The sequence below is a fragment of the Urocampus carinirostris genome, chromosome 16, assembly GCF_059441175.1.
Source record: "Urocampus carinirostris isolate Australia breed hairy pipefish chromosome 16, RoL_Ucar_1.0, whole genome shotgun sequence".
Classification (NCBI taxonomy): Eukaryota; Metazoa; Chordata; class Actinopteri; order Syngnathiformes; family Syngnathidae; genus Urocampus; species Urocampus carinirostris.
Genome location: NC_142364.1, coordinates 33,720,139 through 33,864,317, shown reverse-complemented (window position 1 = coordinate 33,864,317; position 144,179 = coordinate 33,720,139). Strand labels below are relative to the sequence as shown.

The following is a 144,179-nucleotide window of genomic DNA, read 5'->3' as shown; positions in this document are numbered from 1 at the left end:
TTTTCGGGATATTGGCTCAGCAGGGGTGGCTTAAGAGGGTTGGTAGCTTAGGCGTAGAAATAGGCTGGACCTGCAGCCTCAGGATTGCCTTCTCACTGACGCCGCCTCAGTCTCCTCGCGGACACGATAACAATCCATGGAGCACCTGCTGGTGATCACCATTTCGTTGTCCTCTTCTGTCTTTCCTTAGAGTCGGATGTAATTGATGATTTTGTTTTCTATGTAGTGAGCTGTTAAAAGCTAGCAGTCGGCATGTTTCCCAGTTTGTTTTGGGTTGATACATTGACTTGTGCGCCCGCCTTGCTGTTAGACTGGTGTATGCCGTCAGTCAATCACAGTCACGCAGTCACTCCAACCCTGCAAAAAAAGTTCTCCATAACCTGTAATAGCATTTGTGTGCTGTCTGCTCCGAACACAATGTACGATATGTTAATATCAATGACAAAGACAATTTAATTCCAAATTTGCAAAGCAATAAACCAGCGATAACAAAAGTGCGAAGTAAAGAGGGGTCTCTCTACATGTCATACATCTCTATATATGAAATCAAATACGAAAATTTTCGGTATACGTGTTTCATTTGCAACAATCTGGCTATATAAAGGAAAATCCAGATTAGGAAATGTCTGAGATGATACCACTTGAGAACACTCGCCACTGGTTCCAGTTTGCATGCAAATTTCTGCATGCAAAAAAATAAAAATGTGCAGTAAAATGTTTTTGTGTGTACGTTCATTCAAAGCTACAGTAACCTAAAGAAATTGTCCGAGTAGACAGGCCCCCAATTACACAAGACTTGTGATTTATTGTTTATTGGATGGATTTTGTTAGTGTGATGGTCTGATTAAATGTTTGCTTAAAAAAAAAAGATGTTGATACAGTTACTTAGTAGTTTTTTCACAAGGTACTTGTACTTTTATTCAAGTACCGTAAATTCCAGACTATAGAGCACACCTGATTATAAGCCGCACCCACCACATTTTAAGAGTAAACCACTTTTGTACTTACACAAGCTGCACCTGTATATAAGCCGCATGCGCCCACACTAAAACATGTAACACAATCACAAAATTAACCCAAACCCGACTTTGAGTCCCGCGATTGAAGCTGAATATAAAGTACACAGTCCAAAAACCACAGCCAGCAAAATGAACGGAAAATGATACCAGTACTTAAGGTTTGATGCAGACCTGTAGAGTCCGGGTCCCGTTGAAAATAATCCAAGGGAAAAAAAATGTACATTTCCAAAGGTAAGGGTGGGAAAAATATATATCCACTATTGTCCGCTGCGTCCACAAACACGTCTCACCTTTACTCCACTTCCCGTCAGCCCCTGTTGTTTTCGCCCCTTCTTTTTGATTCGCCCGTGGAAAACATATTAGAATAAGTCTCTAAAATAAATACATTACAAAAATATACAGTTGCAAATACATATTATACATGGTCACACATATTTACAAAGAAAGACGGTACACCGAGAGAGTTTTCAAAGCTTTAATAATAATATTATAACTTTCATCCCAAACCGTGCCTGTGAAGGGTAGCAAAACGCTACTAGCAACACGCTCGCAACACAGTAAACAGGTCTGTCCAAAAAAACATACCGTCCATGTAAAAACCACGGTGAACCGTCCTCATCTTCCTCCTTATAACTGACGTCTTTAAAGTCGTCTTCCTTCAGTATGGAAAAGAGACTTTGTCATATAGACGTCGTCCCACGCGCCCTTGTTCAAAAACACACTAGCAACACGCTCGCAAGGTAAAGTTTACGTGCAGTAGCTCTGTTTCCTTTTTTATCGGACTGCTCGATTGCGTTTAGCTTGAAAGCTGCGTCATGTGCCTTTCTTTTTGCAATTTGCATGATGAGGATATGTCTACGCTAATTTAATTTGTGCACAAGCTAAGAAGTTGCAGTCTTCCTCGGCGCATATATTCCACCGGTCTAAATCTTATCTTTTGTATTCGAGCGCCGCTGGCGGCTGTTAGAAAAATTACATAAATTGGCCGCATCACTGAATAAAGGCGCAGGTTTGAACGTTTGGGAAAAAAATAGCGGCTTATAATCCGGAATTTACGGTAATCATTTAAATTACTCCTCTTTACTTCTACTTGTCATATTATTCTGAAGTAACAGTTTTTTAACTTGCGTAAAATTTACGTGCTACTCTACCACCTTTGCACAACTGCATCACAGATTTGTACCGGGCTTTAGTCTAGCAAGTTGACACATCTTTTCAGGTAAAAATTTAGTTTGCAAGGAACGCTTTCTTTGACTTTGTGTGCGCTACCCAAAGTGTGAGAAATTGACTTGAAGGAACATCTATTTGACAAATTGAGTGAGCGTGCATTGTACTGCCGGTTCATGCAATATTAAAGCGGGCTACTGCTTTCTTGCAATCTACTTTAAGTGTGCTTGGGGTCAGAAAATGAGAGGGGGGAAGGAGTACTATGTTATGGTACAAGGTGTTTATTTAACAGCTAAAAGAGAAGCAGAACATTTACAAAAATTAAATAAATGCTAGGCTTTGTCAAATAATTATCAGGGGTGTCAATCATGCGGCCCACAGGCAGGATCAGGCCCACCTAAAGTTTAAATCCGGCCATGAGATAACACCGGTGCGGCATTAGCTCAGGTGGTCGAGCGCTCGTCTTCGGATCAAGAGGTTGCATGTTCGATTCTCAGCTCCTCTAGTTATATGTCGAAGTGTCCTTGGGCAAGAAACTGAATCCCTAATTCCCCCGATAGCAGGTAGTTACCTTGACGCTGCTATCAGTTAGTGTGTAAAAGGGAAAAGTGTGAAGCACATTGTAGAGCACTTTGGGAGATCTTCATTGACTTGAAAAGCGCTATATAAATGCATACCATTTATCTACTGAGAGAAGTGCAAAAGAAAAACAAGCTGCAGTTTTAAATATGTCCACTTGTTGTCGCTAAAGCCACCCACACATACACTTTAGCTCTATTATTTTATATTATTATATCTCCCTCTGCAGCACGGCGGCGCAGTGGTTAGCGCTTGTGCGGCACAGTTCATGTCATGGGAACCTGTCGTGGGTTCAAATCCAGCTCCAGACTTCCTGTGCGGAGTTTGTATGTTCTCCCCGTGCTTGCGTGGGTTTCCTCCGGGCACTCCGGTTTCCTCCCACATTCCAAAAACATGCATTTCAGGTGAATTGGCCGGTCCAAATTGTCCCTAGGTGTGAATGAGCGAATGAGTTGTCTGTCCCTGTGTGCCCTGCGATTGGCTGGCAACCAGTTCAGGGTGTCCCCTTCCCACTGCCCGGAGATGGCTGAGATGGGCTCCAGCCCCCCCGCGACCCTAATGAGGATAAGCGGTACGGCTAATGAGATGAGATGAGATATCTCCCTCTTCCTGTTTTTGCTCTCCCTCCATTTTTCTCTTGCGCTTGCTGTGTCTGTTTTTTTATTCTATCTTTCCTTCTTTCTTTCTCTGCCGGTTTTTGGAACCCTATTCTCTGTATCTCTCTCTCTAACTCCTACTCGCTCTTTCATCCAATGCCATTTCACGCTAGCCACTGATTGGTTGGTCACAAAAACTCAGGTGAATTGAACTTAAAAAGGAACCGTACACTTCAGGAACTGTATGTTCTCCCTTGTTCACTGAAAAAAATAGTTCCTTTCAACAAATTGTTAGCGAACGACACACTATTTGACACAATTAGCACACCTGGAAACCAGCCACTTCCCCTGCTATCTTATGCTAGCAACTGATTGGTCAGTCTGGAACAAACGGAAGACTTCAGGAGGTATTTTGTTCCCTTTCATTGACTGAAAACATTTTTCTTTTTAAAGAATAAGTGGCGAACGACAAACTACTTTTTCACAGGCAAATTATTACACCTGAATCACATTTTTAAGTTCAAAAAAGTTGAGTTGCTCATTTATTTTTCGGTTAGGGCAACCAAAATATTAAACGCCACTCAGTGTTTTTTTAGTATGGTATTACCATGTTAAAAACAATGACCAACTTCTATTTTCTTTCTTGCACATTCCTTACAAACCCATCACTGTAACTATAGCATTGAGGAGATATTGGGCTAGTTTGAAAATAGACCTGCCTGGTCTACAACGGAAAGTGCGTATATATGTTGTTGTTTTTTCTGAAAAATAACTTATGACGCCTCACTATTTGCGTTACCACCTGATCTCATTCACATTGATAATAGTGTGATTTTCTTTTCATCAATAAAATCCACATGCCTTTGAGCATAAACACAGTAGACAGGTCCTATTAATCCCAATTGCTTTTGATCTTACATTACGATTGCTCATTGTGCATAATCAGCAACCCCCACGAAAAAATGCTTGTGGACAGAGATACTGATAGACTTGTTAGTTAGAGCGTATTAATCAGTGGGCGACACATAGAAGGTAGAGTGATGGAGAGTAAGCTAATACTCAATTTCCCTTCGGCATGGGTTGTGTGTGCGTACAAGCTAACTTGCTGCGTTTGACCCCGAGGTCAAATCTATAATGGAAGATCCTCTCCTGTCTCACTGCTCTGCCCTTTACTCTTGTAGTGATACAGAGATGCCCTTCTTTTGTGTGCATCACATAATGCTGATGGTAAGCCATAAGGAAAACAAAATTAAGCATACACTCAAGTACAGCACTGTACTCGCAATGTTCGGATTAATTGAATTTTTCTAGCTCAGTTTTGCAAAGAAAGAAAGGTTCAGATATTATGCAGTCTATGTCAGGATTATAGTTTAGGAAACACTCAAAATAGAGAAGTCATCAATGGATTTTGAACTTGCAAGGAGAACGGGAGCCCTCTCCTGAGACCTTTACTTTGATTAAAATCTGTAAGGTAACGAAAGCAGATATACCTTAAAAGGTGTGAAAATCAAAGAACAGCAACATGATTGGTTGATAGTAACAAGGGTGTGAACGGTGCATACTACTTAAAACTGCAAAGAACATTTAGGTGTTTTCCTTTGCAGGTGTCCAATCTTAAAATCATAATAAATGTCATGGTTCCCCACACATAAAGAAAAATATTCATATTCTAAAGCATAAAGATTGATTGATTGTATTTATTTCCGCCTCCGTTCATCAAATTACAAGAATCAGGTGAATGTAAATAAATGTTTCAATTTTCAGAAGTAATGCGTCATGAGAAATTAAAATAAAGCAAAAATAACATCCCTTAATGTCGATATGGCAAATTTTCAAACAGTAGAATTTTTTCTAATGACTAATTAAATTAAACTGTTTGCCAACACAGTAAAAAAACCAGGGTTAGTTTAACACTCTGTAAATAAGGACCATATGGTCATTGAGGAAGTGTTAAGTTTACTCGTTAAGTGTTAATTCTACACTGTTTAAGGTACTCCGCAATTGTGTTAATTTAACAATCAAACAGTCACTTTTAAACACTACTCAAAGGACCTATGGTCCTTATCCACAGAGCGTTAAATGAACAGTGGTCATTTTACTGTGTTTCACTGGGTCGGGTAAATCAGAAATCAAAATATCTCTTTTCATTTTTTAGTCCTTTTTGTGTTATGTATGGTGGAGAAAGTAAAGCATCCTCAATGGGATAGTTTAATTTGCTTTACCTCCAAAACAAGACCATGACCTGAAAGTTGTTATTGCAAATTGGAAAATACTGATAGCTTTACTTTGTGCCCATACCGTTTAGAAACATCAATGGTAAGAAATCTCTACCTGTGAGTGTTTTATGATGCCAAATTAATGTGATGGAACTCTCAAGAGACAATCGTATCTTTTGAAGCTGTTGGAACTGGAGATCTAATTAGTCTGCCTTCACTGGAGTAACACTGGACTTGTGGTTGAGAGATCTTCCTCACCATCACTCTCTAGGGTAACAAACAAAATTATATGGAATTAATTAGTGAAAGCCTTATTGAACTTGGCGCATTGGGAAAACAATGGAAACATCCAATGTTGCACGGAGAAATACAACTGACATTGCCATTTAATAGCTGAAAGAGACATTATGTTTTTTTTTATCAGAAAACACTTAGTGATGAATTTATAACTTATCATCAACTGATAATCGGTAGTACGTGTTACTAGTATAGTCTTTCCAATGAACAACATTGTGAGAAAAAATGTAAGATTATGTGAGGTCCTAGTTCGCTAGGGACTAAAAATCTGATTAGGCACACCTGTTACTCATTAAAACTAGTATTTAAGGACAGCTTTGACCACCCCTCGGCGTCAGATCATTGACGTTTATGCCATCTGTAATGCTCTCCTAAAAGCTTTAAGGCCTCCTTCGTGAACAAGACTTTCTATTTTTCAAGCTTGGCATTTTTATAAACTGTATTTTTGTTACTCCTTTTTAAATGTCGTTCCTCTATGGAGCATGCTTTGTTACTTTCCTTTTCCCTATTAAAGACTGTCAATTTGACACCTGTGTCCACAATTAGTTAGATCTTCCCTGCCTATTACGATAGATTGTTCCGTGGTCTCACTATTGCCAGCAGCCATGAGGCAAGAATATTGTGTTCCTTACTCTGCATTTGCAGACACTCAACACAGCAATATGTTACACATTTATTGTATAAATGATATTCATAAAATAATCTGAAAATTTTGCGATTTTTGAAAATAAATATCCAAAATTAGTAAAATGAGAAATACTTTAACACTGAATAAGTATAACCCATCCATTATCTGCACCCCTTATCCTCAGTAGGGTCGTGGAGTTGCTGGAGCCCATCCCAGCTATCTTCGGGCAGTGGGCAGGGAATACCATGAACTGGTTGCCAGCCAGTCGCAGGGCACACAGAGACATACAACTCACTAACCCGACATGCATGTTTTTGTAATGTGGGAGGAAACTGGAGTGCCCGGAGAAAACCCACGCAAGAGGGGGAGAACATGCAAACCCCACAAAGGAAAGCTGGTAGCTGGATTTGGTCCCATGACCTCAGAACTGTGGCGCGAACGCACTAACCACTCCTCCGCCGTGCTGCCCATAAGTATAACCATCCGTCCATTTCACCGCTTATCCTCAGTAGGGTAACAGGGGTGCTGGAGCTGATCCCAGCTATCTTTGGGCAGTGGTGTGGGCACAGGACACCCTGAACTGGTTGCCAGCCAGTCGCAGGGCACGCAGAGACATACATCTCACTCGCTCATTCACGTCTAGGGACAATTTGGGCTAGCCAATTAACCTGACATGCATGTTTTTGGAATGTGGGAGGAAACCAGAGTGCCCTGAGAAAACCCACGCAAGCACGGGGAGAACATGCAAACTCCGCACCGTAAAGCTGCCAGCTGGATTTGATCCCCTCACCTCAGAACTGTGCCGTGGACGCAGTAACCACTGCACGGCCGTGCCGCCCTCATAGGTATAACATTTAATATAATTTTGATTTTTTATTTCCATGATGACAGGTGAGGCTGTGCTTTACCTGCCTCTCCTGACTGCATGTAACTACAAATAAAAGCTTTTGATTTTCAGGAGTAATTCATTAAACTCGAAAATTACATCACCACTAATTAAGATCTAATTAAGATCTTTAATGTTTGTCTTTTTTAAATTATACTACCTAATAAATATTCTGCTATCTACCTATTTCTAAAACCTATATTTGCTTCAATTTTACTTTGAATCAACCCTACATTATTATTTTGCCCATATTGTGATCAGCTAGCCTGGTCAAAAAGTCTAAGGCACTTTCAACCTTTTGATGTTTGTCCAATATTGCTATGTTATCAATCAGCACAGCGCTCATTACCACATACAGAGTAGGTGTGTTTTCTCTACCCTAAGTTATGCGCAGAATGCACGATATGTAAAAGCACACTAGTAACAGAAACACGGAAATTTGAAAAAAAATATCCCAGCTTGGACTTTTGATAAGTGTTTTTGAGATGTGTTGAAAAACATTTTTTAACAATCTACCATTGTTTTACGTACATTTTTCAGAAGTCACGACAAGCAGTCATACTTTGTTGAATACTTGATAATTGATAAAGCACGCAATCATTTTCCCCTTGTTCTTCAAACCACGACCATGAACGTGCAATGCTGAATTTGCATATGTGCTACGGAACAGTCAAAGGATATATTTGATTTTTTGTTTAACTGTAGAAGCAGCGGAAGTCGATATGGGGCATTTTAACTGATATTGTATTAACAATATAATTAATAACAATATAAAATAATTAATAGATTTGATAGATTTTTTGAAGATATTTCTGATATCTTTCAGATTTGATTACCCTCTTTTCTCCTGCTTACAGCCTTTGCTTGTGAAATGCTGGTCTAGTGATCCCAAGAGCCAAGAAGAAATCCACAGGTTCAAAAGCATCCTCCACTCGGGCCCGGTGTTGTGGAATGCTGTGCCCTCTGCAATTCCAGCCGAAACCTCAGTGGAACTGTTTAAATCTAGGCTTCAAACACATTTATATTCTTTTGCTTATGAATGACATATATTTCATTTTGATGTCTGTGTATTGTTTGTTGATGCCCTTGCAACATCAATTGCAGCCTCGTCCTCCTGGAAGGGGAATTACATCATGAACGGCCCTTTTTCAAGGTTTTTTGTAATCCTTATGCTGACGTTTTGAGTTTTTTCTTGCCCTCATGTAGGTTAGCTATTCGGGGATGGTGTAGTAATAGTCTGTAGTCTGGACAGCCCTTTGAGACTTGTTGTAATTAAGGGCTGTACAAATAAACATAACTCGACTTGACAATATATTTATTCATTGCAATAAACATGAGTGCATCTTTTGCTATTCTAGAGAGCCTCTTTCAGTTATTAGCCTGGTACCTCTCTGCGAATTTTGAACATCAACAAAGGTATTTGGTAATGAAGTGGTCCAGAGTCTAATCTTTCTTTATAATCAAATTAACAGTATAATCATTTATAATACTTATTTTTTCTGGGGTAGGAGTGGTCCAGAGCATGATCATTCTGTATAATCAAATACAGTTCACGATCCATTAACCACTTGGGTCTTTGGGGCACCACTGAGAACAGCTTTCTCCACTGCTGCCTGTTCCTGGTGTTTAGGTTGTGACAAAGTGGGCACCAGTCCATTCCTTGATGTTGTCATCCAAATTATTCTCTGTGTTTCCTCTTTCTGCCCCCTTAGACTGTGCCGTGGAGAATTATTTTGGCTAGTCCTGATGATTTTATGATTTTTTTTCGTCTGCCACAGTTTACAACAGTTCTTCGTAGGGTCCAATGTGCCCTCTGATGGTGTTATGTTTGTAACATGAGCTATGTAGCTGATGCCTTGATGTTTCCTGTTGCATCACACCTCCATGGCTTGGATTTTCCTTTCCAGCTTTGCTGTGATAGTCCATGTTTCGCAAGCGTAGAGAAAGTTAAAAGTAACTTGCGCTTGCATGAGTCTGATCTTTGGTTCTACTGTTTTTGTCCCTTTAGAGGTGTTTAAGTCTGGCAAGTGTCACTGTAATTTGAGCAATCCTAGCCATGATTTCTGGTTCTGACCCCTCTTCTGATATGACAGCTCCAAGATATTGTGTTGATACTTTTGGTATTGTTGGTTTTTCCTTTTTTTCAGTTCTGATTCCATCCCATATTGGGTTGATGTCCAGATGATTGACCAGATCTCTAAATTCATGCTCTCTTCCTGACAGTGGCAATATTATCAGCAAAATGGAAGTTAGTGACGTTATTTCACCCAATGCTGACTGTACCTTCGTGTTGTCCCAGAGCTTCGGTCATGATCCTCTCCAGGTAAATGTTGACAATTGTCGGGAGAGAAAGGCACTATATAAACAATATAGATATTCTAATAAATGAAAACTGCTAAGGAGCTGGGGCAGGAGGTAGTTGCCCCTGTATTGAATTTTCGAAGCAGATACCTTCTAGAGCTTGGACAGTAATTCGAAAGGTTCAGAATAGCTCGAAATACATATAACGGGAATACGCTAAAACACCAGTAAATTTTCCTTATTAGCTGCCATGTTCACCAACATTTAGACATCAATGAAGGATTTTATATTTTATTTATTTGACAATAAGTGATTTTATACAATTTTATACAAATTACAGTTATTGAATGCAATGAAGATTTTCCACAGAGGAGGCTTAAGTTCAATGACAGGTCGCGCCGTTCCAAGTCTGGAGTGTTTAGGCTGGGGAATTTTAATAACAGGGAGCTGACGAAAGACTTAGGCCTTGTTTTGATAAACGCTTGGCATTGTTTTGAAAAGCGCTTTGCTGATATGAGTTTCCTTCAGACATGGCGGCGCCTTTCGGCAAGGAGGTGGTGGGGCTGGCACCTGACGCGCCCCGTGGGAGAAGTCGGCCCACCCCAGGGGAGGAGTCAGCATGCCCCTTCGGAGGAGCCAACGCCTCAGCTTGTGAAAAGAACTTCAGAGACAGAAGACGAGAGATCAGATCGGAGAATGAGAGGGACGATCGAAAAAGCAGGCTTGAGGAAGCCTCGAGCAACAATAATTCGGCCAATTTGATGGAATTCACTTAGTTAAATAATTTAAGAAAATAAATCTGCCCCCGTGTGGAAATGCCGGTCTCTTGTCAATATTTTCCCCAAATTAAGAAAAGAGCATGCATTGTTGGGAGAATTAAGGTTATGTTAATGAAGTCATATAACTAATTCAAACTTTTTGGTAAACGCTACGTTTGTAATGTAGTTTTTTCGCTAACACTTCCTCCAAAAAACAGAGGCTTTGGAGTCCTCGGCATGTATGTCCCTACACGGCTATGATTATCTCACATGACATCCTTTACTTGGATTTACCCAGTGTTTTCTTTAAGTCACTCACTCTGCACTTATACCTCTCAGGGCTCTCTGCACTTTTCTCATATGTATGGCAATGCAGGTAATGCTGATTTGCTGCCTCTCTGGCTTTGTCTCCATTAAATGCATTATTTTGCTTGGAGCAAGTGAAAATCATATGGAATATGATTGCTTATCCTCTAAAATGCGTGCTTGTGAGGTAGTTACTGGACAAACCCTTTGAGGCAGAGAAGACATTATGCATCCCTCTTAATCCAAAAATAACTTTGATAAAATGTGTTATACAAAAAGAAGTGAATGGCTGTGTGCTGACCTTGTGGTTGTCCTTCTGCTTTTGTTGCTCTTATTTGCATGCATTGCAGATAACACTTCATTTCTTCATAAATTCTGCCATTGTCTACTTCTGCTACAGGACTTGGATAGCAACCAGCATTCCCTTTTTTTTCTCCATCCAACTTTCTTTTTTTTTTTTTTAATCTGTTCACACACTGGTATATTTGTCTACCTGCATTTAACCAAGGACCATCAACAGGCCACGGGTCATTGATACCAGAGCACACAGAAAGAAAAAATTAGTTACATTTTGTTTTTTACTACATTTTTGTTTTGTTTGTTTTAGCCCTTACGGTTTGGGAGAAAATTACATTCTTACATGATTGTGTTTAAGCATATTCAACTGATTGTGAGGAAATTTTAGGGTTAGGGTTATCGAGTGGCGGGAGTTTTTGTGTTGCTCACGTCGTCGCGGCTACGAGATTGATTTAGATTCCTACTATAGCAGAATTCTGGACTGAGATTTTTTATCTCGAACAGTTGAAAAGTTTCAGGTAAGTATCTCAGACGATTGGCGCAAGGTAAGTGCCGCGCACAATTGTTTTACAGTTGCGCTGCTGCCGATCGCTGGTGAAGGGCAACCCCTCCCACGGCTGCTAAGATGCTGTTTCGGCATCCGACTGCTCACAAGTGAGTATGGGTTGTTGTAAAGGTTGCTCCCGCTTCCATAGGCAAGTAGCCCTTCTAGAGGGACGTGTCCGTGAGCTAGAGCAGTTTAAAAGGAAAATGTTAGGTGCCTCGGACACCACTGCTAGCGTGTGTTGTAGAAAACCTGCTAGTCCGGCTAGCACTAGCCTTACACGGCATGCTAATCGCCGTGAGCCAATTCAGACACATAACAAGTTCAGCCCCCTAGCTAGTCCCACTCCACCCCGGTCTACTGGCTCCCGCACCCTAGTTATAGGTGACTCCATCACCCGTAACATAAAGCTTAGCACCTCAGCCACGGTTATGTGTATTTCTGGGGCCGGAGCACCCGACATTGAGGCTAATTTGAGGGAGCTGACATGCAAATCTAGACACCAGGACAGGGCTAGCTACACCGATATAGTCATTCATGTCGGCTCTAATCATACTAAAATGAGGCAATCTGAGATTACAAAGGAAAATATTGCTAGGACCTGTGATCTCGCTAGCAAGATGTGTCGGCATCGAGTAATTGTCTCTGGCCCCTTGCCTGCGAGAGGCAATGATGAGAGGTTTAGCAGACTAGTCTCGCTAAACCGGTGGATGGCAAGTTTTTGTAGTCAGCAGGGATTTAGGTTTGTGGATAACTGCCCTGCTTTCTGGGGCCGACCTGACCTGCTGAGGAGAAACGGTCTTCACCCTAACTGGGAAGGTGCTCTCACTCTTTCTAAAAATACAGATTACTGTTTAAGCCTTCCATGAAAGGGTACACTAGTGCAGGCCAGGTCACAGGTGATTAGTGAACCTGTAACCACGGGTGTGGAGTCTGTAACGCTAGAGCTAACTAGCGCTATGCTAGATTCATGCAATTCACATAGTTTTTGTAGTTTAGAGCGTTCCATTGACTGCACCACACACCCTGATCTGTACTCTTCTATAGCATCTTCTTCTGTGCTTCTTACCTCTGTTTCTCCCTTGTTAGGTAAGGAGGGAGAAGAAATAACATTATTTTCTACCAATAGTCATCCTGCTACTCCACCTGTCAACAATATTCCTGTGGTATGGAATTTGGGCCGTTTCTGCCGTCATGCAAGGCACAAGCCCCGGGACCGGTAGTATGATCCTGTAGAGGTTACCACTAAGGTTGCCATTAAGGTTCAAAACTCTGGAAAGGTTTTAGCTCAGTCCACAGTGCTGAAGCTTGGCCTTCTGAATATTAGATCACTAGCCTCCAAAGCTTTACTTCTCAATAACCTTATTAATGAACACAATCTTAACATTATTGGCCTTTGTGAGACCTGGTTAAAACCAAATGAGTTTGTAGTGTTAAGTGAGGCTTCTCCCCCTAACTTTGTGAGTTCGCACTTGGCACGGCCATGAAAAAAAGGTGGAGGCGTTGCTCTTATATCGGAAGGTAAGTTGAGATTTACTCCTGGTACCCCTACTGTTTTTAAAACGTTTGAAGCACTTGTTATGAGGTCCTTAATGTCAACACCAATTTATGTAGTGTAGTAAATAGACTTGCATTTGTGCATACACTGAAGTCTATTGACGTCAGTGAAAAACTCAGTTCGGGAAGTTCTTGGCAGACAGTTGAGTTTGCTTGAAGATAGACTGCGAGTCCCTGTATACACTGGGCAAGGAACGAAGATCTCTGTATGCACTGACGTCAGTCTGTTTGGAGGAGCCATCTCCTTGTCTCCTAATAAGGAGACAAGGAGATGGCTTGAACGAGAAAAACAAAATTCCTTTAAGTAATACGTGATATCGGACCGCCTTTTGGGGTGTACAAATAGCGATGTTATGCCTGGAGCTTTTTCGAGATCTTCATTGAGGCATCAATAAAGTCATCTCCCTCCCATGTCGCGCTGGCTTTTTGTCCATTTCCCTTATCCACATAGGAGAAGGTTTCTCTCAGATCATAACCTACGTTTTCTCTACCACATTATGGCGCCCTAAAACGTGGTTTTGGCACAGGAAAAGTGGTCCGTCTCGGATGAGCAGTCGAGGTAAGAGAAGTTTTTTTCCTCTCTTATTTCGGTTTGCTCGTGTGAGACTGGGAGCCGGCGACGTGGGAGCTAAATTATGAAAATTCGTGCACGTGAATTCCGTCTACAGTCAGGCCCAAGTTCGGACGGATGAGATAAATAGACTGAGTTGTGATTTTTATGTCCGACGGGAGTTCTGAGCTCAGAGAGTCCTGTTTGTTTTGGGACATAGGCTGCTTGAAAACAGAAAAAAGGCTAATTTAACCTGGATAAGAGGTTGCAGCGGCGTCGGTATTTGTATATTTATGATTGTCTTGAGATCTGTGTAATAGCGGTGATGAGACGTCGTCATTTGCTGAGGTGTCAGTTCGAGAGTAGACGATCTATATATGGTTAATACGGGGCATGTTTTATGTGTTTCCCTAGTCGATTTAGGATTTGTGAGGCTGCCGTGCAAGGTACGCTTAAAAAGAAGTGTGGTGCATAGTAACTCGCAATTTTCTAGAATCTGAGAGGTTATACCGGCGTTAGAAAAATGAGCAGTTAATCAGATGTTGTATTATTAAGATATATTCGCATAGAACAAGCGATACAAAGAATGTGTGTGTGACATGAGTCAGGCTTGCGCTAACAGGTGTGTTCTTTTACATTTTACGGTCTTGTATGTGCGTTAGTGTCTTGCTTTTTGTGGGTTATTCTCGTGTGTGAGTTGAGCACGCGCTCCGATCACCCCCCACCCCACCACCGTCTTTCCCCCGTCTTTCTGTCCTTTACTTTGTGTAACGTTATGTTTGAGTTGTTTGACTTACGGAGGGGGTCTTGGAAAGATAAATGAAGAGTGGAGTGATTACTTTTCCTCGCCCGCGAGGACGTAGTGGTGATAGGGGAACTTAAGAGCGCAGAATGGGCTTATTAGTGCGTGAGAACAGGAAATAAGAGTACTGCGCGATTGGTGTATGAGATAGATATGAAAAACTTACGGTACTGGGATATAAATTAAGGTGAAAGACTCATTAAGCGCTCCGTCTGCGTGTGGCTGTGAATTTGAGATCTGTTTCCGTTGAACACTCTGACGCTCTGAAGTTGAAGATTCGTGTGCGAAGAGGGCCACTCAAGTGGGAGGAGCTGGGTCCGCCCTAAGATGAATATTCATGAAAGGGGTTGAGCTGGAATGAACTGTTTGTGTCTGAGCAGAAGCAGACGTGCGAGCAGAAGAGGCCCCCCCCGCCCATTCTGAGCCTGAACAGCGCCCTCGTTCGGAAAAATCAGGACACGCGTCCAAATCAGCCTAAGTTTGCAAAAGCAAGGTCAGTGACATTAATTGAATAATTATGAACATTCTTGTGCCAGTGAAGCTTTTGGGATTGCGCCATCCGGACAAGGCCGAGCAGATTGAAAAGGTGTCACAAAAGTGGGAGAAGAGGACGAAGGATCTTCAACCTGCATGGCCGAAAGGTGGTACGTTCGATACATACTCTTGTGATGTCATGGAAGTCAGGATTATGGACTACAAATCTGGAAAAAATAACAAGAAACGACAAGAGAAGAGGAACACAGAAAAGGAGATTTTGAAGCTGTTTAAGACTGAAGGTGCGCATTACAGAGAAAAAATTAGGGAAGGACTGATTCGACTAAAAGATAAATCATTGAATGCTGAAAAGACAACTGGATCAGCTGGGTTGTATCCAACTTTGGTCGGAACAATGAAAATAAATGGGGATTTCAAGTATGATGGAGAAGGAGACGAGATGAAATTGCCAACAAAAAACTTAGGGGACGCACCAACAAGTCCTCAACATCCTCCTATCCCAAAGCATTGTAGCACAGAGAGAAAGTTCGACGCAGTGGAATGCAGGGAACCGCTCGACTGCTATGCGGAAAGAAATGAAACGGTCAAGGGAAAGTCAGGTGAATCTTTTTGGGTCGACATGGGAACCGGAGGTGTCCGTCAAACAAGCCAGAACATGGAACAAGAACAACAGCGTGCGGTCCGAGCTACCATCAGAGAATTGGAAGAAGAAATAGACAATCATCACGCAAGAGCTGAGGCAAGGGAGGACGGTGAAAGACCTGGACCGTCAATGGTTGCGACTGGAAATTACGACCTAAGATATAGGCCTAATATCCGGCCGCCAGAGAGGTATACAGACCCTGGTCAGTTTCCAATTCTAATCAAGGGAAACAAAGGTCAGTACATCCCTTGGCAGACGCTCGACCTCACGGGTCTGATTTCCCGATTGCCAGACATACATGAAGGTGCTGGGAAGTGGATTCGACGGTTTGAAGAAGAGACTATTGGCAAGCTGCTAGCCATCGGCGATATCAAGTCAGTATTGGCACAATGTGTAGGTGCCTCAACGATGCAGAATATTTTGCGCCATAGCAACAATGGATGGATGATCGATGTGATGGCGGATGGAACTGAATTTAACGCCTACCGTGCAGTGGTGTGGAAAGCATTACGGGATGAATACCCTGCCAAGATTGATCCAAAGGCATTAAAAGGTGAGACTCTCGGCGAAACTGAGAATCCAGCTTCATACATCGGCAGACAGCTCAAACGATGGAAACAGGAGACAGAGGAAGAAGTGGAGAACAGCCCTATACTTTCGACTCTGTTTCGCAATGCAGTCATTGGAGCCCTGCCAATACAAGTTCAGAGTAAGCTGGAAGATGCCGTAGGGTTAACCTCAATGCCATACAGGGAGTTCCGTGACCATGTTGTCCACGCCATTGAGAGATTCAGAAAGGATCAGCAAAGACAGCAGGACTTAGAAAAAGCTGAACAACGGAAACTCACTCAGATGCAGCTCTCTGACCTGCAGAATAAAGTTAAACTGAAGACTCAAGCACCTGTACTGGACCAAACCATCCAGGCAAGCGTGACGGCGCCGCCCATCGCTCCATCAACCCAGCAACCACTTCCGGTTGTTAATGTTTATCAGCAACAGCCAGTTGGCCGGCAACCCTACGGAGCAGTACAGGGCCAGATGCCTGCCTGGGGTCGAGGTGCCCCAAGAAGGAACGGGCACGCGCCCACAGGCCAAGTGCTCGTGTTCTGGAAATGTCAGGGTCCTGGTCACTTTGCACGAAACTGTGCAGCAGCCGGTCCAGGGGGATGGAGAGGAACAAAGGGGGGCCCGTCAAGAAAAGGAAGAGGATCGCCAGGTTCAGGTCCAAGATATTGGCATTAGGGGGGCCCAGAGAATCCTGTGGGGGAGGCCCAATTCACAATTCATGCAGGGGAAACTGGCAGGGAACCAATAATCCAGGTCAAAATTGAAGGCAACAAAATCCCAATGCTAGTTGACACCGGAGCTACATATACCTGCATAAGTTCAGAGTATGCCTCGAACCTCCCCATGTCCGGCAAATTCATAAGAACAATAGGATTCTCGGGATCAAAACAAACCATTCCAATGACAGACCCAGTGAAAATCTCTACTGAAGAGGGTGAAATTATGATACCCATTCTTGTGTCAGAAGAAACGCCAGTAAATTTGCTGGGAAGAGACGCTTTGTGTAAGCTTGGAGTCAAATTGTGGTGCACTCCTGACGGGGTGTATCTGGACAGGATTGGACTCAAGAATCAAATGCTACAACAAAGCAAAGGCGCAAAGGTCTATTGGTTGGGAAATCTACAAGAACCTGTAAATAAAATTATGGAAGTATGGGAACCTGTCATCAAAATACAGCTACCAGAGGCATTCAAACCAACGACAGAGTATCATTGCACTATGTATTATGACTCGTCCTGCAGTATGGTCTACGAGGAAATATGGGACAAACAGACAAAGAACATCACAGTAGAAGTTTTGGTCGACTGCCTCCTGATTGGCCATCAGGGTGCAGCTCTGAACATCAAACCAAATGACTTTACGTCGCAGTGGTTCGGAGTGCCGGAATCGGAACCACATATTGCATTACTAATCAACAAAGGATTCAAATCTAAAGACCTAGGTCCCATGGTGAAAGCAGCAAAGAGCATGAGATGGATTGAGACTGAAGATTCGGAAATGACAATCTCGGACGAAGATGGTATGGTGAAAATACCATGTGAAATGAAAATGGATGCGAAACCTTGGGTGGTTACCATACCAGAGGCGACACAAGCTGTTCAAGATGAAGAAAAACAAGAGGACGTATTGAGACAAGAAATGCTGAACCATGTTCCGAAGGAGGTGTGGTCAAATCATGACACCGATGTGGGATTGGTGAAATCAGCAAATCCAGCTGAAATACAACTGAAACGGGGAACGAAATTGCCGTTTCGACCGCAATATCCGCTGAAGCCGGAAGCGGAAGCAGGGATACAAAAGACGATCGACGGACTGCTCAAGGCTGGAGTACTAATTGAGATGCAAAGTCCATGCAACACTCCGATTTTTCCAGTTCTCAAATCGGACAAGTCTAAATATAGATTGGTACATGATTTGAGAGCGGTAAATGAAGTTGTCCAAGATTGGGCAGCTGAAGTTCCAAATCCAAGTACTATCCTCACAAATGTGCCTCCAAACGCAAAGTACTTCACAGTAATTGATCTTTGTTCGGCATTCTTCAGCATTCCGTTATCTGAAGACTCATGGTATCTCTTTGCATTCACATACCGAAGGAAACAATACAGTTACACACGGTTGCCACAGGGCTTCAAGCATAGTCCTCATATGTTCAACCAAGTACTGCGTAATGACCTGGAAGGCCAAGACATCGAGAGTACACTGATACAATATGTTGCCGACCTGCTAATCTGCTCAGCAACGCTCGAAGAATGTCATAGAGACTCGATCAGAGTCCTACAAAGACTGGCTGAAACAGGACACAAGGCTTCAGAAGCCAAACTACAATACTGTCAGCCGCGAGTGGAATATCTGGGAAGACTCATTTCACAAGGGAGCATTGCAATGACACCAGAGCAGCTCGAGGGAGTCAGCAAAGCTCCGAAACCTCAAACGGTCGGACAAATGATGACCTTCCTTGGAATGACGGGATTCAGTTCCGAGTGGATTGAGGACTACGCATGGAAGACCAACCCATTGAGGGACTTGATGAAAGAAGCAGGAACGACGATGCTACGAGCAAAATTGCAATGGACAGACACTGCAATGGATGCTTTCGAAAATATCAAACAAGAAATGCAACGAGCGCCTTCTCTGGCAACACCGGACTACACAAGACCATTTCTGCTGTACGTAGCGAATCGACACAATATGTATGCTTCAGCTGTGTTAATGCAAGAGACGTGCAGTGGCAGACAAAAACAGCCAATTGCCTACTACAGCACCAAACTTGACAATGTGGTGCAAGGATGGCCGCCATGTTACCAAGGCTTGGCTGCAGTTCATTATGCATATGAGAAGGCCACAACAGTAACTATGGGCTATCCAGTGATAATTTACACCCATCACAAGATTTCAGGACTGATAAATCAAGGCAAGTTTGTTGTCACTCAGGCCAGATGTCTACAGTTCATGCCACTGTTGACGTATCCGGACATTACATTGAAAAGATGTAATACAACAAATCCAGCTAACACCATACCGTTTGAATTTGAGGGTGAAGCACACGAATGCGTTGCGGACACAATGAAGTACACCAGGTTGCGACCGGATTTGGAATCCATTCCGCTACTGGGTGCAGACCTGACGTATTTCGTTGATGGATCATGCTTCCGAGATTACCGGGGAAATCATGCTGGGTACGCAGTTGTCAGGCAAGAAGCTGAGCAATATGTGACGCAGAAAGCAGAGAAATGTGAACAGCCATGTTCGGCTCAGTGTGCAGAACTAAAAGCCTTGACAGAAGCGTGTAAGCTAGCAAGAGGAAAAACTGCAAACATATACACCGACTCGGCATATGCGCATGGAGTTTGCCATCATTTTGGAACCGTTTGGAAGCAGAGAGGATTTAAAAAATCAGAGGGGAGCCCAATTCATCATAATCAACAAATTATGGAACTAATGTCTGCTATGATGTTACCATCGAAATTGGCCATCATCAAGTGCCAGGCACACAGAAGAGGAGATGATGCAGTGATACGTGGGAACAATGCAGCGGATGAGGCAGCCAAAGAAGTGTCAAAAAGCAAAGTTGCTGTCCTCGCTCCTATGGTTTCACTAGAACCAATGGCAACGCCAGACGATATAATCCTGATTCAAGGCGAAGCGAGCCTGAGCGAAAAGACACTGTGGAGAGAAAGGGGTGCTACCTGTGATGATAAGGGACTTTGGCGATCGCATGAAGGACTGATTATTGCTCCAGTGTCACTGCTGACTATGTTGATATCAGACGTGCACACGATCGACCATTGTGCAAGGGGAGAAGTTGTGAAGAAGCTGAAAAAACAAGGTTACTGGTCTCCGTATTTGCAGGCCACGGTAGACGAAGTGCTCAACCAGTGCGAAATCTGTGCTGAAAGAAACATCAGGAAGTGTGTACGGGCACCGATTGGCTTTGTGCCAGTCCCACAGGGACCATTTAAGCATTTAGTAATTGATTATGTAGACATGATAAAGACAGTCCAAGGAAAACGATATATGCTCGTCGTGATCGACCGATTTAGTCGTTGGGTGGAAGCAGTGCCATCAAAAGATCTAGGTGCGGAAACAGTAATTAAGTTTTTGATTAGAGAAGTTATTCCGCGATTTGGCATACCGTCAGAAATAAGCTCGGATAACGGTGCGGCATTTGTTCAAAAAGTCGTGAAGGGCATCTTACAAAAACTACGCATTAAACAACGGTTGGGTGCGGTGTATCACCCACAAAGTCAAGGAATGGTGGAAAGAGTAAATGGCACATTAAAATCAAAGATAAACAAGATCTGTGCAAGTACTAAGCTAAACTGGGTAGATGCGCTACCATTGGCGTTGATGAGTTATCGTATGCAAACTCATCGGATCACACATTTAACACCGCATGAAATGCTAACAGGCAGACCAATGCCAGCGCCGCATTTGAGAGGTCCCTATAAAGGGCCGCCGCTTGAGCAACTACAAACTGAACTGAGAGACTATATGAGACAATTGACGGCTATCCAGAAGGCCATCTACCTGCAGGTGAAGAGGCAAGAGTCCAAGGTCGAACAACCATTCGAGAGGACGGTGGTCCCAGGAGATCTCGTGTACATCAAGGTGTTTCGACGAAAGTGGAACCAACCGAGGCGTGAGGGACCGTACACCGTCGTAAGGGCAACGCCGACCGCTGTCCAGGTCGAGGGCAGCTCAACCTGGTACCATCTAAACCACTGTACCAAGGCTCGCGCTGCCACCGTCGACGAGACCAAGCAAGATCAACAGGGCAGTAACGTTAAATTAGGAAAACAAAATGTGGATGACAAAGCTGTGTGTGATAATAAATTGTCTAATATGGTTGTTACTAGGAGCAGAGCTCGAGAAATCGCAGCGGCGAATGGAAATTGCAGATCCAGAAGTGCAGCCGGAGATCCCGACAGCGGCGATGCAGTTGCAGACCATGACCCATCAAAGAGACAGCAGCCCGGTTAAGTGTGACACTACTATACAACATGCTGAAACAATTGAAAATTTGGAAAGTACAATTCGTAATAGAAAGCATATTGGAAGTACTAAAATCCCGAGTACGATGGGATTAATCCGACAAAAGAGAGACGTGGAACCAACCGAAGTGCCGACTGTATACCGAAAACCAGATATGTTAACAACAGTACAGACTAACGTAACGGATAACAAGCCAAGCTTTAACAGCTGGTGGTCTAGTTTGTGGGTCACTCCAGCACCTAAAGAGATGATACCGACGGTAACAACACACCCAAAATCAGAGAAATCTACACCCGAGGCAACAACACCAAAGGGTGAGGTTACAACACGCCAACTGCCGAAAATGAGTACACTAGTAGTTCGTAAAATACAGGAAAATGTTACAGAGGGTAAACGGCCAGAGCAATCACATTTAAACGAGGGGGTAACCGTGACTCCTACAATAAAACGACCAATTGAAGTAGAGACTCAAAATGATACAGTGGGTAAGCCAATTGAAGTTAATCCTCAAAAAAGTATGGCCTACGAAGACTATTGTGCGGATGGTGGAGTTGGCAGTCAGGACAGTCGCCTAGTCATGAGTGACTATAGGCCAAAAAGTTTTAACCCAACGGACGAACTTGGGTGGGAAACCGCGAAGTACAACACATGGTATAGATGGTTATGGTATACTGCGAGAGTCATGACAGATGAAGAATGCATAGCATGCTCGACAGCACCACCAGGCGTTTTAATTGTAATTCCAGAAAAACATAATATGAAGACGTGTGCAGAGGAGCAGCGACGGATTTGCAAAGACCCAAGGTTTGCTTCACAAATAGTTATAGTTAAGCCAGTTCCGCTGCCAATGTGTACGATAGAATGTAGATTTATTTCTGGTGCAAAAGGTGGACATTATTATCCAAGGCTATCGGGGACACCTGACAAAATTAGGTATAGGATGTTTAGAGAATTTCAACGATCAACGGACCACAAAGTCCCTCCAAAAAGATATCGGGTAGATAGAACTGCTGAGTATGAATGTTATGCAAGTGGTGGATATAGCTACAAGGGCATAGATGGACACGAGGTAGGAAACACGACAGTGAAGTGTAAGACAACTTGGGTTATATCCTGGTTTCCACACGCAAATATGTATCCTTTATTTCCAGATAAACCAGTGTGGTTTGAAAATCCGGGTGAGCAAGATCAGACATGCGAAAACGTAACAATGACAATTCCAGACATACGTTATTTGAGGGATCAATCAGTCGCAATAGCAGACAGTTACTGGATGTGTGGAGGTGACTATTTAAGGAGCAAGCTTCCACGAAATTGGGCAGGATTGTGTACACTTGTGAGAATGAAAGTACCGGTCCATATAATGTATAAAGGGGTTTATGAGCTACTAAGAGTTTCTAGGGAAGCCAGAGTTAAGAGAGCATATCTTCCGGATGGACGAGTATATCTAGATGCCATCGGACAACCGAGAGGAATTCCAGAGGAATTTAAAGCTAGGAATGAAATTAAGTCTGGATTAGAATCGATATTTATCTGGATAACTCCGAATAAGAACGCAGAATGGATTAATTACATTTATTACAACCAACAACGTTTTATTAATTACACTAACGAGGCCTTTAGTGCAATAGGAGAGCAATTACATGAGACATCTAGGATGGCCTGGCAGAATCGTCAGGCCCTCGATTTTCTCTTGGCCAGTAAAGGAGGCGTGTGTCATATGATAAAGGAGGAATGCTGTACTTATATACCTTTAAATACAGCCGCAGCAGGAAGCTTCACAAAGGCGCTGTCAAAGATTCGTGAGTTGAGCAATGAAGTGACAGTAAATACTGAAAAGAACAGTATCTCTTTTGATTGGTTCTCGTCTACATTTGGGTACTGGGGTGGTCTGTTAGCGAAAGGGGGAATTCTTGTACTAACTGTCGTAATAATTATGTGTTTGTTGTGCTTCTGTGCCATACCTATTCTTAAAAGAGGAATGCTTAAGACTTTTGGAGAACAAATGACAGTAGTTGCTAATACTAGGGTGGCAGAGGCTCAATTAGCACAGTTAGTGATTGAATACCCAAGCTTATTCCTTAGTGAGGAGGAGCAGATGACTCAACTAAATTCAACGCCTTGAAGTTTATCTGGCAACATTAACAGTGAGTCTATATTACTTTAAATAATGGAGCATCTGCGGAAAGAGACACATATGATGATCTGGACCAAATACAATATCAAGTACCACTATTGTTAAACACGCAACACACTATATAGCGCTAGGAATAACGGCTACAAATATATATTGGTTTCTGATTGTGTTTCTTTTGTTGGTATGTCATACTGCCGGGGAGCGAGCTGCTGACTGAGATGGTCGGGATGCGTCGTCGCGTCCGGGTTTCGGGCTGCATGGAAACTGAGCGTGATGCCTGCTGGGATGATCCCCCACTCCGACATCTGACTTCACGACACCCGCTGACGAATACGGCGAAGCACGTTCTTCGAAGTGTTTACGGGGATCAGGCCTAAGGCCAATATGTATACTGTATCACTATCTAATCATGCACGTATATATTGGAATATATCAACAACTATAACCGGGAGTTTGCACTGTTGTGATCACTTTTATCACTTATCGGTTCATATATACATATACCTTATCATGTACTGAACAACTATTCTACGTGTATAATCCAGTATGTACGGATAAAGATAAAATGCGTAGGGAGACTGGTGCATGGGTTGAAATGTTCAAATCAGGTGTTTGGAGTGTCGGAGGTTTTTGTAATTGAAACATGAACAATGAAAGTTAGAATAATCACAGCAGGCTGACCGCCAGAATTTTATTTTATTTTTGATTCGCATAAACTCTGTCCGTGTATTGATATCTATGATTTGTAATACTTTGCCACTACTCTGTATTCATTTTCGATTTTAATTTCTGTTCTAAATGGGAGGTGGTCCTCCCAAAGGGGGGATTGTAGTAAATAGACTTGCATTTGTGCATACACTGAAGTCTATTGACGTCAGTGAAAAACTCAGTTCGGGAAGTTCTTGGCAGACAGTTGAGTTTGCTTGAAGATAGACTGCGAGTCCCTGTATACACTGGGCAAGGAACGAAGATCTCTGTATGCACTGACGTCAGTCTGTTTGGAGGAGCCATCTCCTTGTCTCCTAATAAGGAGACAAGGAGATGGCTTGAACGAGAAAAACAAAATTCCTTTAAGTAATACGTGATATCGGACCGCCTTTTGGGGTGTACAAATAGCGATGTTATGCCTGGAGCTTTTTCGAGATCTTCATTGAGGCATCAATAAAGTCATCTCCCTCCCATGTCGCGCTGGCTTTTTGTCCATTTCCCTTATCCACATAGGAGAAGGTTTCTCTCAGATCATAACCTACGTTTTCTCTACCACAGTAGTTGTTGTGTATCGCCCACCTGGACCATACTCAAATTTTTTGGATGAATTTTCGGAACTGTTAAAAGACTTAGTAACTTGTGCAGACAATGTTGTAATTATTAGTGATTTTAATGATCACATAAACTCCCCATCAAATTCACTCCTTTTTAATGTTTACTGTGATAAGGAAAATTTAGGCTTTAGCAGTCGCAATATCCGCCCTACAACGGTATTAGCAGGACAAAGACCAGGAACCTTCCCATGGTGTCCTGCGAAGGGCTCTCTCCCGGGGGAGCCTTACGAATCCAAATCAACCCACTCAGACTTGCGCCGTGGGAGGCGCCCTTTTCCATGATCGGAGCTGCTTCGCCCGTCCTGCATCTCCGGTCACTTCTTCTTAGGTCGGGCGACATCGAGAGCAACCCTGGCCCCCAGTCCAAAGTCAAATGCAAGTGGTGCTTTCGAACCATCCGCTGCGACCACACCCCAATCACCATTACTGCCTGCCCACGGGGCTTCCATAAATCATGCACCGGCCTTTCCGAACGAACTAAGGACTTCGGAGGCTTCGTATGCTTGGTTTGTTTGGGTCACACCCCGCCAGGCCTGGCGGCACAGGACAGTCGCAGCCCCCTCTCTGCATCAACTTCTACCGTATCTATCATCCCTCCTTCATCATCGCTTCCATCTGCACCATTATCACATCCTCATTCATCATCGTTTCCTGCTTCATCTACCCCAACCGCTCCGCCTGAAGGGACCAAATGTTTCTGGAAAGAAGTAATCTAAGCGCCCCAGACTTAACAATCGCGGATCCGCTCACAGCGGAATCCTGCAGCTGGACCCCCCTCGGCAAGCTCACCTCTGACCACCTGCCGCTCCTGGTTAAATGGAAAGAGAAGTTCAAAACCGAGCCGGAAAGGCGCCGAGTCACACCTAACTTCAAGAAAGGGAATTGGGGGAAGTACAAAGGAGCTATTCTTTGAGACCTTCCCAACATTGGTCTCTCTGCGCCCCCAAAAGACTTCCTCAACGCATACACCGACCTCCTCAAAAATGCAGCGGAAGAAGCTGTCCCCAAAAAAGTCTTCCGCCCAAACAACATTCCTTGGATGAATGGGGAATTAAAACAACTCATCAAGGAAAGGAATCGGCTGAGACACGACCTGAATGCGGCTACCAGAAAGACCTACCTGCAGAAATGCAGAGAAGTAGCAGAAAAAAACTATCGAGGCTAAACGCACTGCTTGCCATCTCCACCTACAAAAGATTTCGGAGACCAAGGACTCCAAACAAGCTTGGGCCGTGGTGAAGTCACTATCCAGTCTCCCATCACAACAAACCAATGAATCGCTCAAGTATAACAACCGTGAATATGCCTCAGACAAGGCCAAGGCGACGGCTTTCGTCATCGAATACGCAAGAGTGAGTGGGCGCAAGAGTGATAAGACAAGTAGGAGGACCGTACGAAGGCTTCGAAGAGATGCGCGTGGACTACAGGGTTCCCTCGGCAATGGCTCGAGTGCCCATTTACTCTTGATGAGCTATGCCGTGCACTCCACCAACTCAAACCAGGAAAAGCTGCTGGCCCGGATGGAATTGCCCCTGAGATGCTAAAATATCTGCCCCCAGCTGCACTCCCCATCCTTCTCCAACTTATCAACACCAGCTGGGCCACACAGTGGTGCCTTCAGTCCTGGCGCACAGCGGAGATCATCCCGTACCACAAAAAAGGCAAAGACCCTCCACTCATCGGGAGTTACCGTCCGATCGCCCTCACTTCAACAATCAGCAAAACTATGGAACGACTCATCGTGAACCGCCTGTCAAAATGGCTTGAGGATCATGGGATTCAGAGCCCATGGCAGGCAGGCTTCCGGAAAGGCCGCTGCACCACTGACCAATGCCTCAGATTGTCTCAATTCATCATGGATGGGTTCCAGTCAAAACAACATCTGCGCTCTATTGCTGCCTTCTTCGATTTCAGCAAGGCGTATGACCAAGTGTGGCGTGCCTCTCCTCCAAAAGATGCTGAACATTGGCGTACCTCTCCGGTTTGTTGAGTGGACTAAGGCCTGGATCACCAATCGTACGGCACGTGTGAGGGTTAATGGGACTACGGGACGCTGCCGGACGTTCAAAGAAGGCCTCCCCCAAGGCTCGGTTTTATCTCCACTCCTCTTTACCATCTACATCAACGACCTTCTAGATTCTTTCAAATCCTCCACCCTCATCTCCGGCTATGCTGATGACTTGGGGCTGGTCTGTAGCGGCCGTAATAAAGAAGAAGTGGCGGTGAGACTATAGTCAGAGGCGGCCAAAGTCAACCAATGGGCTACTATTAATCATCTCACCCTCAACACGGCGAAGTCATAAGTCGCCTTCTTTTCCATGGACGCTGCGGGGCCTTTAGCAGTTCTTTTCAGGCCGAAAAGTCTGCCATGATCGCTGCAATCGCCTGACTAGACCACAATAACAACTGGTCCTCAGCCTCCATCATCACGGATTGCAAGTCCCTCCGCCCAGCTCTCTCCAACCCTAATATAACAGACCCCTCCCTCCTGTCCCTTAACTCCTCAATTGCGGCCTTCTCCCCATCCAAGAGCATCCGGCTTATCTGCAACCTCCCGGGTAACGACTTTGCAGACGAGCAGGCTAAATTAGGCTCGGCCCTCCCTCAACCTACCGCCCCGCTAGACCCACAAACTCGGCTCGCCATTATTCGCAGGAGCTGCAAACCCCCACCCATCTACCCACCCACGTCTCATTTCTCTTACCTCTTCCCACCACAACCCGGAGGAAGAATCCCAGCTCTCAAAGAAAGACCTTGTCAATCTTGTACGATTCCGGTTCGGTCATCACCCCTCCCTCCGAAGATGGCAACATTTGACGGGGAAATGCGAAGACGATCGGCCGAGCAGGACGAAGAATCGGCCGAGCATCTCTGGCCACGGTGCCCTGCACTCCAGTCTGCCCGATACCACCGCCAGCTGAGATTCTCCTACGGAGAACTACGGAGTCTCCCACAAGCGAGTCTAGTGCTACTAAGGATTATCCTTAGGCGCCTTGAATGACTCAACAACAACAACAACAACAACGGTATTAGCTTTAGAAGAACTATTACCTACGGTAACTGCAGCCTTCCTTTCATACACTGGGTCTGTTGACTCACTTAAAAAACAACTTCAATACTGCTTTGGTTAATGTTCTTGATTCTGTGGCGCCCCTAAGGCATAAATTTCGACCTAAGAAGCATACACCTTGGTTTACTGAAGAAACCAGGTGACTCAAACAAGGTTGCAGAAAATTTGAACGAAAATGCCGCACTACTAAGCTGGAGGTCTTCCGACTGGCCTGGTGTGACAGCTTGCTGAAATATAAAGTAGCTCTTGACTCTGCTAAAGCACCGTTTTTCTCTAAGATTAATGTTAAACATAAGAATAATCTGAAATTTTTGTTTGACACAGTGGCGAAACTTACCAGACAACAACTTGTACTTATTCTGTTAACGACATGGATGGATTTTTTTAAATAAAAAGATTCAACTAATCAGGAATTAAATTCTAAAAGAACGCTCTGTAACCTCCTCCTATCTCAAAGATGTGGAGGTGTTAGGTAAGGACCATGTCGGCGGTTGTTCAGAAACATTCTCCAGTTTCAATGATTTGTCCCTTGATAGTCTAACACAGATGGTCAGTAGAGCCAAACAAACTACTTGCCTGCTTGATCCGTTTCCAGCTTCACTGGTGAAGGATCTGTTAGGACCATCAGTTTTATATATTATTAATATATCGCTATCCTCGGGTATTGTTCCTGTAGCCTTCAAGTCTGCCGTCATTAAACCCACGCTTAAGCGACCTAACCTTGACCCAGAAAGCCTAGGTAATTATAGGCCAGTGTCAAATCTGCCATTTTTTGCAAAATTACTTGAAAAGGTCGTTACACAGCAGCTAAATGACTTTATGTCGGAAAATAACCTCTTTGAAACTGTCCAGTCAGCATTTAGGGCAAATCACTCTACTGAGACAGCCCTGGCTAAAGTAACCAATGATCTCCTTTTAGCAATAGATTCTGGTGTCTCATCAATGTTACTGCTGCTGGATCTCAGTGCTGCTTTTGATACTGTCGACCACAACATATTATTGGTTTGTCTGGAATGCATTGGTATCTCAGGAACTGTACTCTCGTGGTTTAGGTCCTACCTTTCAGACAGGATGCAATGTGTTAACTGTCCCCTGTGGTGTTCCACAAGGCTCTGTACTTGGCCCCCTTCTTTTTAGTATTTATATGATCCCGCTTGGTGACATTATCCGCAAGTATAATATCAGTTTCCATTGCTATGCAGATGACACTCAACTGTATGTGCCACTGGAGACAACTGGACAGTTAAGTTGTAGAAATCTGGAGGCTTGCCTTACTGAGATTCAAAGATGGATGTCACTTAATTTTTTACGCCTTAACCCAGAAAAAACTGAAATGTTGATTCTTGGTCCAGCTCACTGTCGTGAGTTGTTTTCAAACACTACCCTGAACCTAGACAAATGTGATATCACCCATAGTGACTCGGCCATAAATCTAGGTGTTATATTTTATCCTAATCTGTCGTTTCAGTCACACGTAAAAAATATTACTAGAATAGCTTTCTACCACCTCCGTAATATTGCGAAGATTCATTCGATGCTGTCCCAATCAGATGCAGAGATTTTAATTCATGCGTTTATTACTTCTCGGCTTGATTACTGTAATGTTTTGCTTTCTGGTCTCCCGATGTCTAGCATTAGAAGTTTGCAGCTGGTTGAGAATGCGGCAGCTAGACTTTTGACTAAGACCAAAAAGTTTGAGCATATTACTCCCGTATTGGCCAACTTGCACTGGCTCCCAGTCCACTTAAGATATGACTTTAAGGTTCTCTTGTTAACATATAAATGTTTGCATGGGCTTGCACCCTCTTATCTCTGATTTGATTTCCCCCTATGTTCCTGCACGGAGTCTGCGCCCGGAAAATGCCGGTTTACTTGTGACACCGAGAGACAAGAAGTCTGCAGGCTCGAGAGCGTTCTCCCCGGTGTTATGGAATGCCCTGCCTCCGGAGATAACATCTGCAACCTCAATGGAAGTTTTTAAATCAAGACTTAAGACACACTTCCAAAGCTTATGATTGATGCCCACCTCATATTCTGTATTTTCCTGTCTTTTTCCGACTGCCTGCCTGGTGGTGATACGAAGGAGAAGGACAATTTGGAGATGAGTCAGCAGACCAGTGTTTGACCTGAAGCATGTGAACGCCTGCATGGACCAGCTGGCAGGGATGGGAAACTGCGTCGTGGCCGTCATAGACTTTCTAGACTAGTTTACAGCATGGGGGCGTCGCTGCTGTCATGCACTTTCCGGACAAATTTTCATCATGTTATCTAGTGTTTGCTATGCTTGTGTATAGTAATGCTAATTGTGATTCACCCTGGTCATTCTGGAAGGGGGATTACCACTTGTGAGGTCCTTTCTCAAGGTTTCTCTTTTTCCTCACGCTGAAGTGTTGAGTTGTTCCTTGCCCGCATGTTGGTTTAAGATCAGGTAATTGTGTAATTGTAATCCTGTGCAGTCCCTTAAGACATTTTTGTGATTAAGGGCTATATAAATAAATGTGACTTGACTTGACAGTGACATGATGCATAAAGGCTCAAAACAAAAAATAAATGGAACATTTCCCAGGAGGTGCTAGTGGGAACTTGCTTTAGGACATTAAATGCAATGCAGGAAAGCAAGAGATTTGCTTCTAGTCCTTACGGTTTATGAGAAAATAGCCTTCTTAGATGATTGCATTTTAGCTGTTTGAACCCATTGTTAGGGCAGTTTTGACAGTGACACAATATGCATAACGGCTTAAAACTAAACCAGGAAAACAGTATCTGCAAATTCCTGCAAGAACTAGCATCAGGAAAGTCTATGCAACACAGGAAAGCAAGTACCTTTGTTCCAGCCCTCATGGTTTGGGGGAAAATCACATTATTACATGATTGGGTATTGTCCCTTGTGATTGACATAGTTCCTCATCCATCTCGAAGGGAGAGTCTATACACCCTTCAGAGGAAACTTATTTTGGCCCCTTGTATCCGGGATAGGGTAAGGTAGTAGATTGAACAGTAAATCAAAATCTTAACCTTTCAGCTTAGCTTCTTTGTGGACTGATACAGAGTGCACATAAAGCACAGCCTGCACTGATCTGCCTGTCGATCACAAGTTCCATCCTTCCCTCATTCCTGAACAAGACTCCAAGAAATGTCTCCACACTAAACAGGATCTTATCTGCGACCTGCAGAGGGCACGTCCCTTTTTTACAAGTAAGTTCTATGATCTCAGATTTAAAAGTTCCTATTTTAATACCTTCCTGTGAATTGCTCCTGTGCGAGTTGAAGACTGGGACTTTAAGAAGCACCACATGATATAAAAAAAGGAAAAGTATGATCTTGAGGCATCAAACCCCTCCACACTATGGCTGCGCTTAAGACTTTTGTTCATAAAATTATTGATCAGAATCAGTGACCAAGGGTAGCTTTGGTAAAGTTTAACCACATCGTAAAGGAATCTGACTAAGTGCTGACAAAGTGGACTAACTCTGATAATATAAGTATCAGAGAGTTTGGTACCCCATACTCCTGAATCATCCCCTTTATTACTCCTCTGGGAACACGGTTGAATGTCCTTCCGAGTGATCTATTTTTAATTGCGGATTAGTGGGGATTAAGCATTGCATATGTTCAGAATATGTTTCAAATTGTCAGATTATTTAGTTGAAATGCAGCTCTTTACATCCCACGTACAACAGATCTTGTCTACTCTCCAATTTAACTATAAGGAAGCACTAACAACAAAAGAAGTGATAGGTTCACTGGTTTATTACCAGTGTTGGGGAGTAACAGATTACATGAAACGGTGATATTTAATCAGGATACAAAAACGTGCAATTGTATTTTGTTGCTGTTACAGAAAAAAGACGTAATCAAATTACAGGTGTTTTTGGTTAAAATAAAGATTACATTTTTACTTAAAACCACAAGTGTATACATTATGTGCCGACAGACGAATTGTGCTATCATTTTATTCACTGTGTTAAACACAATTGAGGATTTTTGTTTGTATTGTTTTTGTCTTTTATGAGCAAATGTGATGTTGGAGTAATCCAAAAGTAATCTAAAGCGATCCATTTACAATACTTCAATATAAAAGTATTCAGATCACATTACTGATCAAATTTCTCGACAGGTAACTAGTAACTGTCGGATTACATTTTAAAAGTAATCCTTCCAACCCTGTCTGTTACATTGATAATGAAGTCTGCCTCTCTGCCTTTGGCAAATGTTTGATGGACGTTCTGATGCTGCATATTATCAAGTGTAAAAGTCTTAAAAGAGATAAATTGAAGGTTAACTGTCTCAAATCTTCATTAGATTGACATTGGAATTAGGGAAAACTTTCTTCTCAGTTCCTAAATGTTTTGGCCAATCAAGCAAAATATATTCTTCCGTTTCATACAAAATTGTCAAACATAATTCGTACATTGGTCTTAGTCATATGATGTGTACTGCTACAAATTACATGACATAGCAAAATGTCAGAATAAAAGAGACAGTCTTTGGCCTTTCACAAACAATTGAGATACTGTTGAAAGAGGAGAACAGGCCAGCTAATTTGACCATGAGAAGACTGGACCACTTCGTTTATTTTCCCCATACTGTGCTGGATTTATATACTTCCTTGTGAGAAGGGGTCCATTTCACCAAGGTTGTTTGATATGTGTTAGGTCTAATTGGATAGCCGAGAGCATTGTCTTCATGTATCTCCTTGTGGCTTACTCAGGTTTAAATTCCAACTTTCTCCTCCTTAAATGTCATTACCAGGCTCAAATCTGTCCTTTTCTCTCCGAGTATGATTGACGCATAAAACATTTTTTAGATCACAGTGTTAGTTAAATGGGCATTTTTGTGTTGTAACATGTTAGTTCTACCATTCTGCATTTGCACTCTTTACTTGCTGATATCCTGTAAATATCCGGTTTCCAACATGGCGGCGCGTGTTTACGTTGCGGCTAGTTGCTATCCGGCTATCCTACAATTTACCACTGTCCTCCTGCTTTCCTTTTTGGATACATGCGTGGCCAATAAGACCTACAGCCAGGAGGAGCTCATCCGACTGGGTGGGGGTCTAAATTTCTTTCTATACCACCCATAACATTCCGATCGAGCTCCAAAGGGACTCGGGTTCGCCCTGCTTTCCCGCTCTACCGAAGAAAAAGAAAAATCGAAGACGAAGACGGTGCAAAGACATAAAACAGAAGCGGGGATGTCGTGCAGGGAAGCGTGTGAAGTTGAAGGAGCAAGGACGTGAAGATCTGTCTAATCCAACCATCATTTCTTCGCCGATTCTGCGAGTCAACCGACGCCTGAAGCCCAACGCACACGAACGGCGACATCTTGTGACGATCTCTACAAAGACTACAGCTAAGTTAAATGATTCAAAGCTAAAATTTGGTCTTTTGAATGTTAGATCGCTTGCACCTAAAGCTTTACTTGTAGATAATATTATTCGCGATTATAAACCTAACTGTTTCGGTCTCTGTGAGACTTGGTTACGCCCGGATGAATTTTTACCACTAAACAATGCTTCGCCACCAGACTACGTTGGCAGCCATTTAGCACATTTTTTGAAAAAGGGTAGCGGTGTCGCGCTCATTTCTGAAAAAACGCTCAAATTTACTCCTCGTACCTCAAATAATCACAAGTCGTTCGAGGCTCTTGTTATAAGGTCCTCTCCATTGTTAATTTATGTAATAACTATCTATCGCGCACCAGGACCATACACAACTTTCTTAGACGAATTTGCTGAACTTTTGTCTGAACTAGTAACCTATGCAGACAAAATTATAATTATGGGGGACTTTAACATTCATATGAACTCCCCACTCAGTTCACTCACTGTTGCGTTTCAATCTCTAATCGATGCATTTGGTTTTAATCAACTGGTTGATTTGCCAACCTATAAAGATGGAAACACGCTCGACTTGGTTCTGACTCGAGGAGTTTCAACCTCAAACATGACGGTTTTACCGTGTACTACAGTTATCTCGGATCATTATTTAGTTACATTTGAGGTGCTAGCTAAATGTAGTACCAAAAAAACTGAAGGATTCAATGGACGCAATATAAGCACGGGCACAGTTTCTGAGCTCTCCGATATTCTTCCAGGAGCAGTTGCGTCCTTTCCTTCCTACATAGGCTCTATCGAATCACTCATAAATGAATTTAATGCTACCCTGGCTAGTGCCCTGGATTCAGTAGCGCCCATCCGGCTTAAATCACGACCTAAAAGACGCACGCCTTGGTTTAATGATGAAACTAGATCCCTTAAACGAGAATGCAGGAAATCGGAAAGAAAATGGCGCGCTACCAAGCTTGAGGTTTTCCATCAAATCTGATGTGATAGTTTGTTGAAGTATAAAGCGGCCCTTGCCTCTGCAAAATCAGCCTACCTTTCGAAGGTGATTGCGTCACAAAAGAACAATCCCAAGGTCCTTTTCGACACTGTAGCATCGCTTACAAGGCAACAGACTATCCCAGATAGCTCCACTCATTCTGCCCACGACATAATGGTCTTCTTTACTAAGAAGATCCAAAGCATACAGGAAGAAATCGCTAACGACAGTATTAATTCAACACGTACTAAAGCACTCAAATCTATAGAAGCACGACATGGTGGCTGTCCAGGGATTTTGTCTCGTTTTAGTGAACTGTCACGCGATAATCTTAAACAGATAGTGAATATGGCCAAACCGACGACTTGCCATTTCGACCCGCTTCCAGGTTCACTTATTAAAGGTCTCTTTGGCGTTCTTGCACCTTCAGTTCTAAATATTTTAAACATATCACTCTCCTCAGGTGTAGTTCCAGCGGCTTTTAAGTCCGCCGTCATTAAACCCACACTGAAACGACCCAACCTTGATCCAGAAAACTTAGTAGTGGCACAGCAGCTGAATGATTTCATGTCCGATAACAATCTCTTTGAATCAATGCAATCAGGATTCAGGGCTAACCACTCTACTGAGACAGCTCTGATTACGGTAACCAATGATCTGCGGGCAATGGACTCTGCTGCATCATCCCTTTTGCTGCTGCTGGACATTAGTGCTGCAATTGACACAGTGGACCATAATATCTTGCTAGAACGGTTGGAAAAATGGATTGGTCTCTCAGGAAACGTCCTCTTATGGTTCAGATCCTACCTCTCAGATAGGACACACTGCGTTAAATATGGCGAATTGACATCTGAGCCCTTTAGTGTTACCTGTGGTGTTCCGCAGGGTTCAGTGCTTGGCCCCCATCTCTTCAGCATTTATATGCTTCCACTAGGTGATATTATTCGCAACTATAATATCAGTTTCCATTGCTACGCAGATGACACTCAACTCTATCTCCCGATGGAGGAATCTGCCACACTAAACTGTGGAAATTTGGAGGCCTGCCTCACTGAGATAAAAGAGTGGATGTCACTCAATTTCCTGCGTCTTAACTCTGAAAAGACTGAAATTTTAGTTATTGGTCCATTTAAGTCCCATGACTTATTCTCTAAAACCGCTGTGTACATCGACAATTGCCACATCACACAGAGCGACTCACTTAAAAACTTAGGTGTCATATTTGACCCTGATCTGTCCTTTCAAACACATGTGAAGAAAATTACTAGAACCGCTTTCTTCCATCTCCGTAACATTGCTAAAATTCGTCCTATACTTTCTCAGTCGGATGCGGAAATCATAATTCACCCGTTTGTCACCTCCCGTCTCGATTACTGTAATGCACTACTTTCCGGTCTTCCGATGACCAGACTCAAGAGTCTTCAGCTGGTACAAAATGCAGCAGCGAGGCTTTTAACTAGGACAAAAAAGTAGGATCACATCACCACAATTTTGGCTAACCTGCATTGGCTCCCTGTTAGCCTAAGATGCGATTTTAAGGTTCTCCTATTGCTATACAAAATCATACATGGACTCTCCCCCTCATATCTTTCAGATCTGATTTCCCCCTATGTCCCGGCCCGAAGCCTTCGCTTCGAGAGCGCCGGTCTCCTGGTGATCCCAAGAGCCAAGAAGTGTTCCGCTGGTTCGAGAGCGTTCTCCATCCGGGCACCAGTGTTGTGGAATGCTCTTCTCCCTGATATCCGGTCTGCTGCCTCAGTGGACATGTTTAAGTCTAATCTTAAAACTCACTTCTACTCTATAGCATACGAATAACCTAAACTTCTTATATGTAATAACTTGTAAAACCCTCTGAGACTATTTGTGATTAAGGGCTATACAAATAAAAATGACTTGACTTGATTTAAATGTCTTCACCATGTTCCTGTGTAAAGTCTGTCAATTGCACATTTGAAATGTATGATTAGACTATATACTGTACGATTAAATGTCATTCTGTTTGAGCTCAAATGAATGTGGAAGATTAAATCACTTTCCAATGTATGCTTCACTATCGATATAATTCCCAAGAACAGACAGCCCATGCATATTTCAGTTGTTGAAGATATCCAAATGTAGCATACAAAACCTGCTAATCAGCACATCGTCTGTTGCCACGGTGACAGAGTGCTTATTTCTCGTTCCGAGATATTGAAATCAGATTCCTAGACAAACTCCATGGCAAGTGCCTTAAGGCCAAACCTGAGAGATGGATGGACAGATGGGTTGGTGGGGGTTCTTAGGGCAAGTAGGCAAGTATCTCTTTATCCCACTATCTATCCTGAGTATACATTGATACTTGAGGGTGACACCCAATTATTCCAATAGTAGAATTTGATTAAAGAGCTGTACTAAAATTACACAGATAACCTCATAATGTGGAATTGGGCTTATTATTAAGGATTGCTTTGGATCCACCAATTAACATAGAATAATTATGTAAACAAGCTTTTTTTCCGAACCAAAGAGCATGGCAATCCCACCAGAGACTTATCGATCAGCACTTTAATGCAATGTTTGGCGGCCGGATCACACTGTGTAACTGAGATGAAGTGTACAACTGGATCGTGTTTCTAGAATGCAGTCTGACAATTCTGTAAAAATTAACTATAATCAGATGAGATCAAAGACTTCCGTTCAAACAATATTTCAAAATGAATCAACACTTCACATATGAGTAATTCAGTATAACTATATATGTGGGCTATCAGACATTTTTCGCAAGGACAGACCTCCCAACCTTAAGTTTAGCAGAAACAAACCTAAAACCAGAGCTAGATCAAACACATATTTTTATGTATAGTAATAATGTCAAAAGACTGTTGGACACAAAAAGGCAAGTACGAGTAGTACAAATTGTGATTTTTTTTCTCTCCGTTAAATTTACTGCCATCTGCCTTACCTTAACCAGCCATTTTCAAATGTTTCTTCACCCAATGTAGCCCGCGACTCAAAAAGTTTACCTACTCCTGCATGACGGAATATACAAATTTAAAAATCATTCTTAAAAGGACAATAAAATAAATGTAAATTTAATTTGGGTATGCTGACTACCCCATTATTCAACCTTTTTTTTTTTTTTTTTTTTTTCAAAATGGTGGGATAGTGTTGCAAGTAAAGGGGAGTGTGAATTCCTCTCTGGAGTGTAAACACTGGTGTCATTGGGAGCAATCTGTCTTCTGCACATGGTCAATCAGGCGTTTGTCCGTGCACGCTTGTGTATGTGTCTGTCCTGAATTGTGGATAAGCTTCACAAATGGCTCAACATCAGGATGACTTTGCAAGCTGCAGTCATTTATCCACCAGTTTCCCAGTAAATTGGTGCATCAATGGCAGTAAGTAGGGAATGTGTCCATGAGGAACAGAAGCGTGTTTAAGAAGAATGCTGTTATGTTTCTTTGCATTGATGAAATAACAAGTGAGGGACTGTCAATGACAACGGGGTTAATATTGGTAAAGGCCCAGAATGTCCTAAACTGGTGTACTACAGTCCATGTCCAGACACTGAAACCCTTTCATCTAAAACCTTATAAAAGTCTGGGTGCTTCGTATCTGGTCGGGTTACTAGTACATTGCTCACTGCTATGGGGAAGCACCTCATTATTACGAATGTAAGACACTCACGTTAGCTGTGTATGCTAATCTGCTCCATACAGGATGACAACAAATCTCTAATCGACTGTAACTAAAAGCTGCTAAAATTGTTCATCATTTTTTATTATTTTTGGTACAGTAGCCACATTGAGTGTATTTGACGTGACCCGTGTCTGATCTCCACTTCTCTGCAAGATATTGCACCCCTTTGTGCGAGTGCTCACTCACTTTTTTTTTTTGTAATCACGGCAATCAAAATTCCTTAATAAACACATACAGATACAATCGGGATACTTATTCTGTTGGATTCGCATCACTGAGTAGCATAGAAAAGGACGTCTGAGTATTTGGGATGTGGGAGGTGGAATTTTACTGCGGGTGGGTAAAAGTTAGCCACAACACTCGTGCCTGCCGAACATGAAATTGATCAAAAATACATCATAAATACCTTGGAAAAGTGCTTGCTGCAAATCCTAGAATAATTTGAGGGCAGCGAGTCCCTCTGTTTTTCTTTGCAATAGAAAACATCTTGGGAGGAAAATACTCTCTCTCCTTTATATATATATATATATATATATATATATATATATATATATATATATATATATATATATATATATATATATATATATATATATGTATATATATATATATATATGTGTGTGTGTATATATATATATGTATACATGTATATATATATATATATATATATATATATATATATATATATATATATATATATATATATATATATATATATATATATATATATATATATATATATATATATATGTGTATATATATATATATATATATATATATATATATATATATATATATATATATATGTATATATATATATATATATATATGTGTGTGTGTATATATATATATGTATACATGTATATATATATATATATATATATATATATATATATATATATATATATATATGTATATATGTGTATATATATATATATATATATATATATATATATATATATATATATATATATATATATATATATATATATATATATATATATATATATATATATATATATATATATAAATGTATATATGTGTATATGTATTTAAATTATTGGATACTCCTCATGGTGCAACCTGGACACATCGTCAGTGACTCCTAGGGTCATTGGGTGTTTTTGGTTTAAGTCAGACACCCTCGCCCAAGCGATCCAGCCTAGGGTTACTCGTCCCCCGACGTGTGTCCAGGTAACGCACCATGCCACTCCTCCCCTATCCTCAACCAGAGCCAGGAGCCCGAGGACACGGTGCAAGGACCTGCCTGCAAAGCCCATGCTGGCCCTTCATCCATTCCTCGAGCATTCAGCCACAAGATCGGCATACTTTGCCCTCTTCCTCCTTCGTGCTTCATTCATCCGGTCCTCCCAGGGGACCATCAGCTCAAGGAGCACAACCTCCTTGCTGGCTCCAGACATCGGAGTGTTGTAGCTGTGATGATGTTTGGGAATCGCAATTGCTTCCCTATGTCCACCAGGAGCTACCAGTCCCATGGGTCTTCTTGGAGGGTTAAGGTTTCTCAAAGGAATTTGATGTTGCCGCCTGCTGGTGTTGATACCAGTGAAGATTATGTCTGCTATTACCCACAGGACCTGGTCATGCCGCCACCTATACCAGCCATCTCCCAATGCTTTAAGAATATTTCTCGAACAGCTTTTTTCCATCTTCGCAACATTGCTAAAATTCGCCCTATGCTGTCTCAGTCTCTTGCGGAGATTATAATTCATGCGTTTGTTACCTCCCATCTCGATTACTGTAATGCACTACTCTCCGGTCTCCCGAAGTCCAAAATCAAGCGCCTTCAGCTGGTACAAAATGCTGCAGCGAGGCTTTTAACTAACTACAGTAAAACAAGAAAGTTTGATCACATTACCCCGATTTTAGCTAAACTGCATTGGCTCCCTGTTAGCTTAAGATGTGATTTTAAGATTCTGTTGGTATTATACAAAATCATGCATGGACTTGCTCCCTCCTATCTCTCAGATTTAATTTCCCCCAATGTCCCGGTCCGGAGCCTTCGCTCTGAAAATGCTGGTCTACTAGTCTTCCCAAGAGCCAAGAAGAGGTTCGAGAGCGCTCTCCATTCGGGCCCCAGTGCTGTGGAATGCTCTTTTCCCTGAGATTCGGTCTGCAACCTCAGTGGAAATATTTAAATCTGAGATTAAAACACACTTCTATAGCATATGAATAACATATATTTTATGTTGACAATATCTGTGTATTATTTGTTATTGCAACATCCACTGCAGCTTGTTCATCTTGGAAGGGGGATTACGTCATGTGCAGTCCCTTCTCATTTTCCTCATGTTGAGGGTTTTGAGTTTTTCCTTGCCCTCATGTAGGTTTTAGATCAGGGGATGGTGTAATTATTCTGTGGTTTGCAGTAATCATTGGTTTGTGCAGCCCTTTGAGACTCTTTGTGATTAAGGGCTATACAAATAAACATAACTTGACTTGACCTGACTTTGAGCAACAGCTGAGGATGTGTTCTAATGATGATCTTTTCTGACAAAGCTGACACACAGGTGACTCTATCAGACTGAGGCCAACTGGTTGGAAGGGCTTGGGAGGACATTATACACTGATTTCACCAGGAAGTTGAACTGGTGGCTCCACTTTTCAAAGTTTAGTCCAGGTGATCTTCCACTCTGCTGAAGCACTCCTTTTCCACCTCAGCACAAACCTCGTCCTGGATACGCTTTCGCCTTTTCTGTCCTTTGGTTCTGCCATAGCATGGTTTCTGGTTGCTCCCCACACACATATATATAAATATTACACTGTATATTCATTCATTTATTTATTTATTATCTGCACCGCTTATCCTCAATAGGGTCGCGGGGGTGCTGGAGCCCATCCCAGCTGTCTTCGGGCAGTGGGCAGGGGACACCCTGAACTGGTTGCCAGCCAGTCGCAGGGCACACAGGGACAGACAACTCACTCGCTCATTCACACCGAGGGACAATTTGGACCGGCCAATTCACCTGACATGCATGTTTTTGGAATGTGGGAGGAAACCGGAGTGCCCGGAAGAAACCCACGCAAACACGGGAAGAACATGCAAACTCCACACAGGAGGTTCGATCTCATGACCTCAGAACTGTGCCGGACGCGCGCTAACCACTGCGTCACCGTGCTGCCCTATATATATACAGTGGAACCTCGGTTCTCGACCATAATCTGTGTACATTTCTTTGTACGAAAACCGATTTGTACGATCACCGAAGTCGTTTTTTCCCATTAACAGTAATGTAAAATCGTTTTAATCCGTTCCAACACCCGGAATTTTCACAACGAACGTAAACATGAAGCTAACCCAGGCTAATCGTACGTTCGCGTTAGCGTAATCTTCCGTACGAAAGAATACGCTAACAAGAACATGTAAAAATAAAAAAATCAGGTAGTTTACACGTCATTTAGCACCCGGGTCTCCACAACAAGTGGTGAGCGGTTAAAGGATAAAGAAAAGAATTATGAATAATAGAATTTCTTACCGGTCGGCAGAAGCCATGCTCTATTCCTGAAAGAAGGGAAACTCGCACACCTTCTTCATATTTTGCTATTATTTCTTTCTTAAATGCAATAGTTGTACGCACTACTCCTCTTTTTTCACCTGTAGCAACTTTGCTGCTTGCACCAACCTTCTTCCGAGGCATAATTAGGGGTTAAAATACTCTCTTCACCGCTTTTTGAAACGAAAGCAGAAAAGGAGTGCGCGTTGCCGTGACAACAGTTCTTCACGAGGGGTGGGGCAATCTACACTCGTACGCAGCTCAGCATCGCCCCTAGCTTACCGGCGTTCGAACTCCGATTTTTTGAACGAAAAGCGAAGCAAGAATTTCTCGAAATTTTTGGTCGAGAACCGATTTGTTCGAATTGAGAGGCGTTCGAAAACCGAGGTTCCACTGTATATATATATATATATATATATATATATATATATATATATATATATGTAACCGCGTTGTACGTGTCCCACCAAAGATCCACATTCACGCTGGACTGGATGATGAGGTTTTTATTATTACAGTTCTGCAAATGGATGAGTCACAACATTAGCTTTTTCTGCTGGGTCTGATCTCTTTGATCTCTTTGTAGTACTCTGGTTAAACTGACAACAAAGCATATCAAAGAGCTGTCTTTTCACTTTACAGAAAATACATTTTAGAATATCACAATACATTTATAAATCTTTGCATTTTAACAAGATACTTTTAACAAGAGATCGTATAGTGGATTTTTAACGTTTACAATGAATTCAACATGTTTTTCTTTACTCTGAATTTTAACCAACATCATCCTTTTTTTTAATGTATATGAAAAATAGGAATAAAAACAATAATGAGTATAAAAATGGGTACAATTTACCTGCAAATGGATGAGTCACAACATTAGCTTTTTCTGCTGGGTCTGATCTCTTTGATCTCTACAAGGGGAATTAAGATTTAGTAAAACAGAAACAAAACGAAAATAAACCTAAACAGCTTGACAATATCAATCACATTACTATGCATGGTGAGAGATTTGTCAGCTGGGGTTATAAAGTTTAAAATTAACTTATTTTGTGGAGCACCAAAAGATATGTCTTACCTTTGTAGTACTCTGGTTAAACTGACAAAACCCCGCCTCCTGGTCACATGTTAGAAGCCAAAACCAAACCCCACCCCATACCAGCAGATGGCACTGTTGGACTCAGCATTGCAGGACATTTACCAAAAACTATACACATATTTTAGCAGGAATTTCAATAAAATAAAAGTTATTATTACACCCGTTACATACACCCCCCTGAAATTCTGCTAAATATGGGAGTGCTACACTAAACAGAAAAAAAATCACATGCCAAAAAGGCAAATACTGATGAAAAAGAGGACACGAAAACTGGTACAGTATTACAAGGAACAAACTGAAGTGCATGTCAGTTCTAAAACTCTCCCAAAAAGGAGTGTGAAAAGAAAGGAGGCGAGCAAACTCCTAACTAAGCACAGACTCAAAGATGCCTGTTACATCTCTGAAATATCAAACATTGTTCCTGTAGTTGTAAGTGCTCACATAGGCACAATTCTTGTTTCTTACTCAAGCTTTGTTACTCAAACTGAAAGTGCATCTCTACTGAACTTAAACTAGGAACTTGCAGATATTGCGGACAGATGATTGTCACCTACCACATGGTCATTCATCTGACAAATAAGACGACTAGGAGGCCTGATGGACTGGCGGACCCTAAGACCATAACAGTTAGGTTGAGCACAAATAACCTGAGCTTGAAGGTCTGGGGCAGTCAAGTCTAAACAGTCAGTATCAGGGGAGTCTGCGTCCAGATGGTCAGTGTTCAATGGGGTCTCGTCTGGGAGACCCATACCCAAAGGGATCATGTTTTCAGAGCACTGTGATGGGCTTTCCGTATTGTCACTTGAAGTATGGTCAACATCTTGTTCGGGGATGTGCTGACTTCCTCGGCTGGATGTATCAACACTGCGAGAGTCGAACTGGGCATCAGATCTGCTCTCTAGTGAGTTATCCTCTACCTCTGGATGAACTTGCTCTTCACCTGCCTGTATCACCCAGTTTACTGTACGGACATCACTGTCTTCAACCGCGTCAGGTAAATCAGGGCATACATCACTTCCATGCATAGCAGCGTCAGACTCTGAGTGTTCAGATTCGCTGGCCAGATCATCCTCACAGGGCAAGAAGCTAACAGAGAGCAGCAAATTCCTGTGAACTACCTTCTCTTTGCCCGTCAGACAATCCTTGACTCTGTAGACATTGAGATCAGGCTTGACTGATATGACTTCATACGGGGTTGACTCCCACTTATCTGCAACTTTGCGTTTCCCCGGGACACCTCTGTTGGCGATCAACACCCGGTCTCCCACGACGAGAGGTGATCCTTTGGCCCTACGGTTGTACAGCTTGGCATGACGAGTCTGTTCTCTGAGAGTATTCCTCTGTACAATTTGAGCAGCTTCATGTAGATCTTTCTTCAGATGGCGTACAAAGTCAGAGTAGCTGACAACAGCATCATTGGTATTAGCATGTTGAAACATGACATCGACAGGGAGACGAGGGATCCTACCAAACACTAGGTAAAACGGTGCAAACCCTGTTGTCTCATGCTCTGTGCAGTTATAGCAGAATGTGAGCTGCTGCAGCATTTGTGGCCACTTTGCTTTGGGCTGAGGGGGAAGGGTTCTGATCATATCTCCCAATGTTCGGTTGAATCGTTCTGCGATGCCATTTCCCATGGGGTGGTACGGAGTGGTATGGGATTTCTGCACCCCTGCCATCTCTAGAAGCTCTTTGATCAGTTTGCTCTCAAAATTAGCTCCCTGATCAGAGTGGATACGCCGTGGGAAACCATAGACAAGGAAGAAATCCTGCCACAGACGGCGAGCAACTTGTTTGGCGGTTTGATTTCTGCAAGGGAAGGCGTGCGCCATCTTGGAGAAATGATCAGTTACGACCAGGACATCTACAGACTTGTTCTCTTGCTCAGCAGTCCAAAAGTCTATACAGACCAACTCCATAGGCTCAGAGGTGACTATGTTCTTGAGTGGTGCACGGTTGTGTGGTTCCGGTGTTTTCCCTACTACACAGCGCTGACAGGATTTGACATAATTCACAACATCACGTTCCATGCCATTCCAGAAGAATCGTTGCCTCACCAGAGACAAAGTACGGTTCTGGCCTTGGTGACCTGCTGAGTCATGTAAACCTTGAAGGACTTTCTGTTTCAATGAATCAGGCACCACAAACTGGAAGATTTTCTTGGCCATGTGAGGATCTTTCCTTATTTTGTAGAGCATGCCATTCTGTATGGTGAGTCTGCTCCAATGCTTCAGTAGTTTCATCACACTAGGCGACTCGACAGCTCTCTCACGCCTGGTAGGTCTCTTGTGTCTATGCACAAAGTACATGGTCCTGCTTATTGTGTTGTCCTGTTCTTGTAAACCAACAAGCTGACTCTGTGGGAGTGCCGTTGACTGATCTCCCTTCTGCAGAAGATTGAAGTTGGCGTCTGTTCCCATCACTTGACCCACGCCACCAGTGGACTGAGCACTGAAGACAGCAGCAACCTCTTCTGATGTCACAGAACCATTGGAGCCTGATGGAATTGCCCTTTTTACTGACTCGTCTGATGTCCCAGCACTCTCGTCTACAACAGCGTGACAATTGTTGGATACTCTGAACACCTCTTGCACAGTACTGTTGTTCACCCTGTTGACTTGGTCCAAGAGCGAAGTATAGGGCTCGGTAACAAGGCGATGACCCACACATGACCGTACAAATGGCTCACGGCTCAGAGCGTCGGCTACGATGTTCTTTGGGCCGGGAATGTACTTCAGGTCAAAATTGTATGCAGCTAGCTTCGCTACCCACCGCTGTTCACACGCATCAAGTCTTGGTTTGGTCAAAATGTATGTAAGTGGGTTATTGTCGGTCCACGTGGTAAAGTGTCTTCCTTTCAACCAATGGCTGAATTTATCACATACCGCCCATTTCAAGGCAAGAAATTCGAGCCTGTGTGCAGGGTAGTTGAGCTGGGAGCGAGAGAGCGTCTTACTTGCAAAGGCGACTGGTCTGGCTACTTTTCCACCAGGTGGCAGCTGTGACAGGACTGCTCCAATCCCATCAAAGGATGCGTCGACAGCCAGAATAAACGGCGCATCAAAATCTGGGTGGGCCAGAGTGACACCTGTCACGAGGTCGTGCTTCAGTGTTTCAAAGGCGTTCTGGCATGCATCGGACCAATCTGCAGGCGTCAGCTTCACTTGACCTTTCTTGCGGGCTCTCTTGCGCTTATGCTTGTCACCAGATTCAGATGTGAGCCTGAACAGAGGTTTTGCCTTCGCAGAACATGCTTCAATGAAGCTTTGGAAATACATCACCATGCCTAGAAAAGATCTGATTTTACTAGGGCATGGCGTCTTGCCATCCGACTCCATTAGATCAGCGACTTGTACGTCATTTATCGCTCTCACTTTCTCGGGGTCAGTCCGAATTCCATCCTCACTGATGACATGCCCAAGAAATTTCACAGTCCGTCTGAGGAAAAAACACTTTTTGGGTGCGAGCTTGAGGTTGTGTTCCTTAAGGCGAGTAAACACCATCTGCAGGCGTTGGAGTGCAACTTCCTCTGTGGGGGCAAACACCATCAGATCGTCGAGGTAACATAATAGGCTCATGAAATTCTGATCACCAAATATTGACATCATCATCCTCATAAATGTTGCTGGGCTGTTGCAAAGTCCCTGAGGGAGCCGGTTGTACTCGTGAAGGCCGAATGGTGAGGAGAATGCCGTGTACTTTTTGTCGTCAGGGTGCAAGGGGACATTGTAGTAGCCTGACGTCAGATCCATTGTGGAGAAAAAGGCATTTCCCCCAAGTGCGGCCAAAGCATCAGCTTGATGCGGTAGTGGGTAGGCATCCTTTATGGTTCTTGCATTAAGCCTTCTGAAATCAGTACATACCCTTAGTTCTCCATTCCGCTTCCATATGAGAACAAGCGCAGATGCATAGTCGCTAGTCGACTTCTGAATAATTCCTTTCTCTTCCATCTCGTTCAGAGTCGTCCTCAGTTTTTCATACTGACTTGGTGGTATACGTCTGTAGGGTAGACGGAACGGCTTATCATCAACAAGGTGGATACGATGTACAAACTCTTTGGCCTCTCCACAGTCCATCTTATGGCGAGAAAAGATTGACTCGAATTGTTCGATGATATGAAGGAGCTTGTCTTTACACTGCAGCGAAACCTCACATGACTTCAGGTCAATGTCTTGCAGTCCCAGAGCTTCCAATGCACGCATCATGTCCTCTTCTGACCTGGGTCGGACCTCTTTGCTCTGTACACTCTGCACGTTGCACTTGACCTCCTCTGCATTGGGCAGGTCTTCCGCTGCGATACAAGGAGACACATCTGCAATTTTCCTGTTTCTTCTCAGCACCACAACTCTGTCCGTGGGATTAAAGACTTTAACAGGCACCCATCCATCTCCCCAGAGTGGAGTAACAACTCGTCCGACAAGGACTTGTCTGGGCGCAGCTTTAGATTGGGTTGGCTCAACGACCACTGTGCTGCCCGCTGATGCCCCGGCCAACTCAGGTAACTTGCCCCAAATAACGTACTCGGTCCGTGGATTCAGCGTCACGCAACTCTTGATCTTTACTGTCCCTACCTTGTCTGGAATGCAATCACCTCTCCATCTCTCTGTGTTGGAAAGCATTGACAGGAATTGACTGTGGTTATCGGACAGACCGTTGTCAGGAGTGGAAACTAATCTCCAATAGCCATCAGTACTTTTCAATTGAGTCAAAATATATTTGATGGCATTGCTGCCAAGGATCATCTGTTCTGTCTGGCCTGGCACCACCATTACTGGTATTATCATTTGGCACCCGTAAACTGTGACGTGAATGTCGTACATATCTCTGGGAGAAACTTGGTGTCCACCGCAGCCTACAATGACATAATCATCGGCCGTGTAACTCATCATATCAGGGAATTGCTGCAGGAGGTACTTAGCTGTGTCCTCACTTACTGTACAAGCCATCGACCCGCTGTCCAACAGCGCTCTGAAAGTGGGGCCTTCTTGCACAAGTACAGGTGTGTAAAACAGTTCGTCAGTCTCCGCTATTCTCTGAAACCCCTGAAAGATCAGCTTCTTCGATGGAGGTATCTTGTTGCTATACAACTCATAAATTGATTTATTGTCTTGCATGTCAGGCTTCACATTAGTGGTGGGAGGTATACTCAGTTGATCTGCACTGTTCTCCCCTAAGCGCAGATCAGTTAGTTTCCCTGAGGCAGCGGGACAACTTTCGTCACTAGACAATCACGTCGAGAATGCCCTGGGGCATGGCAGTGAAAGCAAAGGTTTTTGTCTCGGCAATGAGAGAGAGCACTGTGTTCGACTTCTTTGCAAATGATACATGGCTTGGCAGTGAAACCATTTATTCTGTCTCCAGGTCGCCTGGTTGGAGCTCGCCTTCTCCCTTGAAACTGGTTTGAGGTAACACGTATCAGAACCTTCTCCAACATACTAATAACGTCCGTTAGAGAGACATACTGTGGGCTCGAAGTCTGAGGTGGCTCGTGCATGAGGGTTGGACCATGGTTCACCTCAGCTTTGTGTACGGCAATTTCCGCTCTATTCGCAGGTTGTTGTAGGGAATCTGCTTTGTAGCTCTTCTCAGCGTGGTATTCATTCAGCACCTCTAGTACCTCACATGCTGACCACTTTTCGATGGTTTTTGATCTGTAAGTGAGTGCCAGTTCCTTGCATGGGCAGTTCCTAATAAACATGCGAGTGACCTCTATTTCAGGGTTGTCAAATGTTTTGCCCTGCTCACTCAAGCACTCAGAGGCAAGGTCAGCTGCTCTGTTTAGTCTCAGCCAGTAGTCATAGGGGTCCTCCTGGTGTTTGGGCAAAGTTGAATAAAAGTCAGCTAAAGGGACAGCAGAGTACTTGGTACAGCTAAAGTGTTTCCTGAGGAGACTATAAATCATGTCAGGGCGGGTATAGACGTCTATATTACTGTTTCTAATGCCAAACCTAACTACATCTTTAGCTTTTCCTCTCAAATGCATTTGGATTTCCTCTGCTTGCTCTTCAAGTCTCACATTACTCTTCTTAATAAATGTCTTCATTAGATCTTCCCACTCATTTAATTTTATTGAGTCTGAGCCATCCCCATTAAATGATGGTGGTTCTTTAACCTTTCTCTGTGTAACCACCTGAACCTGTGTTACATCTGACACATAACCTGGCTTACTCAATGTGTTTGCTACATCTTGTGTGGCAGCAGCGCTAGGAGCTACTGTATTGTGTGACTGTATACGTGAGAAAATGCTATCAGCCAATGTATGTCCTATCTCCTGAATAACATTTGTCATCTGATCAGCTACACCCTCAGAAATGTCACTCGTGCTCTGATTAAACATGTTTCAAATATGTAAATGAGTCAAAATCACAAAATAAATCAGGAGCCTGCGTAACACGTCACTGTATAGCAATTTTAAATACTGTGAGCTGATGGCATCATGAAACAATGTGGCAGGTAGGACAGTCCTCGGTTCGGAGAGTTTGATAGAAGTCACGGGTCACGGCACCAATGTAACCGCGTTGTACGTGTCCCACCAAAGATCCACATTCACGCTGGACTGGATGATGAGGTTTTTATTATTACAGTTCTGCAAATGGATGAGTCACAACATTAGCTTTTTCTGCTGGGTCTGATCTCTTTGATCTCTTTGTAGTACTCTGGTTAAACTGACAACAAAGCATATCAAAGAGCTGTCTTTTCACTTTACAGAAAATACATTTTAGAATATCACAATACATTTATAAATCTTTGCATTTTAACAAGATACTTTTAACAAGAGATCGTATAGTGGATTTTTAACGTTTACAATGAATTCAACATGTTTTTCTTTACTCTGAATTTTAACCAACATCATCCTTTTTTTTAATGTATATGAAAAATAGGAATAAAAACAATAATGAGTATAAAAATGGGTACAATTTACCTGCAAATGGATGAGTCACAACATTAGCTTTTTCTGCTGGGTCTGATCTCTTTGATCTCTACAAGGGGAATTAAGATTTAGTAAAACAGAAACAAAACGAAAATAAACCTAAACAGCTTGACAATATCAATCACATTACTATGCATGGTGAGAGATTTGTCAGCTGGGGTTATAAAGTTTAAAATTAACTTATTTTGTGGAGCACCAAAAGATATGTCTTACCTTTGTAGTACTCTGGTTAAACTGACAAAACCCCGCCTCCTGGTCACATGTTAGAAGCCAAAACCAAACCCCACCCCATACCAGCAGATGGCACTGTTGGACTCAGCATTGCAGGACATTTACCAAAAACTATACACATATTTTAGCAGGAATTTCAATAAAATAAAAGTTATTATTACACCCGTTACATATATATATATATATATATGTATATATATATATATATTACTTCCTTTGTAAATATTGTACCCTGAGGCTGCAAAATCTTTATTTTAATGTTGATGGTAATAAAGACAATCATGAATCACGTTCCTCACCTCCATTGGATGCAGAAAAAAATATTTTCATATTTTATATTTTAGAACTATGTTGCCGCTAATGTCATTGCACTATTTTTCATTACTTACAGCTTAGGCCAGTGCTACCTTGTTAATATTTGTTGATTTATCCTAGCATTGTTTTTAACTTATATCTCTCTTGAGTTTTTTTACTAATTGCCTCTACTGGAGTGCCACATCTTACATCGTTGTAAACATTTTAGTTTGTTGTTGTCAAGTTAAACAAAGACAATTTTAAATCTGGAATAGTGAACACGATTGGCTCTGTCAGAAAACAACACTCTGAAAACACATTTCTGGAACTGCTTCAACGTTGTCACAATTCCAGGTATTATGTTTATTGTTAAAAATGTATTGTGTATTAGTGCCCAATTCTCATACAGTGCAGCTTAGTTGTCCTGGAAGGGGGATTACCTCATTTTTGTCATAAAGTTTCTAATTTTTCCTCATGCTGGGTTTTGGAGAAATTGGAGTGTCCAGAGACTACCACTCAAACACAAGAAGAACATACAATTTCCACACAGGGATGCCGGTTGCTGGAATTGAACCTGGGAACTCTGATCTGTGAGCGGGAGGTGCTTTAGTTCCCATGTTTTCTTTCTGATTTTGTCAGGTTGTTGCCACGGACGTGTTTGTTGTCCTCCCTTGCCTGTGTTAAATTTGTTCTTTTGTCTGTTGTTTATTTCTTGCCATCTTGTTTTCTTTAATTAAACCACATTTTCTGAGTAAATCCCAGCCTCCTTTTCCTGCTATCTAACATTTGGGTAATGCATCTCCCTCCAGTTGTGACATTAAAAACACTAGTATCAAGAAAACAAATCTTCATTTTCATGCTCTCAGGTCAGAAATCAAAAGTTTGTTATCCATAGTTTTAGGAAAATATTTGTCTAGCCCAAAAGCTTTATTGTGTTTTGTTATCAATTCATTCATTCAAACTCTTGGTCAAGACACCTTTATTTGTATAGCCCTTATTCACAAAGAGTATCCAAGAGCTGTACAGGCGACCATTACAATATCCCCTGATCTGAACGATACCATTTATATGATTTGGAATAAAATGACCTAGGGTTGTTTTTTTTTTTTTTTTTTAAATTGATTCATTTTTGTCACTTATTCATTTAGCCTGGATTTCTTTATACTACTTTTTTTGTCTACTTTTATGTCCCGCTGTCATTGAGCGTTAACCTAATAAATTATGTCTTAAAAATGATGTGCTCATACAACAATTTACCTCAGGAGATGGAAGTTAAAGGTATGTCATTGCCTTGGTAATAAATGCTACATGTTGAATAAGCCTTAAGGGCAAACAATTCATTTCTTAAAATATGACGCTGCTATAAAGAATTTGAGTATAAAAATGCCAGAAGCCTACTTTAGTCCTTTCTTTGTTTTGTTTGGAGCCATGTGTCCACATTATTTAACCATATATCATAGTAAAATAACCAGATGAAACAATTGAGCTTTTCTTTAAACTCTTTCGCAGAAGTGAAGCAACATTTGTATAATTTCTGACTTTTGGGTGTTTCCCTTGATGTGTAATTCAGTTAAGGGATGGAGATAAAAATGATAAAGTCCACAAACGACAAAACTTGCACTGATTGCGGACAAAAAATATTTTGGGCAGATTCTACACTGCCTGAATAAAAAGCCGCAAACAAACAACAAACACTTATCACGAGGTTTGTAGTTTGAATGCACAGTGGTTAGCACGTCCGATTAACAGTTAGGAGCTTCAAGTTCGATTTGAGTCACCTGTCTGCAATGATTTGAGTCCCTGTTTAGAGTTTGCCTGTTCAAACTGTCTCCAAATGGGGTGTCCCTGGGACTCTGCTTTGTTCCCACATCTCAAAAACGTAGAGTTGGTTGATTGGCATGTCCTAATTAAATGAGTAAGCGCATGGTTGGTGGTCTTTTTCTCTGTGCCATGCGACTATATGGCAACCAGGCAGCATACAGATAGAAAAAAAAATAACCTCAGGGTAATGGAAACACACCTTATGCTTCTTTCAACTCCAATAAGGCTTAGGAGGTAGCATCGTTTAATCAATCTCAAAGCACATTTCTGTGTTACAATATACAATGAGCCTGCTTACGAGTTCTCATTTTCTCAGGACAGGCTTATCACAAGCAGCCAAATGTGCGACAGCTGCATCAATTTGATGTATGCAGTAGTAGTGCAGTCGACTATCTTTTATTGACATTTGAGGGTTAGCCACATCACAAATCCAAGCCAGATTTTCACTTGAGTTCAATGCTCGCCTCTTTGATCCAATCAATGCGTGGCTAAACCTCAGTTATCGAGACATTTTACCCGGATTAAGGATTTAAGTGGATTTAGCTGAAGTCAAGTTGTCGTTTAGAGTCAAGTAGTTTTGTGGCAATCTTATTTTATTCGGATGATTGATTTTTATATTAACAGAACGGAACTGATTTTTGTCATAACAGAAAAATTGAACAATTGGCAGGATCAGTCCACCATATGTAGAAATAAATGGATGAATACGTACAAATATATGCCAAATGAATAAATGCATTAACAATTTTATATAATACCTAAACTTGTGATATCAATCCAATGTTTTAATATATTTATACATTTTGTCATGTATTTATTTCCGTATTTATTTTGTCATTTATTTTGTCAAGTCTATTGTGTATTTTGTCGTGGACTTTGTCATGTATTTCGTTGAGTATTTAGTCGTGTACATTGGTATTAGTTGTATTTGCAACAAAAATCTTGCTCACTATAGGGAAGAAAATCCAGTTCACAAAGAGTCCTAAACGCTACCCCTGGAAACTGCTCTCCATTTGCAATGGCTCACTGGAAATACCAGCTGGTTCCAGTTTTCGCATGCAAACTATCACAGGCAAAAACAAGTGGTGGTGTAAAATTTTGTGTGTGTACGTCCATTTCAAAGTAGGGTATGTTAGTTCATTTGACTGGCTGAAATCGTTGCATTGCATCCTTTGTCAAGTTGCTTCTGTTGCGCATCCACGTCCGTTTCTCTCTCAGATGCACTTGAATAAACTCTTCTTTTTTTCATCTTTTATGGGGTTTGGTTTGGCATATGGCTGTATTTGAAACAGTCCTTTGATTATTTTCCCCATTTTCATCCTACAAGTAGAGGATATCCTGAGCCATGTGACGATTCACTCTAGATCACCACCCCAACCCGCCTCCTTTCCTCAAGCCTAATGTGCTCGGTGGCCAAAACACCAAAAATAAAAGTAAGATAAAAGCAGATAGGAGTGGTGAAAACAATATATAAAGGCTATTCGAACTCAGTTGGGCATTGATTAACACATACTTAAGAGAGAAAATATTTAATTTTGAGGACATTTCAAACTACGCACCAGATTTTTTAAAGTTACAGTAAATGTACAACCTCTGTCAATTGAGCCCTTTATTAATGCTTGCAAATCCTCCTTACTAAGCACAAATAAACTTTACAAACAACGCGGCACATATTTACTCACAGCAAGAATAACTATGCAGTACACTGTGACAATACTGTATTATCAATTTACGATGACACTGTCGTCTGTTACCAGTGACTGAGACAATCCGGAAACGAGCCAAAAATGGGCAAAAAGATATTGTTCAGTTTTATTATATAGTTTTCCATTATTGAAATTATAAAGCGGTATACACAATTTGAAATGAACAAAAAAGTCTAGAACATGACGTTAACGTAAAAGATGACAGGCATGCGACAAATTTTGGTCTTTATTTTGGCCTTTTTTTTTGTGTGTGTTTTGTCATTATTTGGTCGTGTATTTTGTTGTGCACTTAGTTAAATATTTTTTCATAACTTAATTTGATTAAAATGAGGTGGAGGGTCACACTGGGGGAGCTTTTCACTTATTGGTTGATTGCTAGCTCCGGATATAATAGGTGTAGGGCTCAGCCGGTTCGACACACTCCCTCATTTGAATTACATTTTGTTGTGACAAAATACACAAGAACATACATCACAAAATAAATACCAAAATAAATGACAAGATTTATAAACAAATAAATGGCATTTAAGTAATTTACTTGGGTCAAGTCAAGTCATATATTATCAACATAGAATATAGGTTATTCATATGCTATAGAATAGAAGTGTGTTTTAAGCTTAGATTTAAACATTTCCACTGAGGTTGCAGATCGAATCTCAGGGTGAAGAGCATTCCACAGCACCTGGGCCCGAATGGAGAACGCTCTCAAACCTGCGGATTTCTTCTTGGCTCTTGGGATCACTAGCAGACCAGCGTTTTCAGAGCGGAGGCTCCGGACCGCAACATAGGGGGGAATTAAATCTGAAAGATATGAGGGAGCAAGTCCATGCATGATTTTGTATAATACCAACAGAACCTTAAAATCACATCTTAAGCTAACAGGGAGCCAATGCAGGTTAGCTAAAATCGGGGTAATGTGATCAAACTTGTCATTTACTTAGGTATTACTCATCTCATCTCATCAGCTGCACCGCTTATCCTCAGTAGGGTCGCGGGGGTGCTGGAGCCCATCCCAGCAATCATCGGGCAGTGGGCAGGGGACACCCTGAACTGGTTGCCAGCCAATCGCAGGGCACACAGGGACAGACAACTCGCTCGCTCATTCACACCTAGGGACAATTTGGACCGGCCAATCCACCTGAAATGCATGTCTTTGGAATGTGGGAGGAAACCGGAGTGCCCGGAGGAAACCCACGCAAGCAAGGGGAGAACATACAAACTCCGCACAGGAAGTCTGGTAGCTGGATTTGAACCCACTCAGGAGGCTCCCAAGACCTTAGAACTGTACCGCACACGCGCTAACCACTGCGCCGCCATGCTGCCCCTTAGGTATTACGTGATTTATTTATATACCATATATTTGAAAGTGTTTATGTATCTACACATTTATTTCTACATATGGCAGGATAGGTTTTTTGTGTAAAAAAACCTCAAGCGATTCAAACATTTTTTTTCACACATTTAACAACGCAGAAACGAATCATTTTTAGTCTTTGATCTATGTTCTAAGGACCTGCTTTCAGAACACAGCTGACTGAGTGCAACAATGACAGTTGTCATGGAGTAAATAAATAAATGTCTTTTATTATTATTGATATTGAAGGGCTTCTAATTTCAATGCTTGTAAAACAAATTAGAAACATGTGGAAAAGGATAAAAAACACATACTAATGATAAATAATAAATATGTACATATTCACTGTGTGACTGGTCACATGACATTATCGCTCTCCAGGAGGTAACAGAGGGCAAGAAGGATATTAAACGGCGGCGGGGGTATGCTTTATCAGCAGCAGTCGAATCATTTGCTCATGAAATATCAAATAGAATGATTAATTAGAATACTTCAACAAAAAAGGTCACACACCCAATTGCCCTGTCATACAACATCATCAAAAATATCAAGGTAGCATGCAGTTAACAGGGGCAGTATACGGTGCTCTGGATTATAAGGCACACCCCCATAAAATAGTCTTTTGTCACATATCTTTCATACATTGCCTAGGGAAACTATGGGACTCGAATAACCTTTTGTCATTCTGCCCCCAACACCTTTTTTTCTCGAAGAGTCAACAACAATATGTGAGAGACAATCTTGAAATGGAACCAAATTATTTCAACATTTTATAATATATTTACAATAAAAAGGCTAAAAAAATAAGGGTGGCAAAAATGTTGCCCCTCTGTTCTCTCAGCTCAGCCGACTGACTCCAGACGTACTCCCTGATGACTTCTGATTGTCAACCTCAATGACCAACAATGACGAACAGAGTGCATCTGTGTGTCATTATATATCAGTTTAAACGCACCTGCTCTGTGATGGGCTCAGAGATCTCTGATAGGAGATATAGGAGAGCAGACAGCATTATGAAGACCATTCAGCACACCTGGCACGTCCGGGATAAAGTTGAGGAAAGGTTCAAAGCAGGGGTGGGATACAAGGCGATTTTGCAACATTCATTTATCTGTGCGAGAAAAAATATAAAAAAGGAGAGGGTAGAAAACTTCTACAGATAACCAAGACCTGGCCGTCCCTCTAAACCGGGGGTGTCAAACTCATTTTAACTCGGGGGCCAAACGATAGAACAAACATTCTGTTGGGGGCCGGACTAGTAGATTAAAGAGAAAGACAAAAAGAGACAAAGAAATAAGAGAAAGAGGGAGGGAAAATGAGAGAAGGCGGGACAAAGAAAGAGAGAGAGTGAGAGAGCGTGAGAAACAAAAGAGATAAAAAGAGAAGTCATGAGAGAGAGGGGAAGAAAGGGAGCAGAAGAAAGAAATCCAAAGAGAAATAGAAAAACGGGAGGAGAGAAAAGAGAAAAGAAAGTGCGAAGGGTATGAAGAGAGAAAGAGAAAAGAGAGAAAAGGAACTTAGAGCAAAAGAAGTTAAAAAGACACAGAGAGAGAAAGAGACAAAGAGCAACAAAGGAAGAGAAAAAGAGAGACACAGGGAGTGAAAGAGACAGAGAATAGGAGAAAAGGGGTGGAAAAGAGGGAGAGAGAGAGAGAGAGAGAGAGAGAGAAAGAAAAAGAAATACAAATACAGTGTCTTTGTTTGAGGCACCTTTCTTTGGCAACATCAAGTTGACATATTTCAACCTGAAGCTTGTTTTTCTCTTGCGCTTCTCTGAGTGTTGTCGGCCTGATCCGGCCCGCGGGCCGCCTGTCTGACACCTGTGCTCTTAACTTTCACCCAAACAAGGAAAAACTAATTAGAGAAGCAACCAAGAAACCCATGATCAAATTGGATGACCTGCAAGCAGGTTGTACAAAGTATGTTATGCTTTGCAATGCCTACTTTCTATTTAATTTGTCAGCAGAATATAAAATGTTTGATGCATTTAGCTTCTTCACGATTGTGCCTTGCATGTTTTTGATTCTTTGACAATATTTTGAGTTTTTTTTATTTACAAGTTTAAAGCCTGATATTCGACAAGATAAAAAAAACAATACTTTTGCGAGGCACTGTATATAAGGTACACAGGACTATAAAGTCTACAGTAAAATCAACCATTTCTATCCATGAATAACCGTTGGGCAAAACATTGTTTGCTACAGGGATAAAACAAGGATCACAGCAACCAGACCACCAGTGGTAAATATAACATGTGAAAAGGTATTACAGTTTATTTCATTGTGCCAGAAACACAGATCTGCTAGTACATTCTGATCGGTTCAAGTCTCTTCGCTTTTTAACCTTCGCATTAGTACCATTGGTTTAATGTGTTGTTGTAAGTAAAGGAGCTCGTATAGTATTTTGTTGAAAGACTGTTTCTGTCTTTCGCAACATTTTTGATACACGGTGAAGAGGGGGAGAGACTGTTTAACCCGTTAGAATGCCGTATGCAAATTATTGTTTCTGGCACAGAGTAAAATGTGATAATTAGATAAGGTCTTATACCCTTTTATTTGTTATCAGTACCACTGGTGGTCTAGTGGTAAAATATTTTCCTTCTCACCGCCACAACCCAGGTTTGAATCTGGTTGCATGCACTGAGAATCACGCCGCTAAAAAAGGGAACAGGTGTGAGGGGGTACGGCGCCGTATAGCCTTTTGCGGCTAAAGGCGTCAACGCTAAATTCCTCACACTGTTGAAGATTTTGTTTTAAGCTTTATTCACTATATCATATTAAACCAAATTTCTGAGTGTCTCATCTCTGGCACAGCCTCCTTTTTTACTACTATGCATGAACAGAGTACAAAAATAACATCACCAACAATATTTTCCATTTTAGTTGTTATTTGTTTGTCTTTTCAAATGATTTTTGTGTCTCACTCAACTAATGCCCTTTCACAGCAAGAGTTGGATCAGCAGCAGTTGACCCCAATGAGGACAACTTGAACAGAAGGTGGATGGATGGCGGTTCTAATGTAATCGCTTTCAAAGTGACCGATCAGTCATAAAGACTTATCGGAAGTTCTCCAACTGATCAAAACAAAACAAAATTGATAGGTTTACCCAAGTCACTGCCATAAAATTGTAGGCTATCCATTTTGAAAGGGAAAGTGTTCTTTAACACCTCGTGGTAAAAAAAAAAAAAAAAACTATCACATAAACGTATTTTTTGTCTGTTTTGTTTTTCAGCACTCAAAGGCCTAGAAATTTGAATATATTTTTTATTTTTTTCTGTCAGCAGCTGTGCTCCTAGCATACAACAACATGATGGTTCTGTAGAAGTACACCTGTAGCTTCTGTTCTAGGTTTTTTCCTATGAACTCTCAGGAAATGGAGTCGCTGCTTGGCCTTGCATGAGAAAGCCCCATATAATATGAATTAACAATCTTAAAATATAAACATGTTAAATACAATTTGAATTGCATTTTTGTAAAAAAAAACTTGAACTTTACAACAGATCAGTTATTGTGAATTAAAATCCAGGCTACACATATGTTAAGTTCCTTAATTTCTGTCTGTTAAAAAAAAAATTCTCGCTGCAGACTTTTAGAAAGGAAGGCATGATGTCAATTGACCATAAGCACTTCACACAAAATATTCTTGCACTGTTTTTTTTTAAACTTTTTTTTTATCTCATTTAGCTTGATTAAAACAAATAACCCTCAAAAGTAGATAAAAAATAAACAATGCTAGTTTTCTTAAAAAGGTCACTCATAACTTGTCACGATCCTCGAGTTCTGCTTCTCTGTATGTTTTCTCGCTCCTTTCTCTCTCTCGCTCTACCTTACCATAACTCACTTTCAGGTTCAGTTTTCTTCCTCGCAGCTGTTGTCATTTGTTTTTTCCTACTATCACTATGTGTCCCCTTCCCTTTATTAGTACTCAATCCGCTTGGTTCCTTGGTAGTTCATTAACTTTCTCCTAAGCATCCCAACCGAAGCGCTCATGATGAACTGTTGGACTGTTGACTTCACTGCTTGGACTCATTGGACTGCCAAACCTTTTGCCTGTAATTGGTAACGCTTGTTTGCCTTAAGTGCTCTGCCTGCATGCTTTTCCTTGTGACTAACACTGCTCTAATAAAGGACAACCGTGTGATTGTACTGATCTATGTTTCAGATTGTGTTTCCACACAAACGCGAGAGAGTTCCTGGCATACAGTGACTGACATCAGTAACCTGTTTAACCCCTTAACAATCCTGTAAAATTTGGCCAAAATCCAAATCCAAGGCGTAAAGTTTGGAGAATATGTACAATTTTGGTCTCTTTTGAAAGGTAACACAATTAAGTTTGTCCCAAACTGAAATAATTGTTGGAAGTATTAATAACATTTGGTAATCTGAGTTGAAACCCAACCCTTTTTTTTTCTCGCCTGATTTTTTTTTTTTTTTTGCAAACAAAAGCCTGCACTTAAGTGTAGGATGAAAAACAGGTCATACAATAGCTTGTCAAATATAATCACAATCTTTAAAACTAAACATTGTAGTTTACACATTTTTTCAAGGGTAGGTCCAGGCGTTTTCAAAAGTGCCCATTTGGAGACAACCAGTTTATTTACTTTGGCCATTTCTTTAGACATTTGCAAAGAGTTGTAAATGTTTGACTTCTCTTTCCAGAAGTCAATCAATGGTTGTGCACACTTGCGCGTAATATTTGTGCATAAAAATAAATCACTAGTAGCGTTACACAAGTTTATTTTGAGTTCTAATTCGAATACCTTCCAAACATCTGCGTATCGTTCTTTATGAGAATTTTATTGGCTAACCATTGTGTCAATCATCATTTGAGTTGGTTAATGTTGGCTTAACATATTCGAAGCTATTGAAGGCTATCTATGTTTTAACAATACAGGCTCTTATAGGCTAATGTGGACTGTGGAAAAAAATAGCCGATAGTGGTCTCAGTGAATCCGTCAGAGGCTAATGGCCATATGTGAAATCATTTTATAAGTCTGTTTATTTTGTGGCTAAACAAATGGATTACATCAAGAAACGTCCAACGATGCACAAATGCTTTTAGGCTGATTTTTTTTCCTGTCAGCATTATTGTGAAGTAAATGCTTTACACAGTTGGATTCACTGGACGGTCCTGATGTAACCTCTCAATCATCTTATTACAAGGGTATTTATTGGTCAGCTATCCCGGGCTTATAGTTTTCGGGTATCTCGATTCAGACTGATCATGATGTATCTGTGATGACCATATATTTAATCCCGAGTTCAAGCTTTCCAATGATATGTGTCATGACGTATTTCAGTGACTTGTGATATCGTACAGACACATATTTGTTTATAAACGGTCCGACATTAAGGGGTTAATAATGATACAAATGAATAAATGTATACCATAAAAATTGAGTTTCTAAAAGGGACCTACCTAGTGTATGTTTCCACACACTGTACTATCTAGTGTGTGTGTGCCGTTGTTCTTTGTTAGCTCAAGCCTCAAACTCAAGCTGACCGTAATTATATTTCTAATTTCCCCGAGACTGCCGCATGCATGTCACCCAGGGAGCAAGGTTGAAGCTGCTAAACGAGTGTGAATCGTTTTAACTCCTACTCCAGTTTCTGAGAGTTAAAAAGCGCAATTATAATCGGAGACAATTATATTACCAAAAAGGTTGTTAACGCCAGCTCACCTCCAACAGTGAGGATTAAAACGCAAGAGGTGGCAAGGAACAAGAGAGGTGTAAGAGCAGGTTTCCTTGGCCATGCAAAGTGCTTTTCTTTTTCTTTGCTTCAAAGTGACATGCTGCCTTTACTTCCTTTGAGTGTCCTTTGGGAACAAAAAAAACCCACCATGTTAGCCTTTTTTAAAGAATGTTATGACATGCTTGTTACCTTGTGTTAAAATCTTTCTGTTCAAATGATTTTATTCAGTATGCTCATTATCATGACAGGTTTAAAAGGGAGATGGAAGGACTGGTTTACAGGTTAGACTTTTGTTTTATTTTTATTCAGATTCAGATTCAGATTCAGATCTACTTTATTGTCATTCTAGTACACGTGTATACAGAACGAAATGTCGATGCATCTGACCCCCACAGTTTCCTTGAATGTACAGATATAAATAATGTTGTATTGTATTTTGGCTACGTATAGTATTTTACCATAGTTCCGATAGTGCAAGAAGAGTAGCTAACCAGATGCGCAAAATGGGCAGTCAGGTTAACAAGTCAGGTACACAGTAACATTAACACTGTAACAATAACGCTGTAATTACAATAGTGCAGAGAGCAATGTGCAAGGAGTGGCAAGCTATAAAAAAAACTGCCAGTAGTGCAAAAGTCAGATTAGCAGCCGTTTAGATTTAAGTTAACTATATGTTAGATTGACCATTTAACAGTCTAATGGCCAGGGGGACTAGACTATTGCGGAGCCTGGTGGTCCTGCACCGCACACTGCAGTACCTCTTCCCAGAGGCTAGCAGAGTGAACAGTCCATGATGGGGGTGAGAGGGGTCCCCGGTAATGTTTTTAGCATGGGATAGGCAGTGCTTCTGGCCAATGTCCTGAATGGAGGGAAGTGTAGTCCCGATTATTTTCTCTGCTGTCCTCGTTACCCTCCTAACACTACCCCAGTCGGTAGCGCTGCAGCCTCCACACCACACAGAGATACAGCTGGTCAGGATACTCTCTATGGTGCCCCTGTAGAATGCAATGAGGGAGGGTGGGGGCAGGTGGGCTCTCCTCATCCTCCGCAGGAAGTACAGGCGCTATTATTTTGAATGTAAATTTTGAAAGGACAGTGTGAACTTTTGACCTCTAGATGCCACTGTATTGTGTAGTGCAACTGAAAACAAGTGCTACAAAGCACAGGGAAGATTGCAATTTACAAAGACCCAAAGTGACCCAATTGCTCCACCTTTCTTCTCAGTTTTCGGTGGGCCAATTGCGGCCCCCAGGATCATAGTTTGAAACACCAGCATTGATATGAAAGTTAGAGAAACAATGTGTATTATTTGACCACTATATGCCGCTCCATTGCGTAGTGCTACCAAAAATGAGAGCTAAAAACAGAAGGACGAATGCAAACTACAGAGATTCAAAGTGACCATAAAGCCCGATTTTCCTTTTATTTTATTTATTTGCCAAACCCATCACCAGGTTTTTGGTTACTCGTAAAGCAAGATGACCGACAAACATGCCAGCTAGCCTTAGGTGGGATTCATGTTATGTTAAATGAATACAATTTGTTTAACTTGCGAGTATTTTAATAAACGTGCAAGTTTAGATAATAATTCATGTATTTTTGCTTAAAATTCAAATACATTTCGTATGTTGGATGTAAAGTTTTTTTTTACCTGAAGGAGGCGCTAAATCATAAACAATGTCCCCATAAGGGTTCTATAACCCTATGAGGGTAACCTAAAATTAAATTTTATTGTTAATTTTTACTGTAATCAGGTTCTTAGTGTTCCCTTAAAAACTGATCGTTACCAAAATAGTAGATAGATAGATAGATAGATAGATAGATAGATAGATACTTTGTTCATCCCTGAAGGGAAATTCACATTTCCAGCAGCATCCCTGAGCTGAGAACAATCGAAAATAACACGGGAGCTGCTGGAGTGGCTGCCATTCGTGACGGCGCCGGAAGAAAAGATTCAATTTGAATCATGTACAAACAAACAAACAATTGAATCATGTACAAACAAACAAACAAACAAAATATTCATGTTTCAATAAGTGGAGTGTTAATAAAATGGGGGGAAAAAATTTCTGATACTGATATAACCAGGTAAAACTAATTTTAAGTTACCTGTCCAAATGAATGTTGTGCCATCTCACCTTTCCCACTCTCTCTCCTGCAGTTGACTTGCTGCTGCTCGCTCCTGAAACTAATACTTACCTCTTTGTGTATTGTGCAGTCCCTTCTCAAGTTTCTTCATCTACACTCCTTAAACATCATATTAGTTAACCCTCAGATAAGGAATTAGTATCACTATACATGGGTTTCATTTTGTGTGATGTATTAGGACATCTATTTTACAATAATGGGGAAAACTCACATTGCACAAAACTATGGAAGAAGACATGTCGGGGCACAGGGAAACCATGTGAGGAAACACCCAAAGCCACAGATAGCAGTCAATAGCAGAGTGTTTTCTAACTTTGTGACGTGGATGACTTTAAGACAAACCAAAAGCAGAAAACAAAATGGGGAGTTTCAATACCACATTTCTTTCAGACTGATACCAATACTGACATCCAAATCATTAGTAGTCAATACCTAGGTGAGAACATCTAATTCCTTTCCCTTACTCAAAATGACTGATATTTTAAAGAAGTAATGTTCTGATCACTCAAAATAAAGAAAACATCAATGAATTTTGAACTTGCAAGGAGAACAGGGAAGGACTGTACAAACCACCCTCAAATAAGGAAACTGATTTGTTTAAAGGCCCTCAGCAGAGACCTTTTTTTAAATCAAATCTTCTGTTCAAAAAGCAAATAAAAGATGCAACACAATTGTCCAAAAGTGACATTGATGTAAACAGTGCATAATAGTCAAAATAACAAACAACAGTGAAGGATAATGGTCAAAATAACTAACAACCTTGGCATCCTATGCTATCTCTTTTGCAGATGTCCAATCTTAAAAACAGAAGCGGGCAGAATACATTTATAATCCTAATACAGTGTTTGTTTTACCTATGAAAAGTGATGGGTCCCAGGGACATGCTCAAAAATCTATGGGTCCCAACAGAGATCTATGGGTCCCCAAAATTTAGTGTTATCGGGGTTGAAATTGTAAATCGGCGACAAATATATAAATAAATATATAAATCTATATATTCATTCAGTTTTAATCATCACAATTCATTGGTAATGCAAAGCAGTTATCACTTCAGATTTTTCAGTTAAAAAAATATTGTACATTACACAAAATAATATTGCTGAAATATTAGTCGATATATTTATGCAGTTTTAATCACTTCCGATTTTTCAGTTCATATATTCTTCGTGGTTTGCTGTCCTGCCACAATTGTAAATCGGCGACAAATAAATAATATAAATCTATATATTCATTCAGTTTTAATCATCACAGTTTATTGGTAATACAAATCAGTTATCACTTCAAGATTTTTCAGTTCACAACAATATTGTACATTATACAAAATATTATTGCTGAAATAATTATATTAATCTATATTTTCATTCAGTTTTAATCATCACAGTTAATTGGTAATGCAAAGCAGTTATCACTTCAGATTTTTCAGTTCACAATATCGTACACTATACAAATTAATATTGCTGAAATATTTATATATTCATGCAGTTTTAATCATCACAGTTAATTGGTAATACAAAGCAGTTATCACTTCAAATTTTTCAGTTCATATATTCTTCGTGGTTTGCTGTCCCGCCATAGTTGTAATGCCTTCTCAAGGTCCAGTCCATTATCATGGCATAACCAGGAATATAACTTAGTCCATTTGGGCAGAAAAGTCCTTTTCTTGCTAGTATTCTTTTGTTTATTTTCTTTCGTCGAATTGTTCGCTTCAAAACAAGTGTTTTTCTTGCCTTTGCGGTCTTCTGAAGAATTTCTCCGCCGTTTTTTTCGTGCCGGAATTATTGCCGTTGCTACCACTTTTTGTGTTATGTTTCGACTTATTACCGACACTGAAGAAATTTCCAATTTTTTGTTGATTTGCACCTAATACCAACTTCCCTCCATTCAGGACATTGGCCAGAAGCGCTGCCTATCCCATGCTAAGAACATTATCGGGGACCCCTCTCACCCTCATCATGGACTGTTCACTCTGCTAGCCTCTGGGAAGAGGTACTGCAGTGTGCGGTGCAGGACCACCAGGTTCCGCAGTAGTCTAGTCCCCCTGGCCATTAGACTGTTAAATGGTCAATCTAACATATAGTTAACCTAAATCTAAAAGGCTGCTAATCTGACTTTTTGCACTACTGGCAGTTCTTTATAGCTTGCCACTCCTTGCACATTTGCTCTCTGCACTATTGTACTTACAGCGTTATTGTTACAGTGTTAATGTTACTGTTTACCTGACTTGTTAACCTGACTGCCCATTTTGCACATCCGGTTAGCTACTCCTCTTGCACTATCGGCACTATGGTAAAATACTATACGTAGCCATAATACAATACAACTTTTACTTATATCTGTACATTCAAGGAAACTGTGCGGGTCAGATGTATCGACATTTCGTTCTGTATACACGTGTACTAGAATGACAATAAAGTAGATCTGAATCTGAATCTGAATCTGAAACTGTTTTTTCGGAGGCATACTTCTCTTTCACTCGACAACTGCCACAACAATGACGTCATCTCGAAGCAACGAGATCTCGTTCGCCGAGATCGGCGCGAGACCAAAACAACAATGGCGGATCTGCCAGACGAAAAGTTTGGAGTGCGGTAAATCTTTGTTAAAAAAAAAGTAATTGGGTAATAATGACAATTTGGTGTCAAAAACGTTGCTTCCCGGGGACGCCAAAATTATGCGTCTAGGACGCAGGGACGCGGGCAAACGAGAACACTGCTAATATAATGTTTTTTCCCGAACATTGTTTGATGTCAATTTACCATTCCTTTAATTTTAAGTTTCTAATTGTTAGATGGCCACAAGAAGGTAGCTGATACAGCCCATATGGGTATCGTCTCAGATCCCAAGTAGTGAGGTTGGTATTGGCATCGATACCTAGTTTCAGTGCTCTCTCAACCATAAAGTAAATAAACACTCATAGTTATTTTGGTAGTTGGGCCTGGTTGTATGAAGTTATTTAAAAAAAAAAAACATTTTTTGTTAGTGTTGGATTTGATATTTGACACTGGTAAATATTTGCAGTGCCACTTGAAACCAAAATAAAGTAAAATGTGGGGTCAATAAAAGTATAAATATTTGTGCTCAGAGTCTAAGGTTGGGGCAGCACGGCGGGGCAGTGGTTAGCACGTTTGCGGCACAGTTCTGAGGTCATGAGATCAAATCTCCTGTGTGGTGTTTGCATGTTCTTCCTGTGCCTGTGCGGTTTTCCTCCCACATTCCGAAAACATGCATGTCAGGTTAATTGGCCGGTCCAAATTGTCCCTAGGTGTGAATGAGCAAGTGAGTTAGTTGTCTGTCTCTGTGTGCTCTGCAACTGTCTGGCAACCAGTTCAGGGTGTCCCCTGCCCACTGCCCGAAGATAGCTGGGATGGGCTCCGGCACCGGCGCGACCGTACTGAGCATAAGCAGTGCAGATAATGGATGGATGGATGGACTAAGGCTGGTCAATACTGTGAATTTTGGTATCAATCAAATTCAATTAAATACGTGGTAGTATCAATCGAAACTTATCCGATATCAACATTTTTTGCTTTGAAATGTAACGAGCATTGAATAACTGTATCCTACCCTTTTAGTTCGTTTAAAATTACGATAAACACAGCAAAAGGATTTCAGTAACTAGAAATATTTTAAATAGATAATTTTAACGGTATTAAAAAACAAACTGAATTATTGCTATTGCAACTGTTTTAAAACAAAAAGGTAAAACTAAAAAAACAAATGATGTATAACAATGCACTTCCTGTTTGACTCATTTTTAGCTATAAGGGTGGGTGCATATATTTGGCCCTCTCTTCTGCCTGGCAGGCAGGATGCAACAGCAGACCAAGTAGGGAGAGGTACTCAAAGATTTCAAAGTTTATGAGAGCAGCCAAGAGAAAAAAGGGCCGTCCCATCTACATAGAAAAGCGGTGCATTGAGGAAATAGGTGGATGAGTATGGATCTTGGTACAATAGAATTGATTCAACCCAAGCAGTTGCTTCGTATCGATAACACTGATATTTGGATCGATCTGCCCACCCTTACGAATTAACACATTTGGAATTTTTGTTTGTCGGGGCTGGAACGTGTTTTTGGGCAAATGTGCAATTAGCAAGCGATTTAAATGCCTTTTGAGTTGATCCGTGGTTAATTGTACAATTTTAAACATAATTTTTTTGGTATTTCTTTTGTTCGCCTGTTTATGCGCTATAAAAACAGTGTACCAGTCCCCTTCACAATATATGTCCAATGAGGCTACTCTTTCGGGTGCATTATGAATGGGAATCAGCCTGTCATCATGACACGTAACAAGAACTGAGCCTCCTGATAACAGCTTGTTGTTCAGACATTGCACCATGGGGTCTGATTGAGCATTTTTAGCCCCGGCTGAGCAGAGTCTGAGCCCTACTGTTCGTCTTCGTTTAATTTGTGTTAGTATTGTGAGAGCGCAATCTTATTAGGGTTTCATCACGATCCCATGTAGCTCAATTTGAGCAAAACAAACTCCAAGAAGAAAGCAATCGAAGGACTGCAACACAACATTGGATCGTATGCAGTTAATAAGCTTTAAACTCTCAACTTATCACGTGCTTCCAAAAGAAACATTTTGAGAGCAAGTGAACTAGTTTTAATTTAAATGTGTGAACAGATGTGGAAGACAGAAAAGAGCAACATTCAGGCAGTGTTAATATAACTTCACACAATTAAATCTAAGAGTACTTGCCTGTTGCTGGAAAAAAAACGCCCAAGTCCGTAGTAAAAAGTTGTTATGAACCAGAATTTTTGCCTTCCTATGGAACCAAGAAATGTATGTCTTATCAATGTGAAATAACATAAAAATAATATGATTAGAACATGCATTCCTATATCAATTTCACTCTTAATTTTGTGTTCAGAACAATACATATCTTGTCAAAAGTAAATATACAATTTCTGCTCTTAGACAGTGATGCTACGACAATAACATCATTAATCGTTTTCAAAAATTAACTGGTTGCACAGGTTAGAACTTGTTTTGCTTTTTCTCTGATCCACACTTGGCCATGATTTGACACAGGAACAAATGTATTCCCTCTGTACTCACCAATTAACAAGTAGTGTTGTGTCATGAAGTCACTCTATGTTGTGGAACCACGATGCAGAAGGAAAGATTAATATATTTAAACAGAAGTCCTTTATCAGGGCAGGGTTCAGTACACAAAAAGGCAGGCAGCGAGTCAACGGCATCCAGAACACCAGAGGCAAACAAACATAATACAATATACATGCAAAAGGTTCGGTGATCCAGTATGTCCAGTTTGAAGTTGAGAGTCCAACAGTTTATCAGGGTGTGCTCGTATTCTGGGAGGTCAAGCGGGCCTTCTGTACACTGGGTGGACAAGAGCGCTGTGACATGAGTGCTTAGAATGTGAGGAGAAAGACAATGAACTAGCAAGGAACCAAGCGGGGTAGGTTCTGAAAAAGGAAAGACGAAGAGTCCTGATGGGAGGAAGTGAAAACAGCTGTGAGGATAATAGATAGTAGAACTTTGTTCTACTTCGACATTGACTTCAAAATACCGCATTTGGAACACAGTGTCATGGGAACACGTGTATTTTTACCTTCATGCAGTGTAACTTTGACTTAATTCGCTTTTTAACTAGCAATTTCGAGCTCTCTTTTTTGAGAGCTGGCTAGATTTTCTTGTGCGCGGAAAAGCTCTGGGTAGTGTGCAATTGCACACACACGCAGCTTAGAGGGAACATTGGTAGCCAAAACCTTTACTCAAGTAAATGTACTGTTACTTCAGAATAATATTACTCAAGTAGAAGTAAAAGTAGTCATCCAAATACTTACCTGAGTAAAAGTTAAAAAGTACTTGGTGAAAAAATTACTCAAGTACTGAGTAACTGTAGCAACGTCGCATTTATTTTTATTATTTTTTTAAATCAATCAAATAAAATAAAAGTAGTACAAATCAAATAAATAATTTAAGCACATATAGCACATGTAAAGGCACAACACTTATCTTAGCAGGCTCTGCAAGCAGAACAGCAAGCTAGACTCATGAACTCAAACAAACAAGACATTGCTTATTGTAGCAGGTGTTTCGCATCCTTTTTAAGGGGAAGATGCTTTTGAATGTGAGGCCAGGGGGGCTCCTATTCGCTGTTTTCATAGGCGTAATTGCTAAGTGACATTTTCGATCTGTTTTATCCGGAAACAACTTTCTTTCGAATATTTCTTCTGGGGCTGACGTATTGGCTTGATTCCTAATAACTTTTCAATTTTTCTTGTGTTTTCTGTGGGTCTCCTTTAGAAATTGCTATGCAAATGCGCGACCCGATAACGCTCAGGAAAGTCTGGAAGCAACGAAGTTATTCGATGCAGGCTTTTGATTGGCTGCCGAGTATGCAAATTGCCAAACGAACCGAAATTCCCAAACCAAACGAAGATTTCGAAATCGGAATAAAGCAAACGTTTGATTTGAAAAATAAAAAAAATTAAAACAAAAGATTTTATTTTTTCTTGTAAAAGTTGTTGGGAACCTCCTGCGTAGGTTCAAATCCAGCTCCAGACTTCCTGTGCAGAGTTTGTATGTTCTCCCCGTGCTTGCGTGGGTTTCCTCTGGGCACTCCGGTTTCCTCCCACATTCCAAAGACATGCATTTCAGGTGGATTGGCCGGTCCAAATTGTCCCTAGGTGTGAATGAGCGAGTGAGTTATCTGTCCCCGTGTGCCCTGCGATTGGCTGGCAACCAGTTCAGGGTGTCCCCTGCCCACTGCTCGATGATTGCTGGGATGGGCTCCAGCACCCCCGCGACTCTACTGAGGATAAGCGGTGCAGCTAATGAGATGAGGTATATATATATATATATATATATATATATATATATATATATATATATATATATATATATATATATATACTGGACTGTCTCAGAAAATTAGAATATTGTGATAAAGTTCTTTATTTTCTGTAATGCAATTAAAAAAACAAAAATGTCATACATTCTGGATTCATTACACATCAACTGAACTATTTCAAGCCTTTTATTATTTTAATATTGCTGGATTTGGCTTACAGCTTAAGAAAACTCAAAAATCCTATCTCAAAATATTAGAATATCATGAAAAAGTATACAAGTAGGCTATTCAACTAATCACCTGAATCATCTAATTAACTCGAAACACCTTGCGAGGTTTCCTGAGCCTTAAAAACACTCAGCTTGGTTCAGTAAACTAAATCACAAGTATGGGGAAGACTGCTGATCTGACTGCTGTCCAGAGGACCATCATTGATACCCTCCATCAGGAGGGTAAGACACAAAAAGAAATTTCTCAAAGAGCAGGCTGTTCACAGAGTGCAGTTTCAAAGCATATCCACAAAAAGTCTGTTGGAAGGGAAAAATGTGGCCGGAAACGCTGCACAACCAAGAGAGATGACCGCAGCCTTAACAAAATTGTGAAGAAGAGCCGCTTCCAGAATTTGGGGGAGCTTCAAAGACAGTGGGCTGAAGCTGGAGTCCAGGTATCAAAAGCCACAGTTCACAGACGTGTCCGGGAAATGGGCTACAATAGCCGTATTCCCATGGTCAAGCCACTTCTGAACTCAAGACAACGGAAGAAGCGTCTGACTTGGGCTATGGAGAAGAAGCACTGGACAGTTGCAGAGTGGTCCAAAGTCCTCTTTTCAGACGAAAGCAAGTTTTGCATTTCATTTGGAAGTCAAGGCGCCAGAGTCTGGAGAAAGGCTGGAGAAGAGCAAAATCCAAGTTGCTTGAAATCCAGTGTGAAGTTCCCACAGTCAGCAATGGTTTGGGGAGCCATGTCAGCTGCTGGTGTTGGTCCACTGTGTTTCATCAAGTCCAGAGTAAATGCAATTCTGTACCAAGAGATTTTAGAGCACTACATGCTTCCATCTGCTGAAAAGCTCTATGGAGATGAGGATTTCATCTTCCAGCATGATCTGGCACCTGCCCACAGTTCCAAAACCACCAGTAACTGGTGCACTGACCATGGCATCACTGTCCTTGATTGGCCTGCTAATTCCCCTGACCTGAACCCCATCGAGAATTTGTGGGGTATAGTTAAGAAGAAGATGAAAGACACCAGACCTACAAATACAAATGAGCTGAAGGCCGCTATCGAAGCATCCTGGGCATCAATAACACCTCAGCAATGCCACAGGCTGATTGCCTCCATGCCACGCCGGATTGATGCAGTAATCCGTGCAAAAGGATTCCCAACCAAGTACTGAGTGCATCAATGGACATTTTCAAATGTTTGATTTAATTTTGCTGTTATAAAATTATTTTTTTACTTGGTCTGAGGAAGTATTCTAAAATTTTGAGATAGGATTTTTGAGTTTTTTTCAGCTGTAAGCCAAAATCAGCAATATTCAAATAATAAAAGGCTTGAAATAGTTCAGTTGATGTGTAATGAATCCAGAATGTATGACATTTTTGTTTTTTTAATTGCATTACAGAAAATAAAGAACTTTATCACAATATTGTAATTTAATGAGACAGTCCAGTATATATATACACACACACACCATAAATATTACACACTGTCCCTTTTACAACTTTTAGTTTTCCATATGGACCATTAAACTCATCAAACATAGCCATGTCTTGCAGTGTTTATGATCATATGGGGGCTTAACCGGAGGGCACAAATGGCTAGTCTTAACCGGCTTGACCTGAATGACAGGAAATGTGGGATGAACGTACATCCCTTAGGAAGATATAGGCGGACTGCTAGAGCAGTGTTTTTCATCCTTTTTTGGGCCATGGCATGTTTTTTACATTGGAAGCATTTTGCGGCACACCACTAACCAAAATGTTATGACATGACACTGAATATTATGTTTAATTACAATATAATTTATAATACCCCCAGTTTTTACATTACAGACACCTGACAATGACATATTTACAGAAAATGATTCATAAATGTTTAAAAAATTCTAAATTTTAAAAAGTGATTAGATCATTTCTCACGGCACACCTGACGATCTCTCAAGGCATACTAGTGTGTCGCGGCACGGTGGTTGGAAATCACTGTGCTAGAGGATTGATGACTTTGAAAAAAGAAAAAGGACCAACAAACCTGGGTGGAAGCTTGCGGGATTCCACCCTGAGCGCCAGGTTCTGTGTGGACAGCCACATATTTTGCCTTGTAAAATATCAAGGGCCAGCCGAACATTTATCAGCCGACCTTTTGTAAATGGACACCTGCCGCAGAAGATGCCTCCGCGCTCACTCCCAGGTTCTCCGCACCTCTGAACCAGCCTAAAAGCAGACGTAACAAGAACTGGGTCAGAATATCGCAGAAAGAGAGAAAATGGGCGACCAAACACGACGTGATAGGGTGGCATACCGAAGGGAGTGTGACGTGTTCTATCTCCACCCATATTAAGTCGGCGGGTCTGACACATCACCCTACAAACAGCATCCCCGCTGTAAAATATAGTGGTGGCACTGGAGACCGCTAATTTTTTGTCATGAGTTTCAGACACTGCTTACATGAAAAGTGTGTATTAGTCAAAACAATTATATAAATCCTAATTTGCGCGTGTTTGTATATGGCTTATCCAAAACGAGTAAACCCATTTTTGTGAAATTTACACAGTGGTGTTGTGGGCCTCTGTGAGTGTATTTAGCTGGGTTTTGTGTCAAGGCACTCCAATGAATACCAACAAAATCAATAATCATCTCACATCTCACTTTCGTCTACAAGCAGCTCTGGAGCTACCTGCAGTCATGCTGCTCTTTGGCACTCCCTAGTGGCCCCCTGGCAATTTTTCAACAAACCACAATCCCAACAAGCTTGCTCAAGTAGAATGCTCAGCAACGTCAATCCCGGCGACACCAAATGTTATTCTATTATGCTTGTTTCACATAAGATGAGCCTCATCTACAAAGGAACTGGCATCTCTGTCTGATATCTTGCTGCTACAGGTACCAAAAATCCCAAAAAGGCTGGGCAAAAAATATGAGATGTAAAATGGTGCATTTTGGTCACTTTGAGTCTCCATTGTTTCATCAACACTAACAATCCTCCCAGTCTCTGCTATGGAAAAGCAACAACAGTGCTTTTGTTGCTTGCTGTCAATGCTGCCACCACTATATTTTACAGTGGGGATGCTGTTTGTAGGGTGATGAATGAAATGAAATGAAATGTTTATTGAAGGTATTGTTGGATACATTAATCAAAACATGACACAAAAAAAAAACTAATGCTGAGAGTGAGCATGGCCAAATATGGTCACCTTACGCCCCCTCCCCTAAGAAAATTTGACAGATCTATTTCTGCCAACCTTTGCTTAAAGGTTTGCACTGTATTCGCACTAATAACCCGGTCAGGCAAAAAATTCCAAATGTGCAATGTTTCTTTTAGGCCAAACATAACGCTTTGTATTTAGCCCAAAAAGTTCAATTTTTGGTCTCATCTGACCAAAACACGTTGTTCCATATGTTATTTGTGTCCCCAATGTAGCTTCTTGCAAATAACATAAGACTTTTTGGGGTAGGTTTGCCGTGGTTTTATGCCCTCTCCATTATGATATTAGTGATATTAGAGTCCAGAAGCACAAAGGTATTCAATGCAGACTTCTGATTGTCTGCCGACTATGCAAATTGCCTAAAGAACCGAAAATTTCCAAACCGAACGAATATTTTAAAAACCGAAAAAAATAAAATATGAAAAAATATGTATTTTTTTCCTTTCTTGAAAAAGTTGTCGCCCACTCTGGCAGAGACGTTGTTTGTGTTGTACGCCCGACGTAAAAGATGCACGCCCCGGGCGTCCGCGCAAGCATTTTTTCACACACTTCTTCAAGTATATTATACATCATTATACATTATATCATTGTACATCATCATCATACATCAAAAATAATTCTTTGACAACATTTTGAAAAAGTGGGGTTACATTTTAAATATTTCTTCTTGGATAAAAAATGTGGCCGAACATAAAATAGTATTTATTGATCTTTCATTGTTCTCCTTGATTTTTAACTAGTAGGAGACACTAAATAATACACATCGTCTCTTTAACAGTATAACAAATAAATAAATATTTCTACTAGAATAATTTATTGTCACATGCCAAATGCACAAGGAAAGGTTTCAATGTAACAAAAACACAAATATTACAATGGCAACATGACGATTATACCATCCATTGCACAATATTTTCAAAGTGCAAATAGTCTAAACAATACAACTTGAAACTTGAAAGGCGTGAAAACATCGACCCAAGGACAATCGCAACTATCTGATGCAAGTACTTCCTGAGTTTTAATAATATAGAGATTTGGATCAGTCCGCCAACACCTACCTCTGAGCACTTGCGCTCAAAATGTCTGTGTACGCCAATCGTGAAAACCATGTTCAATTCATTTTGGTTGGGTCGGTACGTTGGGAATAGTGATTATACCAATGACTCACAAACAGCCAGTAACTGGGTACAAATATTTGGCAGTTGGGGCCGTTTTAATTTTGAGGATCATTAGCATGTTGTTGAGACTTTGCCATATGCCAGATGGCACAGACTGCTTGTTAGGCATGGTAGAAAGAAAGATGGCAATCAAAAATAGCAATTCAAAAAAAAAATTGATTTGTCATATCCAACTAACACTTGACCAATGAGCTGATGATAAGTTTAAAGTTTAGTCGACACTCAAAAGAGTGAAGACATGAACACATTTTGAACTTGCAAGGAGAAAAAGAGAGCGCTCAAACTTCAGATATCTCCAGGAAAGAGTCAGAAAAGACTCTAGCCACCTCCCCACTAGGGGGACATGTATATATATATATATATATATATATATATATATATATATATATATATATATATATATATATATATATATATATATATATATATATATATATATATAGTGCATCCGGAAAGTATTCACAGTGCTTCACTTTTTCCACATTTTGTTATGTTACAGCCTCATTCCAAATTGTATTAATTTAATCTCTTATCTCAAAATTTTACACAAAATACTCCATTATGACGATGTGAAAAAGTTTTTTTAAAGTTTTTTTGAATTTATTAAAAATAAAAAACTAAGAAATCACATTTACATAAGTATTCGCAGCATTGCTTAATACTTTGTTGATCCACCTTTGGCAGCAAATACAGCCTTAAGCAATAAGTCTTTTTGAATATGATCCCACAAGTTTAGCACACCTATCTTTAGGCAGTTTTGCCCATTCTTCTTTGCAATAAGTCTCAAGCTCAATCATGTTGGAATGGAGACGTTTGTGCACAGCCATTTTCAGATCTCTCCAGAGATGTTTGATCGGATTCAAGGTTGGACTCTGGCTGGGCCTCTCCAGGATATTCACGGAGTGGTTCTAAAGCCAATCTTTTGAGATCTTGGCTGTGTGCTTTGGGTCATTGTCCTGCTGAAAAATGAACCTTCGCCCCAGCCTGAGGTCAAGAGCGCTCTCCAATTAAGCTGAGAAAGATCTCAAGGATGATCAGTGGAAAAAAGATGCACCTGAGCTCAATTTTGAGCTTCATTGCAAAGGCTGTGAATACTTATGTAAATGTGATTTCTTAGTTTTCTATTTTTAATCAATTCAAAAAAAGTAAGAAAAAACTTTTTCACATTGTCATAATGGAGTATTTTGTGTAGAATTTTGAGATAAGAGATTAAGTTAATACAATTTGGAATTAGGCTGTAACATAACAAAATGTGGAAAAAGTGAGGCGCTGTGAATACTTTTCGGATGCACTGTATATATATATATATATATATATATATATATATATATATATATATATATATATATATATATATATATATATATATATATATATATATATATATATATATATGTAATATTACTGTGGTCATGCTTTTGTAGTATACCACGAGTTACGATTTTTTAGCATAAATCTAGTAGTTTTTTTGTTGTATATACTGTAAATAGCCCCTTTTTTCAAGCACTAGATTTGTTAGTTTTCTAGTATTAGTATTCTTGTTGTATTTCTGTCATAGGATTTCTGTAGTTTTTTGCAGTATCTTCACAGTATTTTTGTCACATTTCTGTAATGCTTCTGTGGTCATACTTTTGTAGTATTTTGATAGAAGAATTTTGTAGTATATTTGTAGTGTTTTCTCATAGTGGTAATTTTGTAGTATTCATGTAGTTCTGTTTTTGTATTACAGTGATACTGTAGTATTATTTTAGTTTTCAGAATTAAGGCAAATTAATATTGCAGGTCACCTTTTAGGCACTTACATTTTCTATTTATATTTAAATATTTTGTATTTCTCTATTTGACAAGCAAAGGGACAATGGGGACAAGGATGACACAAAAAAACAAACAACATATTTTTATTAGTAGTAGTTTATTTACTTTTTATACATTGTCATTATGTCAAGTCAAGTCAAGTCATTTTTATTTGTATAGCCCTTAATCACAAATAGTCTCAAAGGGCTTCACAAGTTATTGCATATAAGAAGTTTAGGTTATTCATATGCTATAGAGTATAAGTGAGTTTTAAGCTTAGACTTAAACATGTCCACTGAGGCAGCAGATCGGATCTCAGGGGGAAGAGCATTATGCTTTTATTATTTTCGCCAGATTCAAAGGTTTGGCAGGCCACATGTGGCCTATGGGCCATAGTTTACCCACCCCTTATCTAAATAATAAAACAAATGGGATATGTCAGTTTTGCAAACAATTTACCTCCATATCTGTGCGGCAATTTATTATGCATACACAATTCATTGATTATATATATGTTCCTCTGCAATTGGAGAAGAAAAAAAAAATCCTTCAGGTATTGATATTTGAACACAAAAATATTTAACTTTAATGTAACACTAAGCAACTTAACATTTAATTTATGCTTTTATAATTGCTGATGAAAAATTGACTCAATACAAGTTGTATAATGCTTTTCTTGTAGCTTGGAGATATCTGTATCATTTTTAGCGGAACTACGAAAATTGGAGATACATGAATTGGTATTCATTACCACAAAATGGGAACACTGCAAGTAGTCTTAGTAAGACCACTATGAACAGTATAACGTGTGGTAGTACCTCCGTTACGATTACACATGGCCTTATGGGCCAAAAAGTGCCCTCATTCATTGACTCCAGTTCTGACTCTAACTTTTTGAGCCCCTCTCTCGCCAGAGCTTTTAGAGTGGATCTGCAACCACTGCCACACCCACGTAAATTGTACGCCATCGACGGCTCTTTGATAGGTGTGGTAACTCACATTACTAACCCTATCCATGTTAAATTTAAGGATGGGCGTTGTAACAAAGTCAGTTTTTATGAAAAGTTATTTCATTCATTAGTACCTGGTTCAACCTGGTTAAGGTTACACAACCCACAGTTGGATTGGGGATCTGGCCTAATTATCTCCTGGAGTAAACCTTGTCAGTCTTCTTGTTATGAACCCCCCACAGAAACACCAATCTCAAGTCACTTTCTGGAATTCCTTCCATCTCTATGATTTAGCAAAAGGGTTCAGCAAAGTTAAGGCTAAATATCTGCCCCCCCCCCCATAAACCATACAATAGTGCCATTGAACTGATACCGGGCTTCGTACCCTCTACGGGTCTTTTATATTTATTAACGGGCCCTGAACCAGAGACTATGAAACAATACATTCGCGAGTCTTTAGTCACATGCATTATTCGATCATCTAAGTCCCTTGCCGGCGCTGTTTTTTTATTTGTCGAGAAGAAAGATAAGACTCTCCGGTTTCCCGAAGTCCAAAATAAAAAGCCTGCAGCTGGTACAAAATGCTGCAGCGAGGCATTTAACTAAGACAAGAAAGTTTGATCACATTACCAAAATTTTAGATAACCTGCATTAGTTCTGTTGGTATTACTGATTCTGGATTTCAGAAGGAATGGCAGGAATCCAGCACCACTCATCATAAAAGGAGACTGTGTAGAGAGAGTCCACTCGTTCAAATTCCTGGGCGTGCACATCTCCGACGACCTCTCCTGGTCTGCAAACACCAGAGCGGTGGTAGGGAAGGCCCAGCAGCGACTGCACTTCCTGAGATTGCTCAGGAAAAATAACCTAAAACAGCAGCTGCAGGTGTCCTTCTACAAAGCCACAGTGGAGAGCATCCTAACATACTGCATCACGGTGTGGTATGCTGGGTGCACAGCAGCAGACAGGAAAAAGCTCCAGAGGATCATCAAAACAGCCCAGAGAATCGTCGGCTGCTCTCTGCCCAGTCTGGAGGACATTGCCTGCTCTCGCTACCTCAGCAGAGCAGAAAACATCATCAAGGACTTTTCTCACCCCGGCCACCATCTCTTCGACCTGCTGCCTTCCGGCAAGCGCTACAGGTCACACAAAGCAAAAACGAACAGACTCAGAGACAGTTTCTTCCCCACAGCCATTACCACCCTAAACAGACACCGCACAAAAAACTGAAAACTGTTGCAAAAAAACTACCTCACACGTATGTAAAATGGTACTCACGTACATGCTGTCTGCACTATGTTTGTTCACTGCTCAAACAGACACCGCACAACAAAAAAAAAAAAAAAAATGAAAACTCGTGCCAACACTACCTCATACGAATATGATGTTACTCATGTCTTGTTCTTGCACATGTCGACTGCACTACGTTTAATGCTCAAATTGCACAATGTCTGACCATTTCCTGTTTCTGCACTATGATGTCTATGTTGCACCAATGCATATTGACTATTTTTGCACTATGATGACTTTGCACCAAATGCAATATTGCACAACCGTTACGATACCAACGTTATCACGACAACCCTGTATGTAACATCCCACATGCCGACATTTCTTGTGTAAATACCATGTAAATTATAACTATAGCCTTATCCCCCTTGTCTTATAACATTATCTTCTCTGTTCCTTTATCTTCTTGCTCATACCTCACTATAAATGTGTAAAACTGGAGTGTCATGCCCAATTTCGTTGTCACAATATGTTAGCCCATTTGTAACAATGACAATAAAGGTATATTCTATTCTATTCTATTCTATTATTAAAAAAATCTTGCATGGTCTGGCTCCCTCATATCTTTCAGATTTAATTTCCCCCTATGTTGTGGTCCCGAGCCTTCGCTCTGAAAATGCTGGTCTACTAGTGATCCCCAGAGCCAAGGAGAGATACGCAGGTTCGAGAGATTTTTCCATTCGGGCCCCGGTGTTGTGGAATGCTCTGCCCCCTGAGATTCGATCTGCAACCTCAGTGGAACTGTTTAAATTGAAGCATAAAACACACTTATATTCTATAGCTAATGAATGACCTATATTTCATGTTGACAATATCTGTATATTACTTGTTGTCGCAACATCCATTGCAGCCTGGTCATCCTGGAAGGGGGATTACTCCATGTGCGGTCCCTTCAAAGGTTTCTTCATTTTCCTCATAATAAGGTTTTTGAATTTTTCCTTGCCCTCATTTAGGTTTGAGATCAGGGGATGGCGTAATAATAGTCTCTGGTTTGCAATAATCTGTGGAATGTGTAGCCCTTAGAGCCTGCTTGTTATTAAGGGCTATACAAATAAACATCACTGGGCTTGACTTGACGTTGTATTGATGATCAGGGTCTCAATGACCATACCATTAAGTACAAGTATTATTTACCCCTACTATCCACTGCCTTTTAATTAGTGAAATTTGATTTAAGAAATGCTTACCATCTGGTCAGAATTAGAGGGGTGATGAACGGAAAAAGGCTTTTAACACCCTTACTGGACATTACGAATATCCAGTCTTTCGGTCTAACCTATGCTTCAGCGGTCTATTAAAATCTTGTCAACGGTGTTCTTAGAGACATGCTCAATTGTTATGTTTTTGTTTACATTGGCAACATTCTAATTTACTCTACCAATTTGGAGACAAACAAGACTAATGTCTGAAACGTCTTGGAGTGATTATTGGACAATCAGCGATATGTTAAGGCAGAAAAATGCGAGTTTCACAAATTGTCGGTGGCATTCTTGAGATTTATGTTCGCGAAAGGGGAGATGAAGATCAAGGCGGTAGCCAAATGGCGGGTTCCTAAGTTTAGAAAGGAGGTTCAACAGTTTTTAGGTTTTGCCAACTTCTATTGGAAGTTAATTTGTATTTACAGAACTATTGCCGCACTTCTTCACTCTCAAGTCCCCCAAGGTTAGGTTTGCCTGGTCTTCACTTTGCACTACGTTCTGAAGGGAGACATAGCAGAATACGTTCAGGTATGTGAGGTGTGCGCCAAGATGAGTTACAACCCCTAGAGGTTTCTAAGAGGCAATGGTCACATATTTCTGTTAACTTTGTTTCAGGTCTGCCCTCGTCAAAGTGTTTCTCAGTCATTTTAACCATTCTTGGCAGCTTCTCTAAGATGGTTCACTACTTTCCTCTGGCCAAACTCCCCTCAGCTAAGATTTCTGCAGTTTTCAGCATTCATGGTTTCTCAGACAACATTGTATCTTACCAGGGTCCAAACTCATCTCCAGGTCCTGGAGGAAGTTTTGTAAGCCCAAAGCGGGCACGGTAGATTTGTTGTTTCACCCCCGATCGATGCCCGCTCCATTATGATATTAATCCTTGCACAGTGCTCCGGGAGATGTGTAAATGTTGCAAAATCTTGTTGTACCCTGCTTTGGACTTTATCCCAGACCTTTCTGGTGTGGTCTTTAGTCTTAATGATGCTGTCTGTTCTCCTCTGAGCTCATCACAGAGCATGTGAATTTATACTCAGATTCTATGACACACAGTTGCAATATGTTATTGTTTGTAATCTAGGTTGACATTGGATAATTTATACATTGTCAGGAAACTTCTGGAGTCAGTCAGCTTAGCTGAGAATACAAGTGTCAATATTTTTGCAACACCTACCTTTCATTTTTTCTGTTGTAAATATAATATACAATTTTAAATAATTTTGTTCCACTTCTCAATTGTGTCTCACATTTTGTTGACTCTTTTTCAGTTTTGTAGCTTTAAGTTCAAAGCCTGATATGTGGCAATTGAAAAACTTTATTGGAGCGATGGCCCAATACTTACACTAGGCACTCTATACTTGCCAACATTTTCCATTTGATTGTCCTTTTATATGTCAGGTAATCCATCTTTCCCCAGAGGGCGCCGACCGAGTGTGGAGCAAGACACACCTGGGCCCAATCCTCACACCTTTATTCTTATTTTGACTGCTCGGACAGCACACTGCGGAGGGTCATTGCATTTGAATTTTCATTTATGGTTTGGTCTTTGTTTCAGTTTTGGATATTGCCAATTTTGGTTTTGGTTTATATGTTATTTGTTACTTTGTTCCTTGCATTTACATTTCTGGTGTGTTCTTTGTTTCTAGTTTGGAAATTGTCAGGTTTGATTATGTTTGGGCATGCTATTTGTTTATTGACCCCATGTTTATTTGTTAGTTTGTTCCTGGTTTTGTTATTAAATACTGTCCTTATCTTGAGCACCCCTGCCTCATTCCTGCTTTCTTTCACTTGGGTCCACCCGCAAAACCTAACAATGTTACGTGGTGCTGGAGCAATTGCCAGCACCCAACCCGGACTGATTACCAGACAGTCCTAGGGTACACACAGAAAAAAAACTCAGACAGTCAGACACACACTCACAATTTGGACCTGCCAGTCAACTTACCATGCATGTTTTTGAGATATGGAAGGAAACCAGATGGCCCGTAGAAAACTCATTCAGGTGTGGGGAGAATATGCAAACTCCACATCAGTAGACAAGCAGTATCTGTGAACTTATCTACTGTACTTCCAATTGTTTACCAGAAGAGCTTAACCTCGACTGCCCTAGGTTAATGCCTCTTAAAATACGTCGGCTTGTGAAGTTTCGTCAGTGGCCCAATTGACCCTGAAGATTCTGCTGCCTCAGAGATATCTGGCCTTGAAATTAACAACTTGCCCTTTCCTCTTCCAACTCCTTCAACCAACCGCCTCTCCTTCCCCCAACTCCTCATATTTTTTTCTGTCATAATCAAGTTCATTTATTTCTTCTTTAATACTCAAATCTTTCTGTATACCAGTCTTTCTTTCTTACATTTGAAAACTCAACTTAATTCTTTGGCATTGTAATGCAGAGCGACAAGGCGAGGCCAAAAGTTGGTATTCAACCTACTCCTGCTGCTGAGCACTGTGTGCTCAACGAAGCTAAGACGAATAAATAGAGTAAAACTAAACTAGTCTTAATAATGTCGGTGTATTTTTTGTCCTAAAATGTCAGATTTAAATGTTGGTTTGGCAAAAATCTTTCAAAGAGGTCAAAATGCATGTACTGTATTTATTTATTTGTGCTGCAACATGCTATATATTAAATATTAGGCGTTTTTCCTTATTTTTACTCCTATTTCTCTCATTTACATTTTTAACAATTGTCTTTGACCTGAAATATTTCAAATGCAAAAAAGAAATGGAAGGCCACTTGTGAGTCAAAAATCAACTTGCCAACAATAATGTATTCCTTTTTGCTCACGTTTTAACTTTTGATAAATTGTTACATGTCTGGAGAAAAAGTATGACGACAAGAATTATTTAGAAAAACATACACATACATACGTCCAACAAACAGTTACCAGGGACATGCGGTGAAGTTCAAGTCAAATGAGTCACAGAAAGATTTACAAAAAAATGAACCTTATCTTATCCAATGGAGGGCCTGCAAGGCTTTTTCTGATTACCAAAAAAAAAAAAATACTTGAATCATCCATCCATTATCTGCACGGCTTATCCTCAGTAAGGTCTTGGGGTTGCTGGAGCCCATCCCAGCTATCCCGGGCAGTGGGCAGGGGACAACCTGAACTGGTTGCCAGCCAGTCGCAGGGCACACAGAGACATAAAACTCACTAACCTGACATGCATGTTTTTGGAATGTGGGAGGAAACCGGAGTGCCCGGAAGAAACCCACACGAGCACGGGGAGAACATGAAAATTCCACACAGGAGGATTCGATCCCATGACCTCAGAACTGTGCCGTGGACGTGCTAACCACTCAGCCGGCGTGCCGCCCCTTATTTGAATCATGTAATGTTAATTATATTTTGTACATCGAAACTTATTGAATAATTCCAAATTGTTAATCATTCCTTCTCCATGCTTGTGCTGCTTCCAGATGTGTCCTTTTATAATTGTTGCCAGGCTCAAAAATCTACCCATAGTACTTCAAAAAGTCATGACGGTTTGAGGCCTACTATCAGTTTTCGAGAAAACTGTTGTTCTAGCCGATTGGCATTTAGAAGGGTCACCGGTTTCACAAAGTATGATTGGCTAAGGAGCAGTAATCCACCGAAGTGATCACACCAACAGCCATTAAACAAGGAAATACACTGCAGTGTTGATTTAATAGCGAAAAGGTTGGACATCTCTAAAGCGAGCAAGCTTTCCGCAAGCAGGAACATGTTTTGTCCACCACTTTCAGGGTAGATGTACAATCTTAAGCCCGAGCCCAAGCCCGACAGGATTTTCGGGCCTATTGGGCTAAAAATGTCAAACTTTACATTCGTGTTGGGACGAGCTGCTCTTCTAACTTTTTTTTGCGTTATCCACCTGTGACTGCTCTGTTTAAATAGTCTACTTTGACTTTGATTTTGTTACGAAAGACAGGCTTTGTCGCGCGGCCTTCATAACTAAATCAGGAAATAAATCCCTGGACAGCCACCATGTCGCACATCTATAATTTTCAGACCTTTAATATGTGAGGTATTTACATGGTCTTTAGAAATCTCTTCCCATATGCGTTAAATCCTCTTATTAAAGAAGACCATAAAGTCATGGGCTGAATGGGTAGAACTATCTGAAATAATCTGTTGCCTTGTTAGCGATGCTACGGTGTCGGATTTTGGGGTTATTCTTTTGTGCTTCAATCACCTTCAAAAAATGGGCTGATTTTGCAGAGGCAAGGGCTGCTTTATACTTTAACAAGCTGTCACACCAGGTTTGACGAAAAACCTCAAGCTTGCTAGCGCGCCATTTTCTTTCAGATTTCCTGCAGTCTTGTTTATAATAATTATTATTTTGTCTGCCAAGGTTACTAAGTCAGACAAAAGTTCAGAGAATTCATTTAAAAAAAATTGAGTATGGTCCTGGTGCGTGATAAATATTGATATATAATAAAAATTGACATTAAAGAGGACTGTATGACAAGAGCCTCAAACGCCTTATAATTATAAGAGGTACGAGGAGTAAGTTTACGTATTTTTTCCGAAATAAGTGCAACACCGCCACCCTTCTTCAAAGAACGTGCTCCATGACCAGGGTTGGGTAGGGTTACTTTAACTTGATTACTTTCAATTACTTTTGGATTACTCCAATACCAAATATGCTAATAAAAGACAAAAGAAACTAAATATGAATACAATTATACTCACAACACGTGGTAAGCGTTCTCTCCTGGCTTTGATCGCTTTGATCTCCAGCAAAACTAACATAAAATGCGACAGAAACAAAATGAAAATAAATCCAAACAGCTTGCCAACATCATTTTTGCCGTTCCATGTATTCCGTTACTCCCCAAGCCTGCACAAAGTTTAGTAATTTTATTCATATTTAGTTTCTTTTGTCTTTTATTAGCATATTTGGTATTGGAGTAATCCAAAAGTAATTGAAAGTAATCAAGTTAAAGTAACCCTACTCAACCCTGGTCAAGGAGCACGTTCATGACAGCTCACGTAGTCTTGAGGAGAAGCCTCATTTAACGGTAAAAACTCATCCGGTCCCAACCAAGTTTCACACAGACCAATCAGGTTACGTTTGTGATCACGAATGAGATCACCAACAAGTAGAGCTTTTGGATCAAGTGACCAAATATTTAAAAGACCAAATTTTAGCTTTGCTGCATCTTTTAACTTAGCTGAAGTCTTTGTAGAAATCGCCACAAGATGTCGCCGTTCGGGCGTGTTGAGTCTCAGGCGTCAGTTGACAGGCAAGATCGATGAAGAAATATTGGTGGAATTAGGCACAATTCCATCATCTTTATGTCCCTCTCTGCCGTTTCGCAGATGTAGCTCCCGTACCTTAGCCCCGCTTTTGTTTGCGATCCCTATGCTGTCTCTGGCGCTCCGTAAGTGGGTTGGCCACCCACGGAGATCCCACAACCCTTTGTATTTCTTGCCAGATATAAAAGGTGGTATGAAAAGTGCCCAAAAAGTCAAAATTTAGACGAAGAACCAAATTTATAAGTTCCTCCTGACTACAGGTATTATTGGCCACGCATGAGTCCAGAAAAGAAAGCAAAATAGACAAGAGAACAGTAATAAATAGAAAATTAGCTGATAAGCTGTGAGCCGCTGTGTCGATGCGCGCCGCCATCATCATCAAAGGATCCCATAACAGGTCCTAAGTCAAAGGCCAAATCTTGGCTGAACATGGCAATCAAAACAACGATTACTTTTTTTAAAGCCAATAAGATTTTCGAGAAGGGTTGTTCAAACCTCACATTGTGTTTGCTGTTAAAAACGTCATATTGGAATATAATATTGTGAATGTGCTTAATTGTTGTTGAGATTGTCATGATTGTTTTCTGTTATTAGTGTCAATAAATTTGTTCAAACAAAAAAAAAATATCATACAAATCCATCATTATTATCTTTTTTAAAGACTATGACTTTTACTGCATGGCAGTAGAAACTGTTGTGCAGCGTCACGGTTCTAAATTTTAATATCCTGGAGCCTCTTTGTCAGATATGGGAGTAAGCAAGTTCTTCACTATCCATTCACTTACCACAGGAGTCTTCTGTTGCAAATGTCTCTGAGGGGGTAGTACAGATTCAATCACCCAGTCAGTTGATTTCACAGGGTACTGAAGGTCGCTCCTATATTTGGCATTCAGCTACAAACTGTATATGCTGTCATTGGTTAGAATATTCTTCTCTTGGTCGTAATCTAATAAACAAATTTGAAATGTGTCAAAGGGATAGATAGATAGATAGATAGATAGATAGATAGATAGATAGATAGATAGATAGATAGATAGATAGATAGATAGATAGATAGATAGATAGATAGATAGATAGATAGATAGATAGATAGATAGATAGATAGATAGATAGATAGATAGATAGATAGATAGATAGATGGATGGATAGATAGATAGATAGATAGATAGATAGATAGATAGATAGATAGATAGATAGATAGATAGATAGATAGATAGATAGATAGATAGATAGATAGATAGATAGATAGATAGATAGATAGATAGATAGATAGATAGATAGATAGATAGATAGATAGATAGATAGATAGATAGATAGATAGATAGATAGATAGATAGATAGATAGATAGATAGATAGATAGATAGATAGATTGATACTTTATTCATCCCCGCAGGGAAATTCAGCATCCTTCAATTTGTGAGTAAGCCTCTTAACTTGTCTCAATTTTTCTAAATACCAATTATTTTTCAGCCATTGGGTAGTTTTTTAATGTAAAAACTCTCAAGGCACAGAGCCCCCAGTAATAGCTAAAATACAATCCTTAACTCTTATTTATAATGTAATTCTGATTAATTGCTTCTTCTTGTGTGTAAAATGTGACAGTCTAAACAAACATAATTTTGCCACCTAACGGTCAAGCGTAAATTACATGCACTTTCAACAGAAAGTACAGAGGCAGAACAATTACCTCATACATGCCTCTACTCCTGTCTTTAGTGTTTGGAAAATATGAGTTAAGAACCCATCCATCCATCCATTATCTGCACCGCTTATCCTCAGTAGGGTCGCAGGGGTGCTGGAGCCGATCCCAGCTGTCTTTGGGAAGTGGGCAGGGGACACCCTGAACTGGTTGTCAGCCAGTCGCAGGGCACACAGGGACAGACAACTCACTCACTCATTCACACCTAGGGACAATTTGGACTGGTAATTAACCTGACATGCATGTTTTTTGGAATGTGGTAGGAAACTCACGCAAGCACGAGGAGAACATGCAAATTCCACACAGGAGGTTTGATCTCATGCCCTCAGAACTGTGCCGCACGCGCGCTAACCACTGCGCCGCCGTGCTGTCCTAGTTAAGAACCAATAAGGGGTATTTCTTTATACGAGCACCTCTAAACGCTAGAATTTTGGTGTGGAGTTTTTTTAATTCAACAAACTTGCTCACTTTACGCAGGGAAATCCAATTCACGAGCAGTCCCATTAGATACAATAAAGCCCCTCACTGCCAGCATCACCTTGTCCAGTTTGCACATGTAAACTACAACAGGCACACAAACAAAACATTAAAATTGCTGTAAAAAATGTGTGTACATTCTTTTGAAGTGACAGTACCTTTAATTTAAAGAGTATAGTAAGTGCTTACGTATCAACAGTCTCTCGATCTCATACCTATCAAACTTCGCCAATCGTTCCCCTTATTGATGATTAAAAATCGTGCTTATTAAGTGATGATAAAGCTTACAAACACGAAGCAGCATCTACTCACATAAAGACGGACTTTGTAGAATACGCGACAATATAAGCAATCTACGAATAATGTTGTCGCCTGCTACCAGTAACAAAGACGATCCAGATCAGAGCTGAAATAGACAAGAAAGGATTGGAGTTGTTTTTTTCTTTTAAATAAGAAAAATTCACAAATTAAAAATTGTTTAAAAAAAAAGAGTAAAAGATATGGGGGAAACACAAGTTGATCTTCTCTGCAGGACACACTCACCTCTGTTAAGGCACCCATAATAACCTCACATTCTTTTATATATTACTGTATTTTACTGTAGTTTCATAATGTTTAATCACTATTTGAATGTGTCTTTAGTGATCGGGAAGATGTGTTTCATAGCTATTTAGTGATCACTTGTATGCTTTTGGGAGGACAGGAACAGACCAATTGGTTTTGAATTGTTTCATATCGGGAACATTTGCTCGTCACCCGAGCAATTCAAGCTCCAAGCATGATCCTGGAACAAAATACGTTTGTAAAAAGAGGTACCACTGTATTCTTTATCGATCTGATGGGGTGGCCATTTTGAGAAGGCTTTTAAGTGAATATGACATCTTGGATCTGCAAGCTAAACGCATTTGGTTGTTGTATAAAGCTTGAGCGTTTGTGACGTCATCTACACTTGAGAGCTTTCTCGAAATGGCTGCTATAAAAAAGGGGGTTAGAAGTTATATTTTACTGACATAATGTTCATCAAAATGCACGTTTAGCAAAGTGAAGGTCTATAAAACATGATTGTTAGGAAATCCTTTGGATTGACTTTGGCTTTAAAGGTTTTTCCGTAGCCCATTAATACTTAAATGTTGATCGCACAATGACAGACATGTGGGCAATTGAAACTTCCCACAATCAGATTCACTTGACTCATTCCCATCTCCACCATTTGCTTTTTGTGCAGCTAAGTTGATCCATAAGTTGTCTTGTGTGCTAGTACTCAAGCAGAGATGGAAAAGTACCCTGCAGTCTGGAAGACTGAGAGCGGAGGAACGATTACTTATTCAAAGTCATATTTAAGTGTGTCAAATTACTTGTGCCAGGTCCATAATTTCAAATCATATGGTGTTGTATGATTTTTTTTTTCTTTTCAAATCAGTCAATTTCGTCTTTGTACAGCCGTATCGCATTGTGGAGAATAGTGCCAGATTGAAAACCAGACGTGTCTCATTCTGGTTGATGCAGTAATGAACCAAATTGCATTCACTTGTTATCATTCCTTGATAATTAAATAAAACTCCAGCGATCTGACAATGACTCAGATTATACTGAAAGAAAGTTGAAGCAATTTTGATCAATTACTTCCACTGCTGTTAAATTCGGATGTTTACATTTGGGGACTTGATTTGTGGGTGAAAAAGGTGAAATGTTGTTTGTATGTTGTAAATATTCAATTAAGTACTGTCAAATCTCCAATTTTGCTTCTGGTATGTATAACAGTATTTAAATAATGTTGGCAGAAACATGGATAAATGTATATTAAAGGGCATCATAAATGTTTTCAGACGTCACTGTGGTGTTTTGTATTTAGAGCAGGAAAAAAGCAGATTGGTGTTTTCCTTGGTGCCGCCAAAAAAAAAAAAGAAAAGAATAAGCCGCCCCGTATATAAAGGCACAGTGTTTAAAATGTACTAATACTTTTTACTATCGGACCATTATTATTGTGCACAGTTGTTTGTCATTTTGGCTCACTGCTCATTGTTTTTCTTGCCTGTTATTTTGCACTGTTGTTCGTTATATTGACTATCATTCGTGGTTTACATAATTGTCACTATTGGCCAATCACGTTGCTGGTCTTTGATTCCCAAACCCCTTGGGACTGATGTGCTTTATGTAACCTAGGAGATTTAAAAAAAGGCTCAGGAGGGGACCTTTTAGAACAGGGTGGAATTTCTTACAAGAATTAGGTAGTCGTCTCCTGTTCTCCCTGCAAGTTCAAAATCCATTGATGTTTTCTCTTCTATTTTGAATGTCTACTAAATTATAAACTTATCAACACAGAAAAACTCTGCAACTGGAGAGAGAACATATACAAATTGCACACCAAGGACTGATCCACGGATTCACACTCCTGCTCACGTCAACGATTATAGAGAAAGAGTAAGTACCACACAATTTCCTTTCTCATGTTGCAGATATTTCCGGATGCAATCATGCCATCTCTGCTAAGTGTATTCCACCTAAAGTGTTGTTCTTACTTGTTCTTTAGTACCTTGTGTTAGACACTTGATATGTTTATTTATTCATTTTGAACACCTCTGCGTAATTCTTTGCTCTTGGGTCCTTAAGCCTCCACCCAAATGTATCTATTTGTCTTAATTATATTTACTCGATTTAAGAAGGGTGATTGAAAAAAGGTATTTAAAGGTAAAACGCTCTAAGAACTCCACAGGGTGTAGGTAGCTAGTCACAGAGACCTGAAACAATTACTCAATAGTTGGCAAAGTTTTGTGACTCACAGTCAAATAAGAAGGAATCTAAAATGTTATCTCAATGTCATTAAACTCCAAATGAGATCGGAACTTACAGGTTATTTGGTTCAATCTGGGTTCAAGAAAAACATTTGGTCTGTGCATGGCTAGCTACTTCATAATCTAGTTTAAAAAATGGTGTTTGCTTCTCCAAATGACATCAAACTTCATTTAAATTAACCGGGACGAAACCAATGAATTATTCCTATTTTTGGCATGCTTTAAACATTTGAGAATTGTAAAACAATAGGCTGGACGGCTTGGGAATTTTGGATTGTATGATGATAAGGGGTGCACACCTGAAGTAAAAATACAAGTGTAAGGGTGCTAGTTTTAATGGTGTTAATGTTAAAATGAATTTGCATCCCAAACTATTTACAGCACAAATTATGAGGCACGTCACGATCCTGCACTCACGTCCCCATTTCTATATAAGTTCTCTGTCTATCACTCACTCTCCTCTCTCACTCTCTTGACCTTACCTTAATTGTTTAGTTCAGGGTTTAATTTTCCTCCTCACAGCTGCAATCACTTGACTTGGTTTCTCCATGGTCGCTATTTAAACACTTTGTCTCCTTGGCTCTGTGCTAGTTTGTTGCCTTCCAATGTCACATCCCAAGAACTCTTATGTCATTCTTTTGTTATTCCAGTGTACTGAACTCTTGCCTGGTCGTCCGATCATGCGTACTGCCTGATGAATTCTTGGACTGTCGCCTTTGTTGTATGGGTTTATTGGAAAACATACCTCTCGCTTGCGTCGAGGACGAGTTGCCTCACTACCTAACTTCCAATGTACCAAACCATGCCCGAAAACAAGACCAGTTTGCTGTACTAATCTTTGTTTCCGAGTGGGTACTTTACAAGTCATATTTTCCTTTTTGTCATCAAAATCAAATAAAAAAAAGCAGGACATACCTAACTTTATTTTTTATCGACCTTGTTGTTAATTTGATGTACCTGTGTGAAATATATCTTTAAACTAGTAAACCCAAATTCTTTAGGATCTTCTATACAACATAATTTGGCAGTGTTTCAAACGACAAGATCTGATTTTTGTGTGGGTGTTTTAAGAAAGATGGTGGGGAGTAGGACGCAGCCATCATTCAATTAGCCTAAATTAAAGACATTTTAGTAAAATTCCATGAAGTCTCGGAATTTGTGGAAAGGAATCACCGAAAAAGTGTTGACAAGTCCAGCTAAAAATACATCTGCCTGGCCCATTTCCGACTGATTGTCAAAAGCTGGCAAAAGCATACGTCATTGCATCAGTTTTTTAAGAAACAGGGGTAAATGAATATCTTAAATATTTTCTTTGGTCTTTGATTTTTACATTATCGGGCTTCCTACAGCTTTAGTCGAGTTAAATTCAATACTTTTGGTGACTTTTTTAATGTCTTTTGAAATCAAATTTAAAAGCAAGTCGACCCAAAAACAATTGCAACGCACAAAACAAATATTTCTTGCACACTATACCTGGCACAGCTTTTGTTTCTTGGACAGCCACTTCTCATTAAATGTACACTTTCCCATGGTCCAAAGTAAACGTTTCAGTCTGAACTTGCTATGTGTTTTGTGGGTCTGCTCTAAAAGGCACTACCGAAGCCACATCACTTTTTAGACAGTTCCGTTACTGTGGTCACGCCAATTTGCCACGAAAGTAGATTGAAATAAGAAAATTGATAAATGTTACTCAATCTTTTTAGTTCAAACAAATAAATCTTTTTAATATGTTCACATTTTCAAGATTTACGAAAATTGGATTAAAGATATTTTAATGACAATTAGGGTCTTATGTTAGAATAATAAAATCAATGCCTTTTAAGACTTTCCAAGGATCAGCGGGAACCCTGATGAATTTGTTTCATGATCTAATGCTCTTTTATCATTTATTTAAAAATATCGTATTGTACTTTTGGGGGGGTAAGAATGGATTAGCGCATTTACATTCAAAATGCGTCTCTACTAACAGTTTACAGGTTACGAAGCTACTCCCAGAAGGAATTAAATTCGTAAAAAGAGGTACCACTGTACTTGCATTTGAGGGCGCCATTTTAAATCGAGAGTGTTTTTATTTTGGTATCACCACTAGAGAAAGTCAAGTCAAGTCAAGTCAAGAAAGCACACTTGAAACCTTCTGTTACTGCAAGTATCCAGCAGATGGCACTAACACACCATGAAAAACCGTTGTACAGTCTACATTGCGAATACGAAACTGTGCTGTTCTTTTCTCCCGCATGTATTTTTTGTAACATGCCTTAAACTGCAGTAGTAAACTACAGAATGTTCGTAGTACAGTGGAACCTCGGTTCTCGACCATAATCCGTTCAAGAACCCTGTTCGAAAACCGATTTGGTCGATCACCGAAAATCGTTTTTCCCATTAAAAGTAATGTAAAATTGTTTTAATCCGTTCCAACACCCTGAACGTTGATCACGAACGTAAACATGAAGCTAACCCAGGCTAATCGTACGTTCGCGTTAGCGTAATCTCCCGTACGAAAGATTACGCTAACATGAGCGTGTAAAAATAAAAAAAGGATTATGAATAGGATTTCTTACCTTTGTGGTGGACGGTGGGGATAGAAAAATCATCAAAAGTTTTTCAACCTCTTCTAAAACTTGCGGCCGTTGCTTGCTTATAGCGCAAACTTCCTTAGCCGCATCACTAGATTTCACAGCCTCCTTATTCTTTACTATCGTACTGATAGTAGATTTAGCCATGCTGTATTCACTAGCAAGATCGGAAATTCGTACACCTCTTTCATATTTAGCTATTATGTCTTTCTTTAAGGCAATAGTTGGACAAACAACTTGTTTTTTTTTTCACCTGTCCTGCTTGCACCGACCTTCTTCGGAGGCATAATTAGTGGCTAAAACACCCGTACGCCGCTCAGCATCGCACCCTAGCGTTCAAACTCCGACTTTTTGACCCAACAGCGAAGGAAGAATTTCTCGAAATTTTTGGTCGAACACCGATTTGTCCGAACCGAGAGGCGTTCAAAAACCGAGGTTCCACTGTATCTAGTAACACAGTGTTTGTTTTCTATTAAAGAATAAAAAATAATCTGAATAATTAAATATTAAAAAGGCATGAGTCCACCCATGATCAATGTGCATTGTCAGTTTGAATGTGTCAAAACAAATGGAAAAAATCATTTGAGAATATAATCATTTATTTTACACCAGTCTAAAAAATGTACAAGACTGTTCTATCAAGGTATAAAATTTGAATTAAATAAGTCTTCTATTTCATATTGCTGGAAATTCATTATTTCATGAAAAACCCTGATTTTTTTCTGGACAAAATTAAGACATCGCAATTCATCAGAGTGCACAGGAAAAGTTACGCAGTTAGCAAAAGCCTTCCAAAAAATTACTTAAAACGTTTCAAACGAACACACAGTAAGAGCTTATTTCAAAGGTTCATGGAACATTTTTATCACTGGGGGTAGCTCTTTTCCTAAAAGCGGAGGACCTTCTGTTGCTACAACCTTTAATGCTACCTGTGCTGCCAAAGCTTTTTGTTTTCTTAAAGATGAAAATTATCCGTAATGTTACATCTAGTGTGACGAAACCCAGAGGAAAGACTGAAGAGGAAGGTTGCAACAATTTTGGTCCTTTTTGTCCAGATGTGGATGATGGTCAACCTGAGGGTGGTCAACTCTGTAAAGACAAGGACAGAATGGAAAAACAGTAATTGATGCTTAGTTTGATCAACACATACTTCATAATATATACAGGGGCCTAAAGCACGAAACCAAGATAAGGGATTAAGTCGGTATATAAAAATCATCTTGGCTGAATTTAGCCTCAAATTGGTTGCATAAAAGCAGGTCGATTTTACTGCGGCTCATTTACTTTGGTGATTTGCAGTATACTCTAGAGCAGGAGAATCAAATTCAATTGAGGTGGGGGCGGTTGAATCCAGGATCCGGGTGAGGTTGGGCTAAATGGGGTTTTCCACAGAAACCGCGCTTAAAAGGACATTGTTTTATATTTGTCCAATAGATGTCACTGTAATGTGTAGTGCAACCAAAAATCCATGATTACGAATTTGACTTTTTTTACGTTTTTTATTGACTTTTACTTTTTGTCTTTTTCTCTCTCTTTTCTTTGTCCTTTTTTTTCTTTTTGGTCTTTTTTTCCTTTTCTTTTTCTTCTTTTCTATTTTATTTCTTTCATTTTACGTTTCTTTTCTATCTTGAGTTTTACTTCTTGTCCTATTTTTTTTTTCCTATTTTTATTTTTTTTCTGTTTTTGTCCCCTTTTCTGTCCTTTTAAAAAATATATATTTTCGTCTTTTTCTCTGTAGTTTTCAAAAGTAATAATGTGTGTTTTGGTCACCTTGAGGCTTCATATTTTGTCGTTTTGAGGTTGTGCTTTTAGCCCTTGTTTTCGGTTGCACAACAGAATACAGCGACATCAGGTGATAAAATAAGACATTGTTTTATATTTGTCCAGTAGATGTCACTGTAATGTGTAGTGCAACCAAAAATCCATGATTACGAATCTGACTTTTTTTTACGTTTTTTATTGACTTTTACTTTTTGTCTTTTTCTCTCTTTTCTTTGTCCTTTTTTTTCTTATTGGTCCTTTTTTCCTTTCTCTTTTTCTTCTTTTCTATTTTATTTCTTTCATTTTACATTTCTTTTCTATCTTGAGTTTTACTTCTTGTCCTATTTCTTTTTTCCTATTTTTATTTTTTTTCTGTTTTGTCCCCTTTTTCATCCTTTTTTTTTTTAAAAATGCTTTTGTCTTTTTCTCTCTAGTTTTCAAAAGTAATAATGTGTGTTTTAGTCACCTTGAGGCTTCATATTTTGTCTTTTTGAGGTTGTGCTTTTAGCCCTTGTTTTCGGTTGCACAACAGAATACAGCGACATCAGGTAATAAAATGCACACTGTTCCTTTAACTTTCATATCAAGGTGGGGGCCTCCAACTATAATCCTGCGGGTCACAATTGGCCCCGAGGACATGAGTTTGAGACCTCTGCTCTTGAGCTGCTACAGACCAGGCTAACATGCAGGCTAAATTACATCCCCAGAGATACATATGGCATTTCTACTGACAATCATTTGAGAAATTGTTGGGTTGTTATATCATTTCAAAAGACTTTGTTGATATGCTCAATTATTTTAATTATCCTGCATTTAAATTGTACTTTAAGCTATATTGTAATTTAATTGAACTCTGTCTACTGTATATTCGAGACAGTCATTTTATCGTTAAGTCAACTTATACAGCCAATCATGTAGTACCTTTATTGCTCCCAGGCCATGTGTTTTATTGCTATGACAATTAAGAATGCCTGTCAAATTGCAATCAGAGCCATCAGGAATATGTCTATCATGGCTGTTAAGATTCTAAAAAGTGACACAAAACTGGGATACATATGCTATTAAAGACTTAAGAGAGTAAAACAAGAAAAAAAGAATGCTTGGATAAATAGGCAAGTAACTGTATCTGCTGCATCAGCTGGGAATTGAATCCAGGTCTCTCAAGTCTCACTCAAAGGTCTTACTGCTAAACCACTGAATATACTTAATGTAAACATCACAACTACCCTCCGCTTTTATCGAGCCGGTAATCAATTGCCAGGCTTTCTCTCCCTAATAAGTGCTTGTTTAACCTTTTTTCTGTTAACGTTTTCTTTCATATCTTCAAGAAACTCAATGAAGAGCTGTTCAGTGGCCGTAAAAGACTATACGAAACATTTTTCAATTTTCTAATCCGTGATTCTGTGATCGATCCTGGGGGACTATTTGAGACTACAGTGAAAGCTCATTTCCCTCAAATATCTACAGCAGGCTTGAGATTGCCGCATCTCTTTACCCCCGCTCGGCAATTGTGCAAGCGATAAAGCCAAAATGCCCTGGCCAGACTAAATCGAGCTGCGCTTATTCAGTTAGCCTGGATTTCTTGATTCCGCTTTCATGTAATGCTCAGGGTTCGTACACCTTTTTCATGGCCAAATTTAAGCACTTTTTAAGCACTTTCAAGGCCATTTTTCCAATTTCTCTAAATCAATTAGAAAAGGAAATATGGTGTGAAATATGTACTCATCACAGAAACATCAGAATCAGTCTGAAACAAGATACTTGAAAACTATAAAGCTGGTATAGCTTACCAATAAAACAGGAAACAAACAAAATAGTAATCATGCAAATCTGGACTAGTTACGTCCAGGACCATCCATTGAATCCAACCGTGTAAAGTCCATCCATTTCCTGCGCCGCTTACCCTCACTATGGACGCGGAGCCCATCTAGGTCACCTTTGGGCAGTGGGCAGGAGACACAATGAAACAGTCGCCAGCCTGTTGTGTACATTTTTTACTCTAAAACACTCGATAATGCTGACAGATACAAAATATCCACCTAAAAGCATTCCTGCATTGTTGGTGCATCCTGGTTGTAATACGTTCGTTTTGCTCCATACGCCTTTCGACACCTCTTAGCTGAAAAAAACTCAAGCGTCTCTTAAGCGTGATTGGGTTGTAATGTCTTTAATTGCCAGCTTAATCTATCTAAACCTAATGCTGTCCGCTGCCAACATGTTTAACATAGCAGACACACTGGTCTTTGCTCGCCACCCTTTGTGGTCGCAGTGAAGTGCTACGTACACTTCGACAAACTTCCTCGTCCTAGCTTTCGGTAGTAGACTTTTCTCTGTCTGTTTTCTTCACCTGTCTCCGCATCCATGTTACATATTTTTCTCACGCTGTCACTTTAGGGTCTGCTACACTTTGCGACTACTCTTAATACTCCATGCTTATACTCTGTGCTCAATGCACTGCAAAGAGGCTAAATGTAGGAAAAACACTCGCCAACGAGAAAGCTGCAGCACCCCAGTAGAGAGGAAGCTCCATTGAGTCAAGTCAAGTCAAGTCATGTTTATTTGTATAACCCTTAATCGCAAAGAGTCTAAAAGGGCTGCACAGACCACAGATTATTGCAAACCACAGACTATTATGACACAATCCCCTGATCTAAAACCTATGAGGGCAAGAAAAAACTCAAAAACCTCAATATGAGGAAAATTAAGAAACCTTGAGAAGGGACTGCACATGAGGAGAAAGATAGGAAAAAATTTCCCCAACAGAGCCTCACGCCCACCCAGCGCAGCCAGGTCCACTATGTGAGAGTCACTGCATTAACGTTAAAAGGGAATTTGCACAGAAAAATGTTCACACCTCAGAAAAAAACTCTTTTCTCTTTTTTTAACATTCCACTTAAGCCAACATGACTCATTCTGATGTTTCAAACACATTTAATAAAAACACTTAATACAGTCAGGAGACACGCTGCAGAACAATAAACATTAGCTTCTAAGAGGCGTGGGATAAAAAGTGAAATTATTGTGAAGAGCCTTCAAACCCATTAGCTTCCCCATTAACCTGCTGACATCTTCTCTCTATGAGTGCATTAACAGCGACTTTAATTACACATGTGTGTCTCTGGGGTATTTTAGGAATTGTAAAAAAAAATTCTTTCTTTAGTACAGTCAGGCTTTTTTATAGCCAATGACATTTTAACTGTTGAAATGCTTGCCTAGAGCAGGGCCTCGAGGCCGATCCTGGAGACCTATCCATGTTTTTAATTTGTGAATAAATAGTAATGTAGACCTCTACATTTTATATTTATTTAGATTTGCTTTTTAGAATAGATTTATTTTATCAAATCGGTTTTGAAACACTCACAGTTAAAGCAGCATGATATATTATTAGGTCCCTGTTTTAAGCACTAAATTTGATATTTAGTTTTGTAGTAATAATGTAGTTGTATTTTTTTGTAGTCTTCCTTCAGTCGCATTATTTGTAGTTTTTCTGTAATATTTTTAGTATTTCTGCAGTTGGGTTTTTGTGGTATTTCTAAAATATTTTTATAGTAGTACTGTAGTGATATTTCTGTGATAAAATATCTTCAGTCATATGTCTGTTGTAATATTATTATTGGAGTATCTTTGTCGTATTTCTGTAGTAATATTTCAGTAGCAGTATTTCTGTGGTATTTTTGCAGTATTTCCATTGTAGATTTTTTTCTAGTATACCTGGATGTATTTCTGTAGTAATTTTTCTGTAGTAGTATTTTTGTAGTACTTCTATCATAATATTTTTTAAATATTTCCATAGTAGGATTTCTGTATTATTCATGTGGTAGTATTTTTTGTAGTATTTATGTAATAGAACTGTCTGTTGTAATATTCCTGTGGTTAGATTTTCATATTATAGTATTTTTGTATTACACTATTACTTTAGTAGTATTTGAGTAGTATTTTTATAGTATTTTGATTAATTTTGTGAATGAAAGCATAGATCTAAGCTCTGTTTTTAAGCAGTAAATTTGACACTTAGTTTTGAGGTATCTTGTGGTATGTTTGTGATTTTTCTGTCGTAGTGTTTTTGTATAATAGTATTACTGTAGTAGTATCTCTATTTTTTTACTTTTCAGAATAAAACCAAAAGAATATATTGGTAGGTAGACACACAAAGGGACAATGGGGACGCACACAAATAACATTTTTATTAGTAGTACTTTGTTTGATTTTATATATATATATATATATATATATATATATATATATATATATATATATATATATATATATATATATATATATATATATATATATATATATATATATATATATATATATATATATATATATATATATATATATATATATATATATATATATATATATATATATATATATACCGGTATATATATATATATATATATATATTATCACAGGCAGCATGTGTCTTGTGGGCCGTAGTTTACCTCCCCTGCCCTAGAGCCAGAACGTTTAAGTTACAAAAAAAAAAACATTCCAGTTTAAAAACATCATGGCGAAAACTTTTAATTCTTCCTATAGTAGTTGAAATCACCATGCATAGCACAAATAACATTCAATCTGACCTCATGAGTCTCTCATTTATTTTCTTTTTCACCCTTTTGTGTTTAGTGTCCCGCTAAACAGTTGTCGCGGTTTTCTTTTAAAGTTAATTGTTTTCCTTTATAATATGCCATTGTCCCTACTGCGTAATAATTCCTGGGCCCAGTGTTTCAATCATTTCAAATTCAACACCAGCAATTCCAAGCTCAGTCTTAATTACTCGCTAATAATTACAAAACCCAGATAATCTGCTGCTTCATCGAGACAATTCAGATGAGTGACAGCAGACATGCACTCGGCCTTTATCAGCCTTATAAAAGGCTTTTGAAGGAGATAATTCTTCTCAACAACCACTAATTACGGAGAGCTGAGGAAATGCTGCAGGAGTCTGAATCAGCTCCTTTTGGAAATGACAAGATACACAGAAAATAATCTCCCTCTCCGATAGGCGCACAGAGCGTGAATATTTGACAGTTTTGCTATTAAAGGCGCCTCAGTCTGTTCCAAGTCGGTAGCAAGCATCTTAGTCTCCATCAGATAAAAAGCTTGCCTGAGCAATCAAAAGAAAATCCAAGCTCTTAGTGGAAACGTCCTCAGTCTTTTTTTCCCCAAGTCAAAAGAAATGCTAAATTAGCTTTTTTTTGTTGTTTGTGTAGGTTGTTTCTCTGGCTTAACCCTTTATCTAAATAAGTATTATGCAGGCTGCCTGGAATATCTTTTGCTATTTTGGCCACGAAAGGGTCAGAACTCTACTTTTGGCCTTTTTTTTCCAGACCAACTCAAATTTTCGGTATCTGGCCACATTGACTGTAAATATGTGTTGAGACAATGTTTTAACAGTTAAAATGTTTTTAAAATTAAAAACAGATTATAAGATGTAGGGACTGGAACTGAATATGAACAGATTGTAAGACAAAATAAACTGGAAATATAAAATGCACACAAAAAAAGTTTTGACTTTTCCATATCCTGTCAACTATTTTTCACTCCTGCCAGGCGTTTTTGGGTCTGTGTGGTAGATAGTGAAGCAATTACTATTGACAGAGACCTACATCATAAATAATCCATCAGTACCCCAATAGTTTGCCAATTTGACAATCAAAACTAACAAAGTAACGTTCAAAGGATTCAAATGCTTTTTATATTGGTTACAGATGACAAAAAAAACCTTTACAAAATGCATTACTTATAAAAAAAATGTTGTGTCATTTCTAGCCCGTGCTTGGTCTGTTGCCACCCATGGATAGCCAATGTGTGGGTGTTTTGGAAAACTAATTTGATTGAGTTTGATTATACAGTATGTCTCACCACAAAGCCCATTTTCTCTTCTTCCAGGAACCATTTTAATTTTGTCTTTAGCCCAACGGTTGCGGCATCACGGTAATTCTAAATAGCTCTTGTAAAACAGTGGCGCAGGTGCCTTCATGGTAATAAATGGGTAAACTCAAAAGTACAAAATATATATTTTTCAGACCAATACTAATGTCTGAATCGTGAATGGTAATCGTGATATAGTACATAAAATCTCATTAGTTTTGCAAATAAAAAAAAGACAATTGTCAACCTACCATTCCCTAATGTTTTTTTCTGTAACATTACTAAAAACCACACTAATTAATATTAAGTGATTGTCAGTTTAATTTTTTGTCTTAACTAATAATTACAACATATAGCATACATTTTAGGACGGTATGATACCTATTTTTTTCAGACCGATATCGACTCCAAAATGAGTGGTCATCCATTCCGATACAGAACATACATTTTTCCTTTGGTTTACAAAAAAGTTGTCAATTGGCATTCATGATTTGTGACAATGAAATTGATAGAAATGACGCGTGGACGGACAAACAGACAGACGGACGGATAGATAGACAGACCGGTCAGCACATTCAGAATTCATTTTTCAAGCTAAATTTGCAACAAATACTGTACAAAAGAAAAAGGCAATCTTGGGCTATTTGCCGAAAAGAAAGAAATCTAATGGTGATTTTACACAAGTTTAATAGTAATGCTATTTTAACTATCACATAATTGAAAAATGTTTAACATTTCGTCTTACATCGCATACACAAGTTCGACGATAAGGGAGTGTGCTGGGCGATATTCATCGTACGTTAGGAAATAGGAGAGGCAAGTCATCGCCTCCCTAGTGTCGAGCCCATAAATTGTGAGCTACTTGAGTTAATTAAATAGCACTGTTGCAGAGAACGTAGACTGTATTGTGATTTAGGGAAAATTGCAGAAGAAGCTCTCCACATGGACACTCCAGCCAAAGCCTCCTAACACACAACCAGTGAGCATCGAAAACTTTAATAGTACTACCAAATTCTAAAACATGCTAAATGTGAATAAATAGTATGTTTTTTTGCATAAAATCTATTTATATATATATAGGGAGTGCAGAATTATTAGGCAAATGAGTATTTTGACCACATCATCCTCTTTATGCATGTTGTCTTACTCCAAGCTGTATAGGCTCGAAAGCCTACTACCAATTAAGCATATCAGGTGATGTGCATCTTTGTAATGAGAAGGGGTGTGGTCTAATGACATCAACACCCTATATCAGGTGTGCATAATTATTAGGCAACTTCCTTTCCTTTGGCAAAATGGGTCAGAAGAGGGACTTGACAGGCTCTGAAAAGTCAAAAATAGTGAGATATCTTGCAGAGGGATGCAGCACTCTTAAAATTGCCAAGCTTCTGAAGCGTGATCATCGAACAATCAAGCGTTACATTCAAATTAGTCAACAGGGTCGCAAGAAGCGTGTAGAAAAACCAAGGCGCAAAATAACTGCCCGTGAACTGAGAAAAGTCAAGCGTACAACTGCCAAGATGCCACTTGCCACCAGTTTTGCCATATTTCAGAGCTGCAACATCACTGGAGTGCCCAAAAGCACAAGGTGTGCAATACTCAGAGACATGGCCAAGGTAAGAAAGGCTGAAAAACGACCACCACTGAACAAGACACACAAGCTGAAACGTCAAGACTGGGCCAAGAAAAATCTCAAGACGGATTTTTCTAAGGTTTTATGGACTGATGAAATGAGAGTGAGTCTTGATGGGCCAGATGGATGGGCCCGTGGCTGCATCAGTAAAGGGCAGAGAGCTCCAGTCCGCCTCAGACGCCAGCAAGGTGGAGGTGGGGTACTGGTATGGGCTGGTATCATCAAAGATGAGCTTGTGGGGCCTTTTCGGGTTGAGGATGGACTCAAGCTCAACTCCCAGTCCTACTGCCAGTTTCTGGAAGACACCTTCTTCAAGCAGTGGTACAGGAAGAAGTCCGCATCCTTCAAGAAAAACATGATTTTCATGCAGGACAACGCTCCATCACACGCATCCCGTTGCATCCAATGCTGAGAAAACGCCAGCACCAATGTTTGTCGACTTATCAATCATTGCTCAATTACAGGTTATAAACTACCCTAAACACTCAGCATAACCGCACCCAAACTTTGAACATTTAAGTACGGCATAAGCAAAGTATAAGGCTTTATTTTTCTCTCTCTCTCTCTCTCTCTCTCTCTCTCTCTCTCTCTCTCTCTCTCTCTCTCTCTCTCTCTCTCTTTCTCTGTGCGTCCCGGTACTGGTCAGCGGCTCGGTGGTTGCCAACCTCTACTTAACTATAAACTTTTCAATTAGAGAGAACTTTTAATCAAGCCATTAAATTTACATACTAGTAACACTTTGTTATTGCTATAGATAACTTTTAATGTTCTAAAAAAATTTACCCCTTAACCAACCTTCCTGTAAAATTGGCCTAAAATCCCAATCCAAACAGTACCCAAAGTAAATTCAATGCTGTTCTTGAACTGTTTGGAGAATATGAATGATTTTTGTCTCTTGAAAGGTAACACCCTTTTTCCCAGACTGAAATTCTCACTGCAAATGCTACTAACATTGAGAAATCTAAGTTGGGACACACAGAAATGGAAAGTTTTTATTCTCGCCTAAATTTGTTGTTTGTAATCAAATGCATGCAGATGAGTGTGAGACAAAAGCTTGAAGCCTTACCTGACACCTTGTCAAATTTAATCACATTCCGAAAAACTAAACATTGTATTTCACACATTTTTCTAAGGGTTGATTTGGGCGATCCCAAAAGTGGTCATTTGGAGACGACCAGTTTACAACACTAAAACTTTTGCAACTGTGTATTTTACTTTGGCCATTCTTTAGATATTTTGAAATAGTTGAAGATAATTGAATTTCCTTTTAATAAGTCAACTAACGATTTTGTACACTTGCGCGTAATGTTGGGGAATAAAAATGAATCATGAGTGGCATTACACACGTTTATTAAGGGGTCTGCTTTAAATACACAGTGTATATCTGCATATAGTTCTTTCTAAAATTTAATTGGCAAACTAATGTGGCAATCATCATTTGAATTGGTTACTACTGGTTAAAAATAGCTGGAGCTAAAGTAGGCGATTTCTTTTTTATCAATAGAGTCCACATTTGCGGGGAATCCTAGTATCAGCTGACAAACAGGGGACGTAAATGTTGAGTTATATCTTGGTATCTTGTTTTAAGACTGATCTTGATTCTGTGATGAGTATATGAAATGGTCCTCATATTTTGAATCCCAAAAGTTTAAGCTTTCCAATGACATGTGGCATGACATATTTCAGTGAATAGTGCATTGTCAAAACACGATTTCTTTGAATAAGAGTCTTACGGTCTTTCAGCAAGCCAGCCGATTGTTAATGGCATAACACATACGTACTGTAATAGAGAAAATATTAAATATTTAAAACTTTTAATATATGACGAAGACCGCAAACCTCATCTTTAAGTTAGGTTTTACTTTTGCCAATATTTATTTTCAAAAAAGGGAACAACATTTGGTAAAGTTTCCTACTGATATCTTAATTGAGGCTATTGAGAATTTCTGCTTTGACTAAAATTATTACACTAAACATTTTCATGTTGTTTTTAATTATGTTATCTCAATTTAGTGTTAGGTTGCCATTGCAACCTACTGGCTCCATTATCCAACCGCATATCCTCATTTAAAACAGCAGTAGGTAGGAACCAAGTTAACCCTAAAACCAACATAAATAGCGGGAAAGAACAAGGAAGCAACAAGACTTTTAGCAACAGGATACACTCGGAGTGTGATTAAAGCTAATATTTAAAACTCTTGCTACACAACCCACGAGACAAACATTAACTGGCCACTGCCCACTCTGGTCCGGCTATAAAAACCCATTAGTAATCACTCCTCGACTCTCAGCGGCTCTTTTGCCCAATCAAATTCCTACCGGCCAATCTGCATAAATCTGCATTAATCGACTATTCTCCCCTCAAAAGAAAACAAATGCGCTTTAAAAAGTCCTCCTTATCTGCCGTCTTCTAGGGTAAACATCAGAGACACGTGCACGCGGCCACACACCGTCCATTTAACAACTTACACAGCTATTGCCTTTACAAACACTGTCTGTTTCCTTCTACCGTAAAATCCGGACTATAGAGCGCACCTAATTATAAGCCGCACCCACCACTTTTTAAGTGATTAGCCACTTTTGTACTTACACAAGCCGCACCTCTGTACAGGCCGCGTGCGCACGTATCGAAACTTGTGACACAATCACAAGTTTAACCCAGACCAGGCTGTAAGTTCCACAATTGTAACTTTTTTTTTGGTGTGAACAATTTTATTGACACTATTAACAGCAAATAAACAATGTGAGGTTTGAACAATTTTTCTCGACAATTTTAACAGCAATTAAGCATATTCACAATTTCGTTATATCTAACAATACGACGTTTGAACAATTTTCGTCAACATTTTTAACAGCAATTAAACACATTCACAATTTCACCGTATCATATCCCAACATGAGTTTTTATCGACACATTTAACAGCAATTAAATACATTCACAATTTCATGATATCATATTCTAACAATATGAAGTTTGAACCATTTTTATCGACACTTTTAACAGCAGTTAACCGATGTGTAAAGGGCAATAATTTGTTTTTTTGGTTTGAACAAATTTATTGACACTAAAAACAGAAAACAATCATGACAATCTCAACAGCAATTAAGCACATTCACAATATTATATTCCAATATTACGTTTTTAACAGCAAACACAAAGTGAGGTTTGAACAAACCTTCTCGAAAATCAAACATATTCACAATTTCATTATATAACATCTTTGTTAGTGTCAATAGATCCGTCCAGGCCAAAGTCGATTGTCCTCGGTCTGAACAAATCCACTGACACCAACAGCAGCAAAACACAGCCATCAAGCATATTCACATTTTTTTTATATTTGACAATATGACGTGACGATATGACGTTTTAACATTTTTTCCTGACATTTTCAACATCAATTAAACAATTTCAGAGTTATTTTCTTTTAACAGTAGTTAACCAGCGTGTAAAAGGCAATACTATTGTGCAAGGGCATAGCTCTGCCATCCCACCCTCCCAAGCAGCATTCTTCCAGTCCTCTGTGTGGGTCCTTTCCATTCTGCGTGGGTCCTCTCCCTTCTGGGTTCCACAACCCAGGCCGTTGCTGCCGGGACTCCCACAGTGTAGCTCCGGCTCCCCCCTCCGGGTGGGTACAGACGAGTCTTCTTTATGGCTGCGTCCTAGGCCCGCCGCTCGCAGATTGTATGGTATCTGCAGCCATTTGGAGCACAGCCACGGGGGGGATCTGCCTGCACCTCCATACCAGCAGGTTTCTGGAGGTCCAGATGGCGTCCTTGATGGCGGCGAGAGTGAGCCAGTCCCTGGCAAAGTCGTTCCGATGCCTCCTCGACCGACTCACCCCGTAAAGCACGTACTGTGCATCAGGGACCTCTCCTGCTGGCAAGTCTGGGAACTTTCCTAGTTGTTCGGCCATTGTCCACAAGACCTTGGCAGCGCTGCACTCACAAAAAAGGTGCCTCACCGACTCCTGGGCGCCACAGCCAGGTCGAGGGCACGTCGAAGTCACTGACATTCCTCGGTGGTGCATTACAGCTCTGACTGGGAGAACTTCATGAGCCACCATCCATGACAAGTCTCGTAGTCTGTTTGGGAGGGCAGGATGATTGACGTTGCTCCAAACCGTTGTGGATTCGCCAAACGCAAGCCCCCGCACAGGGCTTACTGTAGCTCGCTCTTGCACAATAGCAATAAGGGCCCTGTGGTTTTGTAAAGTGTGACATTCTTGTGTTTCCAAATCAAACTTATTCAAAAAATCCCGGATAAAGAGATGTGTTGGTGGCAAGTTAAACGAAACTGGAATCAAACGATTGTCTGGTACAAGCTTTAGCTTCCGCAAATATGAGCCCATCCAAAAACGGGTCATTGCTTGACTTTTCGGGTTGTTGGGTGGGCCCACAGCGTTTTGGAAGTGGAGAGAGACATATTTGCTTCCCAGGAAAAGCTGGAGGTCAGGCACTCCTTTCCCCCCTTTTTCCTTTTTCTTTTTCATTGTATCTCTTTTTATCCTTTCCCACTTTGAGCCCCAGACAAAGCGAAAGATGGCTCGGTCCATTTGTAACAGCACGTTTCTTTTAGGCATAAAAATTAAACTGATTGACAAAAGCATTGGGAGGATGATCGCTTTGATGATTAGGACCTTCCCCTCTATTGTCAGTTTTCTTAGTGACCAAAAAACAAGTTTTTGCTTAACTTTCCTTGTCACGTCATCCCAGTTGGTCTCGCCTCCTCCATCCGCATTGAATTTTATCCCTAGGATTTTCTGGTCTGTCTTTAACACCGTCAGCGGGAGTCCTGCCTTTTCTGTCTCTTTCCACATTCCATAAAACTTCACTTGTGATTTTTCTCTATTTAGCCTTGACCCAGACGCCCTCCCAAACAGGTCAGTCAAGTCAAGGGCTCTTTCAACAGATGCGCGGTCAGTACACAAAATATTAAAATCATCCATGTACAAAACACACTTGGTAATTTGTCCCCCACTTCCTGGGATATTGATGCCTTCGACAAATCTATCTTTTCTTAACATTTGTGCCAAAGGTTCAATGCAAAGAACATAGAGAAGGGGAGACATAGGGCAACCTTGACGTACACCGCAGTTGATCTCGATTGCTTCCGATAAATTCCCGTTAATCATGAATTTGCTGTAGATGTCTCGGTATAGCAGTCCTACCCAATTGATGTATTTTTGGGGAAAACCACATTTTTGCAATACCCTGAAGAGGTATTGGTGCGAGACTCGATCAAAGGCTTTTTCAAAGTCTAGGTTTAGGACCGCTAGTCGCATGTTTCTGTCTCTTGCATAACAAATGGTGTCACGGATCAGCATGAGACTGTCGCTGATCTTCCTTCCCACAATGGCACAGGTTTGGTCTGGATCAACCAAGTCTCCCAAGACAACAGACATTCGTGTTGCTAGAAGCTTGCTGAAAATTTTACAGTCCACGTTTAAAAGCGTTATGGGTCGCCAGTTTTTTAAGTCAATTTTGTCTCCTTTTTTGTGCAATAGAGTAACTATCCCGATTCTGAAACTGCCTGGCATATGGTCTCGACTGGAAAATTCGTTAAAAACATTTAACAGATCTGGTGCTAAAATATCCCAAAAAGTCCGGTAAAATTCGAGGTTGAGTCCGTCCTCCCCGGGTGATTTGCCTTTTTTCATAGTCTTTATGCAATCATTCAGTTGGTCTTGGGTAAAGTCCGATGTTAAAAAGGGGTCTTGACGCACTGATCTTGAAATATGATCTAATACATGCCCCATTTCATTCTCATATGTTTCTTTCTTTTCAAATAATTTTTTGTAGTAGTCTTCGACCAATCTGGTTATTTCACTACATTCCTTTGTTATTTGCCCGTTTTCGTTTTGAAGTTTAAAAATCCCCTCATTTTTGCCCATAATTTTTTAAAAAAAGTAGCGTGTACATTTTTCCCCTTCTTCTATTTCTCTTTCTCTGCTTCTTATTATGATGCCTTTGCTCTTTATTTCCGCCAAAACGTTTAGTTCTTGTTTGATCTCTTTGATTTCATCATTAAAGTCCATCCCCTTTTCTGTTAGGATGAAATAGCGTTGGAGTCTTCTTTGTAGTCCCGACATGCGTTTCATCTCTTTGAGTTTCTTGTTTTTCCCTGCATTTTTAAAAAAGGTCTGTGTTCGTTTCCTTGTCATTTCCCACCATTGTGCTCGTGAATCATACGAGTCTTGAAGGGTCTGCCAGTCTTTGTACAGCTCCCTGTATTGTGCGGCTAGAGCCTCATCCTCCAGCAGGGAGCAGTTTAACTTCCACAAACCCTTCCCAACAGTCATACCTGAAGGAAATGAGAGAGAGCAGGACAGTAGCAAGTGATCCGAAAAAAAAAACAGGAATTAATCTTGCATCACTCTGTGCTAAACCCCTTGTTAATATGTAGTCTATTCGAGAGGCTCTGGCATTGTCACTACTGAACCAGGTGAAGCCCTCCTCTCCTGGATGTATGGATTTGAAACAGTCCACCAGTTTAAATGTCCGGCACATGTCTTGTAATAAAGTTGATGTTTTATCTACTTTAAACTCCTCATCATTCCTCTTTCTATCCTTCCTACTTAGGATGCAATTAAAATCTCCTCCCACGATTAGTGGTTGATGGCCTAGCATATGCGACTGGATGTCCTCTAAAAGTTCGTACCTGAGTTGTCTGTCGGCATGGCCGTATATGTTAATGAGGTTAAAATCATTCCCTATATAAGAAAGTCTTGCTAAGATTGCGCGTCCGTCTCTTATCACAGTACTCCCCTTTATGATGAGTTGAGGGTTGTTTATTAAAATGGCTACCCCATCGTTACGGTTTTCATTCGAGCCACTCCATAATGACGGATATGGCCAAATCTCTTCCCACTGTTTATAATTTTTTAGAAAGGGGATGCAGCATTCCTGTAGTAAAAACACATCCGTTCTGATAGTTTTTAAGAACGATAAAACACTGTGAGCCTTAACCTTTGATCTCACACTTCTCACATTGATAGTAGAGAATGTAATGTTCATAATTGTTGTTAAAGTATTTAAACTAGTTAGACAAAACCGGGGGATCTGAGTCCATTCTTTGGTGATCATCGAGATCATCGAGAGTGTCACCTGTGTCAGACACATCACTTAAGAGTAGTACCTCATTTTGAGACTCACCGGGGGAAACTCTGGGACCCTCTGACTCTCTGTCTGTGGTTCCAGGTCTTCCCCTTTTTTCTGGGTTAGGGGGTGAGCCAGAGGACCTATCAAAGGGTCTCTTACTTCCTTGCCCACTAAGGGTCAGATTTTTTCCCTCCCCGACTTCCTCCGTCTCAACTTCATACAGTTCCCTTGTGGGCTTATTCACCGGCAATCGGCTTTCTTCTAAATCTCTTATCTTTGTTTCTGGTTTTTTCACCACTCCCAATTTTGTCTTACTTTTACTCCTCTTTCCAGTGCCCGTATGGTTTTTGGAGAGTCATTCGCCTTTTCGATTTGTTTGACTTCTCCAAATCCCGGCAATGGCGTAGCAAACAAATTTGCTAATTTGAACTCTCTTCCAGGCCCTTCCTGATTAATATGTGTTTTCGGAGTGGCAGTTGCTTTTTCTATTCGTTTGTCATGTCCAAATTCAGGTATTTTATGAGAAATCGAATCAGAATTTCCAGGTTCTTCCTGTTTCAATTTTGATTCTCTGGTCTCTGCTCCAGGGGTTTTGGTAGGTACATCTGTTTTTTCAATTTGTTTGTCTTGTCCAATTTCTTTGTGCATTTCTTGATCAATTTCATTGGGTATTTCCATAACTTTATTCATTTCCTGTTCATCTTCATTGGGTATTTCTATAACTTCATTAATTTCTTGTTCATTTTCATTTTGTATTTCCATGACTTTATTAATTTCATTGTCTTTGTTATCTTTATTCACTTCATTGTCTTTGTGACATTTATTCATTTCATTATCTATGTTGTCTGACATCATTTCATTGTCTTTGTTGTCTTTGTTAACTGCCTTCCTAGCTTTCAATTTGTTAGCAAACGAATTCGGGCAGTTTCTAAAGAGGTGATTCGTTTCTCCACAGAGATTGCATTTTCTGCTATTGCTACATTCCTCAAAGGAATGTCCAATTGTTCTGCACTTTCCACAAAAAATTCGATCACATACCTCAGCCAGATGCCCATGCTCACCACATTTGCGACAGAGTTTCGGTTGCCCTTGATAGTGGATAAAGCCACGGTTTTCCCCCAGGAATATAGTCGACGGAATTTGTTTCATTCCCTGAAAGCCCTGAGGATCTTGCCGTAGTTGGACTGGTACCCTCCAGGCACCATTCCAATAGCCTTTCTCACACCTCACCTTCATAGCCTGGCCTTTTACTGAGCAGTATCTACTCAACCAATAACAGACGTCATCAGCACTGATCATTTCACTAAACATTCTAACAACGACAATCTTGTTAGTATTATCAGTCAGCTTCTCCACTGTAAATCCTGAAAACTGGGACCTCACTCCCTCAAAGCGATTCCAAAACTCTTGATAAAGAGCTGCCGTTTCAAAACTCACATCAAAGCCTTTGCCAGAAGTCATTTTTATGACAGCATGTACCTCCTCCTTTTTAAACTTCAGAATCTTTTCAACAAACTTGTTAATAAAATCCGTCCTTGACATTCCCTCCGAAATTGCCACAACATCTTTGAGCAAGAATCTCACGCAGTTACGTCTCCGCCCGCCGGTATAATGCAGCCGAGTCCGGCCATGGCAGGACTCGGCTGCTTTACTTCTAACTATGTTAAAATGGTTAGAATTGTAAAATTAATAATTAACAATACTCTTACAACCGACGCCAATGACAGTATAAACGCATAGAACGAGCAATGCTAACCTGATGCGTCAGTGGCCTTCGTAACTAAATAAATAGTTGACAATCTTAGAACCACAATCGGAATGAATGGAAAATGATACCCGTAATTAACGTATGATGCAGACTTGTAAAGTCCGGGTCCCGTTGAAAGTAATCCAAGGAAACAAAATGTATATTTCCAAAGTTAAGGGTGGGAAAAATATATATCCACTTTTGTCCGCTGCGACAACAGACAGATCTACCGGTAACTCAGCTTTACCCCACTTCCCATCAGCCCGCGTTTGCTCCGCCCTTTCTTTTTGATTCGCTCGTAGAACACATAACAGAATAAATCTCTAAAATAAATACATTACAAAAATATACAGGGTCGAGAGTGTTCTGCATCCAGGCCCCTGTGAAATGCTCTGCATCCGGTGATAAGATCTGCAACCTCAGTGGAAGTTTGTAAATCTACACTTAAGACAAACTACTATTCTATAGCTTATGATTGATGCAGGCAAAATAAAGGAGAAGAAAGAAACAGTATGAGTCAGAGGACCAGCACCTGGACCTGAAGGATGTCAATATCTGCATCAACCAGCCGGTTGAGATGGGGAGCTATGTAATTGCTGTCATGAACTTTTTTTTTTTTAAACAATTTTACTTATTACATATGTTTTTGCAGCACGGCGGTGCAGTGGTTAGCGCTTGTGCGGCACAGTTCATGTCATGGTAACCTGTCGTGGGTTCAAATCCAGCTCCAGACTTCCTGTGCGGAGTTTGTATGTTCTCCCCGTGCTTGCGTGAGTTTCCTCCGGGCACTCCGGTTTCCTCCCACGTTCCCAAAAAACATGCATTTCAGGTGAATTGGCCGGTCCAAATTGTCCCTAGGTGTGAATGAGCGAATGAGTTGTCTGTCCCTGTGTGCCCTGCGATTGGCTGGCAACCAGTTCAGGGTGTCCCCTGCCCACTGCCCGGAGATAGCTGGGATGGGCTCCAGCCCCCCCGCGACCCTAATGAGGATAAGCGGTACGGCTAATGAGATGAGATGAGACATATGTTTTTATTGATTGTGGTTATGTTTTGTGTATTGTTATCCAATGCAGCCTTATTGCAGCCTAGTAGGGGTTACTACTTGAATTGCCACTTCTCAAGGTTTCTTATTTTCCTCATGCCGAGGTTTTTGAGTTTTTCTTTAACCGCATGTCTGTTTCAGATGGTGGGGGTGGTGTAATTGTGGCCTGTGCGCTGCTTTGAGACATTTTGTGATTAAGGGCTATACAAAAAAATGTGACTTCAATTGAAACATGCCTTTCTTTTATCACTTGTATCAGTATTGGGGCATAACTAGCCAAGGATTAATAGACCTTCTGTAAGTTTTGACTCATGTGTTGAGTTATGTTGACTCAGATTCGTCTCAATAACAACATTTTATCCAAGGGTGTCGGTTAACCCGAAACAGTACTCAATAATCGGTTACGGTTTTATGTAACCAGTAGGTATCATAGCATCTCAAAAAAATGCATTTCCGCAGTTGTTTTCGTGCAATACCTCCCAGGTCGACCTGTTACCATATGTAACAGCCCACAACAAACTGCATATTTTAGAATGCAGTAGAACCCAAAAGATTACCTAAAAAATACCAAAGTGATGCGTCTCTTTGGAAATAAATTACAAAACACGGTGGTCTGCATCCTTTTTGTTATGTGAAAGCTTAAAGACAAACGTGGTTACCTTTTTTTCTTCAAGCTGCCTTCCCTTTTGACTTTCCCTTGCTGTTTTCAGCAGCCTGTGCCAAATTGTTTGCCATCAGTGCCTCCTCCAGGCTCCTTCTTGCTTGATGCACCTTCAGCTCCTGCTCCCTACATTTTAAACATAAATATACTATAAATGAGTGAGGTCCTAAAATAATTTATTTTAAGAATATCAGCAAATAAAACTGGTTGAGGATTGCACATTGTGGAAAAGATAGATAAATGTGACATTTGAGGCCAGCTACAGGCAGCATTCTTCGGGATATAGCTCGAGTTCTTTTCTGAATAACAAACTAATATAAGTGGCAAAATAAATCTTCAATTCATTTGTACCTGTTAGCACGTTATTTTCTAAAGACTCCTTGGTAGGCGATGGAGAAGGATTCCTGCAAGTTTCACACCTGACAATGTCAATTTGTGGGTGCAGCGCATTGTTTACGCCAATATCTTTTCATAGTTCTTGGCCGTCATTTTTTTCCTTAAAATAAGACAACTTATACTTACAATACACAAATGTATTTGATCTACCAGAGGATAGATCATTTCACTTATTTGAAGTATTTTCTTTCTAACGTTGGTAGAATATATTTTTTAAATAACCAAGTTATTGATTAGATCGATTCACCAGTTGTTATCAATGACAATAAAGACCAATCAATTCAATAAGACATTTTTGCTTATATTAAGGATTACTTTTAATATTTTTTCGTTGAGGATTCACTCTGCCACTATGGGAAGAGGTTTTTTTTCAGTGTAACATCTATTAGGTATTTATAAACTAACTTCTGTCAGGTAATTATATCTTGTATAGTACTTAAAACATTGAACCACAAATAAGGGATTACAGAGCCCTGTTAACTATTAGCTGAGTTTTTGAAAATATCTTATTATAGAATAGGATAGTGCTGCCAAATATTGAAAATCATATTTCAGAATGGATAAAGAAAAAGGCATTTCTGTTGTCTCCAATTGTGGTCAGCGATGTTTTTCAACTGATTAATCATTGCGCAAATAAAACCTCATGTATAACGGTGACCAAAACTTGTGTTTGTTAAACAAGAATAAATATGGTAAGCATTATCCTGTGTTTCCATCTACTGTAAATTGTAGTACATCTGCAGCTTTGGTTATTTTAATACACGTTCCCCTGTGTGATGATAAACACATATTTCATTGCTGTGTTTCCCCCCACAAATAAAATATTTATTGGTATGTTGGAGTTGCTTTTTTTTTTCATCATTTTTTAAATAATTTATCTCAAATACCCACTTGAGACAGGTTTTAGGGCATATTTTGGGGCTGGAAGGGAGAAGGAAAAAAGAGAGGAGTTAAAACTTAACCACCTAAACAATTTGGTCTTAAAAACTTGAACGGGTATCTGTCCACAGGCAGCGTAGGGAGAGCAGGCCAGAGAGAGGGAAAAGGAATGAGAGCAATTTAGGATGACAAGCACATTCAGAGGGAGGGAGAGGGGGAAGTGGGAGAGAATTGGAAATTAATGGAGGAAAGAGATAAGAAAAGGGGGCGCACAGGAGGCATAAATGCTGGAGGGAGTTAGGAGATATCAGAGCAAACCGAGGGAGGAGGGATTGAAAATAGCGAAAGAGTAATGCAGATGGAAAAAAACAAAGACTGAGTGAAGACGAACATGAAATATTGGAATGCGAGACTGTGTAAGACTAATCGGATGAGTGGGGCTATTAATGCTATAGAACAATGGTCCGCAACCAGCGGGCCGCGGACCAGGCCGTGGGTCATTTGGTACCGCGCCGCAAAGAAAAAAATAAGTTGCCCTTATTTTTGGAATATATTAGGTCCCTGTTTTAAGCAACAAAATTGATGAGAAGTTTTGCAAAAATACTGCAGTTGTATTTTTGAATATATTTTAATGCATTTTTGAAGTGTTCTTTTAGTATTTCCGTTGTAGCATTTTAGTAGTATTTAATCAATATTTCTGTAGTGTTTTTGTAGTTTTTCCACAGTAGAATGTTTGTAGTATTACCGTAGTTGTATTTTTGTAGTATTTGTCATAATATTTCTGTCACAGTAATGTAAATGTAATGTAAATAATTCCTGTCATAATATTCCTGTAGTAGTATTTTTGTATTAGAGTATTACTGTAGTGGCATTTTGTAGTATTAAGTATTTTTGTAGTATTTCCATAGTATTTTTGTAATATTTCTTTAGTATTTGTGTCATATTACTGTGGTTGTATTTTTTTAGTATCATTGTCATAATATTTTTGTATAAGTACTTTCTTATTATAGTAATACGGTGGCAGTATTTTTTAGTATTTCCATAGTTTTTTTTTCCTTTTCAGAATGAAAGCAAAAGAATATCGTAGGCCCTAGTTTGATATATGATCATCAGTTCTGTAGTAACTTTGTAGTATTTTTGTACTATTTCTGTCATTGTGCTTTTGTAGACATACAAAGGGACCATCAGGACAAAGGTGGCACCAAAAATATTTTTATTGATAGTATTTCTTTACTATTATATGATTTGTCAATATTTTCTGACTATTTTCATTTGGCAGGCCGGATGAAAAAGTCAGGCGGGCCGCATGTGGCCTGTGAGCCGTAGTTTTCCCATCCCTGGCTTACACCATATTTATTAATGCAAAAAAAAGAGTAAGTTTTACGGTAGTATATTACTTAAAAATATTGCTGACCACACCTGGAAGACATCGTATTGAATCAAACCCAACTGGGGGGTTTTGGGGTTTTTAAGGGTTATTGTTCTATCTTCGTTATTCATTATCCATTATCGGTCAGTTCATAATACGCTACAAAGCCTAGGAGCCGGGACACTTACTCTCAGCCAAAAGGCCAAGCAACTCGCAGCAGTGAGATTTTACGACTAGACCACTAAGGATCAGAGGACATGGGAAAAGGCTTAAGATTTTATCTCATTATGACACTCATTTTACTCACGGTACCACGTTGTTATATACATGGGGCCCTAGCTTTAATCATTCATTGACAATGTAAATTATAAAAACAATACAAAAATATAATTTACAATGTATTTATTTAATTTCCTTTAAGGTTCCACTTTGCCTTGTCCTGCTTTTTACGTTTATTTCTATCTTTCAGGTTGGTTCCATCACTAAAAATAGTCAAGTCATGTATATTTGTACAGGCCTTTATCACAAGAAGCCTCAAAGGGCTGTACAGACTACTATTATACACCCCCATGTTCTCAAAGGTGCAGAGTTCTTCACAGCTCTTGGAATCACTAGTTAACCAACATTTTTTTAAATGAAGACCAGAAATATACAAGGAAAATAAATCAAGTAAAAACACTGTTAAATGCTAGCTCATTCATAAAAAAGTTAGACAAAACAAAAATATAAACAATAGTGTGACAATGAAATAAAACCTAATGCCTTTTCCTATTTCATCTACATCCCTTTTGGTCTGAGTGATTACTCAGTGGATTTAGTATTGTTATTATTATTGCTATTATTACCAGTAATGTTATTATTTGGCCAACTGCGAGAATATTGTCAGACATTAGACTGGTCCATGGGACAGAAAAGGTCCAGGACCACAGGTGTAGAAAACATGAAAACTTAAAACTTTGAAGACAAAATAAGAAAATGAGAGAAACAAAGCGCTACGCTATTAAGGAAAATGGAAGGACATAGGGCAGAATGCATCAAACAGCCAATAAATGATATGAGGAGGAGATTGCAGGAAGGAAATGAGTGAGAAGGTAAAGCCAGACTCGAGTGGAGACAGACATTTTCCAATGAGTTAGCTGTAATGTCTTTTGCCAGATGTTCCCCTGGACTGTCAGTCAAACAAGTCGAGACAATGTAAGTAGAACAGTGCCCCCTGCCGTCTTGTATGTATATCTTAAGACATAACTCGGCTTTCTTCACAATTTAAAAGCATCACATTTCATATTAGGCTTGCTAAATAATCTGTATAATTCTCTAATTTAATTTATAGTTCAGCCAAAACATTTTTGTAATATATGTATATATATTTACTTTACTTTACTTTTTTTTTTCTTTTAAATCATTTTACGCTTCTGTCATGAAAAGTTGCTCATTTCAAATATATATTTTTTGTTATTTTGCAATATATTTTAAAGGTAGGGTGAATGATTTGAGGAGGCATTAAAAAGTTTAGAGTTAGATATTTTTTCTATTAACAATGCCCCACTGGCCCTATCGAATTTTATCTTACTTTTAGCAGAGCTGTTCAGGGCGGAAAACATTAGGTACAGGGATCAGAATGGAGATTTTCATTTTCAGCTGAAATAGCCAGGGTCCAGGAATAAAGCAGGGCGGAGCCCAACCAACAATGCGGCCAATTTTTCTAACGGCCGCCAGGGTGCGCCAGAGCAATAAAGGAAAGAGTGAGACAGTCGGATTTTGAATTTGTTTGCTACGCAAGAGAAAAAGTCGGAATGCCTTTGGGGTTCAAAAACAGCGGAAATCCGCGGATCCGCGGAAAATTCTGATCCCTGTAGGTAAGAGGGATGGAGAGTGGGTGAGTGCAGGAGAGCGTCATGCTCGTCAATGCAGGTTTTTTTTTTTTTTTTGTCAGTGTAGCATGAAAATGGTTAAAGCAAGAAAATGCCCGTTTCAAGTAGAGTGCAAAGACTAACCCAAACCCAGAGAAAAATGGAAAAAAGAAGAGTTCAAGTTTATTGGAGAGTGTCTAAGAAATGCTCGTTCTTGCACAGGCATCATGAATAAGCTAAATGAGCCTGCAATAATCCAACAAGAAATATTGTGGTTTAAATAAGTAAAATGAGTGTGGAGGACTCCGCACCGGCAGAATGTGGTTAGCTGGCTAAAAATCATTTCTGCTGCCTTTTGCTGAAATGCCTATCAGTGTGAATGAGCCTCCATCAGCTTGCTTTCCTCACATGGTTAGTTTGTTCCTTTCCATACTTGTATTTATGTAATTGTTTTATTTTAATAATGATTATTTATTTATTTATATTCAATTTTAACCATTGTCTGTGTCTGCTTATTTGGTGTCCCGGGTTGGGGAAACATTTTTTAGAAGCCCACAACAGTCATTTTGAGCCATGCAACTGATCTTAAACTCTCCCATCTTTTCTGCACATGAGCGATCGAGGAGACCAAGTGTCATGATTACCCAAGTGGAGCCACCTGGGGTAATCATGTGGCGCGCTGGAATGTGCTTCCTGATTGGTTAATGCTCCCTTTTTAAACGCGTTACGTGGAGAACTCTTTGTCGGAGGATTACTTCTGTACCCCGTAAGACTCTCCCGATTACATGTGCCTTCTTGTTTACCTGATTCTGCCTGCCTTCCTCCGATCCGACCTGCCTCCGATCCGACCCGCTTTCGTCCCACGCTACGATCTTCTCTTCAGTCCTGGTATACTCGACCTGCCTCCGCCCCCACGCTACGATTGATCACGTCTCCCGCTAACCCTTACGCTTCCCCAAATAAAGAATTGTACGAACGCTCTGGGGTCTCCTGCTCTGTTCTGGTCCGTCCTGACACCAAGTGTTGCTATTACTACATAGAAAAAATTAATTGGGCTACTGTATTTTAGTCACTACACTAAATTAAGTTGCGCTTTGAGAATGTTTTTACCGCACTCCTGTTAATGCAAATTTAATTATTATTGACTGTTGCTCTAATTGATTAAGATTGACTACAAACGGCACAGTCCGCAAACGAGTGTCTTAATTGCGGCACAATGTGTTACTTTTCTGTACTAGACATTTCCCCGCTGATTCTGCCAAGATTGCGATCCCCCCATAGAGACAGTGGAAATCGTGCTCAAGCCATTTGGCTTTTGAAAAGTGTCATAGTTTTCCCACCGCTGGCCCGCGCCTCATTGAATTTCTTCAATTGACATTCATAACACTGAGCACGAATCAAATCACGTCATTACCCGCCGCGGGCCCTCGCAATGCTTTGTTTTAATTGAACAGTCAGATTCCCTGGTCCGCACCAGTTCTAAGGCAGATGCTAGGCGCCAACTGAGGCGACACGCCACACTGCTGGATGGGGGCTGGGGAGATCCATGGGAGGGGCCGATTGCACCACCGAAGTGGCCGCTGACACTATTCGCCATGCAGAAAAAAAAGAATAAAAAGCATCATATTGTAAGCCACAGTGTGGCGGTTTCTAGTATAGAATTACGGTACTTTTTTACCTATTTTTCTATCAAAGCAACACAAAAGTATAATTGAAAAAAAAAAATTTATAACCAACAAATAGGGTTAAGAAGTCAAATTTTTCTAATTACCCTAAAAAATTGGTTTATAAAAATAGTAACGATGGAAAATATTTACATAAACTATAATGTCTGCCAATGGAGTGTTTTTCTAGACACCAGTATAACAACCTTTGAGCCAAGTGCTTTTCTTTTTGCAGTGTAGGTATAAACATTATGCATTTTCTAATTTTCAACTGGCTACAAGTCAAAAAGTGTATTAAAAGCAAAGACAAGTCAAACTTCTCATTAGCTGATAATGAGGCCAATTTTCATTAACATTTTACTGACTGACATTGGGTAATTGTAAACACTAAACTGCTGAAGATGAACCATCAGCTTCGCTTTTTATTTAACAACTCTAATTAGCTGCATTTCGAAAGCTACTTTCGTCTGACCCCACGCTGCGTGAATTTGAACCACAACAGGGTACCATTGTCATTAGAAATGCTCAGTAAACAACCTGCTTAACACCAAAGGGTCAGTTACCGCAGCAACTGTGAAATGGCACACAGTCAGACAAGTTCGACAGGAATTAAAAAGTAGCTAAAATAGAACGCCTAACCCCAAGATACTCTTACAAGATCCACCGTTTGTTACATTTATTTGGTATTATACATATTTATTGTGTTTTTATGACACCACCATAGCCACCCGTTCAAATCAGCCTCATTTGATCTAATCCCATCTTGCTTTTCGATTAAATGTCATTCTTTAGAAAAGAGACATGAATGTAAAAAGAATAATGATGCCATGGTGCTGTTCTGTAGCAGAGCAAAATTGCGTTAAAAAAATCCTTGGGTGCCTCTTCTCAGTAACTCTGATCTTATGTGGAATTGATTGACTGACATTAATTTCACACTGTGACCATTGCAAAATCGTATTGACAGTGTCCTCCTTATTAATGTCACCCCTTTTCACATTCCTGTCAGTTTGCTTATTATGCTGGTTGTTTGTGTACATCATGCATCAATCGACACACATCTAATTGTGCCAGGCCAAGTTCTGTTTTTATCATCATTCAAGTTATTTGCTGTTTTTACTTTTAGGCTACTGATACGTTTACAGTTTAGTAGACACTCAAAATAGGGAGAGAAGACATCAAAGGATTTTACAAGTCGAGTCATTTTATATGTATAGCCCTTAATCACAAGGAGTCTCAAAGAGTTGCACAGACCACAGATTATTGCAAAACACAGAAAATTATTACACCATCCCCTGATCTAAAACCTACATGAGAGCAAGTAAAAACTCAAAAACCTCAAGATGAGGAAAATGAAGAAACCTTAAGAAAGGACCACATATGAGGTAATCCTCCTTTCAGGATGACCACTCGATTGAGTGACACAATTTTGTTTTTTTTAGATTTTTAAAACACTGTATTAATTTTACATTACATTTTTCAATTACTAATTCGTTGTTTGTAAATGTTAAGTTTGAGTAAAAAAGGTTAATCAAATGTATTGTTTTCTTTACACACACACATTATATATATATATATATATATATATATATATATATATATATATATATATATATATATATATATACACACACATATATATATATATACACACATATATATATATACACATATATATACATAGATATACATACACACACACATATATATATATATGTATGTATGTATGTATGTTTCTACTAAATAAAATAAGACTTGAAACAAGCAAATGGTCTTAATTAGCAGATGATACGTACTTCTGCTCATTAAAAAAGAAAAAATCTTATATCGGGAGAAAATATTATTTTAATAATCCAAAGGATCTACTGTCTGATAAATAAAATGTTTTGGTTGTTTTAAAGAGGTTTGTTTTCTTACTTTTGGTTAGAAAACATAAAAAAAAATCATTCCGTCACCAAACATTTTGAAAACTCAGACCAATGATTTTGAAATATGGGTTAAAATCAGAGTAACAAGTAAAAACCCATTAAATAGAGGAAGATTATCCCAAAAACTAAACATCATAGTTTAGTCAAAGGCAGGCACAACTAAGATTATTATAATGTATGTTTTAAAAAAGGTAATTAATTTATTAATAGTCATTTTTATATTCAAAGGGACAGTATGTCTTATTTGACCAATAGATGTTGCTGTACGGTGTAGTGCAACCGAAAACGAGTGCTAAAAATCACAAGAAAGAATACAATCTAAGGATTTTTAAAGTGATAAAAAAGCACTATTTTCCTTCTCATTTTCTCTTTGCCTAGCCTTTTTGAGGTTTTGGGTACCCGTAGGAGCATGGTAGTGGACAATTATGTCAACTCCCTTTGGGTGATGCATATGTTACGCAAAATAAATGCGTAACTTCTCTACCTTTAAGAATTGAAAAATGCACGATAGTTCATATACTTTGCTTAATATTTAAATCAATGAATTGTTTTAAATCAATGAGCTTTCTTTTAACACAAGGCTCCAAATAATATGCACTGTCCCTTTAAAGGCAAGTGATGTGAAATCAATACTGTGTATATCATAGCAAACAAACACTTGAAGCAGAAATACCAGAACAGTAAGTACAAGTACACTAATACAGTCCATCTGTGGAAGACTCAATAAAAAGGCACTTACAGTATAAGACGGTTCTGTTACAATCAATAGATGGCAGTCAGTCACTGTTTCCATTAAAAGAAAAATGCTTTCAGGACAATTGATCCGTTATATAAATGCCCCCGAATCCTGAGAAAACTCCAATACAACCCTCTACAAATCAGCCACTGTTTACAATTGTTGCACACACATACTATATTTTCATGATTATAAGGCCCACATAAAAATATGACATTTTATTCAAAATGAGCAGCACGTCTTGTGTGCACAGTAAAGGACACTATGAGAATGTTAAAGGGTGAAGTGTGGGTGTTCATGGTTATATGAAAGAACCAGTTTGTGTGTTATGCAGAACATCTACTTTATTCCACGCATCACTATCAAACCGTGTCTCTCTCCACAGACAATTGGCATTTTGTTTTTTGGTGGTGCTGTATTTCCCAGCACCGGTGTCACAATTGTAGCAGCACTTTTCCATGGTATATTTCACATCGGCATGCTGTCTTCTTTTAACATGAGAGTGTGTGTGTGAATGCGTAGGTGTGAAGCACATTGTAAAGCGCTTTGGGAGGTCTTCATTGACTTGAAAAGCGCTATATAAATGCAGACCACTTACCATTTACATTTCACTTATATACTGTGAAAGTTTTAATGACACAGTGAGATTGCAAAAATATGCAATGTAACCGATTTCTTCACCCTGAGTAGTCGCGGGATCCAAAACACATGATCAAGAGAACTTGAAGCATCTCTGAAAATAGCGTCGGGTGGGCGGGGGACAGTACCAACTGACAATGGTGCTGATCGCCAACACATCTCGCTAATGGCACCTCATCTGTGCAGGGCTTCACAGCCGATGTGAAAAAACAAGTGAAGCAAATGAACTCCGAGTTTGCCTTCATTCCAGGCGAATTATAGATGATTGGGCTAACGGGTCTACTGGCACTGTTGTTCATCATTTTAGAGGAGCCGCACAGCACAGAAATAGACTCCAAAAGTGAACCTGCCACGTTTGATGGACATTTGGCGCAGCTGTACGGAGGATGACGACTTCGAGGGGTTGGATTGATGACCAGTGAATTAAAGCTTTGTTCCTGCTCTATTTTTGTGCATTCTTAATATGTGTTTACCATGCCCTAGCCTATTGCTGAATGATGAGTAAAACACTTTTAGTAGTACTCTGTCATCTGTGAGATGTGTCCTTCAAAGTTGAAAATTAAATATTGTTTCTATTAGGTATGTATGTATGAATTCCGAACTGAGTTTAACAATCTCTTAAACTTTTTTTTCACTATCTTACTTTTATCAGAGCTGTTCGGGGCGGAAAACACTAGGTTTGAGGTTTAAGAGCTAGGAGAGTGCTTGACAGTGACCCATGGAGTTTCATTTGTTTTTTTATTTGTAAGTGTAGCATTAAAACAGTGAAAATAGTAAGAGGTCTTCTTCATTTAAAATCCAAACGTCCAAACCACAAGAAAGATGGAAATAGTAAGAAGAGTTTATTCAGGCGTGTCTAAGCAATTAATGTACTTACATGAATCATCATGAATAACCAGACTCAGGCTGCAATCATGACTTAAAGCCAGGGGATGGTGACATAGAGTACCAAGTTCCAAAATCATTACAGCTCCTTTAACTAGACCACAATCAAACTCAGTTTTGCTCCTGATCTACTTTTAAATATGCACTCTTGTATATTTGTTTGTGCGCGCTGTTGCTGTAAGGCAGACGGTGTATTGCTCCCCCTATTTTTGTAAACAAGCCCAACTAAATACTTTTGTGTGTGTGCTGTTGTTGTAAGGCGGACAGACTATTGCTCCCACTCTATATTTACATGCAAACACCTGTATACTTGTAAGTTGTAAGGCGGTCGTAGTTAAAGTGTGGGCCTGTTGATTGTATATAAAAAAATAACAATTTTCTAAACATTACGTTAGAATTTTTTTTGCTTATTCATCATGATAGTCTTTAGTCTTTCAATGTCTTTATTACATATTTTGACCCTGGAGTGCCATGTCTAATCTTATGCATACTGTGTTTTACAACATTGATATCAATGACAATAAAGACAATTCTATTGTATTATTTTCTGTTCATTTCTATTCTATTCTATTCTATTCTATTCTGTTGTATTCTATTCTATTCTATTATAAAGCACATGCACTATTTTCAGGTGTGCCATATGTGTGGTAAATAAAGCATTGGGTGAGAGTGCGACTTTTAGAACGGTGTGCCTCTTGAAAATATGGTGAGATATTTCCCTGCTGTTCAAGCCCCCAAACTGAAAAAAATAAACAAAATATTTATTGAATCACATAATTAATTTTAAAGGCTGCATTAACCCAGGTAAAATGCCACAATTACAATATGAAGTGTTGAGGTTGCTGCCTATATTAATTTAACACGACATATTTCTTAGCGCCAGAGTTAGGTTCCAGGCAAAGTGGGGCCACATCGCATCAAAAATTACACTTTTCTCAAACATATATGCTCTTCTACACAAAGTAAGATCTGAAGATGTGAAACAACAGTGTTGAGAATTAATAAGAAAATACTTTAATCAAAATAGTTAAAAGTCTCTTTCTCTCTGTCTCTCTCTTTTTCCGTCCCTCCCTAGCCGTCTCTCTCTCTGTCCGTCTCGGTCTTTCTCTTTCTGTCTCTCTCTTTCTCTTTCTTTCTCTCTCTTTCATTTTCTCCCACTCTCTGTCTCTGTTAGTTCATTTATGTTTTTTTTTTATCTTAGTCTATTTCTCTCTCTTTGCCTCTGTCCCTGTTTTTCTCTCTCTATCACCATAGCTCACTCTTTCTCTGTCTCTCTGTCTGTCGATGTCTTTCCCATTTTGTCCCTCTCTTTCTGTCTCTGTCACCATCTCTCTTTTTGTCTCTTCGTCTATTTTGCTTCATCTCATGCTTCAAACAAGAGCAGGCAGCCAAGCACGTTGACTTTCAAAAATCAGTTTTAAACGAACTTTAGAGAGACTGGCCTTTTGTGAGCTGTTTTTGTTTTTATGTTTCACGCACTGTAATTGTGGCAGCATTTGCGAGTGAATTGTTCCCAATTTTGAGCCCTGCCTAACTAATTAGAACAGAGCTAGCATACATAACAAACTCTTGTGGGCCACACTGACTTTGAACTTTCGTATTAGGTCAGGGAGTGACACAGAAAGCAAAACGCCCCTGGGCCACGAGTTTGAGATCCCTAATGTACAGTATTTAAGCCCCACAGGAAAAGCCCCATATGCTGTAAAAGTAACATTCCTCATGCAAGATTTTGCCTCTTACCGGATTTGTTCATCGGTTACAGTGAAGGCCTTACAGAGCGGCTGGGAGGTATTTAGCCAGATTGCTGGGTTCTTCTCAGCTGCAGCTGATGTCTGTCCTGTAATAGGACCAGTGCTCATGTGTAAAGCACTAGCGATGGCTGACAACAGAGTGTCATCACCTGAGTTTAGACCAACACCTGCAAAGGCAAAAAAGTCCAAAGTCAAGGTCAAAATCACATTTTGAAGTTTATGTTTATCTCTTACTCTGTAGGACTTTGGGCAAGTCCATTGTGCGAAGAACTTCCTCTGAGACATCTGACGATCGCAAGCCTTTCAACCTCCTCTCCCAAAAGAGCTGCAAAAACAACTAGACAGTGTTGACTAGTGGTGGAAAAAAACACCCACGCTGAAAAAGTAAGACATTTTGTAATTAATTTCTGTACCTTTTACAACACAACATACATTAAACTCAATTACTGTTTGATTACACAATGTACAATGTCAGAAAAAAAATAGTGTAAGCCTTCCCAAAGGAAGGAGAAATAATTCAGTTTCTATAATTCTGCCTATCTTCATTTACAAATACATAAAGAGAATTTGGGGATTTGAAAATGTTTTCATAGTAGCATTTAAGAGCACAATTTTTATGTCGAAAGTGGTTCTTCGGGGAAACAAAAGAAACTGCGCACCAAAGCAACTGTTAATGCATGTATTTAGCACAAATTGTCATGATGACTGATGTGAATCACCCGTGCCCGCTCATTTGGCGCCAACTGCCGCGGGTTCTGATTGGCTCCCTGTCAGTATTTGAACCGAGTCCTGTCAATCCGCTGTTGTCAGTCCGTCTGCGAATCTACGTGTATACTAGGAAGCCTTTTTTGACGCTGACACACGCCTGTCCTGTTTTTTGCTCCTGTTTGTCTCCCGATATGACCCCGACTTACTACCCGTTTTTTTTACCCCGACCACGTCTGCTCTCCCATCCGGGCTTACAACTCGCTTCCGTCTCCGACCACGTCTTGCTCTCTCAGTCCCGGCTACCGACCAGTATTTCCCCCCCTGACACCGCCATTACTCGCTACGGAAGATCCACTTCCGTGTGATCACAATCCGAGTACAAGAGCGACTTGCCTCTCGCGCCCAGCAAACACCGGATCGTGGGCGCAGCCCTTTCTCTCTTTTTCAATAAAATTTGAGGTAAATGTCATGCAAGTGGGTCCTGTTTCCGTTCTGGTCCTGACACAAATGCACCAAAAATAACCAAGGAACAATCAATATTGTCAATATCAATAATTAGCACTGCCTGATTATTTATTTTTGTTGTTGTTGTTTTATTGCAGTTTTCATATAAAATGGGTTTTTCAAAACTTGCTATAACTGGAGTAGTAAACTACAGAAGATTCAAGGCGTGTGGAAGCACGTTATTTGGGTATCCTTATCCATCTGATGTCAAGTAGAGTGAAAAATTTCTGAATTAAATCACCAAGCTAAATACCACAAAATGTATTGTCAACGATGAAATGTACACTTCTCCAATCTTTAGGTAAAATATTTATACATATTGGGTCCAAATATGAATGGGAGCGCTACTTGGGTCAATTCATTCGATGTTCGAAGTTGTTCTATACAGATAACCAAAACGTTAAATGCAACACTGAAAAAAACTTGAATGTTGAATTTACTCATATATACTGGACTGTCTCAGAAAATTAGAATATTGTGATAAAGTTCTTTATTTTCTGTAATGCAATTAAAAAAACAAAAATGTCATACATTCTGGATTCATTACACATCAACTGAACTATTTCAAGCCTTTTATTATTTGAATAATGCTGAATTTGGCTTACAGCTTAAGAAAACTCAAAAATCCTATCTTAAAATATTAGAATATCATGAAAAAGTATACAAGTAGGCTATTCAACTAATCACCTGAATCATCTAATTAACTCGAAACACCTTGCGAGGGTTTCCTGAGCCTTAAAAACACTCAGCTTGGTTCAGTAAACTAAATCACTGCTGATCTGACTGCTGTCCAGAGGACCATCATTGATACCCTCCATCAGGAGGGTAAGACACAAAAAGAAATTTCTCAAAGAGCAGGCTGTTCACAGAGTGCAGTTTCAAAGCATATCCACAAAAAGTCTGTTGGAAGGGAAAATGTGGCCGGAAACGCTGCACAACCAAGAGAATGACCGCAGCCTTAACAAAATTGTGAAGAAGAGCCGCTTCCAGAATTTGAGGGAGCTTCAAAGACAGTGGGCTGAAGCTGGAGTCCAGGTATCAAAAGCCACAGTTCACAGACGTGTCCGGGAAATGGGCTACAATAGCCGTATTCCCATGGTCAAGCCACTTCTGAACTCAAGACAACGGAAGAAGCGTCTGACTTGGGCTATGGAGAAGAAGCACTGGACAGTTGCAGAGTGGTCCAAAGTCCTCTTTTCAGACGAAAGCAAGTTTTGCATTTCATTTGGAAGTCAAGGCGCCAGAGTCTGGAGAAAGGCTGGAGAAGAGCAAAATCCAAGTTGCTTGAAATCCAGTGTGAAGTTCCCACAGTCAGCAATGGTTTGGGGAGCCATGTCAGCTGCTGGTGTTGGTCCACTGTGTTTCATCAAGTCCAGAGTAAATGCAACTGTGTACCAAGAGATTTTAGAGCACTACATGCTTCCATCTGCTGAAAAGCTCTATGGAGATGAGTATTTCATTTTCCAGCATGATCTGGCACCTGCCCACAGTGCCAAAACCACCAGTAACTGGTGCACTGACCATGGCATCACTGTCCTTGATTGGCCTGCTAATTCCCCTGACCTGAACCCCATCGAGAATTTGTGGGGTATAGTTAAGAAGAAGATGAAAGACACCAGACCTACAAATGCAAATGAGCTGAAGGCCGCTATCGAAGCATCCTGGGCATCAATAACACCTCAGCAATGCCACAGGCTGATTGCCTCCATGCCACGCCGGATTGATGCAGTAATCCGTGCAAAAGGATTCCCAACCAAGTACTGAGTGCATCAATGGACATTTTCAAATGTTTGATTTAGTTTTGCTGTTATAAAATTATTTATTTTACTTGGTCTGAGGAAGTATTCTAATATTTTGAGATAGTATTTTTGAGTTTTTTTCAGCTGTAAGCCAAATTCAGCAATATTCAAATAATAAAAGGCTTGAAATAGTTCAGTTGATGTGTAATGAATCCAGAATGTATGACATTTTTGTTTTTTTAATTGCATTACAGAAAATAAAGAACTTTATCACAATATTCTAATTTTCTGAGACAGTCCAGTATATATATATATATATATATATATATATATATATATATATATATATATATATATATATATATATATATATATATATATATATGTATATATATATATATATATATATATATATATATATATATATATATATATATTTGTCAAATAGTTGCAGAAAATATAATACTGATATCCAGTTATATATTGTTGTGTTCCGCAGGGTTCATTACTTGGCCTCCTTCTTTTCAGCATTTACATGCCTCCATTAGGTGATATGATTTGCAAGTATAATATCAGTTTCCATCGCTACGCAGATGACACTCAACTATATCTTCCGATGGAGGAATCTGCTAAACTAAACTGTGGAAATTTGGAGGCCTGCCTCATTGAGATAAAAGAATGGATGTCACTCAACTTCTTGCACCTTAACTCTGAAAAGACCGAAATGTTAGTTATTGGTCCGTCTAAATGCCGTGACTTGTTCTCAAAAACTGCTCTAAACATTGACAAATGTAAGATCACCCAGAGTGACTCAGTCAGAAATTTAGGTGTCACATTTGACCCCAATCTGTCCTTCCAAACACACGTTAGGAATATTACTAGAACAGCTTTTTTCCATCTTCGCAACATTGCTAAAATTCGCCCTATGCTGTCTCAGTCGGATGTGGAGATTATAATTCATGAGTTTGTTACCTCCCGTCTTGATTACTGTAATGCACTACTCTCCGGTCTCCCGAAGTCCAAAATTAAGAGCCTTCAGCTGGTACAAAATGCTGCAGCGAGGCTTTTTACTGAGACAAGAAAGTTTGATAGGATTACCCCGATTTTAGCTATCCTGCATTGGCTCCCTGTTAGCTTAAGATGTGATTTTAAGGTTCTGTTGGTAGTATACAAAATCATGCATGGACTTGCTCCTTCATATCTTTCAGATTTAATTTCCCCCTATGTTCCGGTCCAGAGCCTTCGCTCTGAAAATGCTGGTCTACTAGTGATCCAAAGAGCCAAGAAGAGATCCGCAGGTTCGAGAGCTTTCTCCATTTGGGCCACGGTGCGGTGTAATGGCCTACCCCCTGAGATTCGATCTGCAACCTCAGTGGAAATGTTTAAATCTAAGTTTAAAACACACTTCTATTCTATAACATATGAATGACCTATATTTTATGCTGACAATATCTGTGTATTATTTGCCCTCATGTAGGTTTTAGATCAGGGGATGGTGTAATAATCGCCTGTGGTTTGCAATAATCTGTGGTCTGTGCAGCCATTTGAGACTCTTTGTGATTAAGGGCTATACAAATAAACATGACTTTACCTGGCACTACAAAAACAGTAATCCATTGTAAAACACAGTTCAGACAGGTTCTCACTGCTTTACAGATTTAAATTATGCATCTTGTTCTGCATTCTCTTTGGTTAAACAGTTTGTGAGAGAGTAATATTATTTGTTAACCACCCCAAAATATTTACAGGTACTGTATAGAGCACTTTTATTTGATGAAAAAATGTCATTGTACAATAATTGTAAAAAAAAAAGTTATTTTTAGATGGTATCTCCCTGCAAATAACTACGGATTACTGTACCCAAAATATCAATTGTTAAATGATTTCATGCAAACAACAACATCAATAAATGTTTTAAGAAAATGTATGATCTACCTAAAAAACAATGCGGATTCAAAGAATTGTTGCTCATGCGGACACTCAATGGACAAAAAAAAAAAAAAACTTTCATAAATTTTAGAACAACTACTATGTACTGATATCCCTTAAAAAGTTGATATTTGAATGCAGGGGTAATCATGTAAGGAAATAAGTGATTAATATGGTTCCGTACAAGAAGTGAAATGTTCTATCAGTCTGGACACGTGCCTGCAAATTATCTCTGCTTCTGGTTCGAGGGCAAAGTGGCTAGCAGTACACTTTTTTAAGAGAAAACCTTAAATATTAGCAGTAGATGGGAAAAACACATTTTTATGCAAGTGTGCCCACACATTCATTACTTGAACTGAAATACTAGACGGTATTAAGTATCTATTATTGATGTTATAAAAATCTAAGGTTGATTTTTAAAGCATGGATATAGTCCTACAGTTTTTAAGGGGATGAATAAGATGATTTTTAATGGATGTAGCGTGCCAATCCTTAGAATCTAGACTCAGACCTTAACTTTTCAAAAAGGTATACAGCACTTCATACCAAATTACAGAGACGGTAAGGGAACCCACATGCATTTTTACCTGTCTTGGCTGCTCAGTTGCTCTCTGCAGGTCCGTCTTTACTTTGTTTCCCGGGTGACTTGTAACCTTGGTAACAGGCTGTTTAAAGATGGATGCCGTCTGTCTGATGGGGAGAGTGGTGTTCAGGTCAGGTTTGCCTCCCTAGAGAGAACAAGGCAATGGAGATCTTCCTTTGAGTCTTCAATACTTGCATTTTTACCTTATATTCCAGACTACAAGACAAACCGGATTATAAGGCATACATGTTTTCATATATATATTGCACACCGGACTTAAAGGCGTATGGAATTAAAACTACAGTAAGGGCTATTGCTCCACATTTTATTCACTTCTGGTATGTACCGTATAAGGGCACTGATGAATCAGTCAAAAATGTCACTGACTTATATCGCAAAAATATTTATGCACAAGAAACTTAACCCAGGTCGTGGCAATGAAATCGCCAAAACCCAACCACTACATTACTAGTGCTACAGATGACACGCGAAAAAGCATTAGACTTTATCCCATTATCACTTTTTTTTACTCAAGGTGCCACAAACGAATGTTAGAGAATAGACAAACCAGAAAGGCGTCCTGAAAGATATAGATAAACGAAAAAAAGCATGACAAGGTAGAGAACTCTTTAGTGTATCTGCTGGTGACTGACACTTTGCGTTTATTTATATATTTCAGGAAGAAATTTCATTTTTCTCTATTCATTGTACTCTCTTTTGGCACTGAGTAAAAATAGTGTGATGATGAGATCAAATGATTTTTCACATGTCTATATATGGTAGTCTAATAGTTTAGTGTGAGCGCTCTCACCACCGCGATCAGGTTTCGGTTTCCGTTGCATACAAAATTTTACGATTTTAATCAGCGATGTGTTTCGATTGATTAATCATTGCACAAATAAAATAAAACTTCCCGTAGTATTGCGCACATATAAATACTGTATGCATTTGCAGTCTTATCCACCGTATTTTGCCATATATAAGACACACTGGGTTATAAATTGCACTTTCAAATTTCTGGCCAATCTGGAGTTTTTAGGTGCACCCTATAGCTGGGAAAATATGGGACTTTTATCTGTAAGTGTGTTTGGTTTTAAGAATCCACTCCAGATTTATTTACTGTGCGTTTAACAGGAAACAACTTAGTTTCTAAAAGCATTCCAGTTAGATTATAAAACAGCAGCTGCAACACTGTAGTTGCTAAATGTGGGTCACAGAAACTTGTAAGGGAGTGATCATATGGCAATCAGTTTAAAATGCAAATGTTCAACCAACATCAATTAAAATAGGTAATGAATTTGGAGCAAAAAGTATTTTATGAATAAATTGTGGTGTAAAATACTACAGCAACAATTTGCAGCAGAAACAAGAAAAAAATAGAATATTTTTATTAAAGAGTAATGGACACATTATTTTCAAACAGTCAAATATTGTTTTGTTCTATTTATTGTTCGTACCCAGAAGTTGTTGGTAGTTTTTATCGATATAGAATTAATCGGCCACAAATATAGTAGTTCAAGTCCTTTTTCCATGCCAACAATCCAGCCTAAAAAGGAAAACATATTGACCAGGCACTAGTCTAAATGGGATTTCTAAGACTGCTGGAGAAAATAACTAGATGGCCCAAAGCCAGTGATGGAGTAGTACTAAAAATAACTAGACTGAGCTACATGCAACATACTTCAGGTGTAGATGAGGAATGCTTACACAAGTTCTTCTTCAAGTATATCGATGCAAAATGGCCGTGTTTTAGGTTCGATAGCCACCCGTCTTGGTTTAACTATGTCTGTCAAAAACTTGGATTAATTATATATTTTTCTTTATTATTACAATCAACAGGCAAAAGGTTTTTCAAATTGCACAAGTCTAATAAAGTTGCAAATTTGACCTGTTTGTGCTACGTTCCGTTATTCTATTTAAGTTCAGTAACATTCTTATTTCCGATTCATAGTCTTCAAATCCATTGTTGATCCTGTTTTGTCCTTGTACACATGTTTATATTGGGGTGCACACAGTGAGAGAAAAAAAAAGAACAGAAGGGTTTAAAAGCTCACATTAGAATGTACACCTTAGTGAAAGTTTTGTTTATACTTGGTAACTGTAACAAGCCATTTTTTAAAAACTGGTGCCCAAACTCTATACCACGACTGACACAAAGTTACTAAATATAGAAAGAAGGACAACTTACAGTCATCCAAACAAGCATAAGGCCGAATCAACAAACGCATTGAGCCATCAGGGAATAAAATGTTAACCATCTCACCTTAAAGTACTGTTAGGTTTGTTTGCTGTCTCAATTTGTTTACACATAAAACATGTTTTGTCACAATATACACTGTCCAACTTGGTTGGTGTTTCATGTTTTATTTGCTCATTAAGGAAACACGCCACAAAAAGTCACAGTCCTTGTATTTAATGCAGGCCACAAGCATAGTTAAATAGTAAGGGTTAGAGTGGCACTCCGGTAAGTTACGCTCTTGGCTAGGGGTCGGGAACCTATGGGTCGCAAGCCATAAATGGCTCTTTTCATGTGTACATATGGCTCGGTGATAAAATGCTCCTTGTGCAAATTTCCTCTACCGCATGCCAATTCTGATGAGCTTATTGTCGAGTTTGATGCGTGCATAGCCGAAGGTGTTCTGATAATGCAAATTATTTGTTCCAGTATATAAAGTATATAAACTTCAAGCCTCAAGCATTTTTTCAGTAACAGGGTTATCCAACTGATTACTTTTTTCGCCGTTGCAACACAGTTACCGTTAATGACAGTCTAAAGTGGTGCGGCTCTTTGGCTGCAAAACGCAAACGGAGACGTGTCCCCGCAGACCTAACAATGTTTTCAGCTGTGCTGTTTTTCGCCCTACTTCGAGTTCGTTTCGTCACGTTATTTCAAAATGCCATGCAGTTAAATAGCGTTTACAAATATAGTATTTACTAATGCGCCGAAAAAAAAGCGAATTGGTGAATGCGGCGGCGACCAATTTGTTGTTTGCATACGAAACGACTCTATTAGCCATTTTCCTTTGAGATGCTATTTTTCGCTTGTGATTGCTTGAAATGCATTTTTTTAATAAATATTTTAATTTGTTTCCTGTCTTTTTCAGTGTTAACGTTTGAGTATGAATTTTGCTTTATTTTTCCCTTTTTTACTTATTTATAATAATACAAAATACAGTGGAACCTCGGTAGTTCGCGGTATACGTTTTTTTAAGCATTTTTGAAGGGGCGCCGCTACTTCGCAGATTTTCAGTTTTCGCGGGTGGTCCTGGTCCCCATTAACCGCGAAAACCGAGGGATTACTGTACATGGTAATAGATGGATTAAACAGCAAAAAAACTTGAAGGGACATTTGGGAGCCGAAATAACCAGCTTTTTTTAGTGAGGGAAAAAGCCAGTTGTCTTAAAAGAGTCGGAATTCCCATCTCTCCAACATTTAATGAAATAATATGCTCTATAAAGATAAATAAAGTTAAGTTTAACTTACTTTTGGAAATTGAGCTCCAAGAGTTCGGCTACTTCTTCTTCCGTGGTAGCAAGTGGCCGAAAAAAAGCAATCCAACCATTTTCTCAACCGCATCAAGCTTTCTTATTTCACTTTCATTTCAAAAGAAACGGCTTGCTTCTTCTTTACACTAAACACCAACCATATTGAATGGATGCACGAGATATTGAACAATAAAATGTCAAAGTTCTTAGCGCGCTAGAGATACGGTATAAAATGTTTACACACGGACTAGGAAGAGGAAGCAGATTTCTTCTTCAGGGTTGATGCTGGGTGACCTCTCACAGCGCCACACGCCGGTAGCGGTGGAAAAAAGCATTACACTACTGTCCTGTACTCTGAAAAAGGTGCACACAATACAAAATCGAACTTACAGCAATGTCCGAATATTTTTCCACATCCCGAAAAAAATGTTCATATCTACTGTTTTTCATAACTCGAATGGTCGTAAGTAGGGGAGCGTCTGCATCACTAAACTGTTGTTAGCGAGTCAGTTTTGACATGGCGTCTGAGTCAGTCCGGACCCCAAAGAAAAGAGGAATATCACTAAATATAGTTAAAACAACATTCTAACAAAGATTGTATGCATCCATAACCATATATACTTATCTTAATCTTAGGGCCTCTAAAACACATTGTTTATGACACTTAATATCCATGAAACGGGTCACTGGAAACCCTAACACAACATAAGGGTTTGGAATAGATTTGGACCACATTAACTAGATAAACAGAATGACAATTTTGGACTTCATTTTGTTGACGTTAGATGTGTTAAATGCAACCAAGATTTTGGACTCAATAATGTCCAAAACAGTAGTACACACACCAGATGTAGCTCAGAACCCAAAGTTTACCTTTGCCAGGCTGAGTTGGTCCTGTCGAAGTTTCTGTTTGTTCTTTTGCAATTTGCCAGGCATCATCTTCCCCGTCCGAAAGTCGAAACATGCCAAGTCCACTTTGTTTCCAAGATAACGGGATAATTGCGGTTTACTCCTGAACTTCTTCCCCGTAGGACTAAAATGATGATGACATATGATGGGAGACAGAAAAAAATAATTGCATTCAAAGCACAATATAAAACAGTGTCACACCAACTGACAACAGGGAACAAAACATCCACATCTTCATTCACATTCACAACACTTATGTCTTTATCTAGACCTGCAGGGGTCAGAACGACAATCAGTAAACAAAAAGGCTGTACTTGGCCAAGACACACCACAGGAAATGGTGCCCCTACGACCCTAGTGGTTAAGGGAAACAACATCCCACCAATGCACATTAGTAACTGTTGTTGTTTAATGGTTATTTGAGTTACTTTCCCTTAGGTTTAGATCCATCTTAAACCTAGAGATGTCTGAGACGAGCCCACCTGATTTTGGATGTTAAGCTACTTGGGAATTGAATTTCATTTGTGGTTATTTGTAATAGCAGTAATTAGTAATTTATTTGTTTTATTTAACTTGAAGCAATGTATACTCTTCGTTTAACACCTTGTGTTTCTGGTCTTGTTTTTTCTGGGTACGAACAAAAGGTTTTCAACTTGATAAATCCTGATAACTACTATTTATCATCTGTTACTCAACTGTACACAGTCCATTACTATTACCTCTTCTACTTTAACCAGTAACCCCTTTATCACCACCTCAAACTTCAATAAAAAACAGATAAGGGAATGACCAAAACTCTTGAAAGTTGGAGTGTAAACTGAGGACAAAATCAAATAAACAAAAACAAACAACTTGTTATTTGTCAGTTCCTGAAAATGTATTTTATTTATGCTACTCAAAAATTTAAAGATTTTTTATTAGAAGTTTAGCTGAATACAATTGACGTCTGGTTGTATTTGCATTGATTGATAAGCAGAATTGCTACAGCTCAGACACATGTATTGCATACATTACAGTCATACCTACATATATGAGCACCTCTGTACACAAACTTTGATATACGAGATTTATTTGGAACAAAAGTCTTGCTCCACATACAAAATCCAAGTCACATGCAATCCCAGATGCTTCCACTAGAGACTGCTAGAGACTGCTCACTGGTTGTGCTTTAGCGTTTTTTAATGACACTTGCCAATTACCAATTCTGAAACATTTTAAAGGGGAGGTAGAGGCAAGTCTCTTTGCATATGTTCTTTTTAAAAAGACCCTTAACAAGTGAAAGTGTTGCATGTACAGCTAAAAGGGCAAAATAAATTGACGGATAAATACTGAAACAGGCACAGAAAAACTAAAATTGTGCTTTAAAAATGTTAATACAGTCATTATAAGTTACAGAAACTTTAATTTTAGGTGTACAGTAAGTGCTTAGGTATCGTCGAGTCTTGTCTCCATCACACATCCCACACAGCATCCCCCTCCCCCGCTCACTACTACTCCACGACACACACACATCCATTAATATAATCGGATCTATCTTATTACTGTTATGTTTAATTGCTATTTGGGTGTGTTTTTAATGATCAGGAAGATTTGTTTTATAGCTATTTAGGGTTAACTTTGATGCTTTTGGGAATGGTCCAATTAGTTTTCAATATTTCATATCAGGAAAATGTGCTCGTTACACCAGCAGTTAGAGCTATGATCATGATCCTGAAACGAATCAAGCTGGCATGAAGAAGTATCACTGTATTTCAAATTTAAGGTGATCATTCTTGGATAGTTGTCTCACTGCTGATTCTGAAAAATACAATATCATTAATAGATGAAGACACTTCAAGCCTCAAGCATTTTAATATTTGACGCCATGTTTAGGAACCAGGTCACATTGGCAATGGGGCAAAGGAGACATGATCGGCTCGATAAACCTTCTACAGTTTTGGACATTTTAAATGCCAAATCTTTGCTAAAGTTAAGACACTGTTTTGTTTCAGCACATTCTTGTGCTTCATACAGCGCCATCTCCCATCTCATGAAAACGACTCCAACAGTGGACAATCAGTTACAAAATTGGGAACCTTCACTTTAAAAATATTTGCTCATAATCGTAATGCATTTGGCATTTTTAAAGTGAAGTAATTTGAATCAGGCAATTATAAAGACATACAAAGATGTCAAACATTAGGAATAAAGACCGAAAAAAACATCAATCCCTGTTCTTGAACGCAACGCGAGTCCAGCGTAAACGTAACTGGCAACTCTACGTGCCCGTGCGAGGCTATTTTTCCGTCAGCGGAGTGTTTCACTTGCGTTTGAGAATCATCTCCATCAAAATAACTATTTAAAAACAAAAGGCATCACTAGTGCATCAAAAGTAAGATATAGTTGTTCAATGTTCCCTCTAAGCTCCGCGCGTGCGCAATCGCGCACTGCCCGCACATTCTCAGCGCACAAGAAAATCGAGCCAGCGCACAAGAAAATCTAGCCAGCTCACAAAAATGAGGGCTCAAAGTTGCTAATTAAGAAGCGAATTAAGTCAAAGTTAAGGTGCATGAAGGTAAAAATACACGGGTTCCACTGACACTGTGTTCTAAATGCGGTATTTTGAAGTCAAGGTCCAAGTAGAACGTAGTTGAGTAAAGTCAGTTTTTCGAGAACCGGCTTCTTCGGCTCGGCTCAGTAAAAGGAACCGGCTCTTTCGGGTCCTAAACGGCTCTTCAGGTTGTTTTTGCTTCTTTCATCCCAACATGACCAAATATTATGTAAAATTATGCACAAAATGACTTAAAGGAAGGGGGGAATAGAACAAAAAAGAAAAAATACCACAATGAAAAAGTAGTGAAAAGCTGAGAAAAAAAGAAACAAAAGGAAGAGAAAAAAGTAACAGCTAGGAAAAAATAAACACAATGAGATTTTTTTTAAAGGAATTTTAAAAAAAAGAAAAAAACACGGAAAAATAAGAAAAAGTTTGTGTTGCATTCAAATAATTTCCAATTATATCAAGTGAATCTTGCCAACATTGTACTTCCACTAAAGAATGTGATTAAGTACAGTTCTGTATCTTGCAACCGACTAAATAAGCCCCCAAAAATGTTAGTATTATGCGACAAAATATATCAGGAAAAAAAAGAAATGGATATCTTGTGAAAAATAATTTTGCATTGCCGGAAACTAAAATGTAACTTCATGTCAAGTTTTGGACATGTTTGATAATGATTTAGTGGCCACACTTTGGATTGCTGTTGCTCACTGTTGTTTCAAGCGTTGCTCACCGACTTTGTGTGAACGCTCAGACCCGTGTAAAAATAGAGGGAACATTGGTTGTATTATTATACAGTAAAGTGTGAAAGAGGATGAAATCCAAAGATAGAAGCAGAAGAATACCCTCGTATAAGCCAAGTGCTAAAATAGTGTACTTAAGCACTCAAGTCTGACTTTTCTAACATACCTTTAGGCACAAAAATATTTAAGCAGTGACGCAAGTTATTATTTTTTATTTTAGCTGTTGGTAAAAACATGTGAGCTGTACATTTGTAGGTTTCACATCAACAATGGCTTTGGAAATAAACAGTAGTTCTTTTAAGTGGACGTCACTATCATAGAAATATTTTACAAGTAACACTTAGCTGTGAGACGCAATTTGATGTCACAAATTGTTGGGTTTTACGAGCACATGCAGTTTGATTTCACTCCATTTTTCTGGGTTCTTCCCTTTCAAAATAAATGTTGGGCAATAGGCATATATGGCACTTTAGTTACATCTTTGTGTCAAGAGAGCATGGATCCAGTATAGGGGTGGTTGATGACGACAATACTAGATTGCTAAGGACTTGAACAAGCTCATGACTTTATAACGACTGCAACATTGTTTATGTATTTTTATTTATTGAGGACGATATTTTTCTACAAGGTTTCCAACTTTCCAGTTTATTCATTTATCCATTAACTTGAGTTTGAGTCCCATATTGCTTTTCACTTTATTTCGTCTTTGATTGAACATATCTAAGACAGAGCGCCTCCGTAAGACAAATGGGCATTGTGCTTGCACACACTGTGCACGCAAACCCATAACACTTTCACACTTATTCCATCATTTTATAAGAATTGAGTAAACATTGAAACATTACCACGTCTTCGCTAGTTTTAGAAAAACAACTGAGGATGAAATCTTGATTGTATTTAACTGCTGGTTGACACACACGCGCTCTAAATAATACACAATGTATCCTTAAAACCTTAGGCTTACAGACTTTCACGTTAGTCTGGGCTAATAAAAAGTGGGTGAAAAAAATTAATATCTGCATATCTAGTGGTAAGTAAATTTAACCAAAATAAGGGGTGTTAGGTATGGTCGTTGGATCTGATACGCAGCATAATATCGGTTCCTGACATGCCTCTTTTATGAGTATTGAAGAGAATTGGGTCACAGTATCAGGATGGTAAAGTTTCATGTGTTTTTGCTGCGTTAACATGTCAAAAAGTGACTTAAACTGGGAAAGGATTGAACCAGCAGCGCTCCTTGTTTTGGGCTGAAGTAAAGTAATAAAACAACCATGCTTCAAAAAATTTTTTATTGGATTGGAGGCCAAAGAACTTGAGTGGCAAGATGTTGGCTTCGGTCATCTTATCTTTTTCTTGGCCTAAATCTACAAAACGACGTTCTTAGATGTAATCTTAAAATAATGCGTATTCCATGAACTGTGGCTAAAATTGTCTGCTCTTCCAGTGAGTCATCCATCTGACTGATTTCCTGACTGAAACTGATGAGTCATATTACAAACCAAACTGAAAGTAAAGCCAAGACTAAGCTTGTGGTGTCCTTTGGGTTGCAGACTGAGGAAGTGACGAAGCGCAACTTCTTGTAACGCTAAACTCAGCCTGAATACCAGGAAGTGAGCGTGGAGGTTATTCGTTGTTTGACTTTGACCGTGACCTTGTCGTTGGTTGATAACACTAATTTGTGAATGCATTGTGTGAGTAAAGCTTCAAAATGTATCGTTAAAGGATAGTTTGTTTACAATTATCTTTATTTTACCAAAAATTTGAATAGAGAGAGGACCGATACCAGGTCATCAGTGTTTTTAGCGCCTCCATATTCTATTATTTTCAAGTTGAAAAAAAACCTAGATCTGATCTCATCTCATCTCATTAGCTGCACCCTTATCCTCAGTAGGGTCGCGGGGGTGCTTGAGCCCATCCCAGCAATCATCAGGCAGGAGACACCCTGAACTGGTTGCCAGCCAATCGCAGGGCACACAGAGACAGACAACCATTCACTCGCTCATTCACACCTAGGGACAATTTGGACCAGCCAATCCACCTGAAATGCATGTCTTTGGAATGTGGGAGGAAACCGGAGTGCCCGGAGGAAACCCACGCAAGCATGGGGAGAACATACAAACTCCGCACAGGAAGTCCGGTAGCTGGATTTGAACCCAAACAGGAGGTTCCCAAGACCTTAGAACTGTGCCGCACACGCGCTAACCACTGCGCCGCCGTGCTGCCCCAAAAAACTACATATACATATATATACATATATACATATATATACATATATATATATATATATATATATATATATATATATATATATATATATATATATATATATATATATATATATACAAATAATAAGCAAAAATCTATGCATTATCATACAAACGTGCATTTTTAAACACTTGTGAATAACGCTCACCCCTAATTTTTGCTTTGAAATCTGTAAAAGATTTTGTTTCACTTTCCTCAAACTTTTCGGTAGGATGCAACGGGAATCGACCTGGGTTGCAGCGGCGAGGGAACCAGATTCTACCTACTGGACCACCAAGTGGTCTAGATGATGTAGGATAAGGCAGTAGATTTGAGCTTATTATCAAACAATTTAAAATCATAGTACCAGAGAGAAATGTTAGTTTTGTTGTGCACTTCACAAGTTACAAGGACATTTAATTGTCTTCTATTCTTCTGCTCTAGTCTATTCTATTCTAAGCATAGTGAAATTAGCATTTGTCTCTGGTACCCAGACCAAAGATAGTGTTATGATGAGATAAAACACAATGCCTTTTCATTTGTCATCCATATCACTGGTGGTCCAGTGGTTAAAGTTTGGCATTTTCACCGCCGTGAACTCGGTTTGAATCCTGTTACAACCAATGTTTTGCAATAATACTGTAAAACGTTGTGTACAATGTAAATACAATACTTTTGAGTCTAAAAATGTACACTTATTTGACATAACACAAGGCTCACCTAGAGAGAGCCGACATAATCGTCTGCCATCTTGCTGCTCCAGGTACCCCAAAGAACCAAAAAACTTGTGAAAGGCTGGGCCAAAAAATAATAAGTAAAGAAATATATAGCCAGCAATTTGAATGGTGGGAGCATGGGGACAAAAGTGGCAAAAAAATCAACATATTTTCATGAGCAGTGTTTTTTTTTTACATTTTATATTTGTTATCATTATATTTTTAACATTTCTATTTGGTACGCACATGTAGCCTGCGGGCTGAATTTGGCCAACCCCTGCTTTAGGTAATAATGGAAGTTGTTTTATCTTACGTTATGAATCCGAGGAAAAATTGTGCTTTTTGGTCACTTTGAGTCTCTGTAGTCTTTATTTTTTTGTGTGCTTTTTAGCACTCATTTTAAGTTGGTGTACACAATACAGCAACATCTAGTGGTCAAATATGAATAAGTGTTCCTTTAAGGTAGATGTTCTAAAGATGGTAGTATCAGTATAAGCTGTGTTCTCGTAGCATTTTTAACCTAAGATTATTGGAAAGGTGGATAGTATTATTGAAATGTTATCTTCATTATTGAGCGACACCTAATGGTATCTAAAAACGTAATTCATTAAAAAAATATTTAAATAAAAGAAAACATACATGAGCTGACATAACATTTGTACAATCTTCTTAAATACTCATACTTAATACAAATTTGTTTTTATTTTACATAACACGAGCCTCACCTAGAGGGGGCTGACATATGTCTGCTATCTTGCTGCCACAGGTACCCTCAAAAAAAAAAAAAAAAAAAAAAAACTTGTGAATGGCTGGGCAAAAAAAATGAAAAGAAAATTGCTGCTTTTGGTCACTTTGTGTGTTCGTAGTTCATATTCTTCTGTGTGTTTTGTTGCACTTGTTTTCAGCTGCACTACACAATTCGGCAACACCTAGTGGTCAAATATTTCACAGTGTCCCTTCAAAAATCAGAAATCTGAAATGACTGAAGTGTTAAATTGTCACTAAATAATTAATATACATCCATCCATTAATGGTATCGGTGTGTGGTATCTGTCCCGATAAATACTAAGGATTAGATATTAATGTCAATCCAAAATGTTGTATTGACCATCCGTACCTGCAATAGTTAGTCTGTTTCATTTGTTTTGAGTTCAACTCTGAAATTTCACAAACTTAAATACACAATAATGATTTGCAACATCAAATTTTCCTGGATATGACAAAAATTGTTTGTCAGAAAGAGTCACTATTTCCACTTGTGAACAAGGATAAAAAATTTGGGGAGGTAACTGTCAACTTATACGTTTTCCCTGTATTTTATACGCTTTTAAACATTTTAAATTGTGTACACTGTATGACAATTTTTGTACGGGATTTTTTTATTATTATAATGCCACTTATAATAAGCAACACTAAATTTACTGCAAGTGGTGAAAGAACTAAGAAAGATGCTGAAATAATATTTTTTGTATTTTATAAAAGTTTGTAAATAGAATAATCTTGTTTAAACACATGATCTCCGTTTTTATTCTACATGGCCTGTCCTGCTGTGGGTTAAAAATCTAGTATTTCATCAGTAGTATTTTTGTAATATTTTCGAAGTAAAGTAAAGAAAAGAGCTAAACAACCTGTTTTTTTGCTTGGTCAATAAATGTGTTTACACAAATAGTCTTTGTTTTAATTCTCCATAGGCTGTCTTGCTGTGAGGAAACAGATGCCATATTATGTCAGTAAGGATTTTTTTTATCGCTTAACCTCCTAAGACCTGGCGTCCAGCTACGTGGACATAAATGCACATTAAACAAGAAGCTCGGTTCTTATAAGGTTCATAAGGGGAATAGCAATTTATAATAAAGGGAGCAATTGGCTGAGGTTGACAGCTATATTCGCAGTAATAGTCAGTTTCATTTGCCTTGAGTATGACTTTAAAGTTGCCCTACCGTAAATGTATACATTTACAACATAACATCTTCAATGATAATAGGAATGTAGTTTGTGAGAAAAAGTCATTCACGGACAATTGACTTTTGTGGACAAGGGTAAATTATTGGGGAAAAATGCCTATAGTCGGGAGTGACGCATATTGAAGTCATCCAATTACGTCATGAAATACGTATAACGTATACGTACAGTAAACGATCCCGAAGGAATAAACGTGTTGATTTATTGGAAAGCAAGTTGAAATAAGTTTCAAGAAATTTCGAAACTGATTGTCACACGACTATTACTATTTGTCGTCCATGACTGAGACATTACCAGTTAGTAAAAGCACAAGCGATCAAGATCCAACACGTTGTTAATGGCTGATCAACTGACCAACAGTTCAAGCAGGGGCAGTGTACCTGTAGTAATAAACGTCGCTTTTCCCGGCGCTCAAGCCGGACTTCCTGATCACTTCTTCCTTCTTCCAGCCGGGCGGCAGCGCCGGGCAGTCTGATCTCCTCTTCTCCATCAAGGCGGTCTTATTGATCACGGAGGTTTAAGGATCCCTCCAAGTTGAAATGATCTTTCTGTGGCCCTCCAGCCAAACTAGGGGAGGCGAACCTAGCAGAACAAGCACCGACGTCACAGATGTTACGTTAGTGCCGGCTCGCCCTCGCCTCCGCCCTGGCTTGTTTTTGTGTTTCGTGAAATAAAGTGCTACGCGTGGACTTGAGCTGCGAATAAAACAGATCTTTCTTCTTCCTCTAATATTCTTTACTTTAGCCGCCGCAATTATAAGTCAAGATTGAGCAGGGTCCAAGCTTGGCTAACGGCGGCCAGTGAGTCTGTGACGTCAATCTTGCCCGATCGCTCTCAGAGATCCTCTATTAATGGAGATGCAGTGCTTCGAGAAATAGTTAAATCGGGTGCTGTTTGATGGGACAGTAGTGTGTTGCTCATTTGAGTGCTATTCTTCAAAGAAAATATTGAATGTTTTTTAAGTCCATTACGTTAAAAAATATCATCCTTGATGAATATTTTGAAATACGGCAAGTGCAAAAACCAACACTCGGCCGACAACCAAATAGACCCCTTTCAAGCCTACATCATCACCGGATCGCCACAGGATGCGTGGGCATGGTTTACCCAAAACAGCGGGAGTGTCAGTATGAGTTTGAATAGAGCGAAAGATTTGTACGTTGAATTGCATTCTAAGAGTCACAGTTTACAAAAACAGCATGCCCAGCTGTTGTGCCCAAATGGAAATTTTGAGGAACATCATTCTTTTGCAATTCCCAGAGGAGACAGGCCTTTTCAAAAGCAAAATAGGAGCCTGTGGCTGCAAGACCTTAAAAGAACTGATTGGACCAAGGTCATTATTAGGGATGTCCATGTTTCCAGTGCCCATTTCATATCTAATAAGTCAAGTCAAGTCATTTTTATTTGTATAGCCCTTAATCACAAAGAGTCTCAAAGAGCTGCACAGGTTATTACACAGACTATTTTTCCAGACTATTATTACATCATCCCCTGATCTGGAACCAACATGAGGGCAAGGAAAAACTCAAAAACCTACACATGGGGAAAATGAAGAAACCTTGAGAAGGGACCGTACGTGTGGCATCCCCTTTTCAGGATTACCAGACAGCAAAGGATGTTTCAATCACAAATAATACAGAGATATTGTCCACGAAAAGTATAGGTTAATCATATGCTTTCGAGTAGAAGTGTGTTTTAAGCTTAGATTAAAACATTTCCACCGAGGTTGCAGATCGGATATCAGGAGAAATGTTATCGTGGCTATCTGGTTTGGATTTACTTGAATGCCAAATTCCTTAGTACTGGAAGTGCAAGTAGGATACATGTTTGCTACCAATGTCTACTATAGACGGTAAGTTTGGTAGTACTCGTGCTAGTAGATCATTAATAATGATAATTAATAATAATAAACATAACAATAATAATATTATTTCTATTTGTATTAATATATTTCGTTATATATATATATATATATATATATATATATATATATATATATATATATATATATATATATATATATAGATATATATATATATATATATATATATATATATATATATATATATATATAATTATTATTGTATTGTTAAACGTGATAATCATTAACTGTTGTTATCATTATTATTATTGATACCACCAACACTACTGATGTATCATGTATTTGGTTAGGGTGGGTGCAAGCCAAGTAAATTCTTCTGAAGTTTAACTTTTGTATGAACTAAGCTACTGTAAATATAAACTGGTCATC

The 144,179-nt window shown here is 39.6% G+C and overlaps 1 protein-coding gene across 4 annotated transcripts; it reads right to left on the bottom strand.

Moving 5' to 3' along the window:
• Positions 1-71,523: 71,523 nt before the first annotated feature.
• mbd2 (methyl-CpG binding domain protein 2) lies at positions 71,524-142,765 on the bottom strand. 4 transcript variants are annotated; one of them, XM_088355607.1, is made up of 7 exons: positions 142,309-142,765; positions 133,692-133,851; positions 129,337-129,477; positions 124,104-124,194; positions 123,859-124,036; positions 111,774-111,901; positions 71,524-71,771 (listed from the first exon to the last, which is right to left on the bottom strand). In XM_088355607.1, the coding sequence occupies exons 1-6, from the start codon at positions 142,416-142,418 to the stop codon at positions 111,784-111,786; spliced, it is 798 nt and encodes a 265-aa protein (XP_088211733.1). In that variant the 5' UTR covers positions 142,419-142,765; the 3' UTR covers positions 71,524-71,771; positions 111,774-111,783. The 4 variants fall into 4 exon arrangements, with proteins under 4 accessions (XP_088211733.1, XP_088211731.1, XP_088211734.1 ...); XM_088355605.1 differs by lacking the exon at positions 71,524-71,771 and adding an exon at positions 92,538-93,045; XM_088355608.1 differs by lacking the exons at positions 71,524-71,771; positions 142,309-142,765 and adding exons at positions 92,538-93,045; positions 141,907-142,024.
• Between the last annotated feature and the right edge of the window lie 1,414 nt (positions 142,766-144,179).

Bases quoted from the DNA above. Each gene is read 5' to 3' on its own strand.
- mbd2 (XM_088355607.1), bottom strand. From the start codon at position 142,418: ATGGAGAAGAGGAGATCAGACTGCCCGGCGCTGCCGCCCGGCTGGAAG. The intron at 129,478-133,691 runs GTAAACTTTGGG...TGTTCTCTCTAG, and splicing joins ACCAACTCAGCCTGGCAAAG to GGAGGCAAACCTGACCTGAA. The intron at 124,195-129,336 runs GTAAAAATGCAT...TTGTTTTTGCAG, and splicing joins CAACTGAGCAGCCAAGACAG to CTCTTTTGGGAGAGGAGGTT.